The 127,619-nt window shown below is 28.3% G+C and overlaps 6 protein-coding genes and 2 long non-coding RNA genes across 29 annotated transcripts; 2 read left to right on the top strand and 6 right to left on the bottom strand.

The window, feature by feature from the left end:
* Positions 1–38,992: 38,992 nt before the first annotated feature.
* LOC126843640 (prisilkin-39-like) lies at positions 38,993–49,213 on the bottom strand. The gene is made up of 24 exons (XM_050581288.1): positions 49,193–49,213; positions 48,921–48,956; positions 47,788–47,823; positions 46,383–46,418; positions 45,751–45,786; positions 45,471–45,506; positions 44,484–44,519; positions 44,171–44,206; positions 43,891–43,926; positions 43,689–43,721; positions 43,184–43,219; positions 42,848–42,877; positions 42,654–42,689; positions 42,425–42,478; positions 41,772–41,801; positions 40,952–40,984; positions 40,808–40,834; positions 40,708–40,734; positions 40,444–40,476; positions 40,344–40,370; positions 40,104–40,133; positions 39,943–39,966; positions 39,541–39,693; positions 38,993–39,094 (listed from the first exon to the last, which is right to left on the bottom strand). Exons 4-23 carry the CDS (start codon positions 46,402–46,404, stop codon positions 39,545–39,547), a joined length of 771 nt encoding a protein of 256 aa, XP_050437245.1. The 5' UTR covers positions 46,405–46,418; positions 47,788–47,823; positions 48,921–48,956; positions 49,193–49,213; the 3' UTR covers positions 38,993–39,094; positions 39,541–39,544.
* Positions 49,214–54,085: 4,872 nt separating this feature from the next.
* LOC126843639 (uncharacterized) lies at positions 54,086–55,654 on the top strand. The gene is made up of 3 exons (XM_050581287.1): positions 54,086–54,143; positions 55,164–55,315; positions 55,403–55,654. Exons 1-3 carry the CDS (start codon positions 54,092–54,094, stop codon positions 55,652–55,654), a joined length of 456 nt encoding a protein of 151 aa, XP_050437244.1. The 5' UTR covers positions 54,086–54,091.
* A 532-nt stretch (positions 55,655–56,186) lies between these two features.
* LOC126843319 (uncharacterized) lies at positions 56,187–62,246 on the bottom strand. Of its 9 annotated transcripts, XM_050580747.1 has the most exons (21): positions 61,938–62,246; positions 61,623–61,649; positions 61,533–61,565; positions 61,123–61,140; positions 60,087–60,119; positions 59,812–59,838; positions 59,441–59,467; positions 59,190–59,216; positions 58,939–58,965; positions 58,694–58,720; positions 58,577–58,603; positions 58,327–58,353; positions 58,176–58,208; positions 57,911–57,937; positions 57,819–57,851; positions 57,549–57,566; positions 57,355–57,381; positions 57,266–57,298; positions 56,965–56,991; positions 56,699–56,798; positions 56,187–56,354 (listed from the first exon to the last, which is right to left on the bottom strand). In XM_050580747.1, the coding sequence occupies exons 1-20, from the start codon at positions 62,098–62,100 to the stop codon at positions 56,740–56,742; spliced, it is 720 nt and encodes a 239-aa protein (XP_050436704.1). In that variant the 5' UTR covers positions 62,101–62,246; the 3' UTR covers positions 56,187–56,354; positions 56,699–56,739. The 9 variants fall into 9 exon arrangements, with proteins under 9 accessions (XP_050436704.1, XP_050436705.1, XP_050436707.1 ...); XM_050580748.1 differs by lacking the exon at positions 57,549–57,566; XM_050580750.1 differs by lacking the exon at positions 59,441–59,467.
* Positions 62,247–63,463: 1,217 nt separating this feature from the next.
* LOC126842991 (uncharacterized) lies at positions 63,464–75,074 on the bottom strand. Of its 11 annotated transcripts, none has more exons than XM_050580266.1 (35): positions 74,875–75,061; positions 74,607–74,630; positions 74,452–74,472; positions 73,897–73,929; positions 73,309–73,335; positions 73,046–73,072; positions 72,498–72,542; positions 72,336–72,362; positions 72,125–72,148; positions 72,032–72,058; positions 71,825–71,857; positions 71,495–71,530; positions 71,100–71,126; positions 69,695–69,712; positions 69,048–69,080; positions 68,895–68,921; positions 68,680–68,712; positions 68,340–68,375; positions 68,188–68,211; positions 67,967–67,999; positions 67,626–67,661; positions 67,476–67,499; positions 67,255–67,287; positions 67,021–67,056; positions 66,809–66,847; positions 66,346–66,360; positions 66,200–66,229; positions 66,050–66,082; positions 65,913–65,933; positions 65,764–65,796; positions 65,007–65,027; positions 64,912–64,935; positions 64,243–64,302; positions 64,014–64,044; positions 63,464–63,604 (listed from the first exon to the last, which is right to left on the bottom strand). In XM_050580266.1, the coding sequence occupies exons 1-33, from the start codon at positions 74,927–74,929 to the stop codon at positions 64,250–64,252; spliced, it is 1,008 nt and encodes a 335-aa protein (XP_050436223.1). In that variant the 5' UTR covers positions 74,930–75,061; the 3' UTR covers positions 63,464–63,604; positions 64,014–64,044; positions 64,243–64,249. The 11 variants fall into 11 exon arrangements, with proteins under 11 accessions (XP_050436223.1, XP_050436221.1, XP_050436224.1 ...); XM_050580264.1 differs by having other exon boundaries at positions 63,464–63,610; positions 74,875–75,060; XM_050580267.1 differs by lacking the exon at positions 73,309–73,335 and having other exon boundaries at positions 63,464–63,610; positions 74,875–75,064.
* Positions 75,075–77,486: 2,412 nt separating this feature from the next.
* On the bottom strand, positions 77,487–108,593 carry LOC126843089 (uncharacterized). Of its 3 annotated transcripts, XM_050580406.1 has the most exons (52): positions 108,449–108,593; positions 107,064–107,093; positions 105,214–105,255; positions 105,062–105,100; positions 104,393–104,413; positions 104,141–104,167; positions 103,797–103,823; positions 103,433–103,459; positions 103,218–103,244; positions 102,853–102,879; positions 102,473–102,517; positions 101,931–101,993; positions 101,351–101,377; positions 100,897–100,923; positions 100,629–100,655; positions 100,376–100,402; positions 99,965–99,991; positions 99,460–99,498; positions 99,297–99,323; positions 98,924–98,950; positions 98,051–98,077; positions 97,777–97,809; positions 97,582–97,605; positions 97,481–97,507; positions 97,215–97,244; positions 96,891–96,920; positions 96,732–96,758; positions 96,400–96,429; positions 95,737–95,763; positions 95,481–95,522; positions 95,338–95,364; positions 94,961–94,987; positions 94,572–94,601; positions 94,200–94,226; positions 93,782–93,808; positions 93,277–93,303; positions 83,793–83,819; positions 82,600–82,626; positions 82,338–82,361; positions 82,140–82,163; positions 81,989–82,012; positions 81,559–81,588; positions 81,290–81,331; positions 80,924–80,950; positions 80,495–80,521; positions 80,265–80,297; positions 79,897–79,923; positions 79,360–79,386; positions 78,999–79,028; positions 78,763–78,789; positions 77,997–78,083; positions 77,487–77,581 (listed from the first exon to the last, which is right to left on the bottom strand). In XM_050580406.1, the coding sequence occupies exons 1-51, from the start codon at positions 108,501–108,503 to the stop codon at positions 77,998–78,000; spliced, it is 1,602 nt and encodes a 533-aa protein (XP_050436363.1). In that variant the 5' UTR covers positions 108,504–108,593; the 3' UTR covers positions 77,487–77,581; position 77,997. The 3 variants fall into 3 exon arrangements, with proteins under 3 accessions (XP_050436363.1, XP_050436364.1, XP_050436365.1); XM_050580407.1 differs by lacking the exons at positions 77,487–77,581; positions 77,997–78,083; positions 78,763–78,789; ... (11 more) ...; positions 82,600–82,626; positions 83,793–83,819 and adding exons at positions 91,544–91,632; positions 92,038–92,148; positions 92,463–92,489; positions 93,119–93,145; XM_050580408.1 differs by lacking the exons at positions 77,487–77,581; positions 77,997–78,083; positions 78,763–78,789; ... (11 more) ...; positions 82,600–82,626; positions 83,793–83,819 and adding exons at positions 91,544–91,626; positions 92,038–92,148; positions 92,463–92,489; positions 93,119–93,145.
* Positions 108,594–117,011: 8,418 nt separating this feature from the next.
* LOC126843090 (uncharacterized) lies at positions 117,012–121,710 on the bottom strand. Of its 2 annotated transcripts, XM_050580409.1 has the most exons (14): positions 121,590–121,710; positions 121,382–121,405; positions 121,264–121,293; positions 119,706–119,738; positions 119,602–119,637; positions 119,259–119,273; positions 119,027–119,053; positions 118,625–118,687; positions 118,159–118,197; positions 118,047–118,082; positions 117,781–117,813; positions 117,665–117,700; positions 117,445–117,552; positions 117,012–117,111 (listed from the first exon to the last, which is right to left on the bottom strand). In XM_050580409.1, the coding sequence occupies exons 1-13, from the start codon at positions 121,645–121,647 to the stop codon at positions 117,470–117,472; spliced, it is 513 nt and encodes a 170-aa protein (XP_050436366.1). In that variant the 5' UTR covers positions 121,648–121,710; the 3' UTR covers positions 117,012–117,111; positions 117,445–117,469. The 2 variants fall into 2 exon arrangements, with proteins under 2 accessions (XP_050436366.1, XP_050436367.1); XM_050580410.1 differs by lacking the exon at positions 118,159–118,197.
* Positions 121,711–122,388: 678 nt separating this feature from the next.
* LOC126843092 (uncharacterized) lies at positions 122,389–123,450 on the top strand. Its single transcript, XR_007686391.1, has 5 exons — positions 122,389–122,583; positions 122,675–122,701; positions 122,969–123,007; positions 123,171–123,194; positions 123,292–123,450. It is a non-coding gene; the product is annotated as an uncharacterized LOC126843092 (long non-coding RNA).
* A 2,412-nt stretch (positions 123,451–125,862) lies between these two features.
* Positions 125,863–126,125, bottom strand: LOC126843093 (uncharacterized). Its single transcript, XR_007686392.1, has 3 exons — positions 126,060–126,125; positions 125,962–125,988; positions 125,863–125,889 (listed from the first exon to the last, which is right to left on the bottom strand). It is a non-coding gene; the product is annotated as an uncharacterized LOC126843093 (long non-coding RNA).
* Between the last annotated feature and the right edge of the window lie 1,494 nt (positions 126,126–127,619).

Below are 127,619 nucleotides of genomic sequence, written 5' to 3'. Positions count from 1 at the left end.
TTATTATAATTTAAAAATGTATTAAGTTATACTCTAAAATTATAAATTTAAAAATTATGTTTTATTATATTACATACCTATCGGCTATCTACATATTTATAATAGGTATATGATTTAAAATAAAATCATGAATAACTAATGTGTATTATGCAAGGTGAGTACTTTTTAAAATTATTTATTGAATTATATTTTAAGATAGGATTTGATCAATCATAAGTGTTACTTTAGTTTCAACAACAATAATACTTAATTTCAAATATTTTACTGCACAAAGTTATGCAGAATTTAATGAGTCATTAAATAAAATATTATTTTACATTATGCCTTAAAACTCTTTATTTTAAATCTATTTTAGAATTCTAAAAATGTACAGTTGGTTATAAGAAAAAAAGATTTGTCGATCAAATTTTTGAACATTTAAGGTTAAATTTTAAATAATAACTTTACTAATTGTGTAAAAAGTATTATTAAGAAATAAAAAATTATATGTTATAAAAAGGTAGAGCTAAAAACATTAATACTTAGTCAAAGAGTTGATTGTTATTTGTAAGTGAGTATAAATGTGATATTTTTTCTCTTGACATGTGTAAAATAATAATAAAATATAAATCCAATGTTTAGATTTGTTATAATATCGAATAATATGCATAGATCTCCTCAGTTTGGTATTTAATAGTTAATTCTTCTATTACTCATTGATTGATTATAAATACAAATACAATAATTATAGTATTTATAAGCAATGCTAATTTAACTTCAAAACATTTTAATTTAGATAATTTCGAATATATGTATTTAAAAAAAAGTAGGGGTTGCCATTTGAAAATCAAAAGTTGGTGTCTAGTTTTCGAGAAAGGGGGGGGGGAGATACAAAAAAAAAGTTTTATATAATAAGTTAGTATTTTATAAACAAACAAATAATTAAACATTTTTTTTTGGAAAAATCTAAGTAGTTTTTGATTAAACTAGTGTAGGGCGTCAAAAGAATCACCCTGTATATGGTTTTTACATATAAGGGTTGAACATAAACATTTTCAAAGTAATAAACATTTAGTAAAGTATTCTTTGGGAATAAAAATATATTATTTTATAATTTATCACACACCGTTAATTGATAAAGTATGATATAGTGGTATATTAAACCTCTAAATGTACAGCTAATTAATAAATATAAACTGTATACGTTGTATCTTCGTCAACTATAACTGGTGTACGTTTTTGCATTCAGAATTAGACTTAAGTTGTCCAGTTACAAGCTAAAAATTGGATTGTACTTGTATGTAACAAAATAATTTCTTATGAAAAACCGACTTATTTTAGCTTACAAAAGTGAATCTTCCAAGTGTATAGAATGGTCACAGCAAGCAGCACATGAATTTTAGGTTTACACTAAAAGACAACTCATTGCCACAAAACAAACCACCAAAAACGCACCCAAATCAACCACAGCTATTGTTATCTTATAAGCGACTTATCTTCAATAACGAATGTTTTTTTTATATGAATACCAATAGGTTTAACTAATGAAATACAACGTTTTAAATTTGCCAGATAACAAAAGTTTATTAAGATTTTGTGAAATATATAATGTTAGTTCTGTAAAAGTTTATACAGTCGAATAATATTTTGTTGTACTTAAAACAAAACTGGTTATTTGGACGCATTTGGATCCTTTCTGTAACTAAAAAACATATCGTTATCTTTTTAATGAAAATATAATTTAATTTTATAATGTTACTACTGTTAAGACAAGGAAACTTTTAATGTATGTTACATAGTTAGACTTTTATCAGTTACCCACTAGAACTACCATTTAATAAACTGCAAGCTTAATTGAACGGTATAACTTATTTTAGGTAATTTTGATAAGATTAAAATTTGAATACAACTTTTTTAGATAAAAAACGATTATTAGTTTATAAAAATATACAATTAGCCTACAATTTTTTACGACACTAAATATATATAGTATTTATTAAGTATATAGTATTTTAAATCTTTATCAACTTCTGAAACTTAAACGGTAACAAATCTATTTAATTGAAATTTTATATTAAGAATTATTTGTAGAATTTTGATTGGTGGATAATCAGCTTTGGACAAATAGTTTTTAGGTTATATTTTAAGTTTAAATTTAAGATAAAAGATGGGGTGCAGTTGAGTAGTGCGTACACATAAAATAGTTTTAAGTTTTAAACTTTAATTATTTTCTAGAAAAAACTTAAGATACACTTGTATTTGTTTATTAAAAAATAATTAAATATTTAAATGAACCACAAAAATAATCCTCTAAAAAAAAAAGGTTTTCAAACAAAAAATAAACTATAAAACTGGAAATTTTAAGAGTAAACTAATGTAGAGCGTTATAAGAATAACTCCATCATATATGGTATATATGGGCTTTAAATTTAGGTTTGGCTACCTTATCATTAATTATAGCTACCTTTACATATCTTCACTAGGTTCAGAATTATAAGCGTTGGGATCATCATCTTGACTAATATGATGCTCATGGTGTTCATGATTAGTGACAGGAGCACAATTTGGATCAACTGAAATTTTTAAATAAATTTGTTAAGTTTATTAGCTTGTCTATAATAAATATTAATAATAATTATGTGAGTGAATCACCAAATTAAAATTTCACTCCATTTGAGTGTGTATATTATTTCTGTCAAATTTTCGGAAAATGTTATAGTCTAATATTTATATTTTTTATTTTTATTATCAATTTGTCAGGTTCTGTCTATTAGGCTGTGTTCTTTAAAAATTGTACTAAGGAAAGCTTACTTGAAAAAATAATGGTTACAATAATATAGCCTTTCCTATCTGAAGTCTGGGAATGTTTTCATTGTTAACTGTATACATTTTCGGGATCTGGTTCTGTTGTTTATAAATATTTATGAAACTTACATTCATACATTTTAATGATTTGCAATTTGAAATTCGGTAAATAAAAATAAGAAGTACTTATTTGAAACAGTAAATTAAACTTGGTTTCATTTACAAATTTATTTGATATAGTAATTATTAAATATTTGCATAATTTTCATTATTCTTAACTGTTTATTATTACATACCTTGTGAATCACTACTCGACGAATCATGATGGTCTAAATACAAAAAAAAAAACATTAGTTATCAATATAATAAATTCATACTTGCAGACAAAAAAAAAAATAATAACAGATTTTTTTTATCTGTTATTATTATTTTATTTCATATTTTTTTATATGAAATAAAATTTGTTAGTTTTTTTACTTACATTGTCCAAATGCCGTACCATGTGGGGCTAAAAATTTGGTATCATTATGATTTCTTACAAATATATGTGAATATGTGAGAAGCACACACAAAGCATTCAAGTTATTAACTTAGAGTAAAAAGTACTTACATTGTCCTTGTCGGGCTAAATTTTAAGAATAAAATTAGGTATTATTTTGAGTTAACAAATATACGCTAATGTGCGAAAAACATAAGTATGAAGCATTCAACTAATCAACTTAAAGCCATAACTACTTACGTTGCCAATTTTGGGCTATAATACAAAATTAGGTGTGAATATGTGTTCTTACTAGTATATGTAAATGTTGAATAATGTAAATGAATTGATTTACATTCAACATATCAACTTAAGTCATTAATGACTTACGTTCTCTTTGTGGATCTGAATATAAAGAAAAATATTAGGTATCAATATCGTATCTTACAAACACTTAAAAATATGTGATTAAAATATTAATTTGTTACACAAATAATCGATTTAAAAGCAATGAGTACTTACGTCGTCCATGTCGGGCTAAATAAAAAAAAGAAAATTAGGTATCATTATGAGCTTCTAGAAATATACACAAATGTGTGAGAAGAATAAGTGTGAGAGATTCAAGTAATCAACTTTACAGCCTAAGTATTTATGTTGTCTATGTGTGGCTAAATACAAAGAACATAATTCGATGTCATTATGAGATTTTACAATTATATTTAAATGTGTGAGAAACATATGTATGTGTCATTCAACTTATCAACTTAAAGCCAAAATTACTTACGTTGCCTATCTTGGGCTGTATATAAAGAACAAAATACATTATGAATATGTGTTCTTGCAAATACATGTAAATGTATTAGGAACCCATGCATTAAGTATTCAAGTAATTAACTTAAAGCAAGTAGTACTTACATTGTCCACGTCGGGCTAAAAATAAAGAATAAAATTAGGTATCATTTTGAGTTTTCATGGATTTACCTAAATGTGCGAAAACAATTAGTATGAAGCATTGAACTTATCAATTTAGAGCCATAACTACTTACGTTGCCAATGTTGGGCTATAATATATAAAGAACAAAATTATGTATCAATATGATATCTCACAAACATAAGTAAACGTCTAAGAAACACATATACAACAAAATTCAAGTTATTAACTCAAAGCAGTGAGTACTTACATTGTCCATGTGAGGCTAATTAGGTATTATTAAGAGTATTTACAAACATATGTAAATGTGTCTACATATTAAGAATGAAATCAGGTATAATTTTGAGTTCTCACAAATGTACACAAATGTGCGAAAAATATAAATACGATGCATCCAACTTGTCAACTTAGAGCCTTAACTACTTACGTTGTTCGTGCTGTACTATGTATAAAGAAAACAAATTAGGTATCAATATTATGTCTAACAAACACATGAACATATGTGAGAAACATATTAATTTGTTACACAAATAATCAATTTAAAAGCAATGAGTACTTACGTGGTCCACGTCGGGCTAAATATAAAAAAATTAATTAGGCATCAATATGAGTTTTTAGAAATATACGGAATTGTTACTTACGTCCCGCATTTAAAGCTAAGTATAAAGAATAAAATTAAGTATCAATAGGATTTCTTACAAATTAATATAAATGTGTATGGAACACATATATAAGGCATTAAAATTATTAACATAAAGACATAAATACTTACGTGGTCTTTCTAGGGCTAAATATAAAAAAACATAATTAGGTATCATTATGAGTTCTTACAAACATTTGTAAATATGTAAGGAACACATGCATTAAGCATTTAAGTAAGTAACTTAAAGCAAGACGTATTTACATTGCCCATGTGAGGCTATATAAATATATAACATAATTAGGTGTTATTATAATTTTTTACGAATATATGTAAATGTGTGAGAAAAATATATATTAAGCACTCAAAAACTCAACCTAAAAGCTATAAGGACTTACTTTGTTCATGTAAATATGAAGCTAAAATATGGGCTAAATATAAAAAACAAATTTATGTAAATTTTTGACAATCACATTTATGATGCATTTATCGACTTAAAGCCATAATTACTGACGCTGTGTATCTGCGATTCCATGTGAAACTAAATATAACGAAGAAAAATACTTCAATGTGAGTTCTTACAAATATATAGTAATGTGCTAGAAAAATATGTATTACACACATACATATTACACACTATGGAAATCATATAATTATTGATTTTCCGATAAAAAAGAAACAAAACCGAGATACGTAATTTCCTTATGATCATAAAAAGGTAGTTAGTTACAGACGCAAAAAAAAAAAAATAGTATGTATTAAAAGATAAAGAAAAATAAATTTTAAGACATTGTAAAATAAATGTAAAAACGTTTTTTTTCAGTTGGTATTGATACTAACATATATATCATGTACTATATAAAAATGTCAAAAACTAAAATTTTTAAAATGCTCTAAAATGTTTTTACTTACGTTGTCTATAACCCTTTGGCAAGTTATTTTGGGCTAAGTATAAAGAACAAAGTAAAAAGTAGAAAAATACAAATTAACGAATCAGTAGTAAAATACGTATTAGCCATTAAAGTAATCAGCCTAAAAGTCATAAAATTAGAGTGACCAAATAAATAATTTTCAAAAAAAGGAAAACAGTTAAGAGTAATACAAATCGTGGTGTTTATATCACAATGAGTGTAGGTTATTATTAAAAAAAGTATTCACTAGACAAAAGTGATTTCATTTGTCAGGTCTTAGTGGGACACCCTGTATACATTGCTCGTATGGCACTGAAAACTTGTCTCTACCGACAGCGTACAATATCTGTTTTTTTTATGAAAATATAGAAAAAAAATGAGGCCACATTACTTGATATGGCTAAACAGACGGGTATATTAAAATCCAACGTAACATAACATTTACATGGACTCGTTTTTTTTGGGCTGAATAAACACACTTTTTCGCGTCATCGATTCCACGATAATATTATTTTCGCATTCTGTTTCCCCCCCCCTCTACCTCTTATCCCACATTTCCCCTTACCTAATCCATTCCCCAGTTCCCTCCTCACTAATCTTCCACTCCTGTTCAAGTCGAGTACCGACTAATAGTTATAAAGTAACTATACTAACTATATTTTCTATACTGACCTCTCGAGTTTTCTCCATCTAATGGAACAAATTATACAAAGCAAATTATTGATTGCCACTTTTAAAGTCTTATTACAATAATGAAATATAGAAAAATAATAATCGAGTAGGTTTCATTTTTTGCAACTTTAAGAAAATATTGTAATATACATATTATAAGCCAAAGTAAAATAACAGTTACGTGAACATGTTTTTTTTTTTGGGTTAAATAGCATGCGGGCAAAGCGTCTTCTAAAACCAAAAGCCTTCTGTCTTAAGTTCAGTACCAACTTATTATAGAGTAACAACTTTGTTTTCCATACTAACCTTTCGAATTTTCTCCGCCTAAATAAAAAGATAATACATTACAAATTACCGTTTGCTACTTTTAAAGTCTTATAATGATATTTAGAAGAAGAATAATTGAGTAGGTTCCATTTCTTGCAACTTTAAGAAAATTTTGAAAAGAAATATGGCAACCGTGTACAATTCACTATATTCAATATGGCTATATTTATATATTACAGGTCAAAGTAAAATAACAGTAAATACAACATTAGTATAACTCTGTCATTATTCTACTTCTAGTACTATGATATTTTAAGATAGCAGTACACAATAATTCAATACAAATATGTATAATAATATGTTGTATAATATAAAAAAAATTAAATCTCATAACGTGCCGTTATCATTAATTGTTACTTACTTGGAAGTGGCAAACCTTGTGTGACTAAATACGAATAAAAAAATAATTAAGTATCAATAAAAATGTATAATCGCATCCAAAAGTTTATGAGGAAATTACATATTAGACATAATTTAAGTATTTAACTTCTTTAAATATAATATTTCGCCTAATTAAAATACCTTAGCCACAATTGTAAGAAGCAAAAAAAAAAAATTCGAATAAATAAACTAAGAATAAATTATTGAATAAAAATATAAACACTAATAATTACCCAATGATATTTTCATGGTGATGGCAACTATAATAAAAATAGTGATTTTTCTCATCTTGTAACTGTGAATGAATGAATGTTTTTAATTTTTTAAAACACCTTAAGTTGTACAATATACAAGCTAATAACATACAGAGAATACTTGTTTTGAACATAAAATACATTGTTTTGTAAATTTGTAGAAACGGTTATACCATAATATAGTGACGCAAATGATAACAAACACTTGTTTGTCAAAGTAAACAATAAGCAATTTCGGTTAACGTTGAAACGAATACTTGCCTACAATTTTAAATGTTCTAAATATTTTTCAAAAGCAAAAAAATTACAAATAAAATAATAATTTAGTGCCACTGTTACCCATAATATTTTATACTTAACAATAAGGTAAACATGATTTCACAAAGTATATTATTAATTATTTCGATACATTAGCAACTATGGCCATTGGAAATACATTTTTAAAGACAGAAAAATATGTTGTTGGTTTATCTGGATCATACTCATTATAGATCATATTTAGTTCAGGCTTTATCGATTATTTTAAGTACAATTATACGCTCCATTATTGTTCATTTACATGCTATTATATCAGTGTAGTTAATGCCGGAGCACTCTATAAAATAAAATACAAATGTATAAAAAGAGTGTTGTAGTTTGTTGCCAATCACAACATAGATGCTGTGATGTCACGCAGACAATACTAATATTCTAACATGTTAATAATTTAATAACTTTTTCAGTAAAATAAATAATGTTTGACGAATTTTTATTTATTTGCAAAACATAGTTTAATTATTGCTAAAATAGTTGAAAGACATAATATTTCTGGTCACACACACACACACAGTCACTCACAAAACATAAATTATAATTACAGTATTTTGTATTTACAAATAAGCATCAAAGCGTAAAATAATGAAATACTTTATACAAAATCAGAGCTACAAGTTGATAAACTAAAAAATTATGATGGGAGTGTGGATACCCGAACCAAACAATGAGTCACATAACTGATGATTGTCCCATTTATCCATTCAATAAAGGGCTTCACAAATTGGAAGAAGAGGCTATTGAATAGTTAAATAGCCAAGCAATTGAAATTTGATGGTGTCAAATCAGAACTAAATATTACCAACAATCACCCATTTTTAGAATAATAATTATGTTGTTTTGATTGGTACTGATAAGTATTTATTGTTTTTGTCATTATATGTGACTATAGTATATTTTAGTTTAAATTTCTCCCCACTTATGATATTTTATTTAGTTGTTATAAGTGTCTAGACTCTAGATTGTATTTGAAAACTTGATTATTTTATGCCATACAAATATATATCATACAGTATGCTCTCAACTGCGGTTAGGAAAACACTAAACTAACAATATAATATAATAAATCTTTTTTCAAGTTAGCGTGGGCATACAGAATAGAGTTATAATGGGGAACTGATAAGACATCTAATGTAAATAAAATCCAAACATTTCAATCCAAAATACTCCGCCTAATCCTTCAAGGTCTTCGCATACCAACAGCCAAAAACATATCAATACTTTACTACAAAATATTTTATGCCCGCCTTCGAAACCTACCTAACCTCCTTATTAGTTTACTACACACCCAATCTCTCCCTAACAACGCTGCTACAGATTGTGGTTTTTCCAATAACAACTACTGACGTTAATTAAAGCGTGAACTGTTTACGATTATTTTCTAATACGTCCGACGATCACCGTTAAAGATCCATAAAGTCTTTTCTTTAAGAAATGGTAAAAAAAAGAAAATGCTATTCTGCTATGTATGACAAAAGCGATTGTACCGAGCTGTGCGCGACTAACGTAAACAGAACAGCGTTGTTTAGGCAAATAGTTGCTATTTAAACAACTGAAACGTATTGGCATGGATATTTTTCTAAAGCTCGAGGTTTTTTGTATATCATTTCGTTGAAGACATGTATTGTAAAGTGCAGTGTATAAAATCTACCAAATAATAGTTGAACTATTCGCCATCATGAATATAATTACACAATTTTTCGTTTTGATGCTTATGTCATTTGAGGTTTGTGATCTAAAAGACGCCCAAATTGACAGTCAATTATTGGCCAAGCTGTTAGGACAACCAGGTTGGCGGTATATGAACCTTTCGATAAAGAAAAAACTTCCCGGCTCAAGAAAAATGAAACAATTAATATTGAAAGATCACGAAAAAGTCGGTGATCACAAATTCGCATTTATTTCTGCGTCCGAGGTACTTATGCTCAATTTTCCAGGTGAGTTTAGCATATTCTCGAAAAATCAAACAGAGGTGTATAATAATATATTAAATGTGCTTCAATGCAAATACGCTGAAGTGACGACGGTTTATAGGATGCTTTTTAAACATCTGACCGACACTTGTCTACAAGATGATAATTGCAGTGCATATACTTTCCGTAAGTGTTATGCTGATGTGATGGCTAAACTCGGCTATATTTCAGTGGTATTCAGATACATGAGAGACGTATTAAAGTTTTTTGAAAATATATCTCCAACCTTGGTTCACAGACAGAGCAAGGTGCTGAAATCTCTGTCAGTCTTGGAAGACTATACACGTTACAAATCTAAAGAAACGATACCTCCATTGAACCAATTCCAAGACGAAAGTGAAATGTATGCTGCTACCAGATCCCAACTTCTTCGGTTTTATGATAATTTTAATGAATTAACCAGACACAACTGGTGTTTTGTGACGAATGTTTGCTTAACACCATTAGACGCCTTTACTCCCGAATTCCTGAATAATGATTTCGTGGAAAAAACCATAAATAATTTATTGCCGCCGTCAGAAAACACATTGGCTGATTACATAGGATATAAAATCGACTCTTACTCCGGTCACATTATTAAAAGATGGTTCTACAGACTGGGATTCGTATATGTTGACCAACAAAATCCAGAAGAAGTTATTTTCAACAATGATATTTTAACTTAGCTTTTATTGTTAATTAACTAATGTAAATATTAGTGATTAGTATATGTAACTAATGTACTCACTCAATAAACAGGAAGATATTTAACATATGTATCTTTTACGCGATCCATACACCCAATATTGTACAACTTATGTCTCTTTTCGATCGCCATAATAAATCCTTACATACATACATTTTAGCTTTGATGTAGAGTGACGAAGGTATTGGTTTTATTGGTACTTTAGGGGGGGGGGGGGTAAAATTGAAAGAGTTTACTTCACAGTCGAAATTTGAAAAAAAAACAAAAAAACTGTACGAGTTTTTAAGTTAAAACTTTTACTGGCTATAATTTCGAGAAAAAGAGTCGGATCAAATTGAAATTTATAAGGAATATTTATTTGGTATGCCCATATACGTCAGTGATATCAAATTTAAATTTAACCCATTTCCCACCCCCCTAAAGGGGTTCAGGTTTTTGTTTTTTACATTTTTTAGCCGTAGTTTTAGGACCTTTAAGTTGAAAATTTGCCAGTAGCTAGAACTCATATTATGTATCCGTAACGTATTAAACGGAAAACAAATTTGGCTCTTTGGTTTTTCTTTAATTTTCGGAAAACTGTGTTTTTCGCAGATTGCTTACATTTTAACAAAAACCCTTAAAATGTTTAAAAAATGTATCAAATCATTAAAACAATTTTATGTATATCTATGTAGAATGATACACTAGTGTATTGTTGGGTGAGGATGATTCTCCCTTATCAGTGATCCTCGAGGATGATCCTCCCTTATCAAAAAGAGGGTTGTTATCAATTTTTGTCATCAGTGATAAGAATTTTTTGGCATCAAAAAAATGTTTGATTGCGAGTATCCATGTGGTATGACAGACTGTTATCAGTGTTGTCAGTGATAAGAAAAACAGCTTCAAAAAATTGTGTTGTGAAGGTATGATAATGAATAACAAAAAGCGCGCCATTTGTGCGTAGTTGAATAATAATAATTAGCAGCTGTTCATGACAACAATACCTTTTGGTATATACTTCATTTTAAAAAAGTGTTAAGTTACCTTTATCCTTTGACCGTCTGATTGATATAATATAGTATCACTATATAAACATACTTCAACCACGCAAGTGCGCACACTGTACTGGTCTACACACAGCTCAATAAGAAAGAAAAGGTGAAAAAAAGAAAATATCAAAATGATTAGAATAAGATGTTATAATAATAATGATAATTAGTTTATAAAAAAAAATGAGAGTATTTTTTGTGCAAAATTATATGAAATTATATTATATTAAATTGATATGATTATGGTCAGCGGTGCAAGTTATTCTGTGGATGGGGTGCTGTCTGGTTTACCTTGTGTCTATGTCGAGTGGACGTCCCAATCGACTTCAACCAAAGCCGGTAACTCCTCTGTATAGCATAGAATAAAAATGAATTACTATTTATAAAAAAAAAATTATAAAAATTGACTTACCGCCCGGTTTTGTGTTTCTCGCTTAGCTTTTACACTATTTATGAGTTCACTTGATTCTAATACCAACGACGTTTCTGTTATTGAACATCATACTTAAATCCAATTTTGAATTTTATTTCAATAATAATAATAATTTTAATTTATTTACTTAATCTCAGTTAAAATAAAAATGTCTATTGACGAGTATCAAAACTATCTTGCCATCGAAAAACTTTCAAACTTCAATGAAGTAAAACCAAATAAAGGTTCATAAATGTATGTGGAAATTACATACAAATCGAAATAGATGGTAAATAATTTTTTTTTTTTTTTGTACAGAAACACTTAAGTTAGATAAAAAAAATAAAAAAATACATATATTGTATGGTTTTTGTCAGTACACACGTTAGATCTTAAAAACGGATGAAAAGTGTTAAAATGGCTGGCCAGTTAATAATGAAATGTGAATCCCCGGTGCTGTTACTAAATAATTATTTATTATATAAATAATTTGTTGAACTTATTCTTCTGAATATCTATAATTATTTCGTCTTCACTTTAACTTTGTATTTATACAAAACCAATTTTGTTTTGTATTTTTGTTTCATTACGAAAATGGCAGATGAAAATACTGGACGCGGATCGAAAAGGGCGTGTGAAGGCGATCAGCCGGCGTCCAAGCGAGTCAGGTAACCCTAAATAGCTGTCAATAAACGATTTTACCTGAAAAAAAATTAGGAAAGTTTTGAAACTTGTCAGAAATTTTCTTTATGACTCCTGAATGACCAGAAAAAAATTCGCCACACCCCTCCGAAGACCGAAAGTGTCCGCCATTTTGTTTTTTTCAATTATCGTCAAAAATATTAATTTTACAACAAAAACACTTCTATTCAACATTGTCTCCAATAATTGAACTGTCGGGAAAATTAGTTTTTTGATTTTTTCTGTTTTCGCAATAAAATTATTATTTTTACTCGCTAATTTTTGCATCAATTATTAGTCATAGGCATCCTAAATTGTTCAAAAGAATGTTTTGGTACTTTGGTTTATTATTATTTTTGCTTTTTTTAATTTTTAAGGACATACTGCATTATTTTCTAGTAGGTATTATTGTGTATTAGAAACAAAATAAACTTAACAAAATGCAGTATCTCCGTAAAGATATATTTTAGTATAATAATTTAATAGAATGACAAACACATAATGGTTATTAGTTAGTACCAAGGTATCTGAAAAATCTCAATAAATGTTTTGGTACATATTGTCGTGTCTGACCAGTACCACGACCATTTCTAGATCAAATATAGTGTACATACTGCAAAGCCGTTTTAGCTGAGATTACTTGGTAAATATGCAGTATATGCGTTGAGAAATTCGATTACTAACAAAATAAACAGTATCACCATTGTATATGCCGCTTTATTCCCTAGGACATGCTACATAAACGTACATACTGTGTTTTTCCCTAATTATTTGACAATATTTTGGTCAGGACAGGAAGTTATTGTTAATACTGTAAATCGAGCAAATAAATAAACAGAATATCGTCTATTAACTAATCCTAAAAAGATGTTTATAATTTTACAAATAGTGATGGTACGTCGGAAAACGAAAACGGTGCGCCTAGTATGGTTATCGACGATCAATCGTTAATCCCAATTGATGAAAATATCATCGACTTCAACAAGTGATCGATTAATATAATTTCCTGTATGAAGTATAGAACCCGTTCAAAAACACCTATACACCATTCCCATCCCCCTCTCATCCCCCTCTTATTTATGAACAGTAACGGCAGTGTGACGGGTCAATTGAGTTGGCTGAACGTGTGCCAAGTGAAGAAACCAACGCTGGGTTTATTAACGTGCACAACATTAAACAGGAAGATGTTGATATGTATTGTTGTAAGATGTGTATATGTGTTGATGTGTATTGTGCACCTAATACTGCGTTATAAAAAATATTTTTTTGTAAATCGTGTAATTATTGTACCCGAATTAAATATTTAATAATTAAAATTGTACGTTGTGTTTACTAGATTTGTTTTTACGACGATTGGACATTAGTTTAGTTTTTTAGCAGCTCTCTAGTACAGAAATCGTACCTGAAATGGTAACTATATTGGGAAAAAATATATCAAAAAAAAAAAAAAAAATGTACCCCTTCCCCTTCAAAATCGAGAAAAACAATTACATAGGTATATTCCAACTTAATTTTTTTTTAAATAGTCAAATTAGTTAGAAGTATTTATGGAATATTCTCTAAACACAGTAGATAAACATTGACAAGCCAAAAAATAATATCATAAACCCTAGAAGAGATAGAAATGTTTTCTTTATTTCAATTGGATGGAGCCACAGCTCATACGTCCCGTCGTTCTCGGGTTGTTTTGCAAGAAATGTTTTTTCCTGGTCGCCTGATCTCCTATTTCTTATGGGCATACCTCAAAGCTGAAGTTTTCAAACATCGACCTAGAACAATTAAAGAACTAAAGGAGGCTATCCGTCAAGAAATCTCTGGGATTCCACTCGATATGCTGGCGAGAGTGATGGAAAACTTTCGAGAACGGCTCCAAATGTGCGTCGCTCGTCAAGGCAATCATTTGGACGATATAATGTGTAAGTAGCGAGTTGTATCCTCAGCCACAGGTACACCAAAAATTTCGTTTTTCTTATCACTGATAAGTTATCAGGCGGAGATTTCATTAATTTTTTTGGGAGGGGGGCTAGCATTTTTCTACCTAAAATGACCCGCAAGGGATTTACATTCCTAAATTATTAATATATAATACTATATAACATTACAAATGTATTAGTAAAAATCATAATATTTATAATATAATATTTGTATATTATTTAAGTAAATACATATTATTTTAAGGCAATGTACCTATTCTTAGATCCAAATATATCAATTATTTTTTCTACATCAATATTTAAATCGTTTTCAATGTACAATATGGATGAATTATTAAACCTGTCTTGCAACATACTAGTACGTAACCATGTCTTAATTTTGCGCATAGCTGAAAAACTGCGTTCGCATGTAGCTGAACTAATTGGCAAAGACAAGGCGACTTGAAATAATTTGAATAAGCTGGGAAATACATTTTGGGTTAGAGCCTTTTGAATTTTATCAATATTTATTGTTTTCTGAAAAATGTATAACTTTATTTAGCACTTGAATTAAAATTAAATGATAACATTATCAAAAACATTGTTATAATGTTTTGCCGTTTTGGAACTGAAATAATTTTCATAATTTATTCTTATTAATAATTTTAATTTTTACTCCATTAATTAATAAATTTATTACTTTGATGAGTGATCAAATAATTGGGGGGGCTATTGATAATTTTGGGGGTGCTAAGCCACCCCAAGCCCCCCCCCAATCACCGCCTATGCTGATAACAATTCTCTTTTTGATAAGGGAGGATCATCCTCGAGGATCACTGATAAGGGAGGATTATCCTTACTCAACAATACACTACTTGATACTATTAAGTTTTATGCTTAAGTACCAATTTTGACTTTTAATTTACACAAATTTAATTTTTTTTTTTTTTATTTAAGTTTTTTTGGCTGAGTAAAATTGAAAACTGATAACAAATTCGTAATCACCGACCCCAAAACATATAATTTGACCACTTTTAAAGCCTTTTACATAAAAATCCAGAAAAACGATTAATGCAAACGCGACTATTTATGTACTATACAAATTAAAATAATAATAATCCAACTTATTAAAAGACTGCGGCTCTTTTAAATTATATTATAAACTTCAGAGTCCAATAAAATTCTATTTTACTAAAAAATAGATTAACATAAATGTCTAAATTTATTATTCATACAAGTTGCTATAAGATATTGCAAAATCATCACCCCTACCTAAAATCCTCTTATCGAAGGGGGAAAAATTACAATGACCTTGAAATAACATTGTATTACAAAAAAAAAACAAAAACAATTCACGTAAATTGTTTTTTTTTTATTGTTCTAGAAAATCGTCAATAAGTCGGGTTGGCCATGAATTTCTCAAGACCTTGAATTTGTCGATTCGTATATTTCAATTTATGTAAACAGTGGAAATGGTAAAGCACATCGAACAATCTAAGTGTTTTTCTATAGTAAAAAAATTGTGTTTACGAATTATTGCTTAGGAGAGAATTCGATAAATCATACTTCCATAGAAATACACACATATCATCTTTATTTACTTTTGAACTCGGTGTAACTTTTGAAACACATGCGCCAATGTGCGAAATTATACAAAATCCTCAATCTCTAACAATTATTAAAATAATTTATACCTACACCTATGCAATGGTCTTATCATTAATGACTTACTGTTGGTTCGTAATGGCCTGAAACGGAACCCCTAATTTGTGGAAAATTGTCCACCATCTTTTATGGTCTCTGCCGTTTTGAATATTTTCAAATTGAGCGGAACACAAAGTAGCAATGGGTATTTTTAAAATTGATAAAAAAAATGTATTGAACTCAAACCGAATGGTTTAAAGATGGAATGAGTACGCTTTAAAATAATTGCAATTTTGTAGTATTTCTTTTTTGAAAACATTTTTGGTTATTATAGTTTACAACACTATAAAAATACTAAACATTAACCTTTTTTTTTTTCATTACTTTCCATAAGCCTATCAACTTTTAAAAACCTAAATAGGAACTTGTGTACATATTTAATTTACTATTTAAACTGAGATATTATTTTCTGAATAGTATACCGGTCGACAACCAATTTTGGCTAATTACTTTGGGAGTTATTAAACATTAAAAACTAGGACGGGAGGAAGGGTGGAGTGAAATATTATTTTGTCTGAGCTGTGAAAAAAAAAATAGAAAAGGTAAACGTTTAGTAATAGTTTTATAATATTGTAAAATAACACCAACTTAAGTGTCTCCAATTATTATAAAAGCTACAAAAATGCTATTAGTTTAAGAGAAAACTAGTGTCCTGTCCTTAATGAATCAATCAATGTTCTAGTGTATTTTGATTTATCGAAAATAGTAGAATAACATGTTTTTGTAATATACTCGAACAGAGCCGTCTTAAGGTTTTATGGGCCTTATAATACTCAATTATAATACATACATTTTTTAACACATAATATATTATTATTATTTATTTATAAAAAAATTATATTTTTCATTGAAAAGTGCATTTTAGTTTGAATTTCTGTTACTTATTGTTTGTTATTGTTTATTATAATTTCAAATTACATAAATTAATATGTTTATGGCCCGTATGCATAGTCGTTTAAGTGTTACATAAACCGATTTGAAGTGTCTTCAGATGAAGTATTCGAATTAATTGACTTTGTGCAGTTCGCTGAAAATGAACCTACACCTAGAAAGTACATCAGAGATAGGATAACCCAATAAAATTGTTTTGTCCTCTCCAGTTTTGATACAGGTATTTATATTTCTGTAAATATTTTACATACTATTGATGAAATAAACTTTTATCTTCGTACAAGTGTACCTATAATAAACACATAATTAAATTAAATATATATTTTTTTAAATTTAGGTTCTCTAAAGAAGTGGTTAGGGATATTACTATGTCCTTTATTATTATAAATCATAGTCATAACCGCGGTTTGCCAATCTATTCATCTCTTAGTCCCAATTGGGACCCCTTTCCCGTTTAATTTTATGCACACGGTCCATCGGTTTAAATAACTAATATTAAATAATAACTAATAACATAAAAAATATATATTATTTAATTTTAGTTTTGTGAATTTTATCAAACTGAAGATTTGGATTAAACGGCATAAAATAATTGATAACACTGATAGTTGTCACAAACTATACTATTCATTTTTATCACTTTTATTTTTAATAATTCCTGTAGACCTGTGATCTCTCCCTCGCCTCGCTGCTACGATTCCTCGCTTTGATGCTTATTTGTAAATACAGCACCTAATTTAATACTTTTTAACTTTGCTGGTTGTATTAAGAGTGCATTTAATAGTTATCTATACATACCATACATGATATACTGTACAATAAAGATTACATTATCTAAATCGCAAGTAATATCAGTATCTTCATATCCAGTGAGTTTTTCGTCTCATTGATTTTTGAAGCACATCCGAAGATAAGATTCATATATACCAATAAATATATTTTATTTTATATTATAAGTATCGCACAAAACCGTAGAGTATTAAATAACTTCTTTGTTTTATCATCTACAATAAACTATCACACCATTTACACATTTCTCCATGCCCTACTATTATCTAGCTTAGTTTCTTATTTTATTACAATGTAATAAATAAAACATTTTAGATAGTTAGTATATTCTTCTTGGTTCATCTTCTATAAGAATAAAAATATATGATTTCATCTTTTATCACTCATCGTTAATTGATAGAGTATGATTAAGTGGTATATGATATCTCTAAGTGTAAAGTAAAATTATTATTGTTATTAAAGTTATAAACTGCATACGCATATCTTCGTCAACTGTAACTGGTGCACGTTTTTGCATTAAGAATTAGACTTAAGTTGTCCAGTTACAAACTAGATTGTATTTGTATGTAACAAAATATTTTCTTGTAGTAAAACCCTTTATTATAATTTACAAAAGTAAATCTTCCAAGTGTATAGAATGATCTAACCAAGAAGTACTTGGATTATAGGTTTTCAATAAATGCCACTAACTAGCAAAACACAAAAACAACCACAACCACAATTGTTATCTTTTAACTCAACCATGCAACTTATCTTTAAAAACAAATAATTATTTTGAGATAAGTACCAATATGTATAGCTTATGAAAAACAATATTTTAAATTTGCTAGAAAAGAAAAGTTTATTTTGATTTTGTGACATATATAATGTTGGTTTTGTAAAAATGTTTACAGTTGAATAATAATTGTGTAGTACTTTAAAAAAAACTGGGTATGTTTTCATGGGTCCTTTCTGTAACTAAAAAACTACATCAATATCATCTTAAACAATAATAATTTACTTTCATAATGTACCCAATGTAAAAACAAGAAAAATGTTACCCTCTTGAATTATCATTACATCAATTATTTTAGGCTATTTAGAATTTCAATACAACTTTGTTTTGATAAAAAAACTCATATTATTTAAAAGTTATATACGCTAAGCCTTCAATTTTATATGACACTAAATATATGCTGGCTTTGGTGTTTATAGTTCGATTATTCAAGTTACTTGATTTTCTATATCGAAAAAAACGCACTACATTTTTTGAAAAAAAAACTTACGATATGCATGTACAATATTGTTTTATCTTTTTATAAAATCTCAATCGAATTTATTGTCATTGTCGAAAATATTATATAACTATCAAAATTATAAAATAATACACACATTATTACTGGGTGGTTCTTTAAACGCCCTACGCCATTTTTTTGAAAACATATTTATATTATAATGTTACAATATAAATTATAAATCAATATAAATTATTGTATTACAATGTTAGAGAGTCCTTATTTTTTTTTTTTTAATCTTAAATAGTGTTTTTTTTAAATTTCATCAATTACTGAAACATAAACCGTATTATATCTATGTATTTGAATTTATAAATTAAGATTAATTTGTTGAAAATTTTGACTGGTCAACAACCAGTTTTGGTCAAGTAGTTTTAATATTACTTAAGTTTAAAATTTAAGATGAAAGGTGGGAGTGTGGTTGAGTAATGGGCACAGATAAAAAATAACTCTACACTCCACCCTACCCTCTGTCCTAAATTTTAAGCTTCAATAACTAACTAGAAAAAGAAATAATAAACACTTGTAGTTACTAATTCATTACATAAATAGTCCCTTAACCACTAAAACAGTCCTCTATAACATAAACGTACTAAGGCAGCAATATTGTCATCATCAGCGCATACAACAGACTGAGATAGGTTCAGTCTGTTGTATTAAATTAAAACAACATTAATTATCTTTAAAACTTTCTATTAAACACCGTTTACCGACAAGCCAAAATTGTAAGCAAATTATTCTGAATTTAAAAATGTAATTAAATATGTATGTTCAAATTTAAGTTTCTAAAGCTGATAACGCTCTGGAATATACTTAAATAAGTAAACATTTGAATATTTTCCATTACTAAAATATAACATGGACAAAAATGATTTCAAAATGAAAAACTATAAAATTGCAATTATTTTAAGAGTAAACTAGTGTAGGGCGTTAAAAGAATCACCGGTATGTATGTGTGCTATAAATTTAGGTTAGGCTACCTTATCAACATGACTACTGTGACGACCCCAAAAGCCATGTCTTCGATGACTATGATGGTCATGATGATGAATACAGGAGCCCAATGTGTACCTTACCCAGTTATTAATTAACAACACATCCAATCTCTCCCTAACAACGCTCCTACAGATTGAAAGATCCACATAGTCTTTACTTTAAGAAATGGTAAAAATAAAATAAAATTCTATGTATTTCAGTCAATGCAATAAGCGATTATATCGAGCTGTGCACGACCAATGTAAACAGAACAGCGTTGTTTAGGCAAATAGTTGCTATTTAAACAACTGAAACGTACTTACGTGGATATTTTTCTTAAGCTCTAGGTTTCTATTTCGTTTCCTCGTAGACTAAAGTATAGTGTATACAATTTCCCGAATAATAGTTGAACTGTTCGCCATCATGGAAATAATTACAAAATTTTTCGTTTTGATGCTTATGTCATTTGCGGTTTGTCATCCAAAAGACGCTCAAATTGATGATCAATTGACCACGCTGTTAAGACAACCAGGATGGCAATATATGAACATTTCTATAGAGAAAAAAATTCCCGGGTCAGGAAAAATCAAACAGTTAAAATTGAACGATCACGAAAAAGCCGGTGATGACAAATTCGCATTTATTTCTGCGTCCGAGGTACTTATGCTCAGTTTACCAGGTGAGTTTAGCATATTCTCGAAAAATCAAACAGAGAAATATAAAAATATATTAAATGTGCTCCAATGCAAATATTCTGAAGTGACGATAGTTTATAGGATGCTTATTAAACATCTGATCGACACTTGTCTACTTGATGCGTATGGCACTGCATATACTTTCCGTAAGTGTTATGAGGATATAATGAATAAACTCGGTTATATTTCAGTGATATTCAGGTACATGAGAGACGCACTAAAGTTTTTTGAAAGTATATCTCCAACCGTGAATCGCAGACAGAGCAAGACCAAGGTACTGAAATCTCTGTCAGACTTAGTAGAGTTTACACATCGCAAATCCAAAGAAACGATCCCTCCATTGAACCAATACCGAGATGATCAACAAATGTATTTCGCTGCCAGAGCCGAACTTATTCGATTCTATGATAATTTCATTGAATTAACCAAACAAAACTCGGATTTTGTGACGAATTATTGCTTAATACCATTAGAAGCCTTTACTCCCGAATTCCTTACAAATGATTTCGTGGAAAAAACCATTAATAAATTATTGCCGCCTTCAGAAAACACATTGGTTGATTACATAGGATATAAAATCGACTCTTACTCCGGTCACATTATTAAAAGATGGTTCTACAGATTGGGATTCATATATGTCGACCAACAAAATCCAGAAGAAGTTACTTTCAACAAAGATATTTTAACTTAGATTTTATTGTTAAATAACTAATGTAATTAGTATATATAACTAATGTACTCACTCAATAAATAGGAAGATGAAAATTTCATATAATTATGGCGTTATTGTTTATTTTTTTGTACCTAAGAGGTGTTTTTTTTTGCACTCATATCGTACTTGACATATTGTAAAAATTCAATAATTTTACCAGACGTCAAACCGTAACAGCCCAGCACTATCCCATTCTGTCTTCCATTTTATCTTTCACTCATAGCGGTTGCATTTAAATCTGTGCTTGTGATAATTTCTAACAATATTTTTACTGTTTCTAACATGGTAAATCAATAGTGTTGTTATTTACAAATAATAATAATAGTGTTTTTTTTTTTTTCATTAAAGTAAAATACAATAAGTATTTGAGATAAAATAATATATACATAACCTGTGCAGAGACCGCCCAGTGGCGGAATTCCTAGTGACATGAGTACTAAAACTATAATAATAGGTACTGAAAAATAATACGATGCAAATGTTTTTTTTTGTTCTAAGTAATAATCACATTATATAATATGTATTTTTTTGATAATCCTAATTAAAAAAATAAAAACAAAAACTAAGAATGACACCAAAGCACCGATGTACAAATTGACAACTTTTTCTCGAGGAGAGATGTTAAAGAATTTAAAATTTAAAATCGTCTCGTTACACTTTATACGCCAGAACAGTATGAAAGTATTTACAAATAGTAAGTAAGTGCTTACAAATAATTAGCATCAAAGCGTTTATTTGAAAGTGGTTTTATCACTTTTATTAATAATAAATCCTGTACACCTTAAACCTTCCCGTCCACACTATTCCCCGACCTACTGTGTCCCCAATCCCACTATGCTTTGTCCATACTGTACTGACTTTTTAAATCTGAATGTGATAAATCTTAATCAAACGCTTCGACACTAATCTGGAAATAGTAGGAATCCAGCACGTTTTAAACCACCACAGTCCGAACCAAGCACAATCAAATTCAACTTTAAAGACTTGATTTTCGATCTGCCAAACGGGTCCCCGTCAGAATTATTTTTTACCAAAATGTAAAAAAAAATATTTGTATGTGAGCGTTTCAACTTGTTATTTACTTATTTGTGATATACAGCTGTAAGGATCTGTAGCAAATGAACTTTATCAGATTAAGTTACAAAACTATTTACTGCACTTCTGCGTGCTAAGGTGATTCTACAAAGACGTTAGAATGTTTGTAGTAAGTATCATCTTCATATACTTTATAATGTTTTTTATAATTTATAGGTATAGAAATAATGCAGTCGTATAAAATGCCCTTGTTATTTAACGACGCGTGTTCGATTTCAATCATATATCAGACACATAAATATGTAACTTTAACGCGATCCATACACCCTTCATTGTATAACTTATGTCTCCTTTCGACCGCCATAAACAATCCTTACATATAGACATTTTTTTCTTTGATCTTCAACAAACACAATATTCTATATGTAATATAGTATGAGCAATCGATAGGGATTTGTTGGGTGTTCAACTATTAAACTGAAAAATAGCTGTGTAATTCGCTTAGGCCGAACGCAAAGACAAGTATATTAGGAGTGTATTTAGTAATAATTTAACATCTAGCCGATATATGATAAAACTGATTATATACATAGCGTCTCTCTACTCTTACAGAAAAAAGAGTAACATCTTGAATAATACATGATTACTTAATCTAAATCGCAAGTAATATCAGTATCTTCATATCCAGTGATTTTTTCATCAACAATCATTCCAAGGCCTCATTGAGTTTTGAAGCAAATCCGAAGGTAAGTGGTATTTATTCATATATACCAATAAATATATTTATAAGTACTTTTGCCCGTGGTGGCACACATGTTATATTATAAGTATCGCACATAACCGCAGGGTATTAAATAACTTCTTTGTTTTATCATCTACAATAAACTATCACACCATCTCCATATTTCTCTTTGCTCTACTATTCTCTAGCTTAGTTTTTTTTTTTTATTACAATATAATAAATAAATTACTTTAAATAGTTAGTATATTCTTCTTGGCCCATCTTCTTTAGAATAAAAATATACGATTTTATTATTTATCACACATTTTTGAAAAATAGTTTTACAGCACACCCAATCTCTCCCTAACAACGCTCCTACAGATTGAAAGATCCCCGTAGTCTTTTCTTTAAGGAATGGTAAATAATCAAAAGAAAATGCTATGTATGTCAGTCAATGCCATGCGCTGTGCACGACTAACGTAAACAGAATAACGTTGTTTAGGTAACCAGTTGCTATTTAAACAACTAAAACGTATTTGCGTGGATATTTTTCTAAAGCTCGCGGTTTCTATTTTATTTCGTCGTACTCTAAAGTACAGTGTAAAAAATGTCATGAATAATAGTTGAACTGTTCGCCATCATGAATATAATTACACAATTTTTCGTTTTGATGCTTATGTCATTTGCGGTTTGTTATCCAAATAACGCCCAAATGGACAATCAATTGACCACGCTGTTAAGACAACCAGGATGGCAGTATATAAACATTTTTATAAAGAAAAAAAAAACCGGCTTGGGAAAAATCAAACAATTAAAATTGAACGATCACGAAAAAGGCGGTGATGACAAATTCGCATTTATTTCTGCGTCCAAGGTACTTGAGCTCAACTTACCAGGTGAGTTTGGTATGTTCTCGAAAAATCAAACCGATAAATATAAAAATATATTTATTGTGCTTCAATGCCAGTACGCAGAAGTGACGACGGTTTATATGATGCTTATTAAACATCTGATCGACACTTGTCTACTAGATAGGTATGGCACTGCATATACTTTCCGTAAGTGTTATGAGGATATAATGGCTAAACTCGGTTATATTTCAGTGATATTCAGGTATATGAGAGACGCATTAAAGTTCTTTGAAAGTATATCTCCAACCGTGAATCCCAAACCGAGCAAGGTACTGAAATCTCTGTCAGCCTTAGTAGACTATACACGTAACAAATCCGCAGAAACGATACCTCCATTGAACCAATTCCGAGTCGATCACAAAATGTATGTCGATCACAAAACATATGTCGCTGCCAAAGCCGAACTTATTCGATTCTATAATAATTTTAATGAATTAACCATACCAAACTCGGATTTTGTGACGAATTTTTGCTTAATACAATATGAAGTCTTTACTCCCGAATTCCTTACAAATGATTTCGCGGAAAAAAACATAAAGAAATTATTGCCGCCTTCAGAAAACACATTGGTTGATAACATAGGACGTAAAATCGACTGGTACTCCGGTCACATTATTAAAAGATGGTTCTACAGATTGGGGTTCGTATATGTCGACCAACAAAATCCAGAAGAAGTTATCTTTAACAAAGATATTTTATCTTAGATTTTATTGTTAATTAACTAATGTAATTAGTAATTAGTATATATAACTAAAAATTTGATACAATTATGGCGTTATTGTATATTTTTGTGTACCTAAGAGGTCTTTTTTTTGCACTCATATAATATTATAATACTTGACATATTGTAAAAATTTAATAATTTCAAATATAACAGCCCTATAATCACTCCAGGGTCTCGTTGATTTTTGTAGCACATCCCAAGGTAATTGGTATTTATACCAATATATATGTATACCATATATATATTGATACCAATACCATATATACCAATATATATTTATAAGGACTTTAGCCCGTGGTGACACACAAGTTATATTATAACAGCAGGGTATTAAATAACTTCTTTGTTTTATATTTGTTCTTCTCTATACTTCTCCTTGCTCTACTATTCTCCAGCTTAGTTTTTGTACCATTACAATATAAAACAATATATCGTTTATCACACACCATTAAATGATGAAGTATGATAAAATAGTTTATAATACTTTTAACTGTACAGTGAAATTCCACCTAACTGGTGCGCGTTTTTGCAATCAGAATTAGACTTAAGTTGTCCAGTTACAAACTAGGTTGTATTTGTATGTAACAAAATAATTTATTGTAAAAAAACTACTTGTTATAGATTACAACAGTGAGTCTTCCAAGTGTATAGAATGATCTCAACAAATAGGTTTAACTAATGAAATACAAAATTCTAAATTTGCCAGAAAAGAAAAGTTTATTATGATTTTGTGAAATATATAATGTTGGTTTTGTAAAAGTTTATATAGTAGAATAATAATTTTATTGTATTTGGAACAAAACTAGGTATCTTTAAGACTCATTTGGATCCTTTCTGTAACTAAAAAACATATCATTATCATTTTAAGGAAAATATAATTTTATTTTATAATGTTACTACTGTTAAGACAAGGAAACTTTTAATGTATGTTACATAGTTAGACTTTTAACTGTTACCCTCCACATTTATCATTTAACAAACTTCATCCTTAATTGAACGGTATAACTTATTTTAGCTAATTTTGATAAGATTAAAATTTGGATACAACTTTTTTTAGATAAAAAACGATTATTAATTTATAAAAATATACAATAAGCCTTGTTAAGACACTAAATATATATGGTTGTTATCAGTCGAAATGTTGGGCTTCAAATGAGACATTCAGGCTGCTCTATGGGTACAATAAATGGTATTCATTTTTTTTTATTTAAAAATTATTTAAAATAGAACTCGTATCTCATTAAAAAATTGTCTTACGAAAACAATAATTTCAAATTAGAAATCGGGAGAAAAAATCTTACTGAATTGATATGTAACATGGTTTTTTGATATCTGGCCCACATACGTCCACAGGGTGGCCATTGAGTGGCCGGCACGTGACCAAAACTAACATATGGCATGTAAGACATCATTTTAGGTTAGAATTTTATTCTCAATTCAGTGGTGTCCTTAGAATTATATGATGCTATATGTTGATTTTAGTCACATTTTTAGGTTATTAAGGGCTCGATTTAGTATGCTCTCTGCTGTGGGGTTTAGGAAACTAACAATATACAAACCTTTTTTGAAATAAACGTGGACATAGAATAGAATTATTATGGAGAGCAGCTAACACATCTAATGTAAATAAAATCAAAACTTTTCAATCCAGAACACTCCGCCTAATCCTTCAAGGTCTTCGCCTACCAACAGCAAAAACATATCAATACTTTACTAAAAAATATTTTATGCTCGCCTTTGAAACCTACCTAACCCCCTTATTAGTTTACTACACACCCAATCTCTCTCTAACAACGCTGCTACAGATTGTGGTTTTTCCAATAACAACTACTGACGTTAAGTAAAGCGGAAACTGTTTACGATTATTTTCTAATACGTCTGTCGATCATCATTAAAGATCCACAAAGTCTTTTCTTTTATAAATGGCAAAAAATAAGAAAATGCTATGTAGGTCAGTCAATGCCATAAGCCATTATACCGAGCTTGTGCGCGACTCACGTTAACAGAATAGCGTTGTTTTGGCAAATAGTTGCTATTTAAACAACTGAAACGTATTCGCGTGGATATTTTTCTTAGCTCGAGGTTTCTATTGTATATCGCCGCAGGTTAAGTGCAGTGTATAAAATCTCAAAAATAATAATTAAATTGTTCATCATCATGCATATAATTAAACAATTGTTCGTTTCGATGCTCATGTCATTTGCGGTTTGTTATCCAAACAGCGCCCAAATTGACTATCAATTTACCACGGTGTTAAGACAACCAGGATGGCAGTACATGAATATTTCTGTGATAATAAGAAAAACCAGCTTAGGAAAACGATTAAAAATGAATGATAACAAAAATGCCGATGATGACAAATTTGCAATAATTTCTGCGTCCGAGCTACTTATGCTCAACTTACCAGGTGAGTTTATCATATACACGAAAAATCAATCTGATAAATATCAAAATATATTAATTGTGCTTCAATGCAAATACGCTGAAGTGACGACGGTTTATATGATGCTTATTAAACATCTGATCGACACTTGTCTATTAGATAGGTATTGCAGTGCATATACTTTCCGTAAGTGTTACGCTAATATGATGGATAAACTCTGCTATATTTCAGTGATATTCAGATATATGAGAGATGCATTAAAGTTTTTTGAAAGTATATCTCCAACCGTGAATGCCAAACCGAGCAAGGTACTGAAATCTCTGTCAGCCTTAGTAGACTACACACATCGCATATCCAAAAAAACGACACTTCCATTGACCAAATACCGAGTCGATCACAGACAGTATCTCGTTGCTAGAGCCGAACTTACTCGATTCAATGATAGTTTTATTGAATTAACCAGACAAAACATGGATTTTGTGACGAATTTTTGCGTAATACCATTAGAAGCCTTTACTCCCGAATTCCTTAAAAATGATTTCGTGCAAAAAACCATTAATAAATTATTGCCGCCGTCAGAAAACACATTGGTTGATTACATAGGATATAAAATCGACTCTTACTCCGGTCACATTATTAAAAGATGGTTCTACAGTTTGGGATTCGTATATGTTGACCAACAAAATCCAGAAGAAGTTATTTTCAACAAAGATATTATATCTTAGATTTTATTATTTATTAAGTAATGTCATTAGTAATTAGCATATATAACTAATATATTCACTCAATAAACAGGAAGATAAAAATTGGAACAATTATGGCGTTATTTTTTTTTGTACTTGTAAAATATTTTAATACTTGACATATTGTAAAAGTCCAAATATTTCAAATATAACAGCTCTAAAATCATTCCAGGGTCTCGTTGATTTTTGTAGCATATCCCAAAGTAAGTGGTATTTATTCATATATACCAATATATATTTATAAGGACTTTAGCCCGTTGTGACACACATATTATGTTATAAGTATTGCTCAGAACAGTAGGGTATTAAATAACTTCTTTGTTTTAGCATCTACAATTGACTATCATACCATATTCATATTTCTCCTTGCTCTACTATTCTCCAGCTTAGTTTTTGTATTCTATTACAATATAAAACAATAGATCGTTTATCATCACACCATTTAATGATGAAGTATAATACAATAGTATATAGTACCTTTAACTGTACAGCGAAATTCATCTACGATAACTGGTGCGCGTTTTTGCAATCAGAATTAGACTTAAGTTTTCCAGTTACAAACTAGATTGTATGTAACAAAATAATTTATTGTAAAAAGACTGCTTGTTATAGATTACAACATTGAATCTTCAAAGTGTATAGAATGATTTCAACAAGAAGCTCTTGAATTATAGGTTTATAATAAATAACAACTCATGGCCACAGAACAAACTACCAAAACTGCACCCAAACCAACCACAATTGTTATTGGTTAATTCAGTCAGGCATCTTATCTTTAATAACAAATAGGTTTAACTAATGAAATACAAAATTCTAAATTTGCCAGGAAAAGAAAAGTTTATTATGATTTTTTGAAATATATAATGTTGGTTTTGTAAAAGTTTGTATAGTAAAATAATAATTTATTGTACTTGAAAAAAAAACTGTGTATCTTTACGACTCATTTGGATCCTTTCTGTAACTAAAAAACATATCATTATCATTTTAAGGAAAATATAATTTTTTTTATAATGTTACTACTGTTAAGACAAGGAAACTTTTAATGTATGTTACATAGTTAGACTTTTAACTGTTACCCTCTACATCTATCATTTAACAAACTTCATCCTTAATTGAACGGTATTACTTATTTTAGGTAATTTTGATAAGATTAAAATTTAAATACAGCTTTTTTTAGATAAAGAAAACGATTATTAATGTATAAAAATATACAATAAGCCTTGTTAAGACATTAAATATGTATAGTTTATAAGTATATAGTATTTTTTGGAGTTTTATCAACTTAAACTTTAACAAATCTATTTAAGAATTTTATAATAATTGTAGTATTTAAATTGGCGGCTAACCAGCATTGGACTAATAGTTTTAAAGTTATATTTTAAGTTTAAAATTTAAGATTAAAGATGGATTGTGATTGAGTAGTGCGTAGAACTAAAATAATTCTAAACTTCACCCTACCTCTGTTCTAAGTTTTAAACTTTAATTACTTTCTAGGAAAAACTTAAGATACACTTGTATTTATTTATTGAAAAAAAATTTAATATTTCAATGAACCCTTCCACAAAAATAATGTTCTATAAAACAAAAATGTCTTAAAAAAAAAAAATGACTATAAAACTGAAAGCTTTAAGAGTAGACTAGTGTAGGGCGTTCAAAGAATCATCAGGTATATATATTATGTGCTTTAAATATAGGTTAGGTTACCTTATCATTAATTATTGTAATCTTATATTTTCAATCATATCTTCACAAGATTCAGAATGATGAGTGGTGGGATAATCAACATGACTAATACGATGCTCATGATGATCTGGATGTTCATGATGAATAATAGGAGCAAAATTGGGATCTACTGAAATTTTAAAATCAATTTGTTAAGTTTGTTATCTTACCTATAAAAACTTTTTTATAGCTTACCCATTTGATATAGTATTTATTATTAAATATTTGTATACCTTTCATTACAGTTGACCGTTTATTATTACATACCTTGTGAATCACAGCTTGACGAACAACGATGGTCTAAATATAAAGAAAACCATTAGTTATCAATATAAATTTATACTTGCATTGGTATGTTTATGAGAAAAATATGTACTCCCATTCAAGACATTAGATATTTTAATGTCACAGCTAAAGTAGATAGGTAATTTCTGTCAACCAATCCAATAACGAAGAAACGGAATAAATGAGATACATCTGTTTAAAGCCCTACAAAAAAATAAGAAGTTAATTTTTTCAGATTCTAGAAAACCACAAAGAAAAGAGGTCAGTACAGTGGAGGTATCGTGGGGACGGGGAGGTCATAGCATACATAATTATTACAACTGAAAGTGATAAAATCACTTTAAAATAAGCAATTCGATGCAAATCGGTAGTTAGTATTTCAAACCAGTACAGTTCAAACCAAGCGCAGTAAGAAAGTATTAAAATAAGGTGTACTGTTTACAAATTAGCATTACAGCGATTATTTGAAAGTTACTTTATCACTTTTAGCTGTAATAATTCATGTAAACATACTACCTCCCCGTCCCCACTCAGCCGCCACCTCATTGTACTGGCTTTTTTATTGTTAAAATTTAAAAAAAATGTAAAAGTTCCTCTACAATAATAGGAGCATAACAAAAATAGCTCTAAAGAAATCTGATAAAAATATTAAAATTGTACAAGACTTAAAAAAATGTAATGATAAAATTCCATGTATTTACTTCTTAATATCTAAAGCCATTAATCATATATAAGGAATTAAAGTTATCAACATAAAGTTATAAGTACTTACGTTGTCTTTGTGGGCCTAAATAAAAAGAGAAGTATTAGGTATCAATATGAGTTTCTAGAAATATTGAATAAGATATGAGAATAAAGAATATGTAATAAGAGTATAAGTAATCATTTTTCAGCAATAATTACTAAAAAATATACATTAAGCATTCAAGTAATTAACGTAAAAGCCATAAGTACTTACGTTGTCCATGTGGGGCTAAATATAAAGAAGAAAATTAGGTATCAATATGAGTTTATACAAACATATGTAAATTTGTGAGAAAAATATGTATTAGGCATTCAAGAACATAACTTAAAAGCCATAAGGATATACGTTGTCCATGTAGGGCTAAATATAAAGAACAAATTAAGGTATCAATATGAGTTCTTACAAATTTATTTAATTTTTTTTCACATATATTATGCATTTATCAACTACTCAATAGTTAATACTTTACTAACCATAATTACTTACTATGCTTATATGCCAATTTCGGTTAACGTTGAAACTAATACTTGCATAAAATTTCAAATTTTTCAATGCTTCGTCTCCACTATACTTCAACAACAGGGTGATTCATTTTGGGTAAGACACTCATTTTCTCGGAACATATTAATATTTTTTTTCCAATATTTTTAGGTACACTTAGTACTATATTTTAACAAAACAAATATTGACTTTTTACATATTTCCTATTAGTGAAATAAGAAATGACAAACTTAGTTAAAAAATTTAAGTAAATTTACTACACAGCAAAATGCCATGACGTGAATATTGTAGTTATGGCATGACTTATATATTTTCTTAAAATATACACATAAAAATATCAGCCAAAGTCATATCAATACTTTACTACAAAAGTTTTTATTCCCGCCTTCGAACCCTACCTAACCCTCTTGTTAGTTTAACTCTCCCTAACAACGCTGCTACAGAGTGTGGTTTTTCCAATAACAACAGCTAACCTTAAGTAAAGCGGTAACTATTTACGATTATTTTCTAATACGCCTGACGATCACTGTGAAATACCCACGTAGTCTTTTTTTTAAGGTATGCTAAAAAAAAAAAGAAAATGCTATGTATGTCAAGAGCGTTTGTACCGAGCTGTGCGCGACTAACGTAAACAAAATAGCGTTTTTTAGGCAAAAAGTTGCTATTTAAACAACTGAAACGTATTTGCGTGGATGTTTTTCTAAAGCTCGAGGTTTCTATTGTATTTCGCCGTACGCTAAAGTGCAGTGTATAAAATCTACTAAATAATAGTTGAATTGTTCTCCACCATGAATATAATATCACAATTTTTCGTTTCGATGCTTATGTCATTTGCGGTTTGTTATCCAAACCGCGTTCTAACTGACAATCAATTGACCACGCTGTTAAAACAACCAGGATGGCAGTATATGAACATTTCTGTAAAGAAAAGTAAAACCAAACAATTAAAATTGAACGATAACGAAAATACTGATGATGACAAATTGTCATTTGTTTCTGCGTCCGAGGTACTTGAGCTCAACTTAACAGGTACGTTAGGCATATTCTCGAAAAATCAAACCGATAAATATAAAAATATATTAATTGTACTTCAATGCAAATACGCTGAAGTGACAACGGTTTATAGGATGCTTTTTAAACATCTGATCGACACTTGTATATTAGATAATAATTGCAGTGCATATACTTTCCGTAAGTGTTATGCTGATATGATGGCTAAACTCGGCTATATTTCAGTGATATTCAGATATATGAGAGATGCATTAAAGTTTTTTGAAAGTATATCTCCAACCATATATCACAGACAGAGCAAGGTACTGAAATCTCTTTCAGCCTTAGTAGAGTATACACGTTACAAATTTAAAGAAACGATACCTCCATTGAACCAATTCGGAGTCGATCACAAAATGTATATCGCTGCCAGAGGCGAACTTACTCGATTCAATGATAGTTTTATTGAATTAACCAGACAAAACTGGGATTTTGTGACGAATTTTTGCTTAATACAATATGAAGTCTTTACTCCCGAATTCCTTACAAATGATTTCTTGATAAAATCTATGTATAAAGTATTGCCGCCTTCAGAAAACACATTGGTTGATTACATAGGATATAAAATCGACTCTTACTCCGGTCACATTATTAAAAGATGGTTCTACAGTTTGGGATTCGTATATGTTGACCAACAAAATCCAGAAGAAGTTATTTTCAACAAAGATATTATATCTTAGATTTTATTATTTATTAAGTAATGTCATTAGTAATTAGCATATATAACTAATATATTCACTCAATAAACAGGAAGATAAATATTGATTTAATTATGTCGTTATCGTTTTTTTTTTTACTTAAGAGGTCTCTTTTTATTGCACTCATTTTATATTATAATACTTGACATATTGTAAAAATTCAATAATTTTACCAGACGTCAAACTGTAACAGCTCCAGCACTATCCCGTTCTTTCTTCCATTTTATCTCTCACTCATAGCGGTTAAATTTAATTCCGTGCTTGTGATAATTTCTAACAATATTTATATTGTTTCTAACATGTTAATCAATATGAACGAATAATAATAATGGGTTTATTTATTTTGTTAATAAAATAAAATACAATCTGTATAAAACATATAATAAGTATTTGAGATAAAATAATATATACATTACTTGAATAACTTGTGAGACCGCCCAGTGGCGGAGCTCCTAGTGACATGAGTACTTAAACTATAATAATAGGTACAAAAAATAATACGATGCAAATGTTTTTTGTTTAGGTAATTATCACATTATATATTAAGTTTTTTTTTGATAATCGTAATGTAAAAAAGTAAAAAAAAAACAAAAGACTAAGAATGACACAAAAGCACCAATGTACAAATTGACAACTTTTTCACAAAATGGTCTTATTACACTGTATACACCAGAACAATAAGAAAGTATTTACAAATAGTATAAGTAAGTGCTTACAAATAATTAGCATCAAAGCGTTTATTTGAAAGTGGTTTTATCACTTTTATTAATAATAAATCCTGTACACCTGTGACCTTCCCGACCACACTAAGCCCCGACCCTACTGTACTGGCTTTTAAAATCTGAATGTGATAAATCTTAATGAAACGCTTCGATACTAATCTGGAAATAGTAGGAATCCAGCAAGTTTTAAACCATTAAAGTCCGAACCAAGCACAATCGAACTAAACTTTAAAAATTTGATTTGCGATCAGAATTATTTTAACAAAATGTAAAAAAAATATTTGTATGTGAGCGTTTCAACTTGTTGTTTACTTATTTATGATATACAACTGTAAGGATCTGTAGCAAATGAACTTTATCAGATTAAGTTACAAAACTATTTACTGCACTTCTGCGTGCTAAGGTGATTCTACAAATACGTTAGAATGTTTGTAGTAAGTATCATCTTCATATACTATGTAATGTTTATTATAATTTATAGGTATAGAAATAATGCAGTCGTATAAAATGCCCTTGTTATTTAACGACGCGTGTTCGATTTTTATCATATATCAGACACATAAATATGTAACTTCCATACACCCTTCATTGTATAACTTATGTCTCCTTTCGACCGCCATAAACAATCCTTAAATATATACATTTTTTCTTTGATGTTCAACAAACACAATATTTTATAAGTATAGTATGAGCGATCGATAGGGATTTGTTGGGTGTTCAACTATTAAACTGAAAAATAGCTGTGTAACTCGCTTAAGGCTGAACGCAAAGTCAAGTATATTAGGAGTGTATTTAATAATAATTTAACATCTAGCCGCTATATGATAAAACTGACTATATACACGGCATCTCTCTACTCTTAAAGAAAAAAGGGTAACATCTTGAACAATACATTATATCTTATACACTAAAAGATATAAAAAAAAGATTACTTTATCTAAATCGCAGCAAAATCAGTATCTCCTTATCCAGTGATTTTTTCATCTACTATCATGTGGTGACACACATATTATATTATAAGTATTGCTCAGAACAGTAGGGTATTAAATAACTTCTTTGTTTTAGCATCTACAATTGACTATCACACCATCTCCATATTTCTCCGTCCTCTACTATTCTCCAGCTTAGTTTTTATTTTATTACAATAAATAAAACAATAAATCGTTTATCACACATCATTAAATGATGAAGTATGATATAATAGTATATAATATCTTTAACTGTACAGTGAAATTCCTCGGGTGACACAAATTTATTTTATTTTTAAGTACAAAACGCAAGTGAGTTGAAGTATCGATGAATTATGTAGTCACATGTGAGTAGTTGAGTCACAAATTATTAGTCCATAATTTTAGAAAAACAATCTCAATGATAAGAAACAACTATATAAAAAAAAATTAAAGGTCAACGTTGTTGATAAATTTACCGTTACAGAAACATCGCGTCTATTTTGCAAGCATCCTGGTTGGGAAACCAGAAAACAACGTTAAGTTCTACGAATCAACTTTCGGAACTACCTAATTAAATTAAGTTGATAATTACTAAAAGTTCTGGTATCCATTATAATTAACAAGATTACCAAAATTAACTTACGCAGTTTACAAATATCCAGTCTTTAGGCAACCCTATCGTTTGGGCAGTCTATTTTATTGTATTATTTTATTAATAGTGGTTTATATTAATCAAATGAAATCAAAAATCTTTATTTTGTGTAAACTATTTGAGTATAGAGCGACATTTTTTTAATAAATGGAAAATAACTAAAAAATAATAGCGACGCTTGTCCAAGAAAATGTATGCACTTATGCGATTGTAATAGACCGTTTTAGAGTTAACATTTAATTAATAAAGTATAATAACTTTAATAATAACAATTAAAATATTAAGCTTTACTGTGTTGTTGTTGTTGACTATAGAGTATAGATAGTGAAAAAAAATGATAACGAGGTATAAGACCATAGAACTATAGATTCTACCGATTTTTGGCTAGATACCAAAAAATCATGTTACATATCATTTCAACAAGATTTTTTCTCCCAATTTCAAATCTGAAAACATATTTTTCGTTATACGAGTTCTATTTTAAATCATTTTTAAATTAAAAAAAAATGAATACTATTTATTGTACCCATAGAGCATCCTGAATGTCTCATTTGAAGCTTGGTAGAACTTAACATTACGCCCAAAGCACCGGTTACATATCAATACTTTACTACAAAAGTTTGTATCCCCTTTATTAGTTTACAACACATCCAAACTCTCCCTAACAACGCTGCTACAGATTGTGGGTTTTCCACCAACAACAGCAACATTAAGTAAAGCGGGAACTGTTTACGCTTATTTTCTAATACGTCTGACGATTACCGTTAAAGTTCCACGTAGTCTTTTCTTTAAGAAATGGTAAAAACAAAAGAAAATGCTATGTAGGTCAGTCAATGCCATAAGCGATTTTATCGAGCTGTGCGCGACTAACGCAAACAGAGTAACGTTTTTTGGGCAAAAATTTGCTATTTAAACAACCGAGAAGACATTTGCGTGGATATTTTTCTAAAGCTCGAGGTTTCTACTGTATTTCGCCGTAGGCTAAAGTGCAGTGTATAAAATCTCCCAAATAATAGTTGAATTGTCCATCATCATGAATATAATTACACAATTTTTCGTTTCGACGCTTATGTCATTTGCGGTTTGTTATCCACCAAACGCCCAAATATATGACAATGAATTGACAAAGATGTTAAGACAACCGGGATGGCAGTACCTGAACATTTCTGTAAAGAAAAAAAATTCCAACTTAAAAAGACTAAAACAATTAAGATTGAAAGATAACGAAAATGCCGATGATGACAAATTTTCATTTGCTTCTGCGTCCGAGGTACTTGAGCTCAACATACCAGGTGAGTTCAGCATTTTCTTGAGATATCGAACCGATAAATATAAAAACATGTTAATTGTGCTCCAATGCAAATACGCTGAAGTGACGACGGTTTATAGGATGCTTTTTAAACATCTGATCGATACTTGTCTACAAGATGATAATTGCAGTGCATATGCTTTCCGTAAGTGTTATGCTGACGTGATGGCTAAAGTCGGCTATATTTCAGTGATATTCAGATATATGAGAGATGCATTAAAGTTTTTTGAAAGTATATCTCCAACCATATATCTCAGACAGAGCAAGGTACTGAAATCTCTGTCAGCCTTAGTAGACTATACACATCGCAAATCCAAAGAAACGATACCTCCATTGAACCAATCCGGAGTCGGTCACAAAATATATGTCGCTGCCACAGCCGAACTTGCTAGTTTCTATGATAATTTTATTGAATTAACCAGACAAAACTCGGATTTTGTGGAGAATTATTGCTTAATATCACGTGAAGTATTTACTCCCGAATTCCTTACAAATGATTTCTTGAAAAAAACTTTCTATAAAGTATTGCCGCCTTCAGAAAACACATTGGTTGATTACATAGGATATAAAATCGACTCTTACTCCGGTCACATTATTAAAAGATGGTTCTACAGATTGGGATTCGTATATGTCGACCAACAAAATCCAGAAGAAGTTATTTTCAACAAGGATATTTTATCTTAGATTTTATTGTTTATTAACTTATGCAATTATTAACGAGTATGTATAACTAATGTATTCACTCAATAAAAAGGAAGATAAAAATTGGATATAAGTATGGTGTTATTGTTTTTTTTTTACTCATAGCGGTTGCATTTAAATCTGTGCTTGTGATAAAATAGTGTTGTAATTTTGTATAGACAAATAATAATAATAGGTACTGAAAAATAATATGATGTTAATATTTTTTTGTTCTTTTATATATTAAGTATTTTTTTGATAATCCGAATAAAAAAAAGTAAAAAAAAATAAAAGACTAAGAATGACACAAAAGCACCAATGTATTGGTGCACAATTTGACACCTTTTTTCTCAAGGAGAGATGTTAAGGATTTAAAATTTTAAAACGGTCTTGTTAGATTGTTGCACTGTATAAACCAGCACAGAAAGAAAGTATTTACAAATGGTAAGTAAGTGTTTACAAATTATCATCAACGCGTTTATTTGAAAGTGGTTTTATTACTTTTATTAATAATAATTATTCCTGTACTCTTGAACGCAAAGTCAAGAGTGTAAAGGATGTATTAAGAGTGCATTTAATAATTATCTAACAGATAGCCAATATATCATCAACAAACTGATTACATGGACGGCGTCGCACACCATGTCCATATTTCTTCTTGCCCTACTATTCCCCAGCTCAGTTTTTATTCTATTACAATACAAAACAATAAATCGTTTATCACACACCATTAAATGATGAAGTATGATAAAATAGTATATTATACCTTTAACTGTACATTGAAATTCGTCAACAATAACTGGTGCGCATTTTTGCAATCAGAATTAGACTTAAGTTGTCCAGTTACAAACTAGATTGTATTTGTATGTAACAAAATAATTTATTGTAAAAAAACTACTTGTTATAGATTACAATAGTGAATCTTCCAAGTGTATAGAATGGTCTAACTAAGGAGCACTTGAATTACAGGTTTACACAAAAAAACAACTCAATGTTACAAAATAAACCACTAAAAACGTCCACAAAACAATCACAATTGTTATTAGTTAATTCAGTCAGACAACTTAACTTATAACAAATAAGTTTAGCTAATGAAAAACAACATTTTAAATTTGCCAGAAAAGAAAAGTTTATTATGATTTTGTGAAATATATAATGTTGGTTAGGTAAAAGTTTATACAGTCGAATAATAATTATATTGTAGCTAAAAAAAAACTGGGTATCTTTTTCTGGGTCCTTTCTGTAACTAAAAATATACATAAATATCATCAATTAATATAATTTATATTCACAATGTAACCTCTGTTAAGACAAGAAAACTGATAATGTATGTTACATAGTTAGACTTTTAACATCTGTTACTCTCTAGAACTATTATTTCATCAATTTTTGTTTAATTAAACGGTATAAATAATATTAGGTTATTTAGAATTTCAATACAACATTTTTGTGATAAAATCTATTATTATTTAAATAATATATACGCTAAGCTTTCAATTTTTTAAGACACTAAATATATGCTGGCTTTTTTGAATATAGCTAGAATATTCAAGTACTTGGTTTTCTACATAGAAAAAAACCCACTGAATTTTTTGAAAAAAATGCTCATGATATATATGTACACGATTGTTTTATCTTTTTATAAAATCTTAAGTGAATGTATTGTCATTGTCGAAGATGCTATGTCTACTACTAAACGCCCAGCAACACTTTTCTTTAAAATTATTGCAGTTTTGTGGTTATTCTTTTTGAAAAAGTATTTTTTAATGCTATATTACAATATTAGACAGTCCTTAAATTTTTGTATCTTATTTAGTATTTTCTAGAACTTCATCAATTTCTGAAACATAAACCATAACATATCTATTAATTTGAATTTTTAAATTAAGATTAATTTGTTGAAAATGTTGATAGGTTGATGCGTACAACAGTCTGAGCTCAGTTCAGTCTGCTGTATTAAATTTAAATATTTAATTATTTTTAATAACTTTAAACTATTTATTCAACGCCGGTTATCGACCAGTTAAAATGAAAAGCAATTTATTCTTAATTTGAAAATGTTATTAAATATATATGTTAACGTTTAAGTATGGAAAGCTGATAAAGCTGTGGAAAATACTTAAATAGGTAAACATTTGAATATTGTCCATTATTGAAGTAAAACATAAACAAAAATGTTTTCAAAAAGAATAATTATAAAATTGCCATTATTTAAAGAGTAAACTAGTGTAGGGCGTTAAAAGAATCCCCGGTCTTTATGTGTGCTTTAAATTTAGGTTAGGTTACCTTATCAACAATGACTACTGTGACTACCCCAAAAACCACGACTTCGATGACTATGATGGCCATGATGAGTATGAACAGGAGCACAATGATTATCACGACGAACAACAGTACCACAACGTGGTTCATGACGAATGGTAACAGAATTTAAATCAACTGAAATCGTTAAATTCATTTTTTAAGTTTATTAGCTTACCTATGATAATTAATAACTATAATTATGTAAGTAAATCACCAAATTAGCATTGCACTCCATAAGCAATTTGAAATTGAGTAAATAAAAATAAGAAGTACATACTTGAAACAGTAAATAAAACTGAGTTTCGTTTAGAAATGTATTTGATAAGGTAATTTTTAAACCATTTTATACGTTATATTTCACCTTAACTGTTTATAATTACATACCTTTTGAATCACAACCATGCTCGTCTAAATATAAATAAAACAATTAGTTATCAATATAAATTCATTGCATAAGTATAGAAAATATGTATAAACCATTTAAGATATCTAATACACTTACAAATTTACTTGATATAGTAATTTATTGTTTTTTTTTTACATACCTTCTGATTCACTACTCGAACTATCGTGGTCTATAATATATAAAGAAAACCATTAGTTATCAAGTATTAGTAATTAGTAGTTTCATATCGATAAGTGTATAGAGCATTAATATAATCAACTTCGATCAACTCAACATAAGTCTTTTAGTTAGATACATCAAAGACAAAACAATCATTTTTTAAAGTAATTGTTAAACATTTCATATATGTCATTGCCGTTATCTGTTTATTTTTACATACCATTACAGCTTGCCGAACCACGTTGAACTACATATGAAGAACACCATTAGTTAACAATATAATTTCACACTTGCACTACAACTAGTTAGTTATTACTTACCCACTACACGAATTGGTGCAGGAGAATGTGAACCTAAACATAAAGAAAATATTGGGTATCATTGTATTACTAATTAATCCATGCTAACTATGGTACATTAACAGTTTGGAATAATCGACTTGAGAATAAACAAAAAAAAAATAAGATACAAATATTTAAAAAATCCCCAAACAAATAAGTAGTATATATTTTAAACAGTAAAATATATAATTAGGTGTCAATAGCACATTTTTTTGATACCCTTAACAGCTCTTTTGTACATACCTCCACAACTTGCCGAACCATGTTGGGCTACACCAATATAAAGAACACCATTAGTTATCAATATAAATTCAGCTCCATTTCTGCGTTTGTTGTTACTTACGTTGTCCATATCCCGAGCCATTTGGGGCTAAATATAAAGCACAAAATTAGGTGTCAATATGGATTTTTATATACATATGTAAATGTGTGAGAAAAATATGTATTTTGCATTCACCTAATCTACTTAAAAACCATAAGTACTCACGTTGTCCATATTGCATGCTATTTGGTGCTAAATCTAAAGAACAAAATTAGATGTCAATATGGATTTTTTTATAAGGACACGTTGATTGCGTTTATAGACCTAGAAAATACATTTGATAAAGTGAGCTGGCAAAAGTTATTTCAGTCTCTACAGCCACTAAGAGTGGATTTCAAGGATAGGCAACTGATATTGAATTTTACCAGATACCAGACAGCAGTAATACTAGTAGAAGACAAATTAGCAACAGCAAAATTACGGGAAGGCTCTAGACAAGGGTGTCTCATGTCAGCAATGTTGTTTAATGTATAAGCTCAAAAGACAAAAAATAGGAGTGACGGTCGGAGTATGACTTATACAAATACTTAGATTCGCAGACGACATTGCTTCAATAACCAAATAGATTAGTTTAAGCGTTTGTGTGAAGCGTGGCTCTACATGGATCGGAATCTTGGATGATAAACAAAGCAGAAGAAACATGTTTACTAAGCTTCAAAATGTTGAGCTGGCTGAGGCCGCTAAGAGTTAGACTGGGCGGAGTTCCGTTCCAATATGAAATATGCGAACTTAAAGGATTATTAAGATCAAAGAAGATTAATTGGACATATTTTAATATACGAGAAGGAACTACACCACAGAATATTGGTAAGACAAATAGAAAGCAAGATAGGCAGAGGACTTACAGGGAACTAAACAGGTTGGCGAATAACAGAGAAGATTGGAGGGAGTTTGGAAGAATGCTGTAAAGCAACCATATGTAAATGTGTGAGAAAAATATGTATTAGGCATTCAAGTTGTCTACTTAAAAGACATAAGTACTTACATTGTCCATATACTTGTGGGGCTAATTGGGCTAAATATAAAGAACAAAATTAGGAATCATTATATTTTGTTACAAACATATGTAAGTGTGTGAGAAAAATATGTATTAGGCATTCAAGTAATCAAATTAAAATCCATAGCTATCGTAATTGTACTCTTAATTTTCGGATAATCAACCCAAAAATTAACAAACAAAACCGAATTAAAAACAAATACCAACAATTTGAGAATTTAAACACATTTTTAGTTGAAATATCAAAAATCAAAAATTGATTTCAACAATAACCTAGGAAGGAGGTCGATAAACTACTGTTGTTATAAAACTGAATTCTGACCATCCTAAGCAGGCCTAATTATGTCAGGGTTTTATGTCTTGCATTTAAGTAATCAACATAAAATCTTTAACTGTAGTAACTATATTATTAATTTCCGGATAATCAACCTGAGAAAGATCAAACAATAAAAACCGAGATACAAATATAAAATTACAAGATCATACTTAAAAAAGTAAATTCAAAATTATGTACCTATTAAAAATAAAAAATGATTTATAAAATATTTCAAAATTTCGAATAACTCATTCTTAAACGTAATTTTCTTTAACGTTATTCTAAAAATTGTGTAACGTGCATTTTATTGTGAGATGATACTTACCTTGTTGTGAATAAATAGGCGGAAGTTGTGGAATATATGGCACACCTTGTAACCCTAAAAAAAAAACACAAAATGGGCAGTCAAAATTAATTCAAAGTTTCATGCGTAGTAAGTGGGAAAATAGATAATGCACTCAAGTTATGAACTTCTAATAATACATTTTGTCGTGAAATTAGATACTTTAAAGTAATATTATATAACGTAACCTTAATTGCTAGATGATACTTACCTTGTTGTGGAAATGGTGACATGTTTGATGCACCACCTAAACGTAATGAACAAAATAAGTAATCAATGTGATTTCATAATCGCATACATATTAATAAATGTAAGTATGTGAAAAAAAAAATTAATAGTACCTACACTTCAAATAGCTAATTATTTTCAAACAATTATTATTTGTTAATTTCACTTGATACTTACCTTGTGAAGGATATAATGGCATAGTTTGTGCTACAAAAAAAAAAGGAACAAAATTACTTATAAATATGAGTTTGTACTCGAATAGATAAATGTGTGAGGAAAATATATAATATAAGGCATTTAATGAATCGACTTTTATCAATACAATATGCCTTTAAATTACATAAACAGTTAATTTTTAAATATTCAATATGAAATCAAAGAAACGAATAAAAACGAGGAAATACAAAATTATTTTTAAAAAAACTTCTACAATTCAAACTTTTATACAAAATATACAAAAAAAAAAACCAGTGAAATTGTATATCTTGCCAGTTATTGCTATATGATAATTACCTTGTTGTGGAAATGGTGACATGTTTGATACACCACCTAAACATTAAGAACCGAATAAGGAATAAAGTTCATAGTCGCATACATGTTATGTAAGTGAGTGAAGAAAAGAAGTATAATAAATGTGTACAATCAAATTGTATCTATACAATACTCCATAAAAATTTAGTAACCCACCAAAGTTTTTCTCCATTGTAATAAAAGTTCTACTTAAGAGGGTTGCATGCGGTTTGTTTTTAAGGAGTTTTGTATAGGCAATAATTAAGTAAACTCAATTTGACTGTAAAGTAATACAGATATCATTTTATTGATAATATAGATTATCAACGAAATATCGAAGAAACAAGTAAAAGCTAGTTATTTAAAAGTAACTAAAAATAATGAGTAAACTATTGGAAAAATAAATACAAATTTATTAAAAATACTATTTAATTTAATAAAAGACAATTTCTACATTTCAAACTTTTATACAATATGTATAAAAAAATAATAAAACTTTACATCGTACCTTGTGGATATTGTATCCCACTTGATGCACCACCTAAACGTTGAGAACAAAATAAGGATTGAATACGATTTCATAGTCGCATGCATATTATGATGTAAGTGAGTGAAGACAATAAGTATAATACATGTAATTAATCAACTTCTACTTATACAATACTTTATAAAAATTACTAAGTATACAGTTATTGCTAGATGATACTTACCTTGTTGTGGATATAGTGACATGTTTGATGCACCACCTAAACGTTAAGAACAAAAATTGGAACGAATATGATTTCATAGTCACATACATATGTAATATAATGTAAGTGAGTGAAGATAATAAGTATAATACGTTTAATTAATCGACTTATATTAATACAATACTCTATAATAAATACTAAGTATACATGGAAATGTTCTACAACTCAAGTTTTTTTATAAAATGTATATAAAAACAAAATCATTTTTTTAACGTGCCTATAATTACTAGATGATACATACCTTGTGGTAGATATTGTATCGCACTGGATGCACCACCTAAACGTTAAGAACAAAATAAATATTCCTTATAAATTTCAACTCGATCCGAATCTTTTTCTCGAAATTATAGGCAGTAAATATTCTAACTTAACAACTCTTTTGTTTTTTCAAATTTTAACTGTTATTAATACTAAATTTAACTATTAAAAAAGTTACAGTGTACAGACATAAAAAAAAGCCCACATCATGGTAAAACCAATAGCATCTCAGCTTTGTATCGAAGCTAAAACAAAATATTTTTATAACGTGCCTATAATTACTAGATGATACATACCTTGTGGTAGATATTGTATCGCACTGGATGCACCACCTAAACGTTAAGAACAAAATAAGGATTAAACAAGATTTCATAGTCACATACATACGAGTATTATGTAACTGTGTGAAGACAATAAGTATAATACATTTATATTTATAATACAATTTAGAAGCAAAATTAAGATATTTTTAACGTGCATTTAATTCATAGTGGTTACTTACCTGGTTGATATTGATAACCTTGTGACATGTTTGATGCACCACCTAAACGTTAAGAACAAAAATTGAAACGAATATGGTTTCATAGTCACATACATATGCAATATTATAGACTTTCTACTAAACGGAAATGATCTTTATCTTTTCATAGTAAGAAATCTTATACAACTGAAAAATGTATAGCTAGAATGTATAGAGAAAATCAAGAGTTAAACTGTATAACTTGCTTTATACACTTTATGGCGACACTTACGGCTTCGTAACTTCGTTGTGCTCGCAGAAGTCTGTGCCGACTAAAGTATAAAAAACTAAAGATGGAAATATATATAACAATACGGCAATGCTTTATCCTTAACTTAGATACATGGCTAAACCGAAAACTATTTTTTTTAGGACTCAGCATGGTTGAATGGTGTCAGAAGAAGAAAAGGTCAACCCAAAAGTAGCGTGTAATAGAAAAACCAATTAAAGGATGTACAGACATGACTTTTACTATTAGTTGTTGATTACCTTGTTCTTGAGAAAACTGTGTTGTTCACAATTTGAGCAAGAAGCTATCAGGGAACTTACTTAATACCCAATAAAGATATTTGCTATATTTTAACGTAGGTACCCAAAAAAACAAAATATCTATCCACCGATGACTGATTGCACTGGAGCACATCATATTACTGATGTAAGTGAGTGAAGACAATAAGTATAATACATTTAATTAATCAACTTCTACTTATACAATACTCTATAAAAATTACTAAGTATACAGTTATTGCTAGATGATACTTACCTTGTTGTGGATATAGTGACATGTTTGATGCACCACCTAAACGTTAAGAACAAAAATTGGAACGAATATGATTTCATAGTCACATACATATGTAATATAATGTAAGTGAGTGAAGATAATAAGTATAATACGTTTAATTAATCGACTTATATTAATACAATACTCTATAATAAATACTAAGTATACATAAAAATGTTCTACAACTCAAGTTTTTATATAAAATGTATATAAAAACAAAATAATTTTTTTAACGTGCCTATAATTACTAGATGATACATACCTTGTGGTAGATATTGTATCGCACTGGATGCACCACCTAAACGTTAAGAACAAAATAAATATTCCTTATAAATTTCAACTCGATCCGAATCTTTTTCTCGAAATTATAGGCAGTAAATATTCTAACTTAAAAACTCTTTTGTTTTTTCAAATTTTAACTGTTATTAATACTAAATTTAACTATTAAAAAAGTTACAGTGTACAGACATAAAAAAAAGCCACATCATGGTAAAACCAATAGCATCTCAGCTTTGTATCGAAGCTATAAACGTCATAATTATAGATGTCATAGTGGTAGTAGAAGACACACTACACGTTAAGACAATAAGGATTAAACAAGATTCATGCACTCATACGAGTTAGTAACTGTGTGAGACAATAAGTTACATATATTATATCAATTAGAAGCAAAATAGATACTTAACGTGCTGTGATCATAGTGACACCTGGTTGATGATAACCTAAACGTTAAGAACAAAATTGAAATGAATATGATTTCATAGTCACATATATATGTAATATAATGTAAGTGAGTGAAGACAATAAGTATAATATATTTAATTAATCAACTTCTACTTATACAATACTTTATAAAAATTACTAAGTATACAATTATTGCTAGATGATACTTACCTTGTTGTGGATATAGTGACATGTTTGATGCACCACCTAAACGTTAAGAACAAAAATTGGAACGAATATGATTTCATAGTCACATACATATGTAATATAATGTAAGTGAGTGAAGATAATAAGTATAATACGTTTAATTAATCGACTTCTATTAATACAATACTCTATAAAAATTACTAAGTATACTTAAAAATGTTCTACAACTCAATTTTTTATACAAAATCTATATAACAATACAATAATTGTTTTAACTTGCATATAAATACTAGATGATACATACCTTGTGGTAGATATTGTATCGCACTGGATGCACCACCTAAACGTTAAGAACAAAATAAGGAATGAATATGACTTCATAGTCGCATACAAATTATGTAAGTGAGTGAAGACAATAAGTATAAAGTGTCCTAATATAAGTAGACGGGTCGTGTAATAAACACAATATTATGATACCAACCGAAACGGTTCGATTAAACTTTATCTCTCACACCATACACGGGTCGACGTTATAAACCTACAGTTATTATCGTCTTTTCGTTTCTCACATCTAGTACACCGTTAATGTAGTTAAAAAAAAATTAAATTAAAACCTAAAAATGGTACTTGTGTATCAAAACCTAATAGTTTCATTGTGAATAGATGTATATAAAAATGAATTATTACTACTGACAAATTTTCAACTTAAAGGTCTTAAAACTACGGCAAAAAACCCAAACAAATTTAACTCTATCCCCCCCCCGTCCCTCTAAAGAGATAGAAAATGGGTATAATTTAAATTTGACACAACTGACGTACGTGGGCATACCAATTAAATATTCCTTGTAAATTTCAACTCGATCAGAATCTTTTTCTCGAATTATAGGCAGTAAAAGGTCTAACTTAAAAACTTATGGTTTTTTTTGTTTTTCAAATTTTAACTGTGAAAAGTAAATTTTTCAACTTTTACCCCTCCAAAGTACCAACTAGATGAAATTTTGATTTATAGAGTGGCTACTCGAAGGAATTGGTGCAGTAAAAGTTACAGTGTATACAGACACAAAAAAGCCCACATCATGGTAAAACAAATTGCATCGAAGCTAAAACAAAATTATTTTATAACGTGCCTCTAATATTACTGTATGATACATACCTTGCGGTAGATATTGTATCGCACTTGATGCACCACCTAAACGTTAAGAACAAAATGAGGAATGAATATGATTTCATAGTCGCATACATATTATGATGTAAGTGAGTGAAGACAATAAGTATAATACATTTAATTAATCAACTTCTATTTACACAATACTCTATAAAAATTACTAAGTATACATAAAAATGTTCTAAAACTCAAATTTTTATATAAAATGTATATAAAAATAAAATAATTTTTATAACGTTACTATAATTACTAGATGATACATACCTTGTGGTAGATATTGTATCGCACTTGATGCACCACCTAAACGTTAAGAACAAAAATTGAAATGAATATGATTTCATAGTCACATATATATGTAATATAATGTAAGTGAGTGAAGACAATAAGTATAATACGTTTAATTAATCAACTTCTATTAATACAATACTCTATAAAAATTACTAAGTATACTTAAAAATGTTCTAAAACTCAATTTTTTATACAAAATGTATATAACAATAAAATAATTTTTTTAACGTTCCTATAATTACTAGATGGCACATACCTTGTGGTAGATATTGTATCGCACTGGATGCACCACCTAAACGTTAAGAACAAAATAAGGAATGAATATGACTTCATAGTCGCATACAAATTATGTAAGTGAGTGAAGACAATAAGTATAAAGTGTCCTAATATAAGTAGACGGGTCGTGTAATAAACACAATATTATGATACCAACCGAAACGGTTCGATTAAACTTTATCTCTCACACCATACACGGGTCGACGTTATAAACCTACAGTTATTATCGTCTTTTCGTTTCTCACATCTAGTACACCGTTAATGTAGTTAAAAAAAAAATTAAATTAAAACCTAAAAATGGTACTTGTGTATCAAAACTTAATAGTTTCATTGTGAATAGATGTATATAAAAATGAATTATTACTACTGACAAATTTTCAACTTAAAGGTTTAAAACTACGGCAAAAAACCCAAACAAATTTAACTCTACCCCCCCTCCCTCTAGAGAGATAGAAAATGGGTATAATTTAAATTTGACACAACTGACGTGCGTGGGCATACCAATTAAATATTCCTTGTAAATTTCAACTCGATCAGAATCTTTTTCTCGAATTATAGGCAGTAAAAGAAAGGTCTAACTTAAAAACTTATGGTTTTTTTTTGTTTTTTCAAATTTTAACTGTGAAAAGTAAATTTTTTCAACTTTTACCCCTCCAAAATACCAACTAGATGAAATTTGTGATTTATAGAGTGGCTACTCGAAGGAATTGGTGCAGTAAAAGTTACAGTGTATACAGACACAAAAAAGCCCACATCATGGTAAAACAAATTGCATCGAAGCTAAAACAAAATTATTTTATAACGTGCCTCTAATATTACTATATGATACATACCTTGTGGTAGATATTGTATCGCACTTGATGCACCACCTAAACGTTAAGAACAAAATGAGGAATGAATATGATTTCATAGTCGCATATATATTATGTAAGTGAGTGAAGACAATAAGTATAATACATTTAATTAATCAACTTCTATTTACACAATACTCTACAAAAATTACTTAGTATACATAAAAATGTTTTAAAACTCAAATTTTTATATAAAATGTATATAAAAATAAAATAATTTTATAACGTTACTATAATTACTAGATGATACATACCTTGTGGTAGATATTGTATCACACTTGATGCACCACCTAAACGTTAAAAACAAAATAAGTAATGATTATGATTTGAAAGTAATTACCATGACGTTCTGTTAATTGTTACTTACTTGGAATTGGCTGACCTTGTGTGACTAAATATGAATAACAGATTAATAAGAAATCAATAAAAATTCATAATCGCATACTAAACTTTGTGAGGAAATTATGTATTATGCATTTAACTGTATTTAACTTATTTCAATATAATTTGTCAGTTTATTAAAAAACCTTAACCCACAACTGTAGGTAGTATATAGATAATTTCTTATAATCAAACTGCGAATGCAGCATTGGAATGTAAATACAAACAATAATTACCCAACGATATTTCCATAATGATGACAGCTATAAAAAAAATTGTGATTTTTTTCATTTTGTAATTTAGTGAACGAATGAATGTTTCTAGTTCTGAAAAATACAATTTAATAACATACAGAGTAAACTGGTTTTGAACATAACATACATTGTTTAGCGAATTCATAAAAAAAATGGTTCTAACATAGTAGGACGCAAATGGTATTAAACACGTGTGTGACAAAGTCAACAATTCGTTAACAATAAACAATTTCGGTTAACGTTTGAAACTAGTACTTGCCTGAAATTTAAAACGTTCTAAATATTTTTTTTTAACAAGATAAGTCGAAATACCTAATATACAGGTGCGAACAGATGGCAAAGAAATAGGGGTCCCCAAAATAAAAAAAAAAATACAAATACAAATAAAGCATAAGTTATTGTCATTAGGCTTAACGATTTTTGTATTTGTATCTGTGGACACTGGAACTTCCTTATTTTATTAACTTACTTCCACTACTACTGCTCGTTTACTTATAATACTTACTCACTGTGCTTGGTTTAGACTGTACTGGCTTGAACCTACTGTCCACAGACTTGCATTGAAGCGTTTATTGAAAATTGATTTTATCACTCATTTATAATAATTCCTGTAGCTTCATGACCTCCTTGACCTCACATTCATTATATTAATTTTATAAGTGTGACATATCAAATCTAACACTGTTAGCAAAAGGAGACAGACGATCAACCCTAATCGTATCCCCTCATGGGATGTAGTTTTGAACTTGATCGGACGGGGTTAGTGATCTAATACGTCCATTTTGGATCATCTATTTAAATTAACCATACAAAAACATTCTGATGCAAAAACGGCCAAAATTGTGTGTAGAAATTGTACCGAATAAAATACACCTAGAAATGGCTTAAGTAGGTATATTATTGAACGGAGGTTGGACGGTTAAAAAATATTGTCTAAACAAATACAAGATGAGTCTACTGTCAATATCTTATAGAGTTTAATAGGAAATTAATTTTTTTTTTCATATTATCTTATACAATGTGATGTAAATTTTTGACATATTTTTTAGAAATGTTTTCGCCCCTCCCAACTTAGTTTTTATGATAGAAACTTTTGCATTTTAATTAGTGACACATGCATTTTACTAACTATTTAATTTGAGAATAATCTACTTAACATTTTAATTGGTCCATATAGAGAGTATTGAATAAAAAAGGTTACAATAAATGCCTCAAAACTAATGCGGTCTAAACTATAATATAACTAGAACTAGAACTAGAAAACATTGTAAGTTTAACCACAGACTGTGTTGCTAAAATTATTTTTTCTATATATATTTGTTGCTACTCTAACTGCTGCATCAAAGTTGAGTGGTCAACTGCTGTTATTGCAAAATCAATTAAATTTTTTTTAATTTGTAAAACACACAATTAAAACAAGCATTGTTAATGTCTGTTTTTTGTATAAAATTCAATTCACCAAATCAGGCAAACTCTCAAATTCGAACTTGACCATTTGACCGGACAATTCGAAAAGGTAAAAAATTAATTTTCTAATATTAAGATGCATAATAAAAATATTTTTTCAATAAAATGTTATAAGCTAAGGTAGCTGAACACGTGCAGCAGACGTTTGGTTATTTAAACCGAATGAGAAAATAATAAATCCATGAACCGCTGTATGCACTGGATAGAATAAATAGTTGGTCAGAATCATCGTAGACAGTAGTTCGTCGACAGGTCTTACAGTGGATACACTTAAAACAGACAAGTATAGTGACCACTAAGAAGTCGACCAAGAAAATACAATTTGCAAAATTGTAAGTACTAAAATTCGTAATTAAAATGTTTAAATGCTTGTTAAATTTGCAATAGTTTTAAATTGTATTAATATATTTATCAGTTATACTTCTATCATTAATATCTTAATGATTCGAATATAAAATTGAAAGTTCCAATTAAAAACGGTTTAACACATAATAATAGATACAATAGAGGCTTTTGTGTATGGAGAAACATTTTTAGGGAATTTTTTCTTAAAATAAATTCACCGTTGTCGCTTGTACTTAGGTAGGTATCCTAAAAAAAAATATAATGATCTATAGGGACAAGGGGAGTGTGTCTCATGGTTAAAGGATAAGGATAAAAGTATACATAAGAATAATCACCAGTTCGCATACTTACTAATAAGTAATTTCTTTTGAGTACATGTTCTCATTTAAATAACCAAATATTGATATATTTCATATTATTAATTTAAAACTATATAAGCCATAATAAGAAAATATTTTTAAAAGTATAACTATAAAATCAAATAAACGATTACAGTTTTAAACAATACTTAAGTACAAAAGTTATTTAATTCATTAACAAAGTGTTATGTTTATTTACCATAAATTCTCACCAAGAAAAAGTTTTAAAAATATAGATTACCCGAATTTCATATTAAAGTATTTTTTTTTTATTTATAAAACCTAAAAAAAGTTTCTTATAAAATTCTTATTAATTTCAGAGATATAAATTTATATTCTAAATTGCGTTTAGTAAAAAAACACCATTATCCTTAATGGAAATTCATAAGTAAAAAATAACGCATTGTCTGGTATTTTGCTTAGGAAGTCACCTCTTAATATACTTTATAAGATAATATTTTTAACTTAAATATTAATTTTAACTTCTAATACATTTAATAAAGTGTTTTTCTGGAACATTATTAACTCAAATAGTTATTACATACACAGAAAAAAGTACTGAAATACAACATTTATCTACATTGTTATCAAAAGCTAAAGTTTTTGGGGTTGAAGCGTACCCTTTCACTAACTCCACTTGTCACTTGTCACAACAATGAGTAAAGGCAATGGTGAAAATGATAAAACTGTTTTTTTATACTTATTTCTATGTAAATATTCTCTACTCATAGTATTATGATCGTTATGTTTTTATTAGTTGTTTCGAATAGCATTCAATATTGTCGTGTCCATTCACACAGCCATACGATGAAGTTGAACGGATTGCGTCTTTTATCAGTGTTGCTAATTAGTTCTTTGAATTTCGTTTCGGGACATTCTTATCATTTGGATCGATGTCCCAATTTTGAACCTATGCCTGATTTCGTTGTGGAAAAAGTAAGTCCAAGTAATGCATTTGATAGCCTTATAGATTAAGAAAATTGTGTTAGTAATACTATTATTAATTATAATATTTCATATTATAGCTTATTATTCATGTTTCTTAATTTTAATAAAAAGTTTGATTTTGAACTGACATTGAAGCGTTGATCACTTAACTAAGATCAAAGATCATCAAGTTTGTTACGTTAACCTAATGGATAATATTAAAATACACTTTTTTTTTACCAAATTGTTGTTAATGAGTAGGTTATTATTATTATTATCATCCAAATTGTAACACGAGAATTATAACAAAAATAAAACAATACAAATATGGTGATAACTAAAAACAATCATATTAAAAATACTATTTATAATAATAATCATTAGTATTTATATTTTAAAACAAATGGTAATAACAACCTAATTAATATTGTATTTGATTAATTAACACTACAAAAAAATGAAGATTCCGACAAAATAGAATATAATATACATCTACAAAGCATAAAAAATAAAATTATTTCCTCATGTTATACTAGTTTTATGATAACATTATAATTGATCTTTATTCTATTATACGGGGTGATCATTTCATCATGAACCATTCAATATCTCAATAAAGGGTTTAATCATTTTTATTTTTCATAATGTTTTTATACAATCTGAACTCAGTTTATCACAATTTTTGTTTTAACCTCCCTCCTAACTTAGTTTTTCAAAGTTGCTATCAAACTTTGAAACTTAAACGGTAACGTATACATTTCATTAAATTTTTAAATTGAGAATAATGTACTACAAATTTTGACTGGCCGTCACATAGTTTTAGAACACAATTTTTGAAGTTACTGAAGTTTCAAGTTTAGGGCAGGAGTGTATTATTACTTTTTTTAAATTAGATATGCATCTGGTATTTACTTAAATACACAAAAAACATAACAACTGAATCCTGTGTACTAATTCCATGTGGTTTTTCAAGTTCTTAGGATCATGGTACGCCGTACAAACGACTTCGACATCAAGTCCATGCACGGTGTATGACTTTAAAAACGCACCGGAACTGACTAACACAAACTGTATAAATTGCACAAATTGCACGGGTTGTACAAATTGTAGGGATTGCGTAAATTGCAGGTCTTGTACAAATTGTAAAAACTGCAAAGACTGTTCGAGTTGTGTAAACTCCAACGACTGTACTGGTTGCATAAACGGTTCGAATTCTACAGATTGTCATGACTGTACAAACTGCACAGGCTGTACAAAATGCACGAGCTGCACAAATTGCGCCAAATGTACAAATTTAATGAAGTGCACAAATTGTGCGAATTTGTCAAATTGTTCGAACTGTACAAATTGTACGGTTTGTCCCAAATTGAACCTGACCTCTCCGTACATATTGGAACAAACTGATGTAGCTAAATCCAATATGGAGGCCCATCCAAGTTTACCATCTAGAATGACTGTTTCTTCCCCTCCGAGTAAGTACTTGAACTTTGAACTAGTATACAGGGTGTTCCAGCATGAAAGGTAAATAATAGGTGATTGGACATCTGGAGGACCCCCAAATAAGCACCCCATTTCCATTTTTTCGATAAGTCAAAAATTGGAGATTTCGACAATTAGGTAAAAAAAATAATGACTTAAGAAAAAAAAATTACGCCCTGTTATTCAGTGCAAAAAGGTCGCATTAAAAGAGGGGTCACATCATTTTCAGTCCCTTACGGCCCCTAACTCAAAAAATGATAAGAGAAAAATGATTAGAGATCACAAATAAATGATAAGTGATAAAAGATAAATGCTAAGACATAATTGATAAGAGATAAAAGGAAAGAGATAAATTATGAGCGATTAAAGATAAATGACAAGAGATTAGAGATAAATAATTAGAAACAAGAGATAAGAAATAAATGATAAGATATAAGTGATAAGAGATAAATGATTAGAGACTAGAGGTAAGAAATAAATGATAAGATAAGTGATAAGAGAAGAGTTAGGGGCTGAAAAAGACTGAAATTGATAAGACCCCTTTTCTAAGGTGAGCTTTTTGCACTGAATAACATGGAATAATTTTTTGTTTATTTAGGTCATTATTTTTTTACTTAACTGTCGAAACCTTTAATTTTTGACTTATCGAAAAAAATGAAAACGGGGGGCTTATTTGGGGGTCCTCCAGATGTCCAATCACCTATTACTTACCTTTCATGCTGGAACACCCTGTATAATCAACAAACTAGCCTAATCCTGAACTTTCTAACGCGACAACAAAATTGTCACCTTTTAGATTTTTTGGTCAAACTAACCGTTTAAATGTGTTTTTTATTAGGGTTTTTCTTTAAGTAAGATAATATAAATGTTTCTTTTATAAGTTTATACAAGGCGTTCGCTATCGCCTGACAGATATTTATCAATCAAGTTTTAATGAATTTATTACCTATAGTTACAAAACCGATTTGATATAGACACCTAATTGGTATACTAATATGATATTCACGTTACAGACAATGTGGGCAAATCGTCGTTTGATGTGTTCGCCACTGATTATGTAAACTATGCCGGTGTATACGCTTGCGGAAAAACACCTTTCGGCCACAGCTATTCTGTAACCGTTTTGTCCAGATCAAAGGTCCTGGGCAAAATGTATCTAGATAAGGTAACATACAAATTGTTTTTATATTAATGAAATTTGACCGTTTTCTATTTTGTAGCTGTTATTCTCATGTAATTTATTAATTTGCAGATGCGCAACGTTATAGCTTCGGCTAATGTGAGTCCACGTGAACTGTCAATCGTTGACCATTCGAATTGTAGCAATCTTAACGAGAATTCCCGTCAGATGTTCAAAGCAAATAATATCTGGCACGCTGTAGATGAAAATATCGTGAATACAATTGACGACCAAAAGAAAGTCTACATTTCTGTCCAACCAAAGCCCACCGAAGAGATCAGTGGCAATCCTGGTGCCATATGGCTGCCAAATGGATATTTATAATACCAACAATTATAGCCGAGCCTTCATCATATTACTTTTATGATATATTATTATATCTAATCAATTAAATATAAGAAATATTATACCATCTGATTACACATGTCTAATGCATTATTCGTTATAGCTCACAATACACTAAACAGCTAGCTGAACTTGTCAACTATTTACTTATTGTACAAAATGTAAATGGATTGTAAATAAAATTTAAAGCCAATAATAACAAATTAAAAAAAAAAGCATTATTCATCATAAAAGCATAGTTTGATTAGTAAAAAATTTAAATTATATAATATTGACTGTACACTTAATCCTACTATCCTGTTTAATGCATTTCTCTACATCATTGCTGATCCCGTTTAAATTTTTAAGAAATTAGAATTATTTTACTCTCACACCAAATGACCCTTTATTGTCTTAGAACAAACATACCTACTTAAAATACACTTCAACCAGTCACATTTGCTATCTGATTTTTCGACAAGAGTACATTTATCTTTAACATATAATTATATTTTATTAACTAATACAAATATAACTAACGAAAAACCAGACATTTTTAATTTTACAAATAGTAAAAGTTTATTATGATATATTAATTGTGAGAATACAATTTTGTTTTAGTGAAAGTTTATACACTCAAAAGATAATTATAATGTATTTAAAAGAAAATGGAAACGCTTACGACGCCTTTGGATCATTTCTGTAATGAGAAAAAATGTATTATCATTCATAGCATAAATAGAAGTTATATGAAACTAGCAGTTAACGAACATTCATGATTTTCAAAATGTCCCCACTATCCTAAAACAATTTTTTCATCTTCTTTTTTTTCTATTAAATGTTTCTGATCATCTATAATGTCCATGATTTTTATACAACTTATTTAGTTGTAAAAAAATCATTATTTAACAGAAATCTACAATAGGGCTTATAGAAATTTAATATGTGCTGGATTTTGTATGTATAATTATTTGTTATCAATCTGTTTGGTTTTCTTAAATAACAAAAAACCTGTATGTCATATATTATAGCAAGTTAAGTTACCTCATCATGGATAATGATCACAGCTATTATTGTTATAACTGTTATAGTAATGGATATGTATTGAGTTGATGTTGACCATAACTCTGATGATATTGATAATCTGAAATAAATTGATTTGTTAATTATGTATCCAACTATTATAAATTATTTAAGTGAATTTAGACCCTACACTGTATACTAGTGCGCATATTATTAGCATTGTGTCCAATAGTTATAATAAGTAAAATTTAAAGTGTTCCTTTACTTAAACTTTGGCTGTTATTTACCTTGTCCATATGACGGAACTTGTTGGGCTACATAAAATAAAACAAAATCAGTTATTAATATAATTAATATGGAATAGGCTATCAAAATAGAAAAATACACAAGTTAATATTCTTGAATGATGTGTTTAACAAGGATTTAATTTACAACAGGCTATATTTCATTGTGCACAGAGATGTCTTTAATGAAGTAAAGAAAACAGTACTGGATGAATTAATATTTAAATAAAATTTCTATACAAAATTGATAAATAAAAACAAAGTAAGTATAGACCGTGCCTTTAATTATTATATAATTACTTACTTTCTTGGAAATATTTCAATTGTTTTTTATTCTCTAAATATAAAAACAAAATTAGGTAACTGTATAAACTATAATATACTAATACCGACCTTTGCTTGGCTTTTTTTTTTTATCACCTAATCCAACAAATTATACAAAGTAAATTACAGTTTTGCCAATATTATAAAATTACATAAAGATACGTTTAGTACAATAACTAAACAATTTATCTTTAGTGCACATTTTACTAAAAAATAAAATCTAAATAAATTTATAACGTGCCTTTAATTTATAGATTACTTACTCTCTTGTTTTTTATAATCTAATTATAAAAAACAAAATTAGGTGAATATATAATTCATATGACACAGCCTTTAAATATAGAAGACTACACAAGTTATACTTGAATGAAGTGACTTTGGAAAAATGGAAACAATGTCATTGGTTGAAAGAAGTTAAGTTCGAATACGTAGTGAGACAAGTGTCTAAATTGTAACTGGGAATACTTAATATAATATAATATAAAACTACTTGTAAAGAAATATAACGTGTCTTTAATTTATTGATTACTTACTTTCTTGTAAATGTTTCATTTTTTTTTTAACATCTAAATAAAAAAATTAAAAATATAGTTAACCGTATGAACTATAATATATTTATACCAACCTTTGCTTGCCTTTTTATTTTTATCACCTAATCCAACAAATTATACAAAGGTTTTGTTAACTAAAACTATAAAATGTCTTAATGATGATATTACTAATGAAATATTAAACTTGTTGCACATTTTACATAAAAAATTAGGCATAATATGCTATTCATACTCGCATACATACAAAATAAGTGTACAATATATGTATACTTTCGAAAAAAAAAAAGTTAGGGTTTTGATAAAAAATTATAACGTTTCTTTAATTGTTAGATTACTTACTTTCTTGAGAATGTTCCATTTGTTTTTTATAATCTAAATATAAATAAAAAAATAAGGTAACTATAATATAAGCTAATTAATTTAAATAACAAAATTAGTTAAAAAAACGTATTAAAATACTATTTATTCAAAAAATCGAGCTGGCACTTACCATGTCCATATGGTGGAGCTTGTTGGACTACATAAAAAAAAAATTAGTAATTAATATAATTCATATGGAATAGAATAAAAAGACAAAAGAATTTTAAACTAGTTATACTTGACTTAAGATTGTTACTAAATTTTTTACCTCCTTAGAATGAAACCAACTACATTTGTTAAAAGTTAAATATAAAACTTAACAAACAAAAAACTACTTAAAATGAAAATGTTCCTTTACTTAAACTTTAGTTGTTACTTACAATGTCCATATGGTGGGACTTGTTGGGCTACATACAATTAAAAGTAAAATGAAGACTTTCACAAAGAATTAGTAAACTTTTAAATGTTCCTTTACTTAACCTTTAGCTGGTACTTACCATGTTGATATTGCGGAACTGGTTGGACTAAATAAAAAAAAAATTAGTTATTAATATAATTCATATGGAATAGAATAAAAAGATAAAAGAATTTTACACAAATTATACTTGAACGCAAATTGTTACTAAATATTTTATCTCCTCGGAAAAAAATAACTAAAATTGAAAGTTGAATATAAAAACTTTTACAACCAAATAAGTAAAATTTAAAGTGTACCTTTACTTAAACTTTGGATGTTATTTACCTTGTCCATATGACGGAACTTGTTGGGCTACATAAAATAAAACAAAATCAGTTATTAATATAATTAATATGCAATAGAATAAAAAGCCAAAATAATTTAAAACTAGTTATACTTGACTTAAGATTGTTACTAAATTTTTTATCTCCTTAGAATGAAACCAACTAAATTTGTTGAAAGTTTATTATAAAACTTTTACAAAAAACTACTTAAAATGAAAATGTTCCTTTACTTAAACTTTAGTTGTTACTTACCGTGTTGATATTGCGGAACTTGTTGCGCTACATAAAATAAAACAAAATTAGTTATTAATATAATTCATATGGAATAGAATAAAAAAAGACAAAAGAATTTTACACAAATTATACTTGAATGCATAATTGCTACTAAATATTTTATCTCCTCGGAAAAAAAGAACAAAAATTGAAGTTAAATATAAAAACTTTTACAACCAAATAAGTAAAATTTAAAATGTTCCCTTGTATAACCTTAAGGTGATACTTACCATACGGATATGCTAGTTTGTGTGGGTCTATATTATATAAAGAACAAAATTAGTTATCAATACTATTCATACGGCATAGACTATAAAGGCAAAAGAATACACAAGATAATATACTTGAATGATATGACTTTGGAAAAAGGGAAACAAGTTCGAATAAGTATAGGGACACAAGAATGTAATTTACAACAGGTCTACATTTTATTGTGCACAGAAATGTCTTAAATGAAGTAAGGGAAACTATGCTGGATGAATTAATATTTATATGGAATTTCTATATCAAATTGAAAAATGAAAACTTATTAAATATATGCCGTGCTTTTAATTATTTGATTACTTACTGTTCCCTAATTTAAGCTTAAGGTGTTACTTACCATACGGATATGCTAGAACGGGTTGTTCTATATAGGATGAAGAAAAAAAATTAGTTACCAGTATAATGTATATGACACAGGCTATAAAGATAGCAGAATACACAATATAATGTACTTGACTTATATGGCTTTGAAAAAAAGAGAAACAAGTTCGAATAAGTAGGGAGACAAGATGTTATTTAAAACGGGCTTTAATTTGTACAGAGAAGTTGCCTTTAAACAATTATGGAAAACATTAAATAAATTAAATAATATATTTTAACTGTTAGTCTTACCTTCTCTATAAGGCGTAGTGTATGGGAGTGGAACTAAATATAAAGAATTTAATTAGTTATTAGTGTGAAATTATTCTAACATATTATATAAGTGGTATACATAATATATTCTGTAGCTGAAGCTGAATATGTTTATGTAACTTAAGTGGTGAATTAAATGTTAATATGGTTAACACGTTTAGCTCAGCCTTAACAACTAAAATTAAGTGATTACTTATTCTTTTGAGAATGTTTATTTTGTTTTTCATGATCTGAGTATAAAAAACAATATTAGGTAACAATATGAACTAATTGTGATAAATAATATCATTAGTATCAATTAGTTATCAATATAACCCATATGGCATAAACTATAAAGATAGGATAATACAGTAGTTATACTTGCATAAAGCGAATTGGGAAAAAATGGAAGAAATGTCAAAGATATAAAGTAGTTCGAGTAAGTACAGAGGCAAGGGTGTAACTTACAACCGGATTTATTTAACTAATATATAGAAGTACCCTAAAAGAAGTAGGGGGGAAATGTATTGAATAAATTATTATTTAACTGTTAGTTATTTCTCGCCTTGTTTGAAGGATTGCTAAGTATAAAGATCAAAATCAGTTATTAATGTGGAATTATACTAATATATTTAAGTAGTATATATATATATATATATATATTTGGTTCTATAATTGAAGCTAAATATATATTCTGTTGGTTAAAATATCATTAACACGTTTAGTTAAAAAGACTTTACACCTCTCGTTTATTATTAGGAGTTCATTTCGGTATAAGTAATGTTTTCCAAGAACTTAATTTAATGGTTAAACTGTAATGTGTAATTATTTTGAATTAAGTAATTGAGATTTTGATTTTTTGTACTTCATTCGACGCCTTTATGAGGAAGGTTAGGCTAACTTATATTACACAAGAGCATAAATAGAAGTTTGGTACAAATTGTGTTAAAATTGTATATTCACAACACCATGTCAACCTCACAACTAAAACTAAGTAAAATGTACAACGTTTATTTCATTTTTAGTTGTCACGTACCTTTTCCATGTTGTCCATCTTATGTAATTTAAAATAAAAAGTAAAATTAGGTTTATTTATACATAATATAAACTATTTAAAAATTCCCAAAAAATAAGAAGTACATATTTGAAACAGTAAATAAAAAAATGTAGGTAGTTCAAGTACAAATTTATTTGATAAAGTAATTTTTACAAAATTTAAATTAACTAATTATTTTCAAATAATTATTTATGATTCGCAAATAAATAAAACATTTTTTGGTTTTTTGTTTTAAATATTTTACCTCTTCAGAGTAAAAAGGTTGTATTTAATGAAATATTTATCTTTTTACTGTAAAACAGTTCTTTAAATGAAACTTCTATATAAAATTGATAAATAAAAACTAAGTAAGTGTAACATAACGTGCCTTTAACTATTTAATTACTTACTTTCTTGTAAATGTTTTAATTTTTTTTTATTTTCTAATAAAAAAAAACAAAATTAGTTAACCGTATGAACTATATTATATTTATACCGACCTTTGCTTGCCTTTTTATCTTTATCACCTAATCCAACAAATTATACAAAGCGAATTACAGTTTTTTCAAGTATAAAATGTCTTGATGATAATGAAATGTATAATATAACACAAATTGAGTAATAAATTTGGGGCACATTTTACATTAAAAAAAAAAATGAGGCATTATATTCTATTTCTATTCGCATACATACAAAATAAGTATGCGTGGGAAAATATGTAGAACGCGTTCATGTTAGGTTAATAAGATATCGACTAATGTGTATTTTATTAATTTCGGATAATCAACTTGAAAGTTTAGTATTGTAAAAATTACCCAACGTCGTTGCCAAGATCATGGCAACTATAAACAAAATAGTGATTTTTCGCATCTTACAACTGTTGTTGAATTTTACAATTTTCTGAAAAGCACTAAAAGTAAAGTGGTCCAACGGAGAACTAAATAACGCCGTACAGAGAATAACAGTTAAAATGAACATAAGACACAGTATATTTTAACAAGTGTCGTTAAAAGAGGGTTTTTTAGAGTATGACGCCAAAGACAATACAGTTTGTAACTTGCAGTGTATCGCAAAACAAACATAAATGATACACTGTGCCAGTAAACAGCTTGTGAGATGAAGTAAGCATTTTGTCAGCAATAAGCTATATCGTTGAAATAAATAATTGCCTAGTATTTGATCATATCCGATTAAATAATATCATATTCAATACAACAGAATGTTTGTATATTTTCCGTGTACTCGCCAGACCAATATTTGTCAACATAAAGATTTTAATGTCAAACAGCTTATGAAAAATATGAATGTTCTTATTTTTTTTTTTCGTTTAGCCTAAAAGTAAATAATACAAATGGGTGTTTCTCATTTGTTTACATTGCAACAGTCGTTGTGAGAAATAATGTTTACAATAAATGCTGATAGAATTTATACAAAAAAATATCATTAAAACGAAAAATACTAGTTGTACTCAAACAATTACTAATTAGACATTTAAGTACCCTGCTTGTGTACATATACATATTATATTGTCTTAAGGGTATGAAATACCATATTATAGTAGCTACTAAAAATGATTTTAACTATTGTATAGCTGAGAGGTACTTTGTTAATTTATTAAACGTTTTAGAAGAATTATAGCCATTTTCATGAGAAAAATCACTGTGCCTTTGTTTAAAAAAAAAAAGATGACTTTCAGAATCATTATTTTTATTGTATCTTTCAAAAAGAGGTCCCAAAATGGGTTTCCATAATCTTGCTGGTTAATTGCTAAATATGAAGTGTATGTTGTAATAGTAATCAAAAGTAAAATACAAAACTATAAAGCTATAATATATATTATAGCTCCAAGTCATGTTTTTAAAAAAAATTATGCTACATTATTGGATGTCTTGTGTTCTAGGCAATACGTTTCTTTATCATTCTCCCTATAATGTATTTAACACAATAATATAATATGTTTTAACATTTTTGATGAAGTATGATAAAGTGTTAAATGACACCTCCAACTGTACAGCTAAATAATATATAAACTGTACATGCATCTTTTTCATAAGAGACATCATTGGACACTTAAGTTGTCCAATTATAAACTAAAGTTTAGACAGTGTTTGCATGTGACAAAATAATTTCTTGTACAAAAAACTACTTGTTATAGCTTACAAAAGTGAATCTTCCGAGTGATAACACTAAATGACAACGCATTGTTACAAAACAAACCATTAAAAACGCACCCAAAACAACCACAGCTGTTATCTATTAATTCAACCAGACAACTTATCTTTAATAACAAATAATTATTTTTAAGATGAATACCAATATGTATAACTAATGAAAAACAAGGTTGCCAAAGATGAAAAGTTTATTATGATTTTGTGAAATATATAATTTTGATTTTGTAAAAACTAAGACAATCGAATGATAATAATTATAATATTGTATTGAAAATAAAACTGGATATTTTTACGACACGTTTGAGTCCTTTCTGTAACTAAAAAAAATACATCATTATTATTCACAGGGAAATATAATTGATTTGCATAATGTTACCACTGTTAAGATAAAGAAATGTGTAGGTATGTGTGTTACAGTTAGAATTTTAACAGTTACACTTTAGTGCTGTCTTTATAACCTAGTTTTTTGTTATATGAAGGATATAAATTATTTTTGGTAATTTAGTTAGATAAAGATTTTTATACGACATTTTTATAGCTAAAAAAATATTACTATTTAAACCAAATAATATTATAATTATTTATAAGACTCTAAATGTATGTTGGCTTTTGCGTTAATATAGGTTATTCAAGTTACTTGGTTTTCTTTATCGAAAAAAAATCCCACTACATTCTTTAAAAAAACAAACTTTATGCTATGCATATACAAGTTAGTTTTACCTTAATAATATCCCAAGGAATGTATTGTTACCTAGTGTCGGAAAATTTATATTATTTTCAATATTATGTAATAAAACAAACATAATTATATATATATATATATATATATATATATATTTATACATCTTCTTAATTTCTTATTAATCCCTATGAGATATTGAGTGGTTCGTAATAAAAAAAATCACCCTGTATATATGTTATATATATTAATACTTTAAATGTAAGTTACCTTATCATTAACAACCATGACGACTATGATGGTGGTGGTGACTAGGAGGAAGACAATGACCTGAAATTTATAAATTCAATGGTTAAGTTTATTAGCTTAAATATAATTATTAAAAATGTATGTAAGTGAATCGCCAAATCAACATTGCACTCCATACATAAATTATTTCGGTCAACTTTTCAGAAAATTTGGTAGACTTATTTATCTCCTTGCGAAATATGATGATAGTATAGTCTTAATTTTATGTTGTGTCCGAATATTTTTTAGTAGTTTTTTAATATTTGGCCTTAATCGGTTAATTGGCAACATTCACCTTGGCAGTTATTTAGGGTAAATTTAACCACTCATTTAATTGTGCTCGTTATTGTAAACAGTAAAAATAATTCAACAAAAACTAATTGGCCAGGATGTATTATATACAAATATAATATGTACAAACAACCGCTAGACCGCACCACTTTCGCACTACTTTAGTGACGCTATTCTGTGTCGTTTTCGAGAAGAGGGGGGGGGGGCAAGGCTAAAGCATATTCCAAGCTAAAAAATTACATCAAATCATTGTAAGAACTATACCCTCTAATCTCCTCATTGAAGTCATGGCTGACACTGTTTATATAAAAAAACTACAGTAAAATCTAAACGCGCGTTTAATGGTTAGTTGATGCTTACTTGATCCATGATAATCATAATGGACTAAATATAAAGAAAATAATCAAGTATCAATGTATATATCTCATTACCCTAAGCTGTTTATTTTTACATACCTGGTGGACAACTATGTGAGGCTAAAATAATGAACACAAGTTATTAATATAAGTTCATACTTGCACTACAATTGTACATAAATATTAACTATTTGTGAACATAAACTAGACTATTTTTATGAAATTGATATCGGTTATCCTAAGCAGGCGATTATGTCAAGTTTTTAAGTCTTAAACGTCAAACAGACAGCTTTCAATCCTTTTAAAGAAAAAATTATGATTCCCCTTTTTTGACCCGGCCATAAGAGCATTATTCACACAAGGGTACCAGGGGAAATTGTTTTTTGATGCATATCATCCCCTAGAAAAAAATGATAAATACGCTATTGATGTCTCTTAATGTTTTCTACTAAACATAATTTCCTCGTTTTTTATCTACGTTAAAAAAAACATTATTATATTATGCTTCTGATAAACTACAGCGGTTTTGTTAGAATCACAGTAGAGGAAATGAGTTTTAGACATAAAATAAAAACATTTTAAAACTTTATATAAATTTATAAAATCTGAAAATGATTTTTTCTCAGTTCGTATTGAAACTTAATGTATACAAACTATATAATAGTGTCAATGAGAAATATCTAAAAGGCGCCTTTAAATATTAGTTTTTACTTATGTAGTGCATAGAATGGTTGAGCTAAGTATAAAGCACAAAATTATAAGTCAATATGAGTTTTTACATATATAATATGGAAATGAGTGAGATAAATATGTAATAGGCATTCAAGTAATCAACTTTAAAGCCAAAAGTACTTACCTTGTGGATAAAATGGTGGGGTAAAAATTTGGGCTAAATATAAAGAACAAAATTAGGTGTCAATATGAGTTTTTGATTACATATGTAAATGAGTGAGGAAAATATGTATAAGGCATACAAGTAATAATTTAAAAGCAAAAAGTACTTACCTTGTCCATATGCTTGTTGGGCTAAAAATAAAGAACAAAATTAGGTGTCAATATGAGTTTTTGATTACATATGTAAATAAGGGGGAAAATAAGTACTAGGCATTCAAGTAATCAACTTAAAAGCCAAAAGTACTTACCTTGTGGATAAAATGGTGGGGCAAAAATTTGGGCTAAATATAAAGAACAAAATTAGGTGTCAATATGAGTTTTTACATACATATGTAAATGAGTGAGGAAAATAAGTACTAGGCATTCAAGTAATCAACTTAAAAGCCAAAAGTACTTACCTTGTGGATATAATGGTGGGGTAAATTGGGCTAAATATAAAGAACAAAATTAGGTGTCAATATGAGTTTTTGATTACATATGTAAATAAGTGGGAATGTTATGTAATAAGCATTCATCTTATTAACGTAAAGTAGTAAGTACTTACGTAGTCCTTGTATTGCTAAATATGAAGAATAAAATTAGGTGTCAATATGAGTTTTTACATACATATGTAAATGAGTGAGAACATATGTATTAGGTATTAAAGTAATTGACTTGAAAACTATAACCTTTCCGGATAGCCAACCCGAGAATAAACAAACAACAAATACCGAGATACAAATAATAAATAAAAACCCAAAAATATGAGAGTATACTTAAAAAAGTAAATGAAGTTATGTACCTATAAAAAAAAAACTCATTTCGTTCAAATAATAATTTGGTATCTGGTGCTTTTATAAAAAGTATTTAGATTCGTTACTAATTTAGCAACAAGTTATCATAAAAATGTACTACTAAATAAAATATTTTTTATAATCCAAAGTAAATAAAAAGATTCTATAACTGAAACTTGTATATACAATCCATAAAATTATATAATGTGCATTTTATTGTGAGATGATACTTACGTTGTTGTGGATAAGGAGACGGATATGCCTGTTGTATTCCTAAGAAAAAAACCAAGCCGGGGGTCAAAATAAATTCATTGTCCCATACATAGTAAGTGGGAAAATGTATAATGTACCCAAGTTATTAACTTCTGTTAATACACTATGTTATGAAATTAAATACCTTAAAGTAAAATGTTATAACGTGACTTAAATTGCTAGATGATACTTACCTTGTTGTGGATATAGCGACATGTTTGATGCACCACCTAAACGTTAAGAACAAAAATTGAAACGAATATGGTTTCATAGTCACATACATATGCAATATTATAATCTTTCTACTAAACGAAATATTTTATCTTTTCATAGTAAAAATATTCTACAATTCAAAATTGTATACAAAATGTATAAGAAAAACAAAGTAAAACTGTATAACTTGCTTTTAACTTTTATGGGATACTTACCTTGTAATTGTTGTGCTCGCAGAAGTTGTGCGACTAAATATAAAAAAATAAAATAAATATTATAACAATACAATGCTTTATTTAATTAGATACATTAAACGAAAACTATTTTATTTAGGACTAGATGGTTGAATTTCAGAAGAAGAAAATCAACCAAAAGTAGGTGTATAAAAAACAAATTAAAATGTACAACGTGTCTTTTACTATTAGTTGTTGATTACCTTGTTCTTGAGAAAACTGTGTTGCTTCAAAATACAAAAAAAAAATAGATATCAATATGAATTTATACTCTCACTCATAGATTTGTGAGGAAAATATTCGAGTATAAGGCATTTATTAAATTAAGCTTTTAATTGCTAGATGACACTTACCTTGTGGTTGATATTGTGACATGTTTGATGCACCACCTAAACGTAATGAACAAAATAAGAAATCAATATTATGATTTCATAGTCGCATACATATGTGATATGGTGAAAGCGAGTGAAGACAATAGGTACAATCTATTTAATTCTATTAATACAATACTATATAAAAATTACTAAGTACACATAAAAGTACTCTATTTAATTTATCCTCCATCTTTCTACCAAACGAAATATTTTATCTTTTCACAATGAAAATATTATACAATTAAAAATTGTATACAAAATGTATAAGAAAAACAAAGTAAAACTGTATAACTTGCTTTTAACTTTTATGGGATACTTACCTTGTAATTGTTGTGCTCGCAGAAGTTGTGCGACTAAATATAAAAAAATTAAATAAATATTATTACAAAACAATGCTTTATTTAATTAGATACATTAAACGAAAACTATTATATTTAGGACTAGATAGTTGAATTTCAGAAGAAGAAAATCAACCAAAAGTAGGTGTATAAAAAACAAATTAAAATGTACAGCGTGTCTTTTACTATTAGTTGTTGATTACCTTGGTCTTGAGTAAACTGTGTTGCTTCAAAATATAAAAAAAAAAATTAGGTATCAATATGAATTTATACTCTCACTCATAGATGTGTGAGGAAAATATTTGAGTATAAGGCATTTAATAAATTAAGCTTTTAATTGCTAGATGACACTTACCTTGTGGTTGATATTGTGTCGCACTTGATGCGCCACCTAAACGATTAGAACAAAATAAGGAATGAACATGATTTCATAGTCGCACACATATTGTGTTAGTTAATAAAGAGAATAAGTATAATAAATGTAATTTATCAACTTCTATTTATACAATACTCTATGAAAATTACCAAGTACACATAAAAGTACTCTATTTAAGTTATCCTCCATCTTTCTACTAAACGAAATATTTGATCTTTCCATTATAAAAATATTCTACAATTCAAAATTTTATACAAAATGTATAAAAAATACAAAGTAAAATTGTATAACTTGCTTTTAACTTCTAGGTGATACTTACCTTGTGATTGTTGTGCTCGCAGAAGTTGTGCGACTAAATATAAAAAAACAAAATTAATACAACACAATGCTTCGTTTAATTAGATACATTAAAGCCATAATTATTAAATTTAGGACTATATAGTTGACTTTTAGTAGAGGAAAATCGACCAAAGTAGGTATATAAAAAACGAATTAAAATGTATAACATTTATTTTACTATTAGTTGTTGATTACCTTCTTCTTGAGAATACTTTTTTTCTTCTAAATACAAAAACAAAAAATTAGGTATCATTATGAAGTTATACTCTCACTCATAGATGTGTGAGGAAAATATTTGAATATAAGGCATTTAATAAATTAAGCTTTAAATTGCTAGATGTCACTTACCTTGTAGTGGATATGCTGGCCGACCTTGGGGGACTAAATATCAAAAATAAAATAATATTAATACAATACAGTGGATCATTTAATTAGAAATATTAAAGCCATAACTATTAGTAGGTAGAATTTAATGAATTATTTTTGTTTCTAGTTGTTTTTCTGTTTACAATTAGTTGTCAATAAAAATTCATACTTGCAAAAGTAAGTTAATGAGGAAAACTTGTATTAACCATTCAAGATATTCAAATAGGTGACTCATTGGTCTTAAAAATGTTTTTGAATTTGGTAGTTAAATAAAAAAAAAATACTCAGGTTTGTTACTAAATGGTTTTCCACCTCAAAAGAAAATCATAACAACTACACAAAATAATTATTAACTAAATTTAATTATAAAATATAGTTGTTCACCTTAGCTATTATTGTCGCTAGCCTACTTTTTTATCTATACTTAATTTAATTGCTCATACTATACTGTTTATTCTTAAAAAGATTTATGTATTATTTTGTTCTATTAGTAATAAAATATTATTATCGTTATAATATTTTAACAGTACAGATTATGTTAAAATTATGTGTCCACATCAAACCTTAAGCTCAACAACTAAAACTAAGTAAAACTTATAACGTGTAATCAATGTTTAGTTGCTACGCACCTCTTCCAAATTGTTCACCTTGTGGAATTAAAGAATATAAATTAGATAATATTAAACATATATTCTCATATAAACTATTTGAAAGTCTCCAAAAATATAACATATACATTTTTAAAACTGGGAATAAAATTATATTTTATATACAAATCTATTTCATACAGTAATTATTACATTATATAACTCATAATAAAACTCTAAAGATAAATGAAAACTGGTAGATCAGTCGCTGTAGATGTCATAGCAATGGAACTTATCCAAATTCGAGCACAGAATTACAAGAGACTTCAAGGAAAGTATTATACCTAAAGTACCTATACCTAAAAGAGCACCGGCCGATACATGTAGTGAATTCAGAACGATTAAGTTTAATGGCACACGTTGCCAAAAACCTAGTAAAGATAGTATGCAATCGAATTGAGAACATAGTAGAAAAAGAGTTAGGCGACGACCAATTCGGGTTCAGAAGGAACAAAGGTACTAGAGAGGCAATCTTAGGCTTAAGAATATTGGTAGAAAAACCAATAAAATTTAGTAAAGACATATTTATAGCGTTTATAGATTTGGAAAAGGCTTTCGATAAGGTGCAATGGAACACATATGTTCTATACTTTAAAAGGAATAGGAGCTGACTACAGAGATAGAAGGATAATATATAATTTATACAAAGATCAATCAGTTACAATAAAAGTAACGGACAAAACAGAGACAGCGATAATTAGGAAGGTGTCCACTCTTGCCAACTCTAATAAATATTTATGTCGAACAGCCTATTAGAGAAATTAGAGAAACGCTTCTCAGAAATAAAATAGCCATACGAGTGGACGGAGAAATAATAACCATCTTAAGGTTCGCTGACGATATTGCACTCCTGGCCAATAACGAGCATGACTTGGAAAAAGCACTGGAAGAAATGGCGCGATGCTTCCAAAAATACCATTTGATTATTAACTGGCAAAAAACTAAAGTTATGATGTGCCAAAAATCAGACCTAATTAGACTATCAAGCTACACCAAACTGAAGAGATTAGCTGGGAACAGGGAAGAGTGGAGAGCGCATGTCCAACTGCAAAACCAACCATAAGAGAAGAGAATTATTACAAATTGCAAAACAATTAATTTTTTTCAAATAGTTATTTAAGTTCGGTAATTAAATGAAAAAATACTTTGATTTGTTACTCAATATATTTTCTCCTCGAAATAAGTTATATTTATTTATCTATTATGTTATAAATTTATAAAATGTTAACATATAAAACTAATTAATAAAATAATATGTTATAGTCGTTAATATACTTATTTAACAATTTAAAATGAATTGTCTGCTATTGGCCACTTTAATCTACCTATATCTATATAACCACTAAGTTATTAAATTTATAAAGTGCCTTTCTTAGGTGTCACTTACTTGATCCATACGCATTACTTTGTGGTCCTAAACATAAAATCAGATATGCATATAAGTTCATGCTCGCATAGGTGAATATTATAACCACCCGGTATAAAAGGTTTTCGGGATATCGTGGGTAAATGTAGCATAGAGAAAGGGAATGATATCAATCCTTTGAGGGACCCCTGCTCGTAATTGATGACAAGCAGAGTAGCTAGAATTTAGTCGAATACCGAAGAAACGAATAGTCGGGTAAGTCTTTAAAAGTAGAAAACAAAGAGCAAGGAGCAATTTTTTTCACAGGTCATCGTGCCGAACCCGGTCAAAGATGGCCAACAAAGCGGTTTTACAAAATGTACATAAAAAAACAATGTAATTTTATAACGTGCCTATAATTACTAGACGATACTTACTTTGTGTTGGATATGGTGTCGAACTTGATGCACCACCTAAACGTTAAGAAAAAAAAAGGAATAAATATGATTTCAAATTATGTAAATGAGTGAAGGACATAAGTATAATAAAATATGTAATTTATTAGCATTTATTTATAAAATACTCTTTGGAAGTTTACTAAGTACACCATTTAAGTTTTCCTCCATCGTAATAAAAATTCTATTTAATGAAATATTTCATCTTTCCGGAATAAAAATGTTCTACAATTCAAAATGTTATACAAACTGTACAAAAAACAAAACAAGTAAAATTGTATAGCTTGCTTTTAACTTCTAGGTGATACTTACCTGGATATCCTAACACACGTTGTGCTTGTGCGACTAAATATAAAAAAATTAAATAAATATTATTACAATACAATGCTTCATTTAATTAGATACATTAAACGAAAGCTATTATATTTAAGACTGGATGGTTGAATTTCAGAAGAAGAAAGGTGTATAAAAAACAAATTAAAATGTACAACGTGTCTTTTTCTATTAGTTAATGATTACCTTGTTCTGGAGAATACTTTGATGCTCCTAAATATAAAAACAAAATTAGGTATCAATATGAATTTATACTTTAATTGCTAGGTGGTCACTTACCTTGTTCTGGATATCCTAACAGATCTTGTGCGGCAAAATATAAAAACAAAATAATATTAATACAATAAAATGCTTCATTTAATTAGATACATTTAAGCCAAAACTATTATATTTAGGACTTGATGGTTGAATTTAGAAAATCAACCAAAGTAGGTGTATAAAATACGAATAAAAATGTATAACGTGACTCTTACTACTAGTTGTTTATTACCTTGTTGTTGAGAATACCTTGGTTCGTCTAAATATAAAAACAAAATTGGGTATCAAAATGAATTTATACCCTCATACATAGGTATGTGAGGAAAATATTTGAATATAGGGCATTTAATATATCAACTATTATCATTATAATATGACAATAAATCAGACTCACTTAAACCCACTCGAGGTTGAAGAAACGAATATAAACGAGGTACAACTATTTAAAACCACCCAAAAATAATAAGTAAATGATTGAAATAGTAAACGCAAATTTATTAAAAATACACTTTAATTTGATAAAAAAAAATTGCTCATTTCAAATAACTCATTATTTTTTAACAATAATTTGACTTTGTAATGCATATGATCAATATTACATGTTTTATCTCCTAGGAATAATAAGGTTGTACATAATAAAATATTTATTATGTATGGAATAAAACGTTCTACCATTAAAAGTTGATATACAATTTTTCTATAAAAAGAACTAAGTAAAATTTGTAAAAATATCGATTACAACCATTGTGGTAGTAATAATTTCTAGTCATAAAAAAAAATCACAACATTGTAAGAACAATATCTCCTCAGTTTTGCATCGAAGCTAGTATGTATATAAAATATAGTTCACAAAACAAATGTCAAGTAATACGCTTTGATGCGAATCAGTTGAATGTACAACTATTTAAAAGATACATTTATTATTTGTTAGCTGTTACTTACCTGAGTAATATGGCGCACTCGGCGTAGCTAAATATAAAGAATAAAATTAGATAATATGTACGCGAGGTGTATACTATGTATAATTTGTACTAGTAATCAACTTGTAAATACAATGAAGTATTTAATAACTCAGATAGAAGTATTAACTATGGATTAAAATCAACGAAGAAGCAATAAGTATAATGCATTTATACTTATAATACAATTTAGAAGCAAAATTAAGAAATGTTTTAACGTGTATTTAATTCGTAGTGGTTACTTACTTGGTGTATATGGATAACCTTGTGGGACTAGGGATATAAAGAACAAAATTACTTATCAATATGAACTCATACTAAGACATAAATTCTAAGACAATGACAACTGTACATGCTCATCCTATAAGAATCTCGTGCACCTGTGTGAAACGTTAGCTCGAAACGAGAGGGATTGTTCAAGAATTTAAATTAATCCAAGCTATATACATACACATATGGCAAAACATACGGCTCCGCAACCTACATTATAAACTGAAAGCATGTCTCTCTACCGTCAAAGTTCAATACCTACTATTGTTATGGTGGAAATTTATGGCAGAAATATGACACGTGCTATTTAATGAAGTTACCCCAAAAGACCACAATTGACACCCAATTCAACAAAAACTCAAATTTAAACTTAGAACGGGGTAAGGATGATGCGAACTATATTATGCTTTATACATTTAAGACTTGCTGAGACACCAGCGTGAGAAAATGAGCATAAGAAATTGTGGTGCAAATTCCCAGATAATCGAACAAATAACCTCGCATTGTCGTGAATGACCAAAAAAGCATTTTATAAACTGTGTTTAATTGTCAGTTGTTACTTACCAATAGGAAGATTATTTTGCTCTTTACCCAAACCTAATTATTAAAAACAAAATTAGGTAGGTTTAATTACATACTTTAAAGTCATAAATCTCTCTCTCTCTCTCTCTGTATATATATATCTATTGTCCTCGCACAATTTAGGTATCAATATGAATTCATATTCAAATAAAAAATTGTGCTAGATCAATATATATATATATATATATACATATTTAATACCAACGAAAAATGTTGGATATGTTTTTTTGGGCTAAACACACACACACTCACTTTTTGCGTCATTAGTTTAACGATACCATTTTCACGTTACCTATTTTCCCTTCTCCCCTCCCCTCTACGTCTAATATCCCATCCCCCCTCCCCTACTTATTTTTTTCTCCTCCACTCTCCCACTGTCCCCTACCCGAAGCAAAGCGTCTTGTAAAACCAAAAACCTTTAATTTTTATTCATGGTTTAGTGGAGAAAATAAGTACCTAATTTTTTTTCAATTTCAACCAGTAAATATAATTAAAAAAATCCTAAAGAGTAACTCTAACTATAACGATTATACTGACCTCTGTCCGTTGTGTCTCCACCTAATTAAACATAATTTACAAATTGAATCGCGTTTGAAGTTAAATAATGATATATAGATAATTGTGTAGTATTCATTTTTACATATATTTATAGTATTATACTGACATAATTATGTAGTTATATTGTTACTCACTTGGAATTGGCTGACCTTGTGTGACTAAGTATGAACAAAAAAATTAGGTATCAATATAAATTCATTATTACAGTACAAAAGTTTGTGAGGAAATTATGTATTATGCATTCAAGTAATTAACTTCTCACAAGCAACTCTTTTTTTCAATATTGCATTTTATCACTTAATAACACCTTAGCCACAGCTATAAGTAGTATATCGTTGATTTCGGATAATCAAACTGACAATATTGAGTATTGATTAAAAATACATACACTAATAACATTACCTAATGCTATTTCCACGATGATGGCAGCTATGAAAAACATAATGTTTTTTTGCATCTTGTAATAACCAGCGAAGGAAGGTTTTAAACTCAAAACAATTACCCTACAATAGACAACTTGATAACGTGCAGAGAAAACTTTTTCTGAAACTATAGTAAATTATTTAGCGACTTTGTACAAACGGTTTCACCAAAGTATGACGCAAATGGTTGTGATTTATTGCAAACAACAGAAATAACTATTGGCAAACACTGACAAAATAAACAAAAATTCACCAGCAGTTAAACCATTTCGGTTAACGTTGAGACTAAAACTTGTCTAAAATATTTTTCAAATATTTTTTGAACATAAGTCGAAGTGCCGCATATACAGGGTGCGCCAAAATGGCAAACGTTTACAAATAAAGCAAAAATTTCCAGTATTAGGAAGGAAACAATAAATTAGAGGTCATCATTTTTAGATTAAGAAGAAGAACTTTTAGAATGCACAAACGCGTTCATTCAATATTGACCTTCGCAGCATCGCATCAAAATTATTAAATGGGACAAAACATAATACAGAAGTAATAGCTTAGCTTAGATGCTCTGTTTTTTTTTTTTTTTAAAGAGTCTAAGTAATTCGCGATTTTTATGGAATATTCCTAAGACATAGTACACCAGTTGACCATCCAAACAAAAATATCATAAGACCTTTCCTCTAGTTTTTGGGACTTTTTTTTTTGTTGTTTTTGTACTGAACAAAATCCACCTTAACATCGTTGAGAGGCCTCCACACCTGTGTATTTTCTATAGAAAACAACTCTTTCTAAATTTAAAACCGACCTACTATGAAACGCGTAAAGCGGCAATAATATTTTAAAAACGTGTATACATTTTTCAATACTTGTTTGATGTTTAATTCGTAGTAAATTTTAAATTTTAGTTAACATTTTAAACATAGACAATTGTGACATAAAGACCATATTATTATTATTTCAGAAAAATTTTTATTTAGCTAGAATTTATATTATTTTTTATTACTAAAAAAATGTGGACCAAAACGAAATATTGTATGGTATTCTGATAGCTTGATTGAGCTTGAACTTGTAAAAAAAAAAAATTGTATAAAGAACATGTTGTTCAAGTGTTAAGTTAGGTCTTTTGGGACCTAACTAAGTGTGTAAACAGTTCCCTCCCAGGTCAGCGGTTACTTGGGAAAACAATTTTTAAAAAAAAACTTCTTTTGGGATGATACATAAACAGTTCATTCCAAGTTCAATATTATTTTACATGTTATGCGTTTCTTGACATTGACTTGGTTTTAATTGATTTTTATTTAACAAGATCAAAAGCAGTTAAGCCTAAGAGCTATTCTACATATTTGTTTTTTTTTTAAACTGATATATTTGTATATATTGTTGGTATTTTGTAAAAACATGATTATTTGTTAGTATCTTATCGAGAAGCATATTTTTTATAGTATTCAATCAAGTAATACGGTATCTTCTCTTTTATAAAAAATATGAACCGGTAACATAATATCTGTTGCTTTTTGTTTTTTTAAACCGATAAATTCGTACATAGGTAATTCTAGGTCATTGTGAAGACATGTTATTTTAAAATGCCATTAAAAATTATGGTACCTATTCAGTTGCATTGTTCATGAGCAGAACATAATATAGAAATATTTATCTCAAATTTGCATTTTATAATGAACTTGAGATAGTGTTATTATGATTTTCCAATACAATCAAGTTAAATATAGTATTGGGCACTACCATGCAAAAAATAAATAAATAATAAATCACGAAGCAGAACGCGATTCAAAGAGCAACATATTTTCGTTAAGCAACACATTTAATATTGTGTTCTATTTTTGTGCTGTATTTGGCGTGCACGTGCCATACAGAAACTGTAATGGTAAAAACTATGAAAATTGTTTTTGTAAAACACGACTGTTCAATGTACTTATAAATTCATGATGAACACAGGCGTTTTTCATCTGTTTGCATTGCAATAGTAGTTATGAAAAACAAAGTATAATACATTGAAATTTTAACTCAACTGAAAATGTTAGCCGTATACCTAAATAGCATTACTAATTAAAGACCCTGACTTAATAATTAAAACCCTTACACAACAAAAAATGAGTTCCAACACACATTTAATCTTGTAACAGAAAAGTGAAATAAAGAAAGAAAAATGCAAAACTGTAGATTGGTTATTACACAACATTTATTTTAAATGATATAAATTGACGGGGGTAAAGCTAAGGTTTTTATGGTAATTATTATTATAATTTCTAACGCCCTTTAAAATAATATTTATTTGTTGTTGCTAATGACAATTTAAAACAATATAATAAAATAAAAGAATTAAGGATATATTTTTGCTGCCTGTTGTTTACTTTAGACACTGCATTGTCACAAAACAAACCACTTAAAACGCACCAAAACCAATCACATGAATTGTCTTTTTAATTTCAACCAATCAATCTAACTTATTATATAAAATTATATATAATAAAATGTTTTATCAAGAGAATAGCAATAGGTATAACAAATGACTATATATTCAATTTTCCAAATAGTAAAAGTTTATTGATATTATTGTAATTCAGTGAAATATATTATAATGTTGGCTTTTAAAAGTTTATACAGTCAAAAAATTATTAAATTGTACTTGAAACCAAACTGGGTATTCTTACGACACATTTGAGTCTTTTCTGTAGCTAAAAAAATACATCATTATTAAGATCATTCCTAAGACAAGGACACTGTTAGTGTATGTTGCATAATAAGACTTTTAACAGTTACCATCTAGAACTATCGTTTAGTGAATTTGTTTGCTCAATTGGACGGTATAAATTATTTTAGACAGTTTTGATCAAATTAAAATTTCAGTACAACTGTTTTTAGCTTAATGATTATTTAACAAATATTTACACTGGGCTTTTAATTTACAATATACGCTAAACAGGTGCTGGCTGTTGTGTTTATGTGCATGTTTCATCGAGTGAATATAAGTTCCAATTTATTTTATGGAAAAAAAATTGACATGAACATTAAACAAGTTTGTCATATTATGTAACACATCAAACATTCTTTGTGTATGGTTATGGAAATGAAACGGTTGTGTTACGTTACCTTAATAACCGTAATGAGAATGATGATGCGAATGATGACGAGGTGTACGAATGATAATTGTAGAGTGATGGCATTGCGGTTCAACATCTGAAATGTATTTATTAAGACGTACTTTTGGTAAGTAAATTCCAAAAAAAAAAGACCTGCATATTAGTGTAGGCATGCATTGTCATCTTTTCCAGAAACCAAGGTTAATATTACTTATTGTTTTAGTCTCGATACGAGGCTGAGAAGGTATTATTTTTACAATGATGTGTTTTTATTTTCTCAAAAATTTGTAGTCAACCTTTTTTTAAAAAAGGACCCCCCCCCCCTAAAAAAAAGGACAAATTACACTTTGATCGCATTTATCTTCCAGGTTGCTATGTGTGAGTGAATCAAATTTGTATAGACAGACGATGGACCCTAAACGTACCTACCCCAATACTAGAAATTATTTTTTATGCACATTATTGTCATTAGTTTCACTGGTCCTCATTTACTCACTCACATATTATAATTACTATTATAACTTACTACTACTACCCACTTTCGTATAGTACCTTCATACTGTTTTGGACTGTACTGGTTTAAACCACAGATTCGCTTTGAAGCTTTTGTTTACAAGTGATTTTACCCAACACTTTAAATTCAAGCACAAAATAAAAACACATCATGGTAAACACAATACCTTTTCAGCTCGCATCAAAGTTTAAACATACCTAACTCATTTTATAAAATACAAAATAAAATATGTAATATGTTAAAAATGTTAGTTGTGACTTACCTTGTTGATATTGCACTTGTGGTGGAACTAAATATAGAAAAAAATATTAGGTATTAATATTAACTCACGCCTAAACGAATACTGGTAAACATTCAAGAAGTACCTTTTATCAACACATTATATTATCATTTAATATGATACCTTCTCAGGCCACATCAAAATTTAAATAAATCTAATTTATAGAAATATAAAAAAATAAAATGTATTAAGTGCTTGAAATGATAGATATTACTCACATTGCATTTGTTGTTGCATTTGTTGTGGGACTAAACAAAATTAGGTATTAATATCAACTAACGCTTAAACGAATACTGGTAAACATTCAAATAAGTAACTACTATCACCATATTAAATTATTATTTAATATGTCACCTTAACTATAACCATAGTTAGTAGATTATTTCTGATATCAACCTGAGAATAGTTAATCGAAAAAAATGGAAATACAACAATATCATAAACCCCAAAAACGGATGAATAAATTTTAAATACATGTCTTTTATATACAATTTTCATTGAATGTTAATCAAATTTAGATATATCTAATTTTTATAAATAACCAAATAAAATGTATTACGTGCTTTAAATGTTACTTACATTGTTGGTATTGCATTTGTTGTTGGACTAAATATAGAAAACAAAATTAAGTATTAATATTATCTCACGCTTAAACGAATACTGGTTAAACATTCAAGTGAGTAACTACTATCAATACACAGTATCATCATCTAATATAATACCTTAACCATGAATATAGAAGTTAAATAATTTCGGATATCAACTTGAGAAAAAATGATCGTGGAAAAAAGAGAATACAACAGTACCAAAATCCTCAAGAAATAAAAAATATGTATATACTTAAAAATGTTGATAAAAATTTATTTCAAACACCAATTTATTTGACAAAGTAATTAAAAATCCATTATTTTCACTCAGTATTTAAATATTTTGTAGATGGAATAAAAAATACTCTATTTTATTTTCTTAAAATAAAGAGAATCATTTTAACGTTATATTTTCGAAATTTGTTTATTTCGAAGAAACCGCTGTTCCAGCACACGAATATAGAGATAAATATAATGGTATCATTATGAAAATAATACTTTAGCAATAATATTGCTAGTTGTTACATACCTTGTGGATAAGTTTGCATTTGCATACCTAAATATAAACAACAAAATGAGCTTCAATATGAATTTGTACATGCATACATAAGAGTGCGAGGAACTTTTTATGATGATAAAATTATTTAAAAGTTACCCCAAAATATAAGTAAAAGAATAAATAAAAATTCATTATTCTCGCTCAGTATTTAAATATTTTGTAGATTGAATAAAACAATACTCTGTTTTATTTCCTCAAAATAAAGGGGATCACTTTAACGTTATATTTTATCTTTTCGGAATAAACAAAGTTCTACAACTGAAACGTTTGTACATAACACAATGGTTACAAAAAAGTAAACTTGTAAAACGTGCTTTTAATTGTATGTTGTTGCATACCTTGTGGATAATTATATGGCACAGTTTGCATACCTAAATATGAAGAACAAAGTGAGTTATTACTATGAATTCATAGTCACATACATAAGTTTGTGAAAAACATATTTATAGTGCATAATCAACTTCTATCAATACAGTATGTCATTAAATTGTGAGATAGCGGTATACAGAATATGCATAAGTACTACTGAGAATGACTGAGAGTAATAATATTGTAAGTTGTTACATACCTTGTGGATAAGTTTGCAATTGCATACCTAAATATAAAGAATAAAATGGACTATAAATATGAATTCTTACATGCATAAATAAGTGTGCGAGGAAATATTGATAATGATAAAATTATTTAAATGTTACCCCAAAACATAAGTAAAAGAATAAATGAAAAATGATTAAATAAAAATAAAAATGTAATTGATAAAATAATATCAAATTTTAAATATTTCATTGTTTTTAAATAATGATTTACTATTTTACTAGTCATATAAAAAAATCACAGGTTTAATATTGAATATTTTATTTCCTCAAAAAAAATAAAAACATCATTGTAAAAACAGTACTTTCTAAACTTCACATAGAAACTAAAATTTATACTATTTACACAAAATAACAAGGAAAATTTAAAACGTCCCCTTACTTTACCTTTAGCTGTTACTTACCTTGCAGGTATGCTGAATTTTGAGAGACTAAAAAATAAAAAGAACTATATTAGTTATTCATATGACTTTGTAATAGCATATGTGAAAGTGTAAAGCATATATGAAATATATTTAATTTGCATTAGGAAAATCATAATTAGAATTAGAATTTTAAAAGAATTTAATTTTATAAAAAGTTCGAGTAACCTTTTACTCGGAATTTTTATAACCAAACTATTAATTTTTACATTTACTGTCCATATGCGGGATTAAGTAGGGTTCAATATAAAAAAACAAATTAGGTCTTAACATTGAATTCTTACAAGCACATCACAAATCAAGACAAATTGTATGACATGCCTTTGAATATTGTGGGAAGATACTTACCTTGTTGTATATTTAGAGGACCTTGTGGATTAAATGGCACAACTTGTAACATAAAAAAAAAAGAACACAATTGGAAGTCAAAATTAATATTTAGTTTATGACTCTGATAAATGGAAAACAAAGTAATAGATGGGAAAAACTTATAATCGAAAAATATTGGACACAATGAGGCATTTCCCCGGCCTTATTTATTTTATTTATAGACGATTTCTTAACAAAATTAAAAGAAGGTAATGGAGGAATAACAAATTATATTGGTTTTTACTTACCTTGTCCATATTCTTGACTTTGTGGCATTACTTAAAAAAAAAAACAAAATTAGTTATCAATATACAGGGTGATCCACTTATCGTGAACCACTCAATATCTTATAGAGTTTAATAAGAATTAAAATTGTTTTTATTCATATTGTTTATTTCTTATTAAACCCATAAGATATTGAGTGGCTCACGATAAGTGGATCACCCTGTATGTGTATAGCATTGAGCATTTAGTATAAAAATATAAGGATAATTCACAAGATATACATGAAGAATTTGGCTGTGATAAATGGGAAACAAATTAATAGATGGGAAGATATAATGATCGAAAAATATAGGAGACAATAGGGCAACTCCCCAGTCTTATTTATTTTAAAATATGTAAAAAATAGATGTAGGTACAGGAGGAATAAAAATGTAACTGTTAGTTGTTACTTACCTTGTCTAATTGGCTGAGCTTGGACTATAAAAAACAATCAAAATTAGTTACCAACATATGTATATGGCTTTGACTATAAACACAATAGAAATATAATTCACAAGATATACTTGAAAGAGTTGGCTGTGATAAATAGTTAGTTGTTACTTACTCGGTACATATTGCACAGCTGGTACTAAGTATTAAGAAATCAAATAATTATTATCATATTCATTTGATAAAACAATATTACAAAATGTATAAAACACATTATAAATAAGTGTGTGAGAAAAGAAAATATTTGTTATGCATTCAAGTTCTCAATCGTTATCAATGGATTATAATGGCATTAAGGTTAGTCTATACTGACCTCTTGTTTCAATGGAAGCACCACCTAATTTAACAAATTATAGAAATCAAATGATTGTTCGCAAATATTCAAGTGGTAACTGGGATATAAAAATAAATAATTATTTAGAAATATATTTTTTTTACACGTTTTCATATTGTAATATCAGTGCAAATTTCACATATTAAAAATAAATAATTATATATTTCGTTTAGTGTGGGTAGTGTGTGTTACACAAAGAAAATGCATAATAGATGTAATCTCTAGTTTTACCGTTACTTACCTTGAACATTTTCCATACTTGGTTGGACTAAATAATATAAAGATCATAATAAGTTATCAATATGAATTTATAGTCGCATACATAAGTTTGTGAGAAAAGTAATTGTAATGCATTTAAAAAATCAAATTGTATCAATACAATATGCCATTTTATTAAATACTCTAAAGTCAAGACTATAGTAAATTGTTAATTTCGAATAATCAAACTTAAAGCAGCCTATGTTAAGAAAGCCAAAAAAAATATAACAATTTATTAAATCTCAAAAGAAAAATAATCAAACATTATAAGTTGTTGGCTTGGGATAGCAAAAAATATTTTTTTTAAACTTAATTTTTTACTATAAAAAGCAATAAAGGTGGGTTAAAAGCATAAATTAAAGAAAAACAATTTTTAGACCACTTTAATACTATATAAAATTAATCTAGTAAACGTAAGAATTTCTGCCTTAGTTGAGTACACATTTATGTATAGAGTATATAACTATTAAGTCTACATCCTGTCTTTTGATTCAGTCAAACTACCTCCAACTTATCCGACAAATAGTACAAGTTCAATTAATGTTTGCTGCTATTATATAGATAATTGCGTATATCAACTTGAGAGTAAATAATTAAAAAAAAAAGTAATTCTACAATATCAAAAACCACAAAAATGGACGAATAAATTTCTTCTAAATGTCTTTTATGTATCATATAAAAGACATTTAAATCATCATTTATTATATTATCTGATAAAAGTAGCCCATCGAATTATTCTAAACACATGCGTTAAAACTATTCTATTCTTAGCTACTAGGACTGTGGGAAGTATTAGATCTCAGTGAGATGAAAACCGCTCTCAAGCAATGCCCTTTGATGCGACTTTGTAAAAAGTACAAATAGGAAATAACAAATAAAATCAATGTAGTGAAGATTAATACATTTGAGATGCAAAAAAAAAAACCTTCTCAGGTCACATCAAAGTTTAAATATACCTAATTTATATTAATAACAACATAAAATATATTATGTACATTAAATGTTAGACATTACTCACATTGTTGTTGTTGCATTTGTTGTGGGACTATTTACAGAAAACAAAATTAGGTATCAGTATTAACAAACATTCAAGTAAGTAACTACTATCAACACATTATAATATTATCATCTAATATGAAACCTTAACTATAAATATAGTGGGTAGATATTACTCACATTGTTGTTGTTGCATTTGTTGTGGGACTAAATACAGAAAACAAAATTAGGTATCAGTATTAACAAACATTCAAGTAAGTAACTACTATCAACACATTATAATATTATCATCTAATATGAAACCTTAACTATAAATATAGTGGGTAGATATTACTCACATTGTTGTTGTTGCATTTGTTGTGGGACTAAATACAGGAAACAAAATTAGGTATCAATATTAACTCACGCTTAAACGAATAATGGTAAACATTCAAGTAAGTAACTACTATCAACACATTTTATTATCATTTAATATGATACCTTAACCATAAAATGGTTCTAGTAGATAGATAATTTCGGATATCTACCGTCTATGTTTGCTGCTATTAAAGTGTCATTTTTAGATGCTACTGACCTTGTGGTTGAGGTACACTTGAAGGAACTAGAAATATTTAAAAAAAATGTTATAAATAGAAAATTATAATTACAATGATGAGCACCTATGTGAAAAAATATGTGTAAGTATTCAACTTAGATACCCTTAACATTGAATGTTAATTTGGGAGCTTAAATTAGTAAAAGTGAATTTTTTGAAATATCTCTTAAATAAAACGATATTTTATTGTTGGTGGTTAAATTATTAAATATTTATTTAAAAACATTTTTAATTAAACCACTAAGAGGTTATTATGGTTCAAGTATATAATTAAATATATTAAGAGAGAAATCTCTCAATTTGAAAACAAAAACATCTCAGACCCTTATCTGGTTACTTACCTTGTGAATATGCCACATTTTGTTTGACTAAATATATAGAACAAAATAAGGTATCAAAATGAATTTATACTCGCATACATAATGACAAAGACATAATAATAGTATATAATGACCTTGTGGTTGAGGTGCACTTGAAGGAACTAGAAATATAAGAAAATATATATTTACACAAATTTGGAAGAGCAAAGATGAGTACTTATGTGAGAATAAATTTATAAGTACTCAACTTAGACACTTTAAATTTAGAACGTTAATTTCAGAGTTTACATTATTATAAGTGAAATTTGTGAAATCTCTCCTAAATAAAGCTATATAAATTTGTAGGTGGTTAAAATTATAAAATCTCTTAAATTTAAAAACAAAAACATCTCAGATCCTTATCTGGCTGCTTACCTTGTGAATATGACGCATTTTGTGTGGCTAAATATAAAGAACAAAATAAGGGGTCAATATGAATTTTTACTTTCTTACATAAGAATATCAGTATAGTATGTCAAAGACGTAGGTATAGTATATAATTTATTTCAGAAAATCAACATGAGAATTTTAAGTCAAATTAGAGTTTATTGTTAATTTTGGAGAATACAGATATTGATGTAGTCACACGACTGTATAAATTAATACAACTGAGAGTTATGAAATCATTTCCTAATTAAACACTTCTATGCAAAAGTGAGAGCTGTTGAGGTATTTAATATCAATTAAAATTAATTAGATCGGCAAACACTAATTGTGGGTCAAGATACAAAAAAAATGTATTAATGAAATTAAATTAAAAGTAAATCACCTAATTGTAGATACAATAACATCGCATCTCTAAATCGTAGTTTAAATGGAAATGGTTTCTTAAAAAAACTAAATAAAATTCATAACGTGCCGTTAAAATGCTTTTTACCTTGTGTATATGTTGGCTGGGCTAAAATATATAAAGATCAAAATTTGGTATTTACTAACAATTTTACTAGTATACAAAAATGTACAAGGAATATAACATATATATTTGAATGTTAGAAATAAAATTATATATCAGTGTATTTATCGTGTAAAGAAAATATATAGTGACATAATAAATTGTACTTAAGAAAAAAGACAAGTAGATATGTATTTCAAGAAAAAGTGTTTTCATAGTTATCTCGTTGAAGCTTTTTAAGTAAATAATTCTTAACTTGTATTTAATATTTGGTTAAGCATTGTCCGTGTAATACTCAAAAAGAAAATCATAATAAATATATACTCTAACCATACCATTAGTCTACTTATGATTCCTACACTAAAAGCCGGTATACAATAAATAAATACAAACATCAAATAAAATACTCTATACAATTTTAATTAAAATTAACATAGAGGTGATAAATTAAAAAATATTGTTGATCCAGTCACAGAAATTTAAACATATCATACAAAAGTAGTACCTTCTTAACTCCGGATAGAAGCTGAATATATTTCATTTGTGGAAAAAAACTAAGTAAAATTTACACCGTGTTGTTGCTTACCTTGTGAATTTGGTGCACTTGATGCACTTGATGCACTAGATTCACTTGATGCACTTGGAGCGGCTAATGTTGATTTAAAAATATACAAAATAAAAACAAATAATTTTTTATTATACAGTTATCTTATACTGAAGTAAAATGAGGCTAATGTTCGAGTAGACTCTACATGTTATAGAGACTCATCACATAAGATAAAATTTAACTAATAGTTCACAAATTGTTGAAGTTCATAGTAACCTATCAAAACGTGTTTCTGCTATTGTCTTTTGTAATTGTCATAATGGCATAAGAATTTTAAATAAATAGTGTATGTATTTATAAGTCGTTGCTTACCTGGTTTGTATTCCAAAGCCTTCATACCTAGTAGATCATCAAAACCTAAAGATCAAAATGATGTATCAATGTATAATGCATTCAAGTATACAACTTAACTACCATAAAGCCATACCTGGTGTGGAATTCGAATTCATCATATCCTGTAGATCATCTAAACCTAAACAACAAAAATAGGTATCAATATGAGTTCTCACTCGTGTAAATAAGCGTGTAAAAAAAATTTGTTTAATGCATTCGAGTATACAACTTAACTATCATAAAGCCATAACTTAATTTTATTGTTAATTTCGGAGCCTGCATTATTATAACTGAGAGTTATGAAAATCACTCTCAAATAATGTGATATCAATTTTTAGATGGTTAAAAAAGTAATTATCGATTAAAATAATTTTGAATTATACCATTAAAGAGGTTTTTGTGGTTTCAGATGCAAAAAAAAAGAACAAAATAAGAGAGAAATCTCTTAATTTTAAAAACAAAACCATCTCAAACCGTTATCTTGTTACTTACCTTGTGAATATGCCGCATTTTGTTGGACTAAATGTATAAAGAAAAAAATTAGGTAAAAATAGGAATTTATCGATTAAAATACTTTTGAATTGAACCATTTAGAAGTTACCGTTGTTCTACTTAATAAAATAAAATAAGAGAGAAACCTGTTAATTTTAAAAACAAAAACATCTCAGATTTTTATCTGGTTACTTACCTTGTGAATATGCATTTTGTTGGACTAAAATATAGAAAGAACAAAATAAGGTATCAAAATTAATTTATACTTTCTTACATAAGTACATCAGTACAATATGACAAAGACATAATTATAGTATATAATTAATTTGGAAAAATCAACATGAACATGTTTAGATACTTACCTTGTGAATTAGGGGCATTTGAAAGGACTAGAAAAATAAAGAACAAAACATATGTACTAATGTAAATTTATACTAGCAAAGATATGTATGTAGTAAGTAATGTATCTAGCTAACGTTGATTTATAAAAAATATTTTCCAAATTTTCTTGGACTAAAATTTATAAAGAACAAAATTAAGTGTCAAAATTAGTTTATACAGACATGCATAGGTTAATTAGGAAAAAAAAGTATAATATAATCCCTTTAATTAATTCGCTTGTATCAGTACAATATGTCAAAAACATGACTAAATAGGACTAAAAATGTTTTTAAAAATGTATTTATACAAATTTATCTGTACAAAAATGAGTACATATGTGGAAAAATATTTTTAAGTAAATATGTTTAAGTATACGACTTAAGTACCTTAAGTTTCTTGATAATTTCGGAGCCTACATTATTATAACAGAGCTTAAAAAAACACTCCCAAATAAAAAGGTATGAATTCGTATATGGTTAAAAAAACTAAATATAGACTAAAATAATTTTGAAATCAACCTTTAGAGGTTGTTGTGATGGAAAATACAAAAAGTAAAATAAAATACAGTTAGTTGTAACTTACCTTCTGCATATGGCACAACTGGTACTAAGTATAAAGAAAACAAATAATTATTATCATATTCATTTGATAAAATAATTACTAAGTGTATACAACACATTATACATAAGTTTGTGAGAAAAGAAAATATGTGTAATGCATTCAAGTTCTCAACTTTTCTCATAGCATTATAATGTCATTAAGATTATACTCTTAAGTCTATACTGACCCATTGCTCTGCTTGTTTCATACGAAGCACCGCCTAGTTTGACAAATTATACAAATCAAATGATTGTTTGCTAATATTCGAGAAGTATAATGGTATGAAAAAAAAATAAATACTGATATATATAATTTTTTTACACGTTTTCATATTGTTATACCGGTGCTAACTTTTTTGAATAATTAACTTATTAATAGCTTCTATTATTTAGTAATATACTAAGTAATAAATGTCTAGCACAAAAATAAAGAAAAACAAATGTAACACACTTGCCAATAGTTACTTACCTTGTTGAAATGTTGGCATACCTTGCGTGACTAAGTATATAGAACAAAATTAAGTGATTATTATATGAATTCATACTTTTAAACATAACTGATTGCATTGGCACGAATCATTTGGAATTAAGTGGTGGCAAAATGTAAGTTATCAAAACACCCACCAAAGCAAAAATAAGTTGTTTTTTGTTTGTAATTATTATAATTTTTTTTTTTTTTCATAGGTCACAGCTGTCCACAAAAATGTTTACGATTTCCGAAGAACTTGTTATTGTGTTTGGGTCACAGCAGATGTTCTTTTAGTGTTTACTTTCAGACTCTAGTTCTGCACGACACATAAAATATTAGCGATATACAGAAAACATGAAATTAAAAAAACCAACTGGTTATCGACCAGTCAACATTTTTAGTACATTATTCTAGTTTTAAAAATTTAATTAAATGTATGCGTTACCATTTAAATTTCAAAAGTTTCTATCAAACTTATAATTCATAACTATAGTGTATTTATTTAAATTAAATAGGATAATCAACCTGGGAATGATGAGTAATGGAAAAAATTAATTAAAAAAATCATATTACCCAATGTTATTTCCAAAACAATGACGACTATAAAATAAATAGCCATTTTTCGCATATTTTAATGATGTCGTGTTGTCACTGTAAAAAGACCACCGAGTTGTACGATAGAGAACTTAATAAAAAAAAATTACTTATGAACATAACACACAAAAGTGTTTCAGCAAGTATTACTTACGCTAAATAGAATCGTTAAAGTATGCAACAAACAGTGTATAATTTGTACACATAGTTATTTATTTTATAACATACATTTATTTAATAACATACAATAACATACATACTTATCGTGAATCACTTTAATAAGAAATACACATTTTTTTCATATTGTTTTTATACAATGTGATATAAATTTTTCTCAATTTTTTTTTGTTTTTACCCCCCTCCCAACATAGTTTTTTTGATAGCAACTTTTGAAGCTTAAATGGTAACGTACATATTTTATTAACCTTTTAAATTGAGAATAAAGTACTAAAAATTTCGACTGGTCAATAACCAGTTTCGGATAACTATTTTTAAAGTTCTAAGAGTTTTTAAGTTAGGATGGGAGAGGAAGTGCGGTTGGGGAATGCACGCAGATAACAATAATACTACACTCCACCTTTCCTCCTGCCCTAAAGTTGAAATTTCAATAATTTCAAAAATATAAAGGATGTCCACATTTATTGTCATCTTATATTATAGTTAGTAGATTTCTTATCATTGTATTCAATCATTCATATTCTTCAGCATTGGTCTTCAAAGTTAAATAATTTAAATAATATTTTATTTGTATTAATTTTATTTTTTTTTCAATTTATAATCTATATTTGATTCAAGCTGAGTAATTCAAAACACTCAAGCGTCAATCAGACTTAGAACAAACAAATCTAAACTACAAAATTAATCACAAAACTCAGCATTTTATTCACTGGGTTATTACAACAGCTGTAGTTTTGGCGACCGAAAGGGGCGTAAAAGGGTAGAGTACTATTGTCATAAGAAACTCAGGACAAACAAGAAATCCATTTAATAGCTTAAAATTGCATGCTGTGTCATTTTATAGTCTTCTAGTGGCAAGATAAATTTAATTGTAAACCAATAAAACATCATTCTAGGCATTTTCAGGTAAAAAAAATGTACGTCTTAAAAACTTTAGGAATTTCTGCTGGAAATTTTCAAGCATATTAATCAAATCTTGTTGAATAGGGTTTCAAATTTCGGAACTATACTCAAAAATAGAACGAACCGGCAAGAAGTAAAGTATCTTCAAACAAGACAAATTGTTGAACTCCCAACAGTTTCGTTTAATAAAACCTAAGATCCTCATTAGGCATTGGGCTTCTGCTTGCTTTTAATGCTTCTTGGTTGCTTTTATAAGGAATGTTGTCAACGATGATTTTTTGACTTGAGGGCTGAGACTCAGTATGATAATATATTATTGAACATTTTGATTTATTCTGTTTGAAAAATACATATTTGGAATATTTGAAGTATTGGATTATTATTTTTTTCAACGTTGATCTAAATTGTTTATTGATAAAATAACGTTGACCTGGTCTCACAGGTCTTATAGAAACAGTTATCGTTTTGTTTTTGTGCAAATAACATAATACATAGTCTGGATAACCCTTTCTTAAATAATGTATGTCGTGATTACTTAAGTATTTCTATGTATACTTTAAGATTCTCCATCGTACAACGTTACAGGGTTTTTTCAGAATAACAAAAGTTCTCATTAATACATTATGCATAAAATTGCTATCTCTTTTACAGCTCTCATTATCATAGATATATTTTTCGGTAATTTTTATTTGTATTTTTTTTTTCCAATAAAATCTCAGGTTGATTATCTTAAATTAACCAAACCCTACCATATTATGATTTTACTGTGTCTAATTAAATGATATACTTTGAAGTTGAATCAACCAGATGAAATTTGTGATTTATAGAGTTACTATTCGAAGGAATTTGTTCCAGTATTATAAAAGTACATCAGCTCTGCATCGAAGCTAAAATAATTTTACTACAAAAATAATTTACCAATCAATTGTAGCACATTTTTTTTAAAATATCAATTATTTAAAAAACAACCGAAAATTAACTACAGTTTTAAATAATGTTAAACATGTTTAATTTTTGACTAAAAAGAAAAGCGTGGGCCCTATTCAACAAAGTCCAAATTCATTGAGCTAAGTATTATGAAAAGTATGTGTCACACACTAATATCTAACCGAATTCAAATTACAAAGAAATTTACAATATAAAACATTATCTGAAATGTTATCTCATAAATTTATTAGGGACTTAGTTAAATAGGGCCTACGCTTTTATTTTTAGTCAAAAATCAAATGTTGTAAATGAAAATTTAAAACAATATAATAAGGAATAAGGCTTTAGGAAATATTTTTGCTGCCTGTTGTTTCGAACATGTTTGCAACACTTATAAGCAATACATTGTCACAAAACAAACCACTTAAAACGCACCTCAACCAATCACATTAATTGCCTTTTCCATTTCAACCAATCAATCTAACTTTAACAACAATAAATGTTTTATCAGGTGAATAGCAATAGGTATAACAAATGTAAAACGATATATTTTTAATTTTCCAAATAGTAAAAGTTTATTGATTTTATTGCAATTTAGTGAAATTTTAAAAGTTTTTACAGACAAAAAATAATTATATTGTACTGGAAACAAAACTGGGCATTCTTCCGACACATTTGAGTGTTTTCTGTAGCTAAAAAAAAAATACATCATCATTATTAAGACAAGGACACTGTTAGTGTTAGTGTCATAGTAAGACTTTTAACAGTTACCCTACAGAACTATCGTTTAATTGATTTGTTTGCTTAATTGAACATAATATTTTAGGTAGTTTTGATAAAATTAAAATTTGAGTACAATTTTTTTTAGCTAAAACGTTTATTTAACAAATATTTACACTGGGCTTTTAATTTTTAATACACACTAAATGTGTGCTGGCTTTTGTGTTTATGTGCATGTTTTATCGAGTGAAGCTAAGTTCCAATTTATTTTATGGAAAAAAAATGGACATGAACATTCAACAAGTTTGTCATATTATGTAACACATCAAGCATTATGTGTGTATGTTTATGGAAATGAAACGGTTATGTTACGTTACCTTAACCATGGCAATGAGAATGATGATGCGAACGATGACGACGAGAATGATGAGAAGGTTGAGGGTCGTGATGATAGACAATTGTAGAGTGATGGCAATGCGGCTCAACATCTGAAATGTATTTATTAAGACGTACTTTTGGTAAGTGAATTCCTTCGTAATGTGCTTGGTTTGGACTGTAATGGTTTGAACCAAAGATTCACATTGATTCTATCACTTTAAGTTTTAATAATTCATCTAAGCACAGTATAAACCAGTAGAGTAAGAAAGTAACAAATGTCAGTGAGTAGTAGTAGTAAGTAATATTAAAACATATCATAGTAAAAACAACACCTTTTCAGCTCGAATCAAAGTTTAAACATATTTAATTTTATAAAAAACAAAATAAAATGTGTAACTTGTTTTAAATGTTAGTTGTTACTTACCTTGATAACGCACTTGTTGTGGTGGAGCTAAATATAAAAAAAAATATTAGGTAAATATCAGTATTAACTAACGGTAACACGCATATTGGTAAACATTCAAGTAAACAACTACTTTTAACACATTTTATTATCATCTTAAATGATACAGTAGATAGATAATTATTTCGAACATCAACTTGAAAGTAAATAATCGAAAAAAATTCCAAAATTGGATGAATACATTTTTTTCACATGTTATTTATATATAATTTTCATAATTTATTGTATCTGATAAAAAAAAAAACATAGAATCATTCCTAACAAAATGTATGTTAGTATAGATTAGTAAGCTGGGAATATATTATTATGAGACCGCGAATTTTTTTGTATGCAATTGTATCTAAACATCTGCGTTAGGACTATTCTATTCTAAGCTACTAGGTCTGTTTAAATTATTACACCTCAGCGTGATGAAAAATCGCTCTCAAGCAATACCCTACGATGCGAATTTGTAGAATGTACAAATAGGAAATAACAATTGAAATCAATGTGGCAAAGATTAATAAATTTCAGAAACAAAAAAAAAACCTTCTCAGGTCGTATCAAAGTTTTAATATATCTAATTTTTATAAAAAAAAAACAAAACACAATTTATTTAAATGTTAGATATTACTTACCTTGTGGATAATGCATTTGTTGTTGGACTAAATGTAGAAAACAAAATTAGGTATCAGTATTAACAAACATTCAAGTAAGTAACTACTATCAACACATTATAATATTATCATCTAATATGATACCTTAACCATAAATATAGTGGGTAGATAATACTCACATTGTTGATGTTGCATTTGTTGTGGGACTAAAATATATAGAAAACAAAATTTGCTATTATTATTAACCCACGCTTAAACAAATACTGGTAACCACTCAAATAAGTAACTACTGTCAGCACATTATACTATCATTTAATTTGATACCTTAATCATAAAATATATCATTCCGGTTATCTACCTGAGAATAAATAACCGAAAAAAAAAAAAAAATTAAAAAACCCTAAAATTGGATGCATACATTTTTTATACACGTCTTTTGGTATAGAATTTTCATCGTTTTTTATATTATTTGATATATCAAATCCTTTGAATCATTCTGAACACCTACGTTAAAACTATTCTATTCTGAGCTACTAGGACTGTGGGAATTATTATATCTCAGTTTGATGGCAAAAACAAAAACTACATGTGCTCAGGTCGCATCAAAGTTTAATTATATCAAATTTTCATAAATAACAAAATAAAATGTGTAACGTGCTTTAATTAATGTTAGATATTACTCACATTGTTGAAATTGCATTTGTTGTTGGACTAAATGTAGAAAACAAAATTAGGTTAATTAATTAACTTCCACCAACACATTATGTTATCATCTAATATAACACCTTAACCATAAATAAAGAAGTTTTATTTATAGTGCATAATCAACTTCTATCAATACAAAATGTCACTAAATTGTGAGGTAACGGTATACACAACACACATAGGTACTATGAAATTGTAACTGAGAGTGAAGAAATCAATTTACTATGAACGCTTTCTATGTAAACCTGTTCGTAGATAGTAAAGAAAAAAAATTCGATCAAAATCGAGGCAGTAAATTTGAAGAAACCGCTGGTCCAGCACACGAATATAGAGATAAATATAATGGTATCATTATGAAAATAATACTTTACCAATAATATTGCTAGTTGTTACATACCTTGTGGATAAGTTTGCATTTGCATACCTAAATATAAACAACAAAATGAGCTTCAATATGAATTTGTACATGCATACATAAGAGTGCGAGGAACTTTTTATGATGATAAAATAATTTAAAAGTTACCCCAAAACATAAGTAAAAGAATAAATAAAAATTCATTATTCTCGCTCAGTATTTAAATATTTTGTAGATTGAATAAAACAATACTCTGTTTTATTTCCTCAAAATAAAGGGGATCACTTTAACGTTATATTTTATCTTTTCGGAATAAACAATAGTTCTACAATCTGAAACGTTTGTACATATCACAAAGGTTACAAAAAAAAGTAAACTTGTAAAACGTGCTTTTAATTGTATGTTGTTACATACCTTGTGGATTATATGGCACAGTTTGCATACCTAAATACGAAGAACAAAGTGAGTTATTACTATGAATTTATAGTCGCATACATAAGTTTGTGGAAAACATATTTATAGTGCATAATCAACTTCTATCAATACAGTATGTCATTACATTGTGAGGTAACGGCATGCAGAACATGCATAGTTACTAAATTGTAACTGAGAGTGAAGGAATCAATTTACTATGAACGCTTTGTACGTGATCCTGTTGGTAGATGGTAAAGAAAAAAATTCGATCAAAATCGGGGCAGTACATTTGAAGAAACCGCTGGTCCAGCACACGAATATATAAATAAATATAATAGTATCATTATGAAAACAATACTTTACTAATAATATTGTTAGTTGTTACATACCTTGTGGATAAGTTTGCAATTGCATACCTAAACATAAAGAACAAAATGGACTATAAATATGAATTCTTACATGCATAAATAAGTGTGTGAGGAAATATTTATAATGATAAATTATTGAAAAGTTACCCCAAAACAGAAGTAAAAGAATATATGAAAAATGATTAAATAAAAATGTAATTGGTAAAATAATACCAAATTTTAAATATTTCATTGTTTTTAAATAATGATTTGCTCTCTTTGGAAAAATTAAAATAAAAACATCATTGTAAAATCATTACCTTTTAAACTTCACATAGAAACTAAAACTTATACTATTTATACAACAAATCAAGGAAAATTTAAAACGTCTCCTTACTTAACCTTTAGTTGTTACTTACCTTGCGGATATGCTGGATTTTGGGGGACTAAAAAATAAAAATAACTATAATAGTTATCCATATGACTTTATACTGGCATATGTAAGAGTGTAAAGCATATATGAAATATATTTAATTTGCATTTATTGTGTGATGATACTTACATTGTTGAATATTTTGAGAACCTTGTGAATAAAATGGCACGACTTGTAACATAAAAAACAGAACACAATTTGAAGTCATAATTAATTTATAGTCTCATACGTAGTAAGTAGGAAAATGTATAATGCATTCAAGTTATGAACTTCATAGTCTTCAATGCATATCTGTATACGGTACAAAATGTTAAATATCGATTCAAATCATTGTAAAAACTATGAAAAATGTATGCCATGCCTTTAACAGTCAATTGTTATTTACCTTGTCCATTCTGCATAACTTGTTGGCCTAAATATAAAGAACCAAATTAGGCACCAATATCACTTGGCATATACTATAAAGATAGAAGGATACACAGAAGTTGTACTTGAATTAAGTAGTTCTGGAATAAGAGGAATAAAGATATGAATAGAAATAAATTAAAATCAAATAAGTAGTGAGACAAGGGTGTAATTTACAACCACTGTTTGTAATTTATACATAGAAGATGCCTTTAGAAAAGTTAGAGAAAAATTTACTGGGGGAATTAAAATGTAACTGTTAATTGTCTCTTATGTACTTTTTCCATTAGGCGAATTGTGTATGACTTAATATAAAAAAACAATATTAATTATCGATATGACTTTATACTAGCATATGTAAGTTTGTAAAGAAAATATGTAAATATTTTTAAATTTCAATTATGTAAAAATAATAGCATATTCTGTAAAACTGAACATTAAGAACAAAAAAAGGAATCAATATGATATCCAATAACTTATAGTCGCATTCATGTTGTGTAATTGTGTGAGGAAAATAAGTATAATACATTTAACTAATCGACTTCCATCTTTACAATGCTTCATTAAATTAGATACATTAAATAACCGTTATAATAATACCATTATAGTTAATTTCAGCCTTTAACTGTTAGTTGTTACTTACCTTGTACATATGCCTGACCTTGTGGAATAACTTAAAAAGAACAAAACTAGTTATTAATATAGGTATAAATTTTTGACCGTAAATATAAAAGGACAACTCACAATATATACTTGAAGGTAATGGATGTGATAGATGGGACACTGAGTAATAGATAGGAAGAAGTTATGATTGAAAAATATGGAAGACAATAGGCCAACTCCCCATCCTTATTTATTTTATTCATAGGAGATTCCTTAAAAAAATTAAAGGAAGGATGTACCAAGGATGTAATCTATGTTAATACCAACTATGAAAAATGTATGACACGACTTTAACTGTTAATTGTTATTTACCTTGTCCATTCGGCAAAATTTGTTGGGCTAAATATATAAAGAACATAATAAGGTATCAACATGAGTTCATTTAGCATATATTATAAAGATAAAAGGATACACAAGTTATACTTGATGGATGTAGGAGGAATAACAAATTAACAGTTGGATTTTACTTACTTTGTCCATATGCCTGACCTTGTTGCATTACTTAAAAAGAAAATAATAGTTATCATTATATTATGTATATGGCATTGACTATACAAATAGAAGGATAGCTCACAAGATATAGATGAAGGAGTTGGCTGTGATAAATGGGAAACAAAATAATATATGGGAAGAAGTTATGATCGAAAAATATGGGAGACATTGGGGCAACCCCAGCCTTATTTATTTTATTCATAGGAGATTCCTTTAAAATGGGAGTATTCCTTAAAATATGTAAAAAAAAAAAAGGATGTAGGTACTAGATGAATAAACATTTAACTGTTAGTTGTTACTTACTTTGTCCATTTGCCTGCATTTGTGGGATTACTTAAAAAGAACAATATTAGTTATTAATCAAATTCACAAGATATACTTGAAGAACTTATCTGTGATAATTGGGAAACAAAGTTATAGATGGGAATATAATATATTCGAAAAATAAGGGAGACAATGGAGCAAATCCTCAAAGTTATTTAGTTTATGCATAGAGGATTCCTTAAAATATATTAAAAAAGGATAAAGGTACCGGAGGAATTACAATTTAACTGTTAGCTGTTACTTACATTGTCCATTTGCCTGAACTTGTTGGACTATAAAAAGAATAGAACGATAATTCACAAGAAATACTTGAACCAGTTGGCTGTGATAAATAGTTGTTACTTACTCGGTGCATATTGCACAGCCGGTACTAAGTATAAAGAAAACGAATAATTATTATCATATTCATTTGATAAAACAATTACAAAAATTATAAAACCCATTACACATAAGTGTGTAAGAAAAAAAAAATGTGTAATGCATTCAAGTTCTCAACTTATATCAATGCATTATAATGTCAATAAATAAAGTCTATACTGACCTATTGCCCCTCTTGTTTCAACGGAAGCACCGCCTAATTTAACAAATTATACAAATCAAATGATTGTCCACAAATATTCAAGTGGTATAAAGGTATGTAAAAAAAAATTTTATTGAGAAATTAATTTTTTTTACACGTTTTCATATTGTAATATCTGTGCAAATTTCACATATTAAAAATAAATAATTATATATATTTTGTTTAGTGTGGGAACTGTGTATTACACAAAGAGAAATGTATAATAATTATAATCTCTAATTGTACCGTTACTTACCCTGTAAATTTGTCATACTTGGTTGTACTAAACAATATAAAGATCATAATAAGGTAATCAATATGAATTTACAGTCACATACATAGGTTTATGAGAAAAGTAATTATAATGCATTCAAGAAATCAAATTTTATCATTACAACAATATGGCATTTTATTAGATACTTTCAAGTCAAGACTATAGTAAATTGTTAATTTCGAATAATCAAACTTAGGCCTTAAAGCAGCCTAGGTTTAAAAAGCCAAAGAAAATATAACGATATATTAGATCTCGAAAAAAAAAACACATTATAAGTTGTTGGCTTGTGATAACAAAAAATATTTTTTTCAACTTACTTTTATACTATAACGAGCAATTATGGTGGGTTACAACTTACAAGTATAACTTAAAGAAAAACAATTTTTAAAGCATGATATATATAATATAGTGTAATCTCGATTTTTCAAAATTATAATTTATGGAAAATTGAGATCGCATTTTATGAAAACACTATGGAAAAATATATTTCTATTATTAATTAAACTCAGTAAGATATTGACTGGCCCATGATAAAAAAAACCACCCTGTATATAAAATGTTAGCTAGTAAACGTAAGAAGTTCAGCTTTAGTTGAGCACATATTTTTTTATACAGTATAGTTAATATGTTCACACCCTGCGCGTCTTTTGCTTCATTCAAACTACCTCTAACTTATCCGACAGATAGTACAAGTTCAATTAGTGTTTGCTGCTAATTTTAATTAATTAAGATTAATACATTGCAGAAGCAAAAAAAAAAAACCTTCTCAGGTCACATCAAAATTTAAATATATCTAATTTATATAAATAACAACATAAAATGTATTACGTTCTTTAAATGTTAGATATTACTTACATTGTTGTTGTTGCATTTGTTGTGGGACTAAATACAGAAAACAAAATTTGGTATCAATACTAACTCACGGTTAAATAAATAATGATATACATTCAAGTAAGTAACTACTGTCAACACATTATATTATCATTTAATATGATACCTTAACCATAAAATATATAGTGGGTAGATAATTTCGGATATCTACTTGAGAAAAAAATCTCTCTTCGATAAAACGGTATTAATTTGTTGGCGGTTAAAATATTTGTTCAAAACATTTTTAATTCAACCACTAAGAGGTTATTGTAGTAGAAGTGTATAATTAAATTAAATAAGAGATAAATCTTATAACTTTTAGAACAAAACCATCTCAGCTCCTTATCTAGTTACTTACCTTGTGAATATGCCGCATTTTGTTGGACTAAATAGATAACGAACAAAATAAAGTATCAAAATGAATTTATACTCACATACATCAGTGCAATATGACAAAGACATAATTATAATATATTATTTATTTTAGAAAATCAACATGAGAGTTCTTAGTTGCTACTTACCTTGTGAAGTTGCATTTGGAACTTGCCCACTTGGAACGACTAGAAGTATATAAAACCAAAAATAAGTGATAATGTAAATGTATACTATCAAAGATAAGTATGTAAGGAAATATATACAATTTATGTGTAGAAAATAATGATTAAGCAGGTATTATTTTTTATACATTCTCATAGTAACCTCAGTGCAGCTATTTGTTAAGATACGTTGCTTAGTTAAAACAGTCAAAAAAAAAAATATCTACATTTGATCTCTAACTATACCGTTATTTTATATTAACTCCTATGTCACTTGTCGGTAATAGTATACAACAAATCGTACAAATGTGAAATATAGATCTTTAATGCAAATTAGTAGATAGGTTAGGTACCTATTAAGTATTTAATACAGATTAAAATCATCGCGGAGGTAATATTTAAGAATATAAAATTCACATGAAAATTCAAATGCATTAAATTTATATTAAAAACTTTGTAAAATGTATTTAATCGTTCATCTGTTACTTACTTTGTAAATTCGACGCATTTGAAGTAGCTAGATATAAAACAAAATTAGTTATCAACAAAAATGTATGTTAGTATAGATTTATAAGCTGGGAATATATTATTAGACCGTGGATTTGTACGCAATTGTATCTAAACACATGCGTTAAAACTATTATATTCTGAGCTTCTAGGACTGTGGGAAGTATTACATCTCAGTGAGTTGAAAAACCGCTCTCAAGCAATGCCCTTCGATGCGACTTTGTAGAATGTACAAATAGGAAATTACAATTAACATAAATGCAGTGAAGATTAATAAATTTCAGAAGCAAAAAAAAAAAACATTCTCTGGTCACATTAAAATTTAAATATATCTAATTTATATAAATAACAACATAAAATATATTATGTTCATAAAATGTTAGATATTACTCACATTGTTGTTGTTGCATTTGTTGTGGGACTAAATACAGAAAACAAAATTAGGTATCAGTATTAACAAACATTCAAGTAAGTAACTACTATCAGCACATTATAATATTATCATTTAATATGGTACCTTAACCATAAAATATATATTGGGTAGATATTTCGGATATTTACCTGAGAAAAAATATCCGAAAAAAAGGGAAATAAGACAATATCAACATTTTGCTGCTATTAAAGTGTCATTTTTATGTGCTACTGACCTTGTGGTTGAGGTGCACTTGAAGGAACTAGAAATATAAAAAAATTTATATTTACACAAATTTGGAAGTTCAATTATGGAAGATAAATTTATAAGTATTCAACTTAGACACTTTAAATTTAGAAAGTTAATTTCAGAGCTTACATTTTTATAAGTGAGATTTGGTAATCTCTTCTAAATAAAGCTATATAAATTTGTAGGTGGTTAAAAATATAAAATCTCTTAAATTTAAAAACAAAAACATCTCAGATCCTTGTCTGGCTACTTACCTTGTGAATATGACGCATTTTGTGTGGCTAAATATAAGGAACAAAATAAGGGATCAATATGGATTTTTACTTTCTTACATAAGAATGTCAGTATAATATGTCAATGACGCAGGTATAGCATATAATTTGTTTCAGAAAATCAACATGAGAATTTCAAGTCAAATTAAAGTTTCTGTATTAATTATTATAACTGAAAGTTATGAAATAATTTTCTAATTAAACACTTCGATGCAAAAGTGAGAGCTGTTGTGATATTAAATATCAATTAAAATTATTAGATCGGCAACCACTAATTGTAGGTCAAGATACAAAAAAAATGTATTAATGAAATTAAAAAAAAAATCACCTTATTGTAAAAACAATAACATTTCATCTCTGAATCAAAGTTAAAATGGAAAATATTTATTAAAAAAACTAAATAAAATGTATAACGTGCCATTCAATTGATTTTTACCTTGTGTATTTGTCGCAGTGGGTTGGACTAAAATATATAAAGACCAAAATTAGGTATTAGGTTAACAATTTTACTGGTATACTAAAATGTACAAAGAACATAACATATATATTTGAATGTTAGAAATAAAATTATATATCAGTGTAACGTTATTTTCATACAGTCAGAGATTTAAGTAGCGAACAAAACGAGATATTTAAGACATATTATTCAATTTTAGATTAAGACCTAAATACAGATAAATTAACACATGACTGATCAGTGTTTTTTTGCTAAAATATTGAGCACCATATTCCTTAAAGAAAATGATAATAAATGTATATTCTAACGATACCGTTAGTCTACTTCTAATTCTTACACTATCAGCCGGTATACAATAAATAAACACAAATATCAAATAAAATACTCTATTCAAATTCAATTAAAATTACCGTAGAGGTGATAAATTAAATAATATCGTTGGTCCAGTCACAGAAATTGAAACGTATCGTGTAAAAACAGCACCTTCTTAACCACAAGCTGAATATATTAAATTTTTGGAAAAAAAACTAAGTAAAATTTACAACGTGTTGCTACTTACCTTGTGAATTTGGTGCACTCGATGCACTAGATGCACTAGATGCAGTTGGTGCACTTGGAGTGGCTAAATATAAAGAACCAAATTTTATGTATTAATACAAATTTTTACTAGCAATCATGAGGTTATGAGAAATATAAATGCATTATTGCCTGTATTACCGAAGTATTTTAAACAGCTAATGACTAATAAGTTGTCTTTTTTTATTAGATGTTATATTAATAGATGGACATATTATATGGCTTTCGTCCCAAAAATCTATCGAGACTTAATTATGTATTTATAAAAAAGGACACCCCAAAATGGCAAGAGAAGAGATAAATTAAAAAAAAATAATAACAATAGTAAACATGTGGAATTAAAAATACAAAAAAAAAATTGTTTATTATACAGTTGACTCATCATATACGATCAAAATTAACTAATGGTTCACAAATTGCTTAAGTTCATGGTTACATATCAAAAAGTGTTTCTACTATTTGTATTTTGTAATTGCCATAATAGCATAAGAAATTTAAATAAACAGTTTATATGTCCTTGCTTACCTGGTGTGAAATTCAAATTCATCAAACCTAGTAGATCATCCAAACCTAAACAACAAAATCAGGTATCAACATGAATTATTACTCGTGTATATAAGTGTGTGAGAAAAATTTGTTTAATGCATTTAAGTATACAACTTAAAATTCAATAAAGCCATAACTAAAGTTTATTGTTGATTTCGGAGCCTGCATAATAATCATTCCTAAATAATACAATATGAATTTGTAGATGGTTAAATAATTAATTATCGATTAAAATAATTTTTAATTTAACCATTTATAGGTTTTTGTGGTTCCAGATGCAAAAAAAAATAAAATTAAGTAAGAGAGAAACCTCTTAATTTAAAAAACAAGACATCTCAAATCGTTATCTGGTTACTTACCTTGTGCCAATCCCAAATTTTCTTGGACTAAATATAAAAAATAAAATTAAGCATCAAAATGAATTTATACTGACATACATAGGTTAATGAGAAAAAAATATACAGTATAATGTCGTCAAGTAATTCGCTTGTTTCAGTACAATATGTCAAAGACATAACTATAGTATATAATTATACCTGAGCTAAAAAAAAATCACTCCCAGATAAAACGGTATGAATTTGTAGATGATTAAAAAATTAAATATCGACTAAAATAATTTTTAACTAAACCATTTTGATGTTATTAGTGGTGGCAAATACAAAAAATACAAGAGAAATCTCTTAATTAAAAAAAAAACATGTCAGATCCTTATCTGGTCACTTACCTTGTGAATATGACGCTTTTTGTTGGACTAAATATATAGAACAAAATAAGGTATTAAAATGAATTTATACTCACAAACATAGGTTAATGAGAAAAACAAGTATGATGTCTCCTCAAGTGATTCGCTTGTATCAGTACAAAAATATGTCAAAGAGATAACTATAGTATGAAATTAATTTCGGAAAATCAACATGAAAATTTTTAGATACTACTGACCTTGAGGTTGAGGAGCACTTGAAGGAACTAGAAAATAAAAAAAAATGTATTAATAGAAATGTATAAGTGCAATGGTGAGCACCTATGAGAGAAAATATAATATGTAAGTATTTAACTTTAAATACCTTAAATTTGAAACGTTACTTTCAGAGCCTACATAATCAATAGTGAGATTTGTGAAATCTCTCCGAAATAAAACTATATAAATTTGTAGGTAATTAAAAATATTGAATATCGGTTAAAATCTTATTAAATTTAACCATTAAGTGGTTATTGTGGTTCCAGTGTAAAATCAAATAATATAAGAGAGAAATCTCTTAAATTTAAAAACAGAAACTTCTCAGATCTTTATCTGTTTACTTACCTTGTGAATATGACGGATTTTGTGTGACTAAATATAAAGAATACAATAAGGTATCAATATGAATTTTTACTTTCTAACATAGGATATCAGTACAATATTTCAGACATAGTCAAAGAGCTATAGTTACTATACTATAGTATAGTATGTAATTTATTTCAGAAAATCGACATGAGAATTTTTAGATGCTGTTTAGCTTGTAAATAAGGTGCCATTGGAGAGACTATAAATATAAAGAACAAAAAATATGTGTAAATGTAAATTTATACTAGGAGAGATACGTAGACAATATATTCTCAAGTTCCACATAAAAGTTAAAATATATTTAATTGTTTGCTGTTACTTACCTGGGAAATTTTGAGCACTTGGAGTAGCTAAATATAAAGAACAAAATTAGATGTCAGTATAAATTTTAATTAGCACAGATATGTATGCGAAGAATATAATATTATGTATAATTTATATTAGTAATCAACTTATTAACATATTATAGTGTTAATAAAAACAGGTAGAAGTATTAATTATGTATTAAAATCAATTTAGAAGCAAAATTAAGTAAAATTTATAACGTGAATTAAATTCATAATACTGTAACTTACCTCGTGGAAATCCTAGTTCATCTAAATATACAGACAAAAATTAGGCAAGAATATTGTATAGTAGTTATAGTAATTTATAAAAGTGTGTGAAAAAAATGTACAATGCACTCAAGAAGTAAACTTTGGTCTTTATAGAATATAATTTAATTAGTAACAGGCAGATGCATCTATTTTTGGAAATAATATGTAATTTAGTATCCACTTATTATTATGTAATTTAATATCCACTTGTAAACCTCGTAAATAAAAAAACAACTACAGAATGTATAAACAAATTTAGTGCCCACATGACTGGGTCAGCTAGACTTTGTAATTTCAGTACTTAGAGGCTTTTGAGTAAGTAAAAAATTGATCAAAACTCAACATTTCCTTTGAAAACCGTTAAATTAGTACTGAATTATATCTTTTATTCAAAATTACCCAGAGTGGGAGATGTAAAACAAAGTTGTGATTCCCATAACATTTTTATCTCGGAAAAAACAGTAGTATGTGCATTGAAGAGTGTGCTTGAGCACCTATCCAAATCTCAACATAGACTAATTAGAACAAGAACCTAAAATATTGATATTTTTTAAACGTTAACCATTAAACGTAATAATTTGTACTCATAGTTTAGTATCAATTAATGTATAGAGAAGAGTAACTACTAACTCTAGAGGGTGTACTTACCACTTGGGTCCATGAACGGATTATTCGTAACATTTCCACCTACCCAACAAATTATACAAATCAAAGTACTGCAATATTTGCGCCCATAATCGAGTACTAATTTATTTTTATACATCAGGCGACTATTAACAGCTATAGAGTTTAACACTGACCTTTAAAGTCTGCGAATGCATTCAAGCTCATACCATCTAGTCCTAGAAAATATACAAATCTAATAAGTATTTGTTGACTTTGAAATCGTTTAATTATTTGTAGTAAATTATCAATTAAGTAGATAGACATTTCTTTAAAAATAAACAAAAGAATCTTTTTTATCTAATAGTTTCTTTAAAATTGTAACTGTGTAGAACACATACAAACCAATGTATGATAAATGTAATTTCTAACTATACTGTTGTTCTACTTATAATTATTCCTATATTAAATTGGGATAGTGTTGTACAATAAATCAGTACAAGTGTTAAATAAAACGCTTTAAAGCGAATAAGTAAATTGTAAGAGTACTAAAATTATTTTTCGCCACAATTTGTGGCAATTACATTTAAATGATTCCTTATAGAATAGTTTTTACATTACAAAATGTACCATAATTATTGTTATCTACTTAATTACTTGTTTAGTTTTTTTGCTCAGTTAAATATTGAAAAAATATTTTTTATAAGCCAAGCAAAAATGATACATAAAAATAAATTAGATTATAAATTGTTAATATCAGATTATCAGTCAATCAATCATTCGATGAAAAAAATTAAATACAGCTATTGAAAAGGTCAAACAAATAATGTGTCCAATGTTGACTGTTGACTTGAATGTTCAATGGTTGTACTATTTTATTTGTATAAGCAGGTAACTCTATAATTTAATACTGACCTCATAAGTCATTCGTTGCATTCATACTCATTCCACCTATGGAAAATATACAAATCTAACAAGTATTTGCTTCTTCTTCTTCTTCCAGCTTTAAAGGCCATTAAGGCCCATCGCTACAAAACAAATCTCCTTCCATCTGTCTCTGTTCAGAGCTGCTTCAATAATATTGTCTATTCCAAGTTGATTTAGTTCTTTTTTATTTTTGTCCATCCACCGCTGTTTCGGTCTTCCAATCGGCCTTCTTCCCTGAGGAATCCAGCTTAATACAGCATTTGCTATTGATATAGCCCTTAGCACATGTCCAAGCCAACTCAGTCTCTTGTGGCGTATTTCCGCTATTATGTCTGGTCTTCCGAATAATTCCTGCAGTTCTCTGTCAGACCTAATTTCGTATGTTTGGTCTTCTTTTCTTTTTGGTCCGTAAATCCTCCTAAGGAATTTCCTTTCCGCATCTTGATCCTTCCGTACTCACTCTTATCATCGATATTAGTTTTGAGGGGACTCCTAACAGCTTTAAGCATCTCCATATTTCTGCTCTTTGTACGGAGTCATATGCCTGTTTAAAGTCTATAAAAATTAAGTGTAACGGCCTGTTGAACTCATAGTACTTTTCTATTACTTGTTTAAGCGTGAATATATGGTCTATTGTTGATCTGCCTGACATGAAACCACTCTGATATTCTCCTATGATGTTATTGGCGTATGGTCTTAATCGGTTTAGTAGAGTATTCGATAGAATCTTGTATGCGGTGTTAAGTAAGGATATCCCTCTACAGTTCTTTACATAAATATTTGCTAACATTAAAAATCGTATAATTGTTTGTATTAAATTATCAAATTGGTTGTCAGACGTTTCCATAATATGATAACCCCAGGGCAACTTTTACTTAAAAAAAACAAAAGGATCTTTATTATTATCTAATAGTTGCTCTAAAATTTTAACTGTATAAACCAGCTAGAAACCAATGTACAATAAATGTAATTATGAGTACAAGACGTATAAAATTATATTTTTAGACCACAATAATTAGCAGAAGTAATATTTAAAAGATTCTTTACTTTTGTTCTAGACTAGTGAGTCTAGCACAAAAATAAAGAAAAACATGTAATACACTTGTCAATTGTCACTTACCATGTTGAACTGTTGGCATACCTTGCGCGACTAAGTATAAAAAACAAAATGAAGTAATTATATGAATTCATATTTTTAAACATAGTTGTTTGCAGTGGCATCATCCATTTGGAATTTAAATGGTGGCACAATGTGTAAGTTATCAAAACACCCACCAAAGGAAAAATAATGCACTCCAACATTTTGGACCTCATCATTATATTCATTAATTTAGACAGAGTAAAAGATTAGCTGAAAAGAGATTTGTAAAGGATAATAGAAATATACAAAAGGAAGCCTAAATTTATTTTTTTGTGAAATGCAAGTCTCTTAAGGAAGGTTATCGAGCAACAATGAATGATGGCCAAGAAAACCTTTGAATAGACAGTAAAAAAATGTGTTACTCTTAACAATATTTATTTTAAAAACATTTGTCACTTTATCTCTCAGTTAAAGTAATTCCTGAACAACTGCGACCTCTCCGTCCCCACTATGTCCCAACCCCACTGCACTGGCTTGTTTATATTCTAGGCGTGAATATTAAAAAACACAATTTGTTTTTTTTTCATGTTAGCTTATCGCTTAGCTTGGAAGGTGTGCACATAATAAAATAAAATATTCAGTTGTTTTTTTTTTGTTATTATTTTTTGTTTTTATGATGCATAGGCCACAGCTTTTCAAAAATCTTTTTACGATTTTCGAAGAACTTGTTATTGTATTTGGGTCACAGCTGATGTTCTTTTAGTATTTACATTCAGACTCTAGTTCTGTACGACACATAAAATATAAGCGAAATAATAAAAACATGTCTCTTCATTTTCTCTGAAAATATGAATATTTTGAGAATTTATTTTTCCTTAACTTTTAGGTACATATTTGACTACATTTTTCAATATTTTGAAAATTTTTAACACCAATTTTTTGTTTTTTCTAAATGGCAACATATGTTTTTAATTACATACATTTGTAGAGAATTTCTTTTTTTATTATGTTAGCATGAAATGTAGTATCTTTACAAAGTCATAGCTAAAGAACAGATAAATTAAAATAAAATAAATCAAATGCTAACATATTTTAAAATTTTTTGTTAATAAATGTATGTAATTAAAAACATATTTCGCCGTTAAAAAAAAATCAAAAATCCCCCTCGTTGACGTATAAGGATTGGTGATAAAAATTTTCAAAATATTGAAAAATGTAGTCAAATATGTAACTAAAAGTTTAGGGGAAATTTTTTTTTAAAATATTCATATTTTCAGAAAAAATGAGTGTCTTACGTTAGTTGGATCACCTTAAATATTAAAAAACTAAAAATTCAAAACTATTGTATATTTATTTAACTTAGGATAATCAAGCTGGGAATGATATGTAATGAAAAAAAAAAATAAATTAAAAAAACATATTACCCAATAATATTTCCAAAACAATGACGGCTATAAAATAAATAGCCATTTTTCGCATATTTTAATGATGTTGTCTTGTCACTAAAAAAAGACCATCGAGTTGTACGATAGAGAATTTAATAACTTACAGACAAAAATAATTTACCTATACACATGACACACAATAATGTTTTAGCAAGTGTTACTTACGCTAAGTAGAACCGGTTAAGTATGCCACAAACGACTGTACAATTTGTAAACATAGTTATTTACTTAAAATAACATATACTCGTATTATACACCGGGTGATTTTTTTAACTCCCTAAAACAATTTCCTCTTAAAATAATTGATATTTTGTAGTTTTAGAAACAAAACAAAAATCACTAAAAGATTCAACCTGAGTAATTCAAAACACTCAAGCGTAAATCAGACTTAGACAAACAAACAAATCTGAACTACAAAATAAATTACAAAACCTCAGCATTCTATTCACTGGGTTATTACAACAGCTGTAGTTTTGGCAATGGGAAGGGACGTGGAAGGGTAGAGTACTATTGTCATAAGAAACTCAGGACAAACAAGAAATCCATTTAATAGCTTGAAATTGCATGCTGTGTCATTTTATAGTCTTCTAGTGGCAAGATAAATTTAATTGTAAACCAATAAAACATCATTCTAGGCATTTTCAGGTAAAAAAAAATGTACGTCTTAAAAACTTTAGGAATTTCTGATGGACATTTTCAAGCATATTAATCAGACCATGTTGAATAGGGTTCCACATTTCAGAACCATACTCAAGAATAGAACGAACCAGTGAGAAGTAAAGTATCTTCAAACAAGACAAATTGTTGAACTCCCCCATTAAATAAAACTTAATCACCTCGTCGGTTTTTTTATAAATACTATTGATATGACTAGAAAACGATAAATCCTGAGTTAACCAAATATACCAATAAAATAAATACTAAAAAAATGTAAAATCATAAACTACAAAACAATGTTCTTTTTGCTAAAAACAACAGCGTTTTTTTTTATCGATAAGCAATACATTTGTATACAATGCGTGAACGCACCATACCAAATTTAACCATAAAAAAAACAGTACAGTGGGGTCGGGGCATAGTGGGGACGGAGCATAGTTGGGTCGGGGCATATTGGGGACGGGGAGGTCACAGGTTTACAGGAATTTTTAAATCTGAAAGTGATAAAATCACTTTCGAAAAAACGCTTCGATGCAAATCGGTAGTTAGTATTTTCAAGCCAGTACAGTCCAAACCAAGCACAGTATAAACCAGCAAAGTTAGAAAGTTTTAAATGAAGGTTCTGTATTTACAAATGAGCATCAAAGCGTTAATTTGAAAGTGATTTTATCCGAGAGGACTAGTACAGTAGAGTATTGGCATAATGTAATCAAAGCAATGAGGAAACGGAGAGGTCACAGGTCTACAAGAATTATTATAAATAAAAGTGATAAAATTGAATAAAATCGCTTTCAAATAAACGCTTTGATGCTCATTTGTAAATACAGAACCTTCATTTAAAACTTTCTAACTTTGCTGGTTTATACTGTGCTTGGTTTGGACTGTACTGGCTTGAAAATACTAACTACCGATTTGCATCGAAGCGTTTTTTCGAAAGTGATTTTATCACTTTCAGATTTAAAAATTCCTGTAAACCTGTGACCTCCCCGTCCCCAATATGCCCCGACCCAACTATGCTCCGTCCCCACTATGCCCCGACCCCACTGTACTGTTTTTTTTTTTTTTTGCAAAAACTTAGTGGACCAAATAACACATATACAATGTCTTGTTATATTTTGTTGGAATGGTCGACGATTCATGTTTCAATCGTTTGTACTCCATAGTTTAAATTATAATCGCTTATTCTCAATAAAATTAATATTTATGTATTATATACTTCCATTAAAGCAATCACACACAAACTATTTATACTTCACAGATTATATTATTTCAAAGCTATATTATACTTCTATTTTACTAGATTGACAATGTACAAAATAAAATGCAACTAAAAAAACCTTTTCATAGATCCTTAAAATGTAAAGGGTGGGATAGTGAAACGGATTTTACCATTTAAATACATTAGAAAATCGCCGTTTTACTGCCTCATCCTGTATAATAATTTCTTGTTATTTTCTAAAGAAAAATCGATTTTCTTACATTTAAATTAAAATAAATCGTATACTGCTACTGTGATGGAGAAAACAATAAATTTTACCTACATTTATTACTTATTAGTTAAATATTACTAAACTGACAACTACTAGACTGGCAACTACCTACAAATGTCATCACCCCCCGACCTCTCTCTCACACTCCATGACCGGCTCGGGCCGATAAGGGGTTTTTCGTTCCCACCTGTACCGTGTACATAAGACGGTGGACAGTTGATAACGCGATCGGGCGTTTATATGGTCACGATCAAATATTATTTTGTCTCGAAAATTGATAATTACAACAACTATACATTATAGTATAAACAACTCATGTTATCATTTCTCACGTAATGGCTGCCAATTAAAATTAAATTAGTTTCTTAAATTAAATTCAGTCATTCCGCAAAAAGTTCAAGTCCAAATCGATTTTATATCAACTGTGACTTAATAAAATCCACACCCAGTTAGTTATAATCTGTTGACAAATTGTTTTTTATTAAATAATGAAAATTGATAAAATAAACATCAACTACGTCATAAAAGTTTTATACAGCGCAATACAAGTTACAACCAGAATAAAAACTAGCGTTTTTGTAGAGATTTAAAAATACTATTTGAAACGACATACAATATTTTCTATCATAACTGATTTCATAATTCATTACGGAGCAGATAAGAGCGCGCATCAATATGCCGTTCGTACACACGATGATGCCAATAGAACAAAAAATTATACTTTTTTTTTTCGTTTCTCACATCTGGTAGAGTGCGTTTGTACTTATATTTTGCGTTTATTTATATGCCTTTATATGCGTTTATTATATGTTTTTGGGGTCGGTGATTACGAATTTGTTATCAGTTCTCAATTTTAATCAGCCAGAAAGAACTTAAGTAAAAAAAAAAAAAAATTGAACTTTGTGTCAACTTAAAGTCAAAAGTGTTACTTGAGCACAAAACTCAATAGTATCATTCTGCATAGATCTACATAAAATTGTTTTAATGATTTGATAACAATTTTTTTAAGATTTTAAGTGTTTTTTGTTAAAATATACGCAATCTGCGAAAACACAGTTTTCCGGCTATTAAAAAAAAACTGTAGTGCCGAATTATTTTTCCGTTTAATATGTTATGGATACATATGAGTTCCAACTACTGGCAAATTTTCAACCCAAAGGTCTTAAAATTACGGCTAAAAACCCCGAAAAACAAAAAAACCTGTACCCCCCCTAGGGGGGTGGGCATTGGGTTAAATTCAAATTTGATATAACTGACGTGCGCGGGCATACTAAATAAATATTTCTTATAAATTTCAACTCGATCCGACTGTTTTTCTCGAAGCTATAGCCAGTAAAAGTTCTAACTTAAAAACTCGTACGGTTTTTTTTTTGTTTTTTTCAACTTACGCCTGTGAAGAGTTAAACTTTTTCAACTTTTACCCCCCCAAAGTACCAACTAGATGAAAATTGCGATTTATAGAGTTGCTATTCGAAGGAATTGGTCCAGTATTAAAGAAGTTACAGTGTATACAGATAAAAAAAAAACATACATCAGAGTAAAACCAATACCTTCTCGCTTTGCATCGAAGCTAAAAAAACCAGTACAGTGGGGTCGGGGCATAGTGGGGACGGAGCATAGTTGGGTCGGGGCATAGTGGTGACAGGGAGGTCACAGGTTTACAGGAATTTTTAAATCTGAAAGTGATAAAATCACTTTCGAAAAAACGCTTCGATGCAAATCGGTAGTTAGTATTTTCAAGCCAGTACAGTCCAAACCAAGCACAGTATAAACCAGCAAAGTTAGAAAGTTTTAAATGAAGGTTCTGTATTTACAAATGAGCATCAAAGCGTTTATTTGAAAGCGATTTTATTCAATTTTATCACTTTTATTTATAATTATTCTTGTAGACCTGTGACCTCTCCGTTTCCTCATTGCTTTGATTACATTATGCCTATACTCTACTGTACTAGTCCTCTTGGATAAAATCACTTTCAAATTAACGCTTTGATGCTCATTTGTAAATACAGAACCTTAATTAAAAACTTTCTAACTTTGCTGGTTTATACTGTGCTTGGTTTGGACTGTACTGGCTTGAAAATACTAACTACCGATTTGCATCGAAGCGTTTTTTCGAAAGTGACTTTATCACTTTCAGATTTAAAAATTCCTGTAAACCTGTGACCTCCCTGTCACCACTATGCCCCGACCCAACTATGCTCCGTCCCCACTATGCCCCGACCCCACTGTACTGGTTTTTTTAACATTATGACATTGTGATGTAATGATTTGCAGGATTTAAATGTACAACTCCTTTTCTTTGCTTATCTTTTTCTCTTTCATCAGCGCAATACTCTTTGTTTCCTCTTAAATCCCGTATATGTTGAAGGCTTTTAAGGGCTCGTTTACTTTTCCTTCCCATGTTAACTTAATGAATTTAAAAAAAAAATATGCCTAAAATTAAAAATTAAAAAGTTAACTATGACACATGAGATACAACTCTAGACGTCAAACAACTTTATTACACCACATAACAATATGATTAATAATGATTATGGAAATTGTTGTGTATATACAACAATTTCCATGTATTTATAAAGCACATATATTAGATTAATAGAAGTCCTGATATTATTATTGTAATTTTCTTGACTTAAATACACATTTTTATACTAATGCAAATAATTTTTTTAACGTCATCAAAAACATGTCCATAAAAATTAAAATACATACCCATTTATAATAGAAGCATACCGTCAAACATAATTTATGATAGTATTAATAACAATAATTGCAGGTATATAACAAAGTTATCATAACAAAAAGTTGCACACGAGTATAAAATGAAAAGCTTACATAAATGTTAATATTTACCTGTAACATTTACAAAACAACAACAACTTATTACATAGATTAATTTCTTTATTGTCAAGTAATCCCCCAAAAAATTACAGTACACAAAAGTACCTTTTTTTGTAAATTTCTTAAATGAAACTATTCTTTCAATAATATTAAACATAGCAATGTTATTTATAAAAACCAAAAGCTCAAAAAAATGACAAAAACACTACTGAGTTATAAATCTTAGTAATTTAAACAAAAAAAATTCATTAAATCATACAAATTTGTTTGAAATATTAAAAAATAGTATCTGGAAAATTGCATTTTACATTGACTAATAATAAACAATATGTAACTGTAATGTAATGCATAAAGATAACAATTAGAGACGATGTGCAATAATAACCTCTACATTTCAACCATGTTATTACCTACACTGTGTACGTATAAACATACAGTTTTGAGGTTTAATACGTTACTTCCCTAACCTATACCTAGCATACAAGACATAAATCATGACAGATGTTTCTAACACCAACTTAGTTCTAACTTCTGTCATAAGGTAACATACGGATAAATATAAATAAATAATAATATAAATTTAATCGAATCAGCAATACTGAAGCTACTAAATACTAAATAACAAGCCACTTACCAAGCTGAATCTCGGCAAACACTCCCAGCAATTAAGACGGTGTGCAGGTGGTTTTATACGAAGGTGGAAATTTAACACCGAAAATTATGTAAAGAAAATATTTTTTTATAATTAAATATTTTTTACAATATGTAAATAAAAATAATAATACTCGGAACGACAGCGGATTGACACTCCGGATCAATTTTAAATCAATAACTGATAATCGAATTATCGAATACTGACTGGCAACTACCTACAAATGTCATCACCCCCCGACCTCTCTCTCACACTCCATGACCGGCTCGGGCCGATAAGGGGTTTTTCGTTCCCACCTGTACCGTGTACATAAGACGGTGGACAGTTGATAACGCGATCGGGCGTTTATATGGTCACGATCAAATATTATTTTGTCTTGAAAATTGATAATTAAAACAACTATACACTATAGTATAAACAATTCATGTTATCATTTCTCACGTAATGGCTGCCAATTAAAATTAAATTAGTTTCTTAAATTAAATTCAGTCATTCCGCAAAAAGTTCAAGTCCAAATCGATTTTATATCAACTGTGACTTAATAAAATCCACACCCAGTTAGTTATATTCTGTTGACAAATTGTTTTTTATTAAATAATGAAAATTGATAAAATAAACATCAACTACGTCATAAAAGTTTTATACAGCGCAATACAAGTTACAACCAGAATAAAAACTAGGGTTTTTGTAGAGATTTAAAAATACTATTTGAAACGACATACAATATTTTCTATCATAACTGATTTCATAATTCATTACGGAGCAGATAAGAGCGCGTATCAATATGCCGTTCGTACACACGATGATGCCAATAGAACAAAAAATTATACTTTTTTTTTTCGTTTCTCACATCTGGTAGAGTGCGTTTGTACGGCTAAAAACCCCGAAAAACAAAAAAACCTGTACCCCCCCTAGGGGGGTGGGCATTGGGTTAAATTCAAATTTGATATAACTGACGTGCGCGGGCATACTAAATAAATATTTCTTATAAATTTCAACTCGATCCGACTCTTTTTCTCGAAGCTATAGCCAGTAAAAGTTCTAACTTAAAAACTCGTACGGTTTTTTTTTTGTTTTTTTTTCAACTTTCGCCTGTGAAGAGTTAAACTTTTTCAACTTTTACCCCCCCAAAGTACCAACTAGATGAAAATTGCGATTTATAGAGTTGCTATTCGAAGGAATTGGTCCAGTATTAAAGAAGTTACAGTGTATACAGATAAAAAAAAAACATACATCAGAGTAAAACCAATACCTTCTCGCTTTGCATCGAAGCTAAAACATTTTTCTGGATTTTTGTGAAAAAGGCATTAAAAGGGGTCAAATTTTATGTTTTTGGGGTCGGTGATTACGAATTTGTTATCAGTTCTCAATTTTAATCAGCCAGAAAGAACTTAAGTAAAAAAAAAAAAAAATTGAACTTTGTGTCAACTTAAAGTCAAAAGTGTTACTTGAGCACAAAACTCAATAGTATCATTCTGCATAGATCTACATAAAATTGTTTTAATGATTTGATCAATTTTTTTTAAAGATTTTAAGTGTTTTTGTTAAAATATACATAATCTGCGAAAACACAGTTTCCCGGCAATTAAAAAAAACTGTAGTGCCGAATTATTTTTCCGTTTAATATGTTATGGATACATATGAGTTCCAACTACTGGCAAATTTTCAACCCAAAGGTCTTAAAATTACGGCTAAAAACCCCGAAAAACAAAAAAACCTGTACCCCCCCTAGGGGGGTGGGCATTGGGTTAAATTCAAATTTGATATAACTGACGTGCGCGGGCATACTAAATAAATATTTCTTATAAATTTCAACTCGATCCGACTCTTTTTCTCGAAGCTATAGCCAGTAAAAGTTCTAACTTAAAAACTCGTACGGTTTTTTTTTTGTTTTTTCAACTTTCGCCTGTGAAGAGTTAAACTTTTTCAACTTTTACCCCCCCAAAGTACCAACTAGATGAAAATTGCGATTTATAGAGTTGCTATTCGAAGGAATTGGTCCAGTATTAAAGAAGTTACAGTGTATACAGATAAAAAAAAAACATACATCAGAGTAAAACCAATACCTTCTCGCTTTGCATCGAAGCTAAAATATTTTAACTGTTAAACTATAAAAATTGGGTTATTTGTACAATACGACTGTTCTTAGAACGTTAAAACCTAAAATTGTTATCATACAACAAACAGGTGTTTATTATTTGTTTAGATTTCACGGGTCTCATGAAATATGCTGTATTGAATGGGCAAAAAATTTGAACTAAATTTCAAAAAGCTAGTTTTATGAGTAAAACGTATAAAACAATTATTATAAATTACTGATCAAACGCTTAATAAGGTGCTTAACACGCACTATAATGTGTCTTACGGGATAATATAATAATATTATTTTGCTTTTTTTAAAAAATATTTTTAGGATTCTCAAACATATTATTCTATTGGGAAGCACGAGCATTAATCTTAGAATTTATCCGGCTTAGTAAATATGAGTCATCGGCGGAATTTTTCAATAGTTTTGAAAATTAAGGTGTTGTGGGCATATTTTTAAGTATTTAGAACATTCTAAATTTATACCTATAAAATATTTTCAAACCCAGTTTGGTGGGTTTTAATTATATTACAATATTATTATAACATAAAGTGAAGGATATTTATTAAAAAAAAAATACTAAGTTGACCATAAGCTCATATTTTTTGTCATCTAGTTAGTAAATTCCTTCAACGTTGGTCTTCAAAGTTCATTTTTTTTTATGTAAACCAACCAACCATAATTATTATCTTTTAATTCAACCAGTAAATTTATCTTTAATTACAAGTAACTTTTTTCCTAGTCCAATATCGATAAGCATAACTATCCAAGAACAAGAAATTTTAAATTTTCCACATAGTAAGTTTATTATAATTTAGTGAAGTATATAATTTTTTTTTTTTTTTGTAAAAGATTACACATCAAATGATAATAATTATATTTTATTTAAAATAAACTGTCACTCTTTACATTCTTCCTGTAAATAACAAAAAAAAAAGTTATTGTCATTCATAACTCAATTATTATGATTAACTGTCTTAAATTCAAAATTGTTTAAATAAATAAAAAGTTAAATATTATATGTTTCATTTAGACTTTACTCGAAAGTATTTTTTTTTTCATCATAACTAATACAGGGTGATTTCTTTATCATGGAAGAGTTTGAAGAAGTTTATTATTTATCATTACACTGTTGTAATTGGAAAAAATAAAGACCGTGGTCTCTTTCGGGACCCGACAATTTGTTGTGAAATAGATGACCCACAGTAAGATAATTCAGAGAATGAAAACAAGAAAATCATCTACAAACCATGTGTTCCATGGTTACAACAGCACTATAGTGCCGCAAGTTGGATAGCGTCAGGACTTATAAACCCTTTGTTTTTCGCTACTGTAGTCCTTGTCAAAATATGTCCGTCTGTTTTAAAACATACGTTTTACTTGATAAATTATTATATTTATATTCATAATAATAAGTTGGTTTTTCTGTGTTATATATTTTCAAAACCAACTGCACAGTCTATACTGACCTTTTCCATCATTGACAGCTTTAAAACCGTTCCCACCTGGATAAAAAAAAATGATAAAAATCAAAATAAAGTTTCCTGCAGGTACAACATGGTTTAATTTATTAGCTGTTACTCACCTCTTGTAAAATCATTTGGCAAACCTGGTACATCTAAATATAATGAATACAGTTAGGTATCAAAACGAATTCATACTCTTATGTAATATTAGTTTGTGAAGAAAGTATAGTATATACCACATAATTATGTAATCAATTAATTTAATTATCTGTTAAGAGTATCCACACTTCATGCAGATACATATCAATACATGGATATGTCCTGCTATCTATTCTAACAATTTTGTTGTGTAACCGTCGAAATAAGCTCTGTAATCTATACTGACCTTTTACATCTGCTTTAAAATCGTTCCAAACTGATCCTACAATCAAATGATAAAAATCAAAATATTGTTTGCTTTTTGTATAACATGGTTTCATTGTTAACAGTGTACTTACCTGTTTTAATATTTTTTGGCAAACCTAGCATGTCTAATTCTAATGAACACAATTAGATATCAAAATTAATTCATACCCATAGAATACAATATTAGTGTGTGAAGAAAGTATAATATGTAATTAAAAATTTTGAGATTAATTAATTTACTGCTCTTAAGCTTCGTACACACTAAGCCAATAATTTAGTAGAGTGGCTACAACGCTGAGAATGACTGAAAGTTGTTTTAATTTTCTGTTAAAAAAAATGGCACCATAAATTCAACGCAGTGATACTCAACTGAGAAAAGCGATTCTAGCAAAAACAAAGTTACAGGCACTTTTATACTTATATTTTGCAACTTGAACCCAGTTATACATCATTCTAAATCGTTACAAGTGTTTGACTATTTTAGATACCCGCCACTTGACTAAATTACTGGCCTAGTGTGTACGCTCCTTTAGTTTAGTACTCTATAGTCTTACTTACTCTTTGCCAAGACCGAATTCATCTTCAATCCATCTTCAGAAACTTCATCCGAATCACCATAAGCTAATCCAACAAATCATACAAAATCAATATACAGTTTGCTATAAATATCACAATTGGGTATCAAAATGAGTCTCATATTTATAGTGTTACGAGGGGAAAAAATATATATTGCATAATGCAATCAAGTGATCAAATTATATCATTTCAATATGGCTTTTTTTTCAGATACTTTGAAGTTATAATAATGATGTGTTGACAATTCCGGATAATCAATCATTGATAAACCCCCCAAAAAAAACCTAATCACTAATTACATAAAAAACGAAAATTCTGTTCATATTTCTGTACTAATTTTATACAGTAGTTATAACTACTAACTCTATAGCTGTTTATACTGACCTTGCGATGTATATATTCTATTTCCACCTAATCCAAAAAATATTTCAAATTAAAATACTACTTTAGTACCCAATAATTGTTAGTAGTAAATTAATAATTAAGTAGACATCATTTTTCACACGCTTCCAAAGTAAAATTGGCATAACTTTTTAATCGAAAAAATGTAAATATTTTTTAAAAAGAGCCAAGTAAAATGTATAACCCGCCTTTAATATTGTTAGCTGTTACTTACCAGGTGAATATGGCACTGAATATAAAAAAACAAAATTAGGTATCAATATGAATTAAATGGTTAAACGGCATAAGGGCCTAAGCGACAAGCTATATATTATAATTGGACGGAGAAAAATCGGTTTGCGGTATAAATGCCATTAGGTTTTGTCTGTCTAAAAAATAGGATCTAAACGAAATAAAAATACCCCAATTTTTATTGAAAAAATGTATTCCTGATTGAAAAAAAAGAAATTAATAAGCTCACAAAAATGTTTTATTGGCTCTCCTGGAAACTATTAAAATTGTCGCTCAGACGCTTTTGTCGTGTAAGCGTCAAAATCAACTCTACAATCTGTACTGACTTTTTAGATTCTTAAATGCTTCAAATTCGTTCCCACCTGATCCAAAAAATTAAAATACAGTATGCTATAGGTACAACATGGTTTAATTGTTAGCTGTTATTTACCTTTTGTGATTGGCAAACCTAGTGCGTCTACATCTAATGAACATAATTCAAAATGAATTTATTCTCGTTTATAATAATCAGTGTGTGAAGAGAGTATAATATACAGGGTGTCCCATTTTAAAACAATAATCCAATCAAAAAGTTGCTTATTAGAGATTTTTAGAGTACAAAAGGGGACGTTATAAAAATTAAATAATAGGGTCCAAGATTCAAAATGGCCGACTTACAGTCAAAAACATGTTTTTTTAAATGGAAACCGTGTATTTTTTGTAACTAAACAAATGTTCTTATCAAAATTAACAACTTTAGTAGGAAACATTTTTTGGTAAAACCCATAATTTGTAAATAAGTATCTTTAGCTGTTTTTAGTTTTGTTATTTTATTTTGATGCATATGGTAATCGTGTCATTTGTGGTAAACATGGTGTGTGTGGTAACCATAGTTTTTGTCTTTGTGATACACAGAAAAGAGGATAACGTTGACGATAAAGATAATGATAATGTAATGGCATAGATATATATAATAAACTAGATTGCATAGATTGTATATGCCACCAATAGCGAAGATTGAAGCAGCCAATTTCCGCCATTTCGATGGGAATTAGAACCTTATCACGTGAGAATAATATATGTTTATAACAATCACATATATAATATTATATTGATATAATAATATATACAGATATATATTATATGCATTGATAACACACATAAACCCACCAGAATGGCGGACCGTCGGCTTCAATTCTTATCGCTAGTTAGCAATCTAGTTTATTATATATATATATATATCTGTGTGTAATGGTAAGGTTAGGTTAGGAAATTATATACATACCAAGGTTACCACACGTACCACGGTTACAACACATATCATGGTTACCTCACAAACAAAGGTTACCCCACATATCAAGTTATCACAGTTACCACACATACTAAGGTTACCACACATGGCACGATTACCTTATGCATCAAAATAAAATAACAAAACTAAAAACAGCTAAAGATACTTAATTTACAAATTATGGGTTTTACCAAAAAATGTTTCCTACAAAAGTTTTTAATTTTGTTTGGTTAACAAAAAATACATGGTTTCCATAAAAAAAAAAAAAAAGGTTTTTGACCGTAAGTCGGCCATTTTGAATTTGGGGCCATATTTTTTTAATTTTTATAACGTCCGCCTTTGTACTCTAAAAGTCTCTAATAAGCAACTTTTTGATTGCATTAGCATTTTTGGAGGAAAATCGATTAGTATTTTAAAATGAGACACCCCGTATAATGCATAAGTATGTAATCAATTAACTAGATATTTCTGTTGGCTTTGGTACCGTGTAATACACAAGCAGAATGTATAATTAATGTAATCTTTAACTGTACAGTTATTTTAATTCTAGATCTTGTTATTATTATCATATTGCTTGTATTGTTATAAAATAACGAAAGTTCCCCACTTCAAACAGTTTTACAGTATATTAATAAGTATATCTATATAAACTAATGTAGAAGTGACTTTTTCAAATTGTAGGTTCTCCTTTTAGTTAATACTCTCTAGTCTTACTTACGTTTCTCGGCTTCTTCCGACTCACTAAAATCTAATCCAACAAATTATACAAATCAACATACAGTTTGCTTTGAGTAGGAATAACATGATTTAATTCTCAGCTTATACATTGTACTTACTTGGATATGGCAACCCTTGTGCGACTAGAACAACAAAATAAAGTATTGATATATATTTTGTGAGGAAATTGTGCATAACTTGTTTTAGTAATAAATTCGAATCAATGTGATATTATGACATTTAACTACATACTGCAAAGTCATATAAATTAATTGGTAATTTCATACCGATCTGAAAATTAAGCAGTGTAATAAAACTACAAATTACCCGTTAACATGTCCAAGGTAATGATGAGGACTATAAAAAATATAGCGTTTTTTCGCATATTGTAATAATATAATAATAACTTTAAATGAACACAAATTATAGTGTTTCAGGTAGTAGTGTAGGTTCGAGGAATACAGAAACAGTTTTATTAAAGTAGAACTCCGAGTCTTTGTCATTTGTAAATAATAATTTTTACTAGAAAAATAAAAGTCCGTGTGTGTTATACCACATGCAAGTGTTGTGAAACTTGGTGGTATTTTTCACGCTGTGCCTATTTTTTCCGGGTATTGATATTGTATGCTCTCCAATCAATACTAAAGTGTTAAAAACAGACATTAATAAAATTTTTGATCACATAAAGTATCTTACAGGGACGATTTTTGATCTATAGAGTTGCTATACGAAGAAATCATCATCAGAAACACACCACTGTAAAAACAATACAATGAATGCACTTAACGATATCGTTTCAAAAGTTTAACAAAATATAGGTATAACATATGTCTTTTTGATACTAAGGATTAGGAATTTTGCTTTTAATAAGGGATTTTATCAACAATGATTTTTCGACTTGAGGGCTGAGATTCAGTGTGATGACATATTATTGAAAATTTTGATTCATTCTGTTGGAAATATATTTGATGTGTTGGATTATTATTTCTTTCAACGTTGACCTAAATTGTTTATTGCTAAAATAACGTTTACTCTGTCTCGCAGGTGTTATAGACACACTTATCGTTTTGTTGCTGTGCAAATAAGTAATAACATATAGTCTTATGAGTCACAATTAAATAAAACGGTTTCTACATAGTCTGGATAACTCTTTGTTAAATAATGTATGTCATGTTCACTTAAGCATTTTCGTGTACACTTTAAGGTTCTCCGTCGTAAAACTTTACAGGGTTTTTTCAGAATAACAAAGTTCATTAATAATACATTATGCATAAAATCGCTATCTTTTTTACAGCCATAATTATCATGGAAATAATTTTGGGTAATTTTTATTTGTATTTTTTTTTTTTTCAACACAACAAATTCTCAGGTTGATTGTCCTAAATTTATTAATATCTAATTTTTCGGTTTAGTCGCACAAGGTGTGCCCGTACCAGCAGGTAAGTAACAAACAAATATTAACGTCAGGTCATACATTTCATCTAAATTTTTACTGATTTATTTTGTAACATTTTCGCGAAGAAATACCTTCTCAGCTCCACATCGAAGCTAAAAGCCTTACTCTAATAATTATTAAAATATGAACAACAAAACTGTATTATTATAAAATCGTGTGAGAAATATTATATCTTTAAAACTATTACTTTTCTTATAGACATTTAATGTTAGAAATAGTAATTTTTGATATGTATAATTTGTTTGACTAGATGATGAAACGCCACAAGATAATACGCCCGCAAAGCAAGGTAATAATAATTCAATTTGAAACAAATGTATTCATACCTATACATTATATTCTGATCCAGATAAATTAATAAATACATTTCCTTCAAGTGTAAACTAATTAGTATGATGAATTCTATAATTATTGAAACACACCAAACTTTTTTGCTTATTCGTGTTTATCAGGTTGTGCTGGAAAATGTACAAAAGGTAAATTTAACCAGAATTAAATATGATAAACAATATTGTAAACGTACATTTATATTTATATACCCATAATGTTGAAATTGTTTTAATGTTTTCGTAGCGGTCAAAAGCGCGGGAAGTCGTGTTTGTAATTGCCTTCGCCTTGGTTGTTGTAAAGTAGTAGTTAATTTATAAATAAATGTAATTAATTTTAGTGATTCGCTTACATAACTAGTAACAATCGCCTAAGTTAGTTTGCTTAATAAACGAATAAACAGTATTCAGCATCGCGTTCGTCATTGTCCTAGAAAAAATCCTAGTCCTAAAACCAACCTAAGTTTTTGATGTTCAATAATGATTGTGTGAATTTCTGCTTCTCAAACTTCTTCATCAAGTAATAGATGTGAAAAACCTAAGACCGAATAGAATTGAGATTTAATTTTAATAAGAAAGAAATCTTGAAATGAAGTTTTGTACGGTTTTTTGTTACTTACATTGCCAATATGGCTGACCAAGGTGAGACTTGATATAATGAACAAAACTAGGTATTTAATGTGAATTCGCAAACGCTTTTATAAGTTTTGTGAGAAAAATAAATAATCTAAAAAAAAAAATGTGTGGATGGAGCGAAAAACAATTTTCACATTGGAAACAGCCAAGTAAGTCGTACAGACTGTAGATTCAATGTATCTTTAATGAAAAAATAATATTTTATTAAGTGTACACAAATAGGTATGACCAATAAAAAACAAAACTTTTTAAATTGCATGGCAGTAATGGTTTATTGTGATTTAATGGAAATATAATAAAGTTTTTGTGTAAAAGTTTACACAATTTAATGATAACTATTCTGCATTTAAATTAAACTGGATATTTTTATGACACCTTTGGATATAAACTGTAATTAAAAAAAATAAACGTTATTTTCATAATATTTTCATATTACAATAAGTCAATTTTCCGGAAATCGATTTAACAAAAAGACATATGGATAATACTTATAAATGTATAGTTTTTCTTTTTTCCTGTTTATTTATTCTAATGTAAAGTATTATAAAACAAATTGTTTTGTTTCTGATATCATTTAACCCACTCAACCGATTATTCTTCGTGTGGCTCTATAGATTGGAAATCATAATTAACACTAATAACATGATTAAAATATTTAAAAAAAGAAAAAACTATTTAGTTATAATTATTTTCCAATAAAGTGAATGTCTTGCATTAAATAAATGACCTGGTACCTTATTAGTCAAGATGGTTAACAACAACCAAGTCAACATTAGAAATCTTTATGATGACAATCAACTATGATGATGGCCATGGCTATGATGTTCCCCCATCTGTTTGAATTCTATACAAACATTGTAAAGTAATTTTAACACAATATAGTTTTACAGTACAATGAAATGTATTAATCGCACTTCACAATGAGTGTTACTTAAGAATTTACCCCACAATAGTGTACACATAACTCGCTAAACTTTATGAGTGGATACAAAACTTATTAGTTATTTTTTTATATATTTTATACAAATTGAAAAAAATGTATCCAAGATTTATGAGTTTTAATTGGGCAATTTTTGATATTGACACTAAAACGAATTTTTCCATAATAAAATAAATGTAGTTAGTCGTTAAATATAGATCATTGCCTACACATAAATAAGCAAATGTAAATAATTAAGCACTGGAATTCCCCAATTCGAGGAACTGATAAAAGTATAAGGTTATGTCAAAAACATACTTCTTCGTATTTTTCTCAACCAATATCCTAAGCGATCTAAAAATAATAATACAAAACAAAAATTAGGATGGTTCCATAATTACACATTTTTCAATATTGTTCCACCACATAAATCAATAACGCTTAGAATAAAACAGAAAAATATCAATAAGAGCCTCTTGATCTTAAAAAAAAACAACAAAGTACCTACTAACCAGTATTCGTTTTTTAATTTTTTTTGTGAACTTTAAAATTTGAAAATGTTTGATATTGATCCTGCTAGTATAATTTCAGCAAACATTTTGTTTTTAGTTATTTATAAAAAAAAAAGAAGGCCTGGACTGTTATTGAAAATATTTTATCTTTTTTTTTAATTAATAAAATAACTTTTAAATACTTCATTCAAGTCCTTAGCTGCTTACTCGTTGAATAATGGCCTCAAGAACAGTTTCTTTGTTAACTCATGTTTTTTGAAAACTTTAAAAGTGTTCCTACCATAATGATATGATATAACGGTAAAACGAGTGGTCTATTTTTTATATAAAAATAGTAACGTAAAATTAATTTGTTAGTTTTTACATACGATGATCATTATGATTATGATCATTGTGATGATGATCATTATGATGATGATGATGATGATGATGATGGTGGTGAGGTTGACGATGTTCATGCAAATGAGCTTGTTGCATAACAAAACAAAATGCATATAAAAAACAAATTGCATAAGTTATTAATTTGCAGTTAATTGTTTGTTGTTACATACCATGTGGACGTGGCTGACAATGTGGTACTACAGACAAATAGTATTAAAAAAAAAACTGAGTAATATTTATTAATGTGCAGTTAATTGTTTGTTGTTACTTACCAATTGGACGTGACTCACAATGGTGTGCTACAGACAAAATGTATAAAACAATTGAGTAATATTTATTAATGTACAGTTAATTGCTTGTTGTTACTTACCAATTGGACTTGGCTCACAGTGGTGTACTACAGACAAATATAATAAAAAAAACTGAGTAATATTTATTAATGTGCAGTTAATTGTTTGTTGTTACTTACCAACTGGACTTGGCTGACAATGTTGTACTACAGACAAAATGTATAAAACAATTTAGTAATATTTATTGATGTGCAGTTAATTGTTTGTCGTTACATACCATGTATAATACGGTGCCGACTACTGTCTACTGAACAAAATGTATAAAAAAAAAAATTGAGCAATATTTATTAACTTGCAGATAAATTTTAGATATTACTCACCATTTGGATATGGCTGATTTTGTATGTCTACCAAACAAAATGTATAAAAACAAATTGAGTAATATTTTATAACTTGCAGCCAATTCTTATTTGTTACTTACCATGAGCATATAGCCGATTTTGTGGACCTACTGAGCAAAATGTATAAATACAAATTAGGTGATATTTATTAACGTGCAGATAATTGTTATTTGTTACTTACCATAAGGATATGACTGACTTTGTGAGACTAAAAATATAGAACAAAATTAAGTAGCAATACGACTTCATACAGGGTGATCCACTTATCATGAACCACTTAATCATGGGTTTACAATTCGTTTTTTCATATTGTTTTATACAATGTGATCTCAATTTTTCACATTTTTCTAAAACAAAATTATTAAAAATCGAGTGGGGTATTATATTTACACTATTTACATGATTTGAAGTTACTCCCTCTTGGATGTCTTGACTAGTTTCGGAACACTTGCACGTTCCATCTTCAGGGCTGTGGTTCGATGTTGCTCGTACCGCGCTCTCCTGCAGACTGACCGATTCGCACCTGTGGGCGTAGGTTATATACCATATCCCCCACCGCATTCTCTACTGCCAGCTGTTTTCCACGGCCACGCCCCTTCGCCTTTTTTTTTGGTTTTTACCCCCTCCCAACTTAGTTTTCTTGATAGCGACATTTGAAACTTAAATGATAATATATAATGTATAATGGTATATATTTTTTTACATTTTAAATTGAGAATAATTTACTTAACATTTTGACTGGTTATCGACCAGTTTCGGAAAACTATTTTTAAAGTTTAACAGTTTTAAAGTTAGGATGGGAGCGGAAGTGTGGTTAGAAAATGCACGCAGATAAAAATAAAACTATACTCCACCGTCCCTCCTGTCCTAAACTTGAAACTTCAATAACTTCAAAAATAGTTATCCGAAACTGGTTATCGAAAAGTTTCAAAAGTTTCTATAAAAAAAACCAAGTTGGGAGGGGGGGAGTAAAAACAAAAAAAAAAATTGTGAAAAATTGAGATCACATTGTATAAAAACAATACAAAAAAAAAATTGTATTTCTTATTAAACCCTATAGAATATTGAGTGGTTCATAATAAGTGGATCACTGTTTAATTTTTGATCATTTGTTTCGATTGCCAAAGAAATGATAAAAAAAACGATAAAAAAGTTGGTCAAAACAAAAACTCAAAATATTTTTTACGACAATTGCCAAAATAGTTTTAAAAATTTGAGAACATTTTCTTCATCGCAACAGATATGCAATGTGTAGTTTTCAAAAAAATCCGCTTAAAGTGCTTTAATCGTTAGTTATTACTTGCCTTGTAAATTTTGCAGTGGAACTAAACGAAAAAACAGTATCAATGTAAATTCCTATAAAATTATTTATAAAATGCAGAGTATACAAGTATAGTCGTTCCAAGTTGCTGTGCCAACTTATCTGACAACGACCG

This window comes from Adelges cooleyi, unplaced genomic scaffold (genome assembly GCF_023614345.1).
Source record: "Adelges cooleyi isolate 19-005CV unplaced genomic scaffold, UGA_ACOO_1.1 ACOO_flye_CR_arks_rails_tigmint_CR_PRNA_574, whole genome shotgun sequence".
Lineage (NCBI taxonomy): Eukaryota > Metazoa > Arthropoda > Insecta > Hemiptera > Adelgidae > Adelges > Adelges cooleyi.
This window is presented reverse-complemented; position numbering and strand designations above follow the sequence as displayed.

Bases quoted from the DNA above. Each gene is read 5' to 3' on its own strand.
- LOC126843319 (XM_050580747.1), bottom strand. From the start codon at position 62,100: ATGTTCATTTTAACTGTTATTCTCTGTACGGCGTTATTTAGTTCTCCG. The intron at 59,468-59,811 runs GTAAGTAACACC...TATATAATATAG, and splicing joins CGTTCTAGCATATCCGTATG to ACCCACACAAACTAGCATAT. The intron at 59,217-59,440 runs GTAAGTATCACC...TATTTTATGTAG, and splicing joins CAAACTAGCATATCCGTATG to CGCAACAAGTTCCGCAATAT.
- LOC126843089 (XM_050580406.1), bottom strand. From the start codon at position 108,503: ATGCGAAAAATGGCTATTTATTTTATAGCCGTCATTGTTTTGGAAATA. The intron at 104,414-105,061 runs GTAAGTACACCC...CTGTATATTTAG, and splicing joins TCCGTTCATGGACCCAAGTG to ATGAACTAGGATTTCCACGA. The intron at 96,759-96,890 runs GTAAGTAAAATC...TTATATATTTAG, and splicing joins AGGTCAGGCATATGGACAAA to CCCAACAAATTTTGCCGAAT.
- LOC126843090 (XM_050580409.1), bottom strand. From the start codon at position 121,647: ATGCGAAAAAACGCTATATTTTTTATAGTCCTCATCATTACCTTGGAC. The intron at 121,294-121,381 runs GTAAGTACAATG...TTGTTGGATTAG, and splicing joins ACAAGGGTTGCCATATCCAA to ATTTTAGTGAGTCGGAAGAA. The intron at 117,814-118,046 runs GTCAGTATAGAT...CATTATATTTAG, and splicing joins TTTTAAAGCAGATGTAAAAG to ATGTACCAGGTTTGCCAAAT.
- LOC126843639 (XM_050581287.1), top strand. From the start codon at position 54,092: ATGGAGGCCCATCCAAGTTTACCATCTAGAATGACTGTTTCTTCCCCT. The intron at 54,144-55,163 runs GTAAGTACTTGA...TTCACGTTACAG, and splicing joins GACTGTTTCTTCCCCTCCGA to ACAATGTGGGCAAATCGTCG. The intron at 55,316-55,402 runs GTAACATACAAA...ATTAATTTGCAG, and splicing joins GCAAAATGTATCTAGATAAG to ATGCGCAACGTTATAGCTTC.
- LOC126843640 (XM_050581288.1), bottom strand. From the start codon at position 46,404: ATGTCACTATATCCACAACAAG. The intron at 44,520-45,470 runs GTAAGTATCATC...CTTAACGTTTAG, and splicing joins GTCACTATATCCACAACAAG to GTGGTGCATCCAGTGCGATA. The intron at 40,371-40,443 runs GTAAGTAATAAC...CTTCATATGTAG, and splicing joins TGCACCAATTCGTGTAGTGG to TTCAACGTGGTTCGGCAAGC.
- LOC126842991 (XM_050580266.1), bottom strand. From the start codon at position 74,929: ATGCAAAAAAACATTATGTTTTTCATAGCTGCCATCATCGTGGAAATA. The intron at 68,713-68,894 runs GTAATCAACAAC...TTTTATATTTAG, and splicing joins AAAGTATTCTCAAGAAGAAG to TCGCACAACTTCTGCGAGCA. The intron at 68,000-68,187 runs GTAATCAACAAC...TTTTATATTTAG, and splicing joins ACAGTTTACTCAAGACCAAG to TCGCACAACTTCTGCGAGCA.